Here is a 144,179-nt window from a genome sequence, read left to right as displayed (position 1 = left end):
AGACGCGACCTCTAGACACAGACGCGGCTAAAAACACCGCAGACGCGACTTCAGAACACAAATGCGATTCCCAGAACCTGCAAAATAAAATACTGTCGATAACACAGATGCGGTTCTAGATGTCGTAGATGTGCCAGAAAATCAAAAACATGATCCGAAAGTACGCAGACGCGGGAATATCAAAATGTTGTCGAAAACGTCAGATCTGCAACTTCAAAACACAAAATCTGCAACAAAGATGTTAAATACAAAAGGGACAAGGGTCCCACCGAGCATGCCAAAATGTATATGGTGAAAATGGATAACAATAATAACGATATTGAAAGGCTAAATGAATCCAACCACAAAACCCTAGCCTAACAACAACAAAGATCCACCATAACATATGAAGATTACCTAAGACAATGCAAATCAAACAAAATCACAAAGATTATACCATCACATGTCCAATAGGGTTTGGATCTCCATTCTTCCTATCTCCATTGATCTTGCTTGATATATTTGCTCTCAGATTTTATGTGCACAAGAGCTCAACAAAGAACAGAATGTGGTTGCAAGTAGGATCGTAGTGTAGTCAAATACATAAAATTCATTAGGGTCTGATAATGAAGGAAGTATCTCCTTATATAGAAGACACTATATGAAATGGAGGGATAAGATTGAGAGGTGTAAAAGGAGGTCAGCTATGATTAGAGGGTAGGTAAAAGAAATAATAAAATAATGAGAGGGTAGGTAGTGTAGGAATTAAGAGATGAATGACATGTGTCATGGGTATAAAAGGTTAATGAATTAATTAAATAAATAAAGATTTATTTAATTAATAGAAGTGGGATCAATTAAATAAATAAGATATTTATTTAATTTAGGAAAAGGATAATTTAAATAAATAAATGTATTTATTTAAATGAGAAATAAGGCTAGAAGAGGATAAATGAATTAATTAAATAAATAAGAACTTATTTAATTAATAGAAGAATTAAGCTTAGATAATTAAATAAATAAAATTTATTTATTTAGACTGGACAATTTTGGGTGTCTACAAGATGAACTCCTAGTTTTGGCTATAACCTTAGTTTCTAAGCATCTATGCACTCATTGAGGAAGGGGGTTTCTACACTAATCCTACTCCTAATACTGAAAGGAAATGCAAAAAGTAAAATGATTGATTATAAAACGGGTTCTGAAAATTGGAAACAACCCCATGGCTAGTGCCTTGTATGGGCAGCAGAGTCTACTCTCAACACACAACCTTACACCTCAGTAGCTTTGAATTGCAACCACATAAATCCTAACATCAATGCCTGACATCAACACCCATTAGCTTGGTTTTTCCCTGCAACCATACTTAAGACCCTACATACAAAAGATACTATTCATTATCTTATTCAAGCACTTTAATCTCTTCTTTGAAGAGAAGCAAAAATAGAATAAACACCAGGCTTGTTGGGACAAAACACACAATCCTTGATTTATCTATTTCATAAACAACATTGTTACATATAGGAGACAATAGCATGAGAAACCTATTTTCTTTACTTGCATAAATGATTACAAACACTAAAAGTGCAAACAATACATAAACTGAAAATAACTCTAACTGTCAGAAAAATCTTGCACACATGCATGGAAGCCCTGCTTCCAGGAAAACTTACATTTAGAATCTTTTTTAAAACTGAGAAGAAAAGAGAAAGATATATATCAAGATGAAAACCTAATCAAAACCCTAAAGGAATCTTCACAATTGACATGTCTTCCTCTTGAGATCTGCAACTTTGAAATCTACTCTTCTTCTTTCAAAATTTACCAAAAATGAACACCTGCACCCTTGCTAGAAAAGTGTGTAGAAAATCTAAAAAACGCTTCTTTGGTTGCACTTGTCAAGTCTATCTTTGCACCTTTGTCAAAATTTTCTATTTCAAGCCATTGTCCCACTTCTAATTGTTTTTCCCTCTCTGCTCTCAAAACTAAAAAAATCCCCTTAAGTGAAAGTTATTTCTGACTTTTTCCCTACACTTTTCAATCTGCCTAGAAATGGCAAAAAGTCCCCCTCAGTTGAAAATGACATGTCATTGTCCTCATCAAATACACCTGCCATTTTTCTAAAAGCATCCTTTAAACAAAATAACTCCCCTTGATTTAATTCTCTCTTTGATCCACCCATTTTTACCCTTTTCTGAGCATTCTACCATTCTAGGTGAAAACACTCTTTCATACATTATCTTTGATATCTCTCATTGTTAAGAAATAGTTTTCCCCTTTTTTCATTTTCCAAGTAAATCTACATAAACCCGTTCGATTGAAAACAAAAAATCACTACAATTCCCTTTGAAAATAATATTTCAATGTAGTCATCACTGTAACAAACAATGTTGTGGCTCACATCCACACCCACCTTGTCATGAAATGTTCCTACAGCCAAAACTTCATTTATTATTTGCACTGAGTCGATCAGACCAAAAAGGCACTACAATGACAAAGCCTGAAGAGAGCTTGTGATATTCACACCTTAACCCACCGCATCACCATTTCTTCCCTTGGCAAGCTTCAAATCTTGCTAGGAAAGCCATAATCACATTCTCAGTATTGACTGGTAAACAACGAGAACATACATCATGCAACGTAATCATAGTTGTTCCCTCAATGATTCCTTAGCCTCCATTTTGCCATTGTTCTTCTTTGAATATCTCAAACTACAATGTTTAAAAATCTTCCTTCGTGCTTTGATGGATATCATATACCCATCAAATCCTTACTGGTGCAAGAAAATATAGAGGGAAAGTCGTGGGTAATGGTTTATGCATGTTGTTTGTACTGCTCAAAGCTTCCATGGTCCTTTCAATACTATCGCTCTGATGCTTTCATGTTTTTACACTTCCTAGCCATAGCATCGCATAGCCTAAAGGTATCCCCACATCATAAATAGATATGTCATAGCATCATGGTCACACAGACTTATGAACAAGTCAATCCCCTTATCGACAACTATTGCAAACTTCATCAATTTAAACCTGTGATGCATATCATTCATGCATCCCATCGATCCAGCCCAAATCTATCCCCCAAATCATGCGATCAGGACTAAGGTCGTTGTCCATTTGAAATCCTATCGCTATGTAGAGGAGCTGTGATTATGCATTAGTGGTCAAAAACCCTAATATTCGCTCCTGCAGATATGCACCTCTTTCGCTTGCCTAAAAATTTAGTGCTTTACCTTCACAGGTTAGTCTCCTTCCTTATCCCGTGGGGATTTGTGGTGCTCACTTTTCCCTCGTTGGATAACTATTTGCATCTCCTTTCGAGCCACGTCTTATCTCGTGTGTCACTTGGCCTTGAACTCTATGCGGGATACACAAATCATGACTCCCATCTTGTTTTGCTTAGCCTGCGGTGTCTTTGGTGGGTGCCTTTCAATGCGCGAGATAACAAATTTCTCTCCTTCTGCACCATATTTCTTAGCCCACGAGCTTTCTATGTCCCTTTTGGGAAAATTGAAACTTGATGAAGTTCCAAGGAATTTCACTAACATGCATTTTGCACCCCCCACTCCCTTTTTATTGTGTCTTGGGCGAGAATATAATTCAATCACTTAATAAAGTGATTTTTGATTTCCCTTTTCCAGTCCGCCAAGAATTTACTTGCAATGTGGGTTTAATAATCTTTGGGTAATTTTAATTTTCAAATCACATTTCAAATCCCCTTCACATTAAATCATAGAGAATTATTTAACAAAATTTTGAATTTTCCTTGGATCCCTCTTTCTTGATGAATTAAATAAGTGTTTAATAAAAAACACTCTCCCCTCACCATATTTAAATATATCATTATTTTAATCAATATGATTAAAATAATAAATATTCAATCCATTAAGCCTCAATACTGACATCATGTATCAGCTCTAGTCGAGCCCCGGAGTGGGCCTGACTAAAAAAAGAAAAAGTTCTCAAACAACTGAACTACTCGACATGCTCTGAGACGCTGACTGAATGTGCCTGAGGAGTGAGAAGCTGAAAGCGGGACCTTCAAACTTGATGTTCTTGCAACTTTGGCATTTACCCAAAACACCTGAGTAGCTCCTGGAACAAGCCTTAAAAACTGACCAAATCACCTAACCAAGACCTGCAAGCTGGCATACTGATAGATTGCAAAACATAGAATCCATGGCATCTGATGGATCGTCATTACGACATCTGAGAAAAAAGTTATTAAGTTGCAAAGTTGCCTACTCAGTTGTTTCTAAATTTGAACCTGTTTAATCAACTTGAGTAGCACTTAAACCCTGATTTGAAAAAAAATATCAAATCATCACTTCATTGGCCGCCACTTGACACATCAGCACATCAATATACCCTAAACACATGTGTGAAAGGGTTTAACCTAATTAGGTCACACATGAAAATGATTCATCGTCAAAGTTGGCTTCTTTGAAAACTGTACTGATGCTGAACCATGAAAAAAGTGCATTTGGAATGGATCTCAAAAAGTGGTCAAACAAAGAGCTGGGGGGCTACAAATCTGGGACATGGTAGACAATTTTATAGGGAACCACGGGGTACCATTACTTTTAAGTGCAACTCAAATGGACACAAAATATTAATTTTCAAAGTGGGCCTCAAACTGTTGTTTGACAATGTTCAGTTGCAAAACTGAACTTTTTGCAAATGGAATTAACTTTGAAAACTAGTCAAATGGATTCATGGGACATAGCCACTTGGCATGGGGCTTCAGAAAATTGTACGGAAACATGGGAGACTCTCTATTTTTCTTTATCATCATTAGGCACGAATATATAATGCCTCAAACAGGGCTACTAAAAAAAATTGCAGAAAGGTGCAAAATGCAAATCTAACCTTGGGACCTCCAAAGAAGACTTCACAAATGTATCAAATATGATCTGAGGAAGCTACAAATGGACACATGCCATGTCTATAAGGTGAATAACATTCCTCCAAGAGGATTTATCATGAAACTTAACTGGTGCAAAATGGCAAGCCTTCAACCATAACAACTTAGGCTTACTCAATAGGGGCAAAATTGAGTGCATTTGGACAAAACTTTACATGGGACCTCAAAAATTAGGCATGAATTTTTGAGTCCCAACATTTTATATGCCCTTTTGAACATGATCCTAAAGTCCATTCCATCCTAGGAGGATCCAATAAAAACTTGATTCCTAGAACCAACTCACAAACACGTACAAACCACGTGCCAATAGAGGTCAAACATTTAAAAAACATAATAAGGTTTAAGGTCTTGTTCATGTCAGGCTCACCAAAATATATTCAATAAAATAAGCAGCTATAAATAAAAATACTTGAAAACACAAAATAAAAACCAGAGTAAATTCTAGTTAACAATCCCACTATAAACCTCAAGACACATGTTGATTTTCCTATTTGGATGTGAGATGCAACTTGTGAGAAAGCAATCTGGGGGACACATATCAAAGTTATGAGCCCCGATGACTTTGTTAGTGTTATAGTCTTATACCTCAAACTTAGTCTTATTAAGAGAACAAAGAATTAGATCTGGGTAGGGGATTATTTAATTAACAAAAAATAGGAACATACATAACACATCATATTGGAACCAAAAAGTATTTGATTAATTATATTCATTCAATATATCATATACATCCTTATAACTCCAAGTATATCCTTCAATACATTCATGAAACTATTCATCTCTATCTTCTCTGTATTCCTCTCTATACATCTCTCTCTCACATATATGTTGGTGATTACATCTCATAATATATTTATAGCTAGGAGATGAGATGTGAATTATGCATAGTATCTCTAATCTACATGTTATCTTTCAAATCTTAGGCTCCATGGGCTTGATGTGACAAGGTGTAGTATTTTTTCTAAACCTATGTTTGGTTGCTCCTTTCCCCCCAACATTATCCCTCCTTTGTAAATGTTGACTTGTTCTTAAGTCAATTCCATTGAGGATTTTGATTATAATGTTTTGGTCTTGCTCCATTGACATAGCATTGTAGTATGGTACCCTTAAATGATTATAGTCAAATTGCTCTTGAATTGAAAATGTCATTAATCTTATAGAGTCCTAGCCACCAAACTTTGAGTTTTCCTTTCTTTTTGAACTTATTATCATACAGGAGGACCATGTCACCAATCTGAAATTTATTTGTCCTAAGATTATAGTCATTCCAAGCTTTCTATCTTCTTATTTCTACGCGAAGATGGGATTTTTCCACCTACCTTGCTTCATCTATTTTCTCCAATTCTTCCTATCATTTCTTAATGGAGCTTTGTCATTACGTCTTAGTGCCAATGTTTTGAAGAGGTTATAAAATACATAATTTATAGGCAAAGATGAATTTCATTCCATATACCAAATCAAATGGTGTGTGTTGAGTGGATCATTTATATGTTGTTCGATAGGCCCGGAGTACCATAGGTATTTAATATCCCAATTTGTTCTATTTGTGTCACACATTTTAGTTAGAGTGGTTCTGATGACGCGTTTAGTGATTTGTTGCTAAGTTAGCTTGTGGGTGGTATGGTGTGCTTCAACTATGAATGATCATAAAGTTACTTAACAACTCCTTTATAATTTGATTGACAAAGTGTCTCCCTTGATCACTAGTAATGCTTAGCGAAGATTCAAATTTGATAATGATATCATTGTATAGGAATTTTGTAGTAGTGTAGGCAATATAATCCTTTGTAGGTTTTGATTCAGCCCATTTAGTGAGATAATCTAGATCTCGATGATGATGAATATGGCTTTAGAGAGTTTTGATGGAGGATTGATGGGCCATATGAAATCAATAGCCCATTTCTCAAAAGGGACTTGTGATAAGATTGTTTGGAGTGGTATTTCATCCTAGATGACAGGTCTTCCTTATTTTTGAGAAAGATCACAACTCTTGGTACCTAGTTTTTGACATCTTTGTATTTATATTCTTTCAATACATCATATACATCCTTATAACATTTTATATCCTTCTATACATTCATGTAACTATTCATCACTATCTTTTATATATTACTCTCTATATTCTATCTCTATATATCTCTATCTCATATAGTGGTGATTACATATTACAATATATTTATACTTGGGAGATGGGATGTGACCCATACATAGTATCCCTAATCTACATATTATATTCCAAATCCTAGGCTCCATGGGATTGATGTGGCAAGATGTGGTATGTTCTCCAAATGTATGTTTTGTTGCTCCTTTCCCTCCAACATCATCCCCCCTTTCAAAAATATTTTCTTGTTCTTAAGTCAATTCCATTTAGGATTTTGATGAAAATGTTCCAGTCTCACTCCATTGACCTGACATTGTAGTATGGTTCTCTTTAATGTTTCTAGGAAAATTGCTCCTAAATCAAGAGTGTCATTGATCTTATAGGGTCTCAACCACCAAAATTTGATTTTTCCTTACCTTTTGAACTTATCATCATACAGGAGGACCATGTCACCAATCTAAAATTGTTTTGTCTTGAGATTCTAGTTGTTCCAAGCTTTTTGTCTTCTTTTCTGTCCAAAAATGGGATTTTGCTAATTGCCTTGCTTCATCGAGTGTCTCCAATTCTGCCAATCATTGTTCAATGGAGTCTTTGTCATTGTCTTAGTGCCAATGTTGTGCAAAGGTTATGGACTACAAAATTTATAGGTAATATGTATTTCATTCCATATACCAAATCAAATGGTGTGTGTTTGGTGGATCATATATATTGTTCGATAAGCCTAGAGTACCACACATATTTTGATATTTCAATTCATTCTATTTGCATCACACATTTTAGTTAAAGTGGTTCCAATGATCTCATTTAGTGCTTCGTTGGATCCATTAGCTTGTGGGTGGTATGGTGTGCTCTGGTTATTGATGATCATAAAGTTATTCAACAAATCCTTTCTATTCTTATTGACAAAGTGTTTCCCTTCATCGCTAGTAATGCTTAATGGACATTCAAATATGATAATGGTATCATTGTATAGGAATTTTTTAGTAGTGTAGGCAGTATAACCTTTCATGGGTTCTCCTTCGACCCATTCAATGAGATATTCTATCTCAGCGATGACAAATCTAGCTTTAGAAAATTTTGATGGAGGATTGATGGGTCCTATGAAATTAAGAGTCCATTTCTTAAAAGGGACTTGTGCTAAGATCAGTTGGAGTGGAATTTCATCCTTAAAAGTAGGTCTTCTTGATTTTTGACAAATATCACAACTCTTGGTATATTTTTTGACATCTTTGTATTTGTATTCATTCAATACATCATACACATCCTTACAACTTTTTATATCCTTCTATACATTAATGTAACTATTTATCTCTCTCTCTCTCTCTCGTATACTGGTGATTACATCTTACAATATATTTATACCTAGGAGATGAGATGTGATATGGACATAGTATCCCTAATCTACATGTTATCTTCCAAATCTTAGGCTCCATAGGATTGATGCAACAATATGCAATATGTTATTCAAACCTATGTTTTGTTTCTCCTTTCCCTCCAAAATCATTCCCCATTTCAAAATGTTGACTTATTCTTAAGTCAATTCTATTCAATATTTTTATGGTAATGTTCCAGTCTTGCTCCATTGACATATCATTATAGTATGGTTCTCTTTAATGTTTATATACGGATTGCTCTTGAATCTAGAATGTCATTAATATTATAGGGCCCTAACCACAAAACTTGAGTGTTCCTTTCTTTTTGAATTTACTATCATATAAGAGGACCTTGTCACCAATCTAGTGTTTTGTCCTGAGATTTTGGTCATTCCAAGTTTTTTGTCTTCTTATTTTTGCCTAAAGATGGGATTTTGCTAACTACCTTGCTTCATCTAGTATCTCCAATTGTTCCAATCATTGCTTAATGGAGTCTTCGTCATTAATTCTTAGTTCCAATTTTGTGTGGAGATTGTGGACTATGAAATTATAGGTAAGATGACTTTCATTTCATACACCAAATAAAATGGTGTGTGTTTGGTGGATAATTTATATGTTGTTTGATAGGCCTAGAGTACCATAAGTATTTTGATATCATAATTTGTTCTAAAATCACATCACACATTTTAGTTAGAGTGGTTCCAATGATCTCACTTAGTGCTTCACTGGCTCTATTAGCTTGTAACTAATATGGCGTGCTTCGGTTATGGACGAACATAAAGTTACTCAACAACTCCTTTATAATTTTATAGACAAAGTTTTTCCCTTAATCACTAGTAATGCTTAACAAACATTCAAATCTAATAATGATATCATTGTATAGGAATTTTGTAGTGGTGTAGGCAGTATAATCCTTCATAGGTTCTACTTTGTCCTATTAAGTGAGATAATCTATCTCCACAATGATGAATTTGGCTTTAGAGTGTTTTGATGGAGGATTGATAGGCCCTATGAAATCAATAGTGCATTTGATAAAAGGGACTTGTACTAAGATTGGTTGGAGCGACATTTCATCTTAGATAGTAGGTCTTCCTATTTTTGGACAAATATAACAACTCTTAGTATAGTTTTGGCATCTTTATATATGTAGGCCACCATAGTCCCAATAGCAAGGGTTGTAGTAACTCTATAGTTGTGCTTTTCATCAATGCCTTCATGGGATTCTTTCAAGATTTTTCCATTCATACTCATACACTACCCTTTGTAGGACTTCATCTCACCCTTTCTTGTATATAGATCCTTTAGTTAAAGTAAAGGAAATAGATTTTTGTAGCACAAGTTGTTTATCACGTGCATTCATGTCCGATGGATAGGTGTTGATGGAAACTAATTGTGCCACATCTTGTAGTTGTCTAGCTACTACAATTATCCAAAATAAGTGGGTTTCGGGTAAATCATATTCATCAGCTTCCTCTAGTTCCTCTCGTGTATCAATTCTAGATAGGTAATCTAGACCTTGATTATTCTTCTTGGGATTGACCATTATTGTAAAATTGAATTCTTAAAAGAGCAATAAACACCTATAGATTCTCCCTTGTATTACCAATTTGTTAAGTAGAAATTTCAAGGGCTCATGGTTAGTATAGAATGTAAACATGGTAGATGGGAGGTGATGGTAAAACTTATGTAAGGTGCATACTATGTCTAAAGCTTCTCTTTTAGTAGTGGTATAATTCTTTTCAAGTCAAGATAGCTTGCAACTAGCACAAGGTATTATATTATCTTTATTTCCTCTAGGTTGAGCAAGGATTACACCTATGGTTATTCTAGAGGCCTATTCAATGACATGAAAGGGTGTTGACCTTGACCAACCCAGAAATATAAATATGCAGGCCTCAACCATCTTCTAGTTTAATACGTTGAAAGATTGTTGACATCAATTAGTCCAAGTAATGGCTTTGTTGGTTCTCTTTTCTAACGTTGTTTCTATAGTAATATAGCCTCTAATGAATTTTATATAGTTCATAATTAGTGCAATTTTCATTAGATCCAACATTAGCCCTTCTTTGCATATGCTATGCTTCAATAATGTCCCAAAAGGTACCACAAAAATGCATTTCTTAAGGTTCAAAGATGTTTACATGCTTCTACAGTTTTCTAACATGGCTTGGAGTGCATAAATGTGGTTTTTATCAAGGCCATGTACTATCCAATAATCTAAATATACTTCTAAGAAGTTAAGGATGAATTCCTTAAAGGTGTTCACCATAATTCTACTAAAGACTACATATGCATTCTTTAATCCGAATGGAATAACAACATATATGAATGAGCCCAATTCTATGGAAAGTGTTGTCTTCAATTGATCTTCTTCCTTGATCTAGACCTAATACTATCAAAAAACCCATTATCTAAGGAATAAATTCCTCTCTTGAAAATTGATTCCAAAATCTCCTTTATGCATGGGGTGGGGAAGGGGTTATGAATGCAAGCTTTATTTGATTCTTGATAGTCCACACATATCCGGATTTCCCATGTTTTCTATTTTTGTATTACCATGGGATTGATCCACTCAGAATCTTTGATTGGTTTAATGATTCCCACCACAAACATTGTATCCAACTCTATGTTTAAGTTTCTTCTTAATTTAAGGATTAAGGCGTTAGGGCCTCTTCTAGTGAGTTTTTATGCCTTCATTTAATTGTATCTTCATAACTCTGACCTCCTCTTTGATTTCTTTTATTTCAATGAACATTAGGGGAAATAAGTCTTCATATTTTGTGAGCAATTCAATGAAAGATGCTACAACTAGTTCCTCCCAGTAGTCTCTGATTTTTGCCATTTTAGGGGCCTTTGGTGGCTATATTTTCTTCCCAAATGTGAAGGGGATGGTTATAATAATGTTCTTTTGAATCCTTATTCAATTGAAAATCTTATTATCCTTCTCCCACAATGATTTCAATCTTAGGGTTTGATTCATCCTCATCTTTCTACACCTGATAACATCTATTTTGTATCATTTTGGCTTGTTTATCTAACTCAATCAGCTTCCAAAATCCTTGGCTTCAAGGTGGAGGATTTTGTTCAAGGTAGATGGTTTTTGGTATTGGTTTGAAAATGATTTCTTTTATCCATGTTAATGCAATGTGGATCTATATATTGTCATCCTAGAATGAGAATGTGTGGATGGTCTTTTTGTACTTCCTCTCACACCCTAATTTCAGTTCTTCTTTCTTAGTTAATGTACCAATTCAAACTAATATTGTCAAGGTTTAGTATCTAAGAGCTACATGTAGAGGTGGTAGTCACATTCCCTATCTCTCATCCATATAGTTATGTAAGTTTGAATGTGGTACTTCGTGGTGATTATTCTTGCATATTTTGATATCATGGCATATTATCCTTCTTTCAAAACATATCATGCTTTGATGGGGATTTTGAAAGCTGGCCAATATGGGACAATAGATTTATGTGTATTCCACCAACAAGCTACATTGTAGACTAAAGTGTCTTGACGCATGACAATTCTCATTGGTTCATCTTGGAATGTTCGCTCCATGTCTAAGATATAGTTTATCATATCTCCTACTCTAGAGAACCTTGGTAGCTTGATATGTGATATGCCTTATTGTATATGATTAATATATTTTGTATCCTTTGTGGACTGATTCTTCTTCGATGTATCTTCATTATTGTTGTGGATCATAAAGACCCATCTAAATGAAAACATCTTATGTTGTAGGATTTGAGTGGTACTGAAATTCTTGAATATAGTGTAAAGAGGTTGGGAAATATTGTCTTAGATACTCTCCACATAATATTTGTCTTCAATATCACTTAATGGTATATGTAGTATATTTGTATCATATTCAAACAATATTTATTCATTCCTTGGATCCACAAATACCATTTGAGTTTACAAACCATCATAATCCCTGTAAAGCGGAAAATTGCGATCGAACCCTAGTTGCTCTCCCCTCTTCCAACTCCAAGGAGAGAGAAGGGAGATTCACTAGGGTTGATGGTTTTCACTTAGGGGAGAGACTTTACATTCAAAAGAGGGGTTGAAACCCACAAGATCCAATCCCACGCAATGCAAGATTGGATGCTAAATGAGTTTCAAGGGTTATGACAGCAAGGCTACCCTCTTTTGTAAAGAATGTGCATAGAAGAATTAAGCTAGGAATGCATAGAAAGTGAGAAAGATTCGCTTATAAACTGAGATAGGAATATAGTATGAAGCTGCAGACCTAGAATTAGCAGTAAAATGTCGATACGGCGTTGTCCTGCAAATTTGAGCGAAAGTTGCCGGGACGATGGCGCCCGAGCGCCACGGTCCTCCGAAAAATCCGCGAAACGAAGGGGGATCTGTTCGTCTCTGCACAAGGATTCCAGATCTTCAATTTCAGCCGCGTACCTGCAACCTACACACAGAAAAGCGAAGACGATTGGGGGGTTAGGGACTAGGGGTTTGCCTTTAGGTCAAACCCCGGTTTTGGAATTAACCAAGAAATGAGCAATGCTGTAAATATAAATGTCTGTAATGTAAAACAAGTACTAATACCTTGTTGTAAGGATGTTTGTATCCTTATGTGCGAAGGTATAGATGTTGTATGTTGTATGTTGTAGTAGTATGTTGTAAGTGATCTCCTCTTCAATGGTTGAATCCTTGTCTTGAATGCAACACTTAGCCTTGAATGGAGACTTGAAATGATCAATTGCTTGAAGGAATGCTTGAATGCTTGAATGCTTGAGTATAGTTTCCACGCTTTTTCCATCATCCTATCGAATGAAAGAGGAAAATGTAGTTTATATACTTGTCAATTAGGGCTGATAGACTGATTTTCCCGACCTTAGGCCGACCAGGAAAGATAATTTTCCAATTTGCAAACATAAAGACCCGAAGTCCAAAAGAGACTGGGCCCAAAATAGGACCCAGGGACCAGGGCGCTGGGCGCCATGGTCCTGGGGGACCAGGGCGCTGGGCGCTCTGGTCCCACCTCCCGGGACAGCAGGGTGCAAAGGAGGTTCAGGCCAGGGTGCAAGAAAATGCAGTTTTCAGTGTCATAATCAGGTTTCGTTGTCTCCATTCAGGTTGCGTGTTGCGTCGCCATCGTGAAGACCCAAATGCGGTCGAAATTGCAAGTGTTGCAATTTTAGGACGCTACAATCCCAACAAAGGCTCTAAAGGTAGTGAATGGTTCTTTCATATCCACCACTTCAAAATCCAAAATTTGTTTTATGCCTTTAATGTTAACTTCAACATTTTTCCATGTCTCCCCAATTTCTCCCATGTCAAGTAGCCAATATGATATTCAAGTTCACACCTAGATCAACCATTGCATACTTCACTTGATTGTCATAAGATGTACAATAATGAGCAGAGGACCATTCTTCCAGTTCCAGTATTTCGACAATTAGTTTACTTGGTTCAATTTTTGCTTATTCAATTACTTTCTTAATTGTTTCAATTTGACCACTATCTCTTTCTATTGGACCAAATAGGTCAAATCCTTTAATATCCTTACCTTTTCTTTAGTGAAACAACCTACTCCATCTTGCAACTGCTTAATGACATGTTGCTTTTCCTTCTCTACAACTTTCTCATGCTAATGTTTATTAGCGTGGAAGTACATTTGATGTCCTTCCTTCAGACTATACTCATCATACTCTTTCTCAAATTTGTTATGTTTTTGCCTTTTAATATCAATCCCTTATCTTGTGAGGATCGTGAGCTTCTTCTTTGGTCTAATCTTCTTTTGTTTATTTATTTCTACTACCTATTCCACTTTGAAATACTCTTCATTTGATGTGTTAAAGGGTCATATGTCCATCCTTTGTGAACCTCACACTCCTTGAAATGCTACTCTTCATATCACTCTAGATCCTCTTTGCAAATCATCACTCCTAGAGGGTGTTCTTGCATTTTGAGACAATTGCCTTGCATGTTCACACTTATACAAGTCATGTGATTTCATCTCAACAAAATAGGCATTTTTTTTTTGTCTCCTCAAGCCTTAGTTGCATAATGACCTATTTTTCCATGATTAAAATAGGTAGTACCATTCCTCCTCCGATTGTTTATTCCTAAACCTTTACCTCCTCTATAGTTGGATTGTCGGTTATCCTCAATATACTCATATTGTGAGTTATTATGCATAGTGTAGGCGTTTTTATTATCCCTCCAAGGGGATTTATATAACATCTATCATTTATGTTCACTTCATCTATGCTACAATTATGACTATGACATCCTTGGTTGCAATGATTTCCTCCATTCTAGACTAGATGTTGATAATCAAGATAGTACTTGATGAGGTGGGTGTACCATTCTCTACAAACAACATAGTATAATGAATTGGCCTTTATTATTTTTATTTCTACATGTAACGTGACAATTGTTCTATCACCTTGTGCTTTTGTACATTCATCGTAGACATGTCTTTCTCTGGAATAATATGTGCACCAGATCTCCTTTTCCTTCTTTGGTTCTCATTTTTCTATAATCTTGTTTTGAATATTAGTTTATAAATTTGCAATTGGAGTTCTTTAAGAGCTTCTTTTATTTCATCCTTCTTTGGCTTCCTCCATGGTTGTGCCTCAATCCAATAAGAGATTGTAATCAAATTTGTTTTGGAGTCAAAGACTCTTCCATCCAAAGCTACTCACATATCTTTTTGCAATTTGAATGTAAACTATACTTAGGGTTAAAATCATCATAATTAATCAGATTATAAGAGAGAATCACAAACTCTAATCTAAGTATAATTAATCCTAAATAACAATTGAATAATGCAAAACCAATTGAATAATGGACAAATGAATCTAATTAAGACTCCCTCAATCGATTTGACAAAGCTTCCATTTCTCTTCTCCTTAGTTGTTGTAGAATTGGCTCTCAGGTATTGCATTCATTTCTTGCATAGATTAGACAACTATTTCGAAGACAGTGATTCTAGCTTGATTGAGAAAATGATGTTGTTTATATATATTTTCAACACAGAGGAGGTGAGAAATAGAACTCAAGTCCTGATTGATAGTAAACTGAGATTGATTGATTAGTGAACTAGTCATGATTGATTTGTTAACTCATTTGATTGATCTGTTAACATGATTGATTGCAGAGTGAACTCAATTGATTAACCAATAGACTGAATAGACTAGCTAGTTGACTAAATTGATTGACTAGTCAGGAAAAGCCAATTTGGAGTGGAAAGGGGTGATTGAAGAGTTAACTGAGTTAACTAATTAGTCAACTGATTTGATCATTCAGTTATCATTTCAACATGTGTTGTAGGATTGTGAAATTGAATTTGAATTTCATTTTCAATTTGGATTTGAATTTGGACTTTCGAATGCTGAAACGCAAATGAAATTAACTAAAATTCAGATTTGGTGAAATGTGAATTTGAATGAAATGAAATTAATTGAAATGAAGTGAAATTTGAATTTGGGAGAAAATGAGATGAAATTAGATGGAATTATTTGGAATTATAATTTGGGGATTTGGAAGAATTAAATTAATTAATTAAATAATTTAAATGAAATTATTTAATCATAGGAAATTGAATTAATTAAATAATAGATTATTTAACTAAGGAAAATATCGCAATTAATTAAATAATTGATATTTAATTAATAATTGAGATAGGGTTAATTGATTAAATGATGAAATGATAGAAATTCGCTAATTAGAAATGTTGGATGTGATGATCAGAAGAAATATTTAATTTAATCAAATAATTAAAGAATTATTTAATTAAATAGACGAATAATTAGTGTAAAATTAATGAGACATTTTTAGGTGTCTACAGTTGCCCCTTTGACACAATGTTGAAACGACGTTGTTTCAAAGAAAACAAAAAAATTCTGCCCCAATGATACTTAGGGTATAATGCCCCGGTGATATCTAGGGTATAATGCCCCGGTGATATCTAGGGTATAATGCCCCCTCGAGAGATTGTTAGTGCATTGACGACATGAATGATCTCTCGAAAGAAGAAGGATATTAGATGAGAGATGGAAGAATGGTTAACTTGGTGACACGAATGATTTCGATTAGAGGAAAGAAATGGTTAGAATGGTTTGTCGATTGATTGAATGATAAGATTGATGGGATTGATAGGATAAAGATAAAGTATGGTTTCAAGAAGGACACATCCTGTATAGGAAAAAAATGATCAAAACGTCTGGTTTTAGGAAGGATGCATCCTGTATAAGACAAAGATAGATGATCAGGCCTGGTTTCAGGAAGGTCTAATCCTGTATAAGACAAAGATAGATGATCATGTCTAGTTTCAGGAAGGATACATCCGGTATAAGACAAATGATAGATCAAAATTGGATGAATAATGAAATATGATGAAGGTGAGGAATAATTGATTGATAGATATAATAGTTGATGTGAGAAAATGAAAGAATTATAGATAAAAATATTGAAATTAAGTGATGAGAGAGATCATGTTAGATGAAAGAATGATTGTAAAGAATTGAAAAGGTTAATCCAAGAAAAGATGCTTGATGAGAGAATGATCTTGATTAAAATAATCAGCATGATGAGATTAGTAAAATGAAATGATATGATTGGTGATGAATAGTCTTCTTGTCTTTATTCATAGTGCAACACTTTTTCATCATTGAGCCTTATTATGTAACAATGAAGCTTTGCACATTAGGGTATGAGGAACCAAGATGTAAATATATCTCATTGCAAAGAAACAAACACGTAGCAGACAAGAGATGGACCCTCCATTATGGGAATAGCGCCAGGGGTCCAGGTATTTGTGGCATTCATAAGCTAAATGCTCCTATCACAGACACCCACTAGAGCAATTGCCCCAGAACTTCATTGGTTCAAACTACAAACAACAAACAAAGAAAAATGATCATGCCCATCACGACTCCTCTAGTCACTTGTGGACATCCTTGAGTAGCATAGTAAAATAATCTGTCGCCAAATGATAAAAGATAAAAATTAACTAGGACAAAATCCAGCATCCATACTAATTTGTGTCTTTGTGTGACTGCTTGATGTGATAGTTGATAATGTTTGGTTTTAGAAAGTTGTGGACCCTGTTTAAGACTAATTTGTCTGGTTTCAGTGTATCCTCTTCTGTTTAAGACAAGATAACGATCATGTTGATATGGATAGTTGATATGATTGATAAGACTTGTTCAGTTTGATTGCAGATGTTTGGTTTAAGATAGTTATATCCTTTGTGAACTTCATGCGAAGTGTTTGTTGGATAGCTACTAGGATATTTGATTCTTGCGAGACATGTTATTGCAAGTTTTTGATGTTTTTCGATTTTTAGTTTGTTTTCGAAGAGCTTTTCGATGTTTAGGGTTTCTGGCATTTTCTCAATATTTTGTTCTTTTTTCAGGATCATATTTGAATGTTTTTGTTGTGATTTTGATGTTTTCTGATTTTTAATTTTTTCAGGACTTTTTTCGAATGTTTTGGTATTTTTATGGTTTTCAAATGTTTTTGGTATGTTGATGTTTTTGATTGATTTTTTTGGATTTTTTTGAAACATGACCTACCATTAATTGATAAAGATAAGACTAACTTGAACAAAATCCAGTAGTCATACTGATCTATGTCGTTGTTTTGATTTGTGTGATAATTGATAGGAATGTCTAGTTTCAAAGAGTGAGTACCCCGTATAAGACCGCTCTGTCTGGTTTCAAGTATACCCTCCATTGTATAAAACATGATATTTGATAAAGTTTGATAGATAAATTGATCAACAAGACATGTGATCAGTTTGATTGTAGACTTTGAGAGTTTATCTGTTATTGATTTGATTTGATGGATGGTCTATGGTTTCTTGCTTTGATTTTTACAATTTTTTTATTTTGTGATTTTGATTTTATGGCTTTTTTCAACACATTTTGTGATTTTTTTAATTTTTTCAGTTATGCCCCCAGTATGCAGACCTATGATGACATCATGATTTAGGCGATGCGTATGGAGACAATGAATTTTTGATAAGAGTTATGCTAATGTAGGATGCATGACAAAAATGCAGATCCTATTCGAACAAGGATGAGTGTGTGTGTCTTTCATTCTGAAATGCACTAATTGAATTTAAGGTAGGAAACGTTTCAAAGATAGGAGTTCAATCCGTTCTCAGAAAAACTTAGATCATCCAACCAAGCACACTATGTAACCAAGATTTATGAATGGGGGCGCATAAAACTTCTCCATCAATTCTTGAAACTTTGATCTTCTTTTGCCCAAGTGTGTGCATTTAAGTTTATTTTGACTCTTATAACCATCAAAGACCCTTGGAATCCTATGTGGCCAACTACATGAGTTATTCTAACTTCAAAAGCATCCTGGATAGAGCCTCCTTGTTGGCATTATGTGAACTGGTATGAGGACATAATGACATTGTATGTTGTCATTGATGTCAATATGCTGAAGAGGTGAGAACCGACATATGAGAGAACCGACATAACACTGTGAACCGACATTTGTGCCAAAGTGAAGCGGTGTGCTTGTTCAAGGTGAATCGACATATGGTTATGGGAACTGGCACATGGAAGCGTTGTATGACTTCCAGTTGGTTGTCTCAATTTCAGGGTTTCCGGTTGAAGTGCTTCAAGCCTGTGTGGCTCAACCGGTGACTTTGTGTGATGAGTTAGCATTGTAACAAAAAACAGATCATGTTGCCACGTTAGCCTTGTGCACGTGAAGGATCTTGCATGAAGGAGATTGTTCCTATCTACCTCGGGAATGTGTGAAGTCTATAAAACGATGATAACACGTGATGGGTTATCAGCCGCCATGAAATCGGTGAAAATGGACGATGGAGAATGTCTTGAGATTGGATCAAGACTGTTGCAATTAATGGAGTGTTCTCAACGGTCAGGATGGAACCGTTTGAATTCCTTAACCTAACAGGTTTAGGGTTTAGGGTTTATTCTACCGACCTATCTATTTTCCTTATAAGGTCGATGTTGTGTCTCTTTCTGAGGTTGTTGGCAAAGGTTGCGTGTGTGTATCCAAGAGAAGGGATACGTGATTCTTGCCAAACCAAAACAAGAGAAGTGATACCTGCAGAGTGTAAGTGCAAAAGGTGAAGAGGAGCTTAAGCAGATCTGCATTGGCATTGAGTGTTGTTACCATATCATTGTAATACCTGTTGATCTCTAACCACCTCAACAGTTGGAAAATCCCTTAACAGGGTAGCCTTAATCAGCTTGCTGTAAATCCTTTAACAGGGTAATTCAAAGCTATTGAGTTCGAAATCCTTTAGCTATTGAGTTCTTGAAATCCTCTAACAAGGTAACCTTTAACAAGGTTTAACCCTTAACCAGGTATTGTAGCCATCCCTTAACCGGGTGATCTTTAACAAGATCGGTTCTTAGTAGAACCTATTGTAATGTCTCTAACCAGACAAGGCTCCTAATAGAGTGGACTTCTAAAGAGTTCAAAAATAGCTTGTGGGTATTCATCCCCACCGTGGTTTTTCTCAGTTGGGTTTCCACATGAAAAATATGTGTGTCATGTGTGATGCTTTTATCTTATGATGCTTTCCTATTGTCTGTCAATCATATGATGGTTTTGTCTTTATGCCTGTCAATAAAACATGTTGAACTAGCTGTTATTATGATCTAATGATAGATTACCTGTTTATGCATAAGGGTGAAATGGTAGTATAGTCTTGAGTTGAGTGAAAAGCTAAGTGAGTAACCGGTTAATGCTTGTCTCAGTCATTCTTAGCTTTACTGGTTGCACTCTGTTTCACTGCTTGCCAGTCATTTGAAGTGTTTGTTGTCAAACCGGTTTAGGATTGTATTTTTGTCTGTACTGATTCACCCCCCCCTCTCAGTACCGGGTTAGTACTATCCGTTCATCATTGAGTTATCAATTGGTATCAGAGCGTCCTCCAGGTCCTCTGTGCAATAAGCTTAACCGCTTGAGGTAAAGATCCTAGTCTAATGATGAAGAGGGAAGTCCAAAGTTTAACAGAGAAAATTTCAGTATATGGAAAGACAGAATGAAGATATACATCAGAAGCATGGGTGCTCAACACTGGAGCTATGTTGAGACTGCCTATGTTGCTCCTACCGGTACCCTTACCGATGACCAAAAGAGAGAGATGCAGGAGAATGGGCAAGTCATAGAAGCCCTAATTAGTAGTTTATCTGACATTGAGTTTATTGATGTTCAAGATAAGGTAAATCCCAAAGAGGTATGGGATACTCTTGAAAACATCTATGGTGGTGATGAGCATGTAAAACATGCTAAGGAAGAAAGCCTTAGAGGGAAGTTTGAAGATATGCGGATGGTTGAAGGTGAGACCATTCAACAGTATGGAATAAGAATCAAAATCGTTGTTGGAGATATCAAGAGTGCAGGTGGTAAAATAGAAGATGCCACTGTGGTAAGCAAAGTCTTGAGATCCCTATTTCCGGTCTGTGCAATAAGGGTTGTTGCTATCCAAGAGCTAAGATCAATAGACAAGACTAAGGTATCCCTAGACTCCATCATTGTAAAGTTGACAGCCTATGAGCTAAATAGTTTCGATGGTAGTGTTCAAAAGACTGAATCAACTTTTAAAGCTTCTGCAGTACCATTTAGAAAAGGAAAAGAAGCTAGCACAAGTGGTGAACCAAGACAGGGCAGAGAAATGGATGATGAGGAGATTCTGATGGCATTTGAAGCTCTCATTTCCAGAAAACTTCCCAAAGGAATCGGCAAATACAAAGGTAAGCTACCTTTGAAATGCTTCTCTTATAACTAGATAGGACATATTGTTGTAAACTGTCCTAATGGCGACAACAAGGACAAATCGGAAAGGTTCAAGAAACTCAAAGGAGGAAACCGGAGAAACTATTTTGTGGTAGTTGATGAAGGTGTCACAGATGAAGAATCAGAGGATGAAGAAAATGACGATATTGTGTTTGTTGTTGTCAAGGAAGATGTGTCAGACAAGAAGGCTCTTGTCTCCCGGTTTGATAATTCCAATGAGTGGATCATTGATAGTGGTTGTTCTCACCATATGACTGGTGACCGAAGCAAGTTTTTATCATTGGAGGAGTATGATGGTGGTGTGGTTCGCTTTGGCAATGATGCACCATGCATGGTCAAAGGCAGAGGGTTCATCTCTCTGAATGGAAAGAGTAGTGCTGACAATGTGTATTGGGTTGATGGTATTAGACACAACCTTCTGAGTGTTGCCCAGCTGAATGACAATGGCCTCACTCTGGAATTCAAGAATGGAGTTTGCAAAATCAAAGGAAAGAATGGTGAATTGGTGGCCACTGGCATGCAGACCAAAGGTAACCTATTTCAGCTGAATGCAAATATAAGTACATGTCTTATGGCTAAATTTGATGATAGTTGGATATGGCATAGGAGACTCTGCCATGTAAACTTTCATAACATTGTGAAGGCTAGTAAGATCAAGGCAGTTAGAGGGTTGCCGGTGCTAAGCAAATTGGATAATACCTTGTGCAGAGAGTGTCAATTGGGGAAAATGTCTTCCTCAACCTTTAAAGGATGATAGGTACTTCATGATTCTCATTGATGACTACTCAAGAATGATGTGGGTCACATTCTTGAAAGACAAGTCTGAAGCTTTTGTAAACTTCAAAGCTTTCAGAGCATTAGTGGAGAAGGAAAGCGGTAAAAGGATCAAGTGCCTAAGAACTGATCAAGGAGGGGAATTCACTTCTAGTGAATTCAACAAGTACTGTGAAGAACATGGCATCAAGAGGCAATTGTCTGCCCCCCGGACTCCACAACAGAATGGCCTAGTAGAGACAAACAACTGGACTGTGGTTGAAGCAGCTAGAACCATGTTGATTCAAGGAAAGGTAGCTCACACCTTTTGGAGAGAAGCGGTGAGCACTGCAGTCTACACAATGAACTGGGTACTCATCAAGAAAGGTAAGGATAAAACTCCTTATGAGTATTGGACCGGTAAGACACCTGTGGTTAGCTACTTTAGAGTGTTTGGTAGCAAATATTACATCAAGAGGAGTGAACACCAGAGCAAATTTGATGTGAAATGTGATGAGGGAATATTCCTAGGATATTCCACCAAGAGCAAAGCTCTCAAGTGTTTCAACAATAAGACTCTGAGAATTATGGAAAGCATCAATGTAAGAGTTGATGAAACCTCTGAGAAAAATAAGGAAATCGGCAGTGAGAAAGCGGTAAACAAACCGGTTGCAACCTTTTGGGAACTGGTTGACAGCCAATTGAGTACCAGTAACAATGTTCCTACACCGACAAATGTAGATGCTGATACTGATGGAGATGAGGATGAAGAAGAAAAGCAAGAGGAATCTATCAAGACCATTCCTCGGTATGTCAAGCTGAATCATGATCCTAAGCAGATCATAGGAGATAAGGATGCAGGAATCCTTACAAGAAGAAAGGTCAGAGAAAACTCATGTATGATCTCTGAATTTGAGCCTAAATCATTCAAAGAGGTGCATAAGTATGAAGATTGGATCAAGGCAATGGAAGAGGAACTTGACCAGATAGAGAAAAATGGTACATGGTTTTTGGTACCCAGACCTGAGCACAAAAATGTCATTGGTACTAAATGGGTTTTCAGAAATAAGTTGAATGAGGATGGCATAGTGATTAGGAACAAAGCCAGATTAGTGTGCAAAGGATATGCTCAAGAAGAAGGAGAAGACTATGGAGAAACCTTTGCTCCTATAGCCATATTGGAAGGAGTCTATATGCTTCTTGCATATGCAACTTTTAAAGGTTTCAAAGCATATCAAATGGATGTAAAATCTACATTCCTAAATGGTGTACTTGAAGAGGAGGTGTATATTGAGCAACCAAATGGGTTTGCCCTATCTGAAGGCAGTGACATGGTATGTAGTATGTAGGCTACATAAAGCCTTATATGGACTAAAGCAGGCACCTAGGGCATGGTATGAACGTCTGCATTCTCATATTATGAAGATTGGATTTGAGAGAACAAGTGAAGATAGTAATATCTACTTGAGGTCTGAAGGAGATCAGATCCTAATCTGTGAGGTATTTGTTGATGACATTATCTTTGGTGGAGATGACAAGATGAGTCATGAGTTTGCAGATGAGATGAAGAAAGAGTTTGAAATGTCACTCATAGGGGAGACTAAATTCTTCATTGGACTGTAGATCCAGCAGATGAAGGATGGAATCTTTATCACTCAGTCCAAGTATGTCAAAGAGGTGTTGAAGACCTTTGGCACAACAGATAGCAAACCGGATGGTACTCCAATGGTGACCGGTTGTAAACTATCTAAAGAAGATGACTTGGAATTGGTTGATGAGAAGGAATACTGATCAATGATTGGTAAGTTGCATTATGTAGTGCATAGCAGACCGGATATTGCACATGAAGTTGGCATTACTGCAAGATTCCAGAAAAGCCCAAGAGAATCTCACTTGGTTGCAGTCAAGCGGATTCTTAGGTATCTGAAGGGAACTGTTGACTATGGATTGTGGTATCCTTATAGCAAGGATTTCAACCTGAAAGTATACATAGATGTTGATTGGGCAGGCAATATAGATGACCGGAAAAGCACAACCGGTGGTGCATTCTTTCTTGGTGGTAGACTGGTCTCATGGATGAGTAAGAAGCAGAGTTGTATCTCTCAGTCTACAGCGGAAGCAGAGTATGTTGCAGCTTTCATGAACTGCACTCAGCCAATTTGGATGAAGCATGTATTAAATGGCTTCAAAGTTCTTGTATCTGAACTGGTAAGTATATTTTGTGACAATACTAGTGCAATTAATATCTCGAAGAATCCGGTTTTACATTCTAGAACCAAGCATTTTGAGCTTAAGTATCATTTCTTAAGGGAAAAGGTTTAGAACAAAGAGATTGCACTGGAACATGTTTCTAGTAAGGAGCAGTTAGCAGACATATTCACCAAGCCTCTTCCAAAAACTACATTTATGTACTTAAGAGGTGAATTAGGGGTGTTTCCCCTTTAGGAGGTAAACTAAAAGCATATGCTCCGCATCAGTCAGGCACTGCATAATCAAATTTATTTTGGATTGATGTGTTGAAGGATGCTACTCCTCAGGGGGAGCAACATAATGGAACAGGGAAGCTTGTGCCTCCACTTTGGCATTGTTGTCAAAGGGGGAGAAGATGTGAAGCAGAGAAGATATATGCAGAAATTGGGGGAGAAGACGTGAAGCGGAGAGATATCTTTGTATATTGCCATCAATGCCAAAGGGGGAGACTGTTGGCATTATGTGAACTAGTATGAGGACATAATGACATTGTATGTTGTCATTGATGTCAATATGTTGAAGAGGTGAGAACTGGCATATGAGAGAACTGACATAACATTGTGAACCGACATTTGTGCCAAAGTGAAGCGGTGTGCTTGTTCAAGGTGAACCGACATATGGTTATGGGAACCGACACATGGAAGCATTGTATGACTACCAGTTGGTAGTCTCAACTTCAGGGTTTTTGGTTGAAGTGCTTCAAGCCTGTGTGGCTCAATCGGTGACATTGTGTGATGAGTTAGCATTGTAACAAAGAACAGATCATGTTGCCACGTCAGCCTTGTGCGCGTGAAGGATCTTGCATGAAGGATATTGTTCCTATCTACCTCGGGAATGTGCGAAGTCCGTAAAACGGTGATAACGTGTGATGGGTTATCAGTCGCCATGAAATCGGTGAAAATGGACGATGGAGAATGTCTTGAGATTGGATCAAGACTATTGCAATTAATGGAGTGTTCTCAATGGTCAGGATGGAACCGTTTGAATTCCTTAACCTAACAGGTTTAGGGTTTAGGGTTTATGCTACCAACCTATCTGTTTTCCTATAAGGTCGATGTTGTGTCTCTTTCTGAGGTTGTTGGAAAAAGTTGTGTGTGTGTATCCAAGAGAAGGGATACGTGATTCTTGCCAGACCAAAAGAAGAGAAGTGATACCTGCAGAGTGTAAGTGCAGAAGGTGAAGAGGAGCTTAAGCGGATTTGCATTGGCATTGAGTGTTGTTACCAGATCATTGTAATACCTGTTGATCTCTAACCACCTCAACAGTTGGAAAATCCCTTAACAGGGTAGTCTTAACCGGCTTGCTGTAAATCCTTTAACAGGGTAATCCTTTAGCTATTGAGTTCTAAATCCTTTAGCTATTGAGTTCTTGAAATCCTCTAACAAGGTAACCTTTAACAGGGTTTAACCCTTAACCGGGTATTGTAGCCATCCCTTAACCGGGTGATCTTTAACAGGATCGGTTCCTAGCAGAACCTATTGTAATGTCTCTAACCAGACAAGGCTCCTAACAGAGCGGACTTCTAAAGAGTTCAAAAACAGCTTGTGGGTATTCATCCCCACAATGGTTTTTCCCAGTTGGGTTTCCACGTGAAAAATATGTGTGTCATGTGTGATGCTTTTATCTTGTGATGCTTTCCTATTGTCTGTCAAGCATATGATGGTTCTTTGTTTTATGCCTGTCAATAAAACATGTTGAACTAGTTGTTATTATGATCTGATGATAGATTAAATGTTTATGCATAAGGGTGAAATGGTAGTATAGCCTTGAGTTGATTGAAAAGCTAAGTGAGTAACCAGTTAATGCTTGTCTCAATCTTTCTTAGCTTTACCGGTTGCACTCTGTTTCAAACCAGTGTCACTGCTTGCCAGTCATTTGAAGTGTCTGTTGTCAAACCGGTTTAGGATTGTATTTTTGTCTGTACTGATTCACCCCCCCCCTCTTAGTACCAGGTTAGTACTATCCGTTCATCATTGAGTTATCACTCCCTACCAGGAATCTTTTAGGGCTCCAACGAGGTTATACACCATAATCTCTCGAATATTGCTCCATTGCCAACAAATGTCCATAGCCCTGATGGAATTATTCGCATGTTCCCATAGTCAAGCTTTTTGTTGCACTTGTATGTTAGTAGTATGGATGACTTCGTCACGTGTTGCACTGGTTTTGTCATTGATGTCAACACTTGTCTTCTTGGAGGCTTACATTATGTTCACCAGTATGGTTAGTGGCTTATGCACTGTCACCGATATGTGTTCACCAGTAGGTTATATTGTTCACTATCAACAATGATAACTTGGAGATCATTTGGTTATGTCAAAGACATGGATTGGAAGTTTGGTTTGGGTGTTTTTCTTATTGGTCTAATCAGGTTGACAAATTTGCCTTTACCGACAGATAGGTCTAGGTTATGGACCAGTACATGTTATCTATTCCAGATCAACACGGCACGTCATGGAGATTGTTTATTGATTGGTTTATGTGAATACTAAAGAGCAAATTGCAGATATCTTTACAAAGCCTTTGCCTAAGGAAACATTTGAATATCTCGGAGAGCAGCTTGGGGTAATTTCCCCACCAGTAGAGACTTAGATGTTGAAGATTGGCATCAAACCGACAAGGACTAAACAAAAAAATATTTTTCCGGCTTTGATGGAGGAGAGCTACTTCTCAGGGGGAGTAGTTGGCAGGATGTTAAGTTTTGAATTCTTAACTGCTTTGGCATTTGATGTCAAAGGGGGAGAGATATCTATGGAAAAACATTATTCCTTTGGAGAGATTACTCATTGAGGGAGAGATATACTCTTTGGATATATGCATTTTTGGTTTTGGTTTCTGTTTTTATTACAAAACTGTGTATTGACCTATCTTTGGGAGATTGATTGGTTTACTGGTTTTGGCATTCTGTTTTTGGCACTTAGATGTTTTTCCATCTAGTGTTGCCATCAATGCCAAAGGGGGAGATTGTTGGTATTATGGATGACTTTGTCATGTGTTGTATTGGTTTTGTCATTGATGACAACACTTGTCTTCTTGGAGGTTTACATTATGTTCATCGGTATGGTTAGTGGCTTATGCATAGTCACCGGTATGTGTTCACTAGTAAGTTATATTGTTCACCAACAACAATGATAACTTAGAGATCATTTGGTTATGTCAAAGACATGGACTGGAAGTTTGGTTTTGGTGTTTTGCTTATTGGTCTAATCATGTTGACAGATTTGCCTTTACCGGCAGATAGGTCTAGGTTATGGACAAGTACATGTTATCTATTCCAGATCAGTATGACACGTCATGGAGATTGTTTATATATTGGTTGTTGTGATAAATATATTGAACCGACATGTTGTATCGCATCAAGACTTATTTGTATTTGATTTAAATGTAATATCTTTAGTGACTCAACCTATTCATTTGGTCTTAGGTTTTGTATAAATGATTGTAAGATCTTTTTGAAGATCGTAATGATGAGTGTGGCGAATATTGAAGAGCGAAAATAAGAAGATCCTTGTGCGAATCACACAAACATTATTCGAAGTTTGAAGGAAGATTATGAAGGTGTTTTGACACTCATGTTCAAAGCTTAACCGGTACTGAATCCAACATTTGTGATGCTATTTTGAGTAGTACATTATCATTGGATTTAACCATCCAATTGTGTAGTCAGTGTGACTCCTAATTTGTGATTGAGCAGTGAGCTCTAGGCAGTTGGCCTTTGTGCATGTGCAAACCCCATTTGTATACACATACTATCTGCACTAGTATCATCTGATTGTGGGTAAGGTTTCCCACCATGGTTTTTCCCTTATCGGGTTTCCACGTCAAAATCTCTGTGTTATGTGTTGTGGATATTGTTTTTGTTTCTGTTTCATGGATTAAGTTAAATCGGTACTGCTATATATGTTAATCTGTTTTACCGACACTTAAGTTTGGTTTACCGACATTAAGATTAAATTGGAATAGCTTGCATTTGGATTACAATTTATAGATAACTGGTTCACAACTGATTCACACCCCCCCCCTCTCAGTTGTCCTTCCCGGGACCTAACATTGTATGCATGATATTTCAGCTATATCTCTTTGCTCTTTTTTCTTTGAGATGGATATTGGCATAACACTTTTTTCTTTTATTTTCTTGCCTTGACTTGTAAGTAATGAAACCTACTTGGGTATGACAATTATAGCGGCGCTGAAGCAGAATATTGGATTTTTCACTAGCCACATGACCAACTAGGTATCTGTAATGATGCTATTGATTAATGTGTGAGATATAGCAATTGATAGATTTTGGGTAACAAGACTTGATAGTGAAACTATGACCAAGGATAAAGCTTAATTACAAGGTGACATTGAAGATGAATGACTAAAGACCTCCTAAAGACTTCATGAACAAGTATCTAGGAAATGAGACAACCTTCGTTCTTTTTAGTGCAAATAGGTGAATGACTCAAACAATCATCATGTTTTTATTGATGCAACTATATGAGAAAGCAATAATGATATGCAACTATATGTTGTGCATTCCGAAATGGAGATGTGCAATGCAGTAAATGCAGTACTGAAAATTGAAATGAACCCACCCTTAGATGTAATATCTTTTTAGGTGCATGTTGTTATTTAGTTGGCATGGACTTTGAGTAGATAATTCATTTGTCTTTATTTGAAGAGTTGGATGAACCTGTCTTTTTCAATAGGATAGCCAGCTAGGAGTCTTTCATGTACAATGTCTGCTATAGCCTCCTTATTTTTAAACCAATCCAACTGTGGTAGACCTTCTTGCCCCCACTCTTTCAAGTGTGGGTGTATGAGGCAAATAGATTTTGGTTTCAAAGTTGTGACATGAGTGGGTGTTATGCCTGTTTTTATTGATGCACTTGAAGAGTATGATGAAGCCAACCAGGCGTTGATCTCATTTGTTGGTGTTATGCTTGTTTCAGTCACTACATTGGCATTTGATGATGGTGCACATACCAGTGTTGATAAATTATTCTCCACAGTATGATATGGATTGGTGACTTCATTAATGAGGGGTTCATGAACAACTTGTATAGATACATTGAGATCATGAGGGAGACTAGGAGATATAGCAGATTCATTTGGTGAGATGGAATCTTGTGAGAGACATGGAGGATTATGACACTGGAATGATGGGATGGAGGGATCTTGACAAGATTCTGGAGAAATAATGAGATCTTGTTTAGGACAAGAAGGTGAAGGGATACTTCGATCTTGACTTGGAAAGAGATTATTAGGAAGGATGGAAGGGATGTCTTGATCTTGCTTAGGAGGTGGATGTTGGATGGAACTTGAAAGAACATCTTGCTCTAGAGAAACAAGGGTGTTATTATGAGTGGAATAGAAAAGAATGAGGGGATCATCATAAGATTCTTAATAAGTGGAGTCTTTATCGAAAATTGGATAGGAAGAAAAGGTTTGTTCTTGATCTTGATTTATTTCATGACTGATTTCTTCTGATTTTGTATTGTCCTCCTGACACGGAGGAGTTTGCATGGGAGATTTTAGGAAGGTTCCAACATTTTGGCATGATGAGGAAGGATTTTGAATGAGATCCTCTAAATCATGACTTGAATTAGATCGGATTTGTACGATGGATAGCCCTTGGGAGATTGTGTTATTGGATAGAGATGGCGTGGATTGCTCTTGTGTAACTTCAAGGGATGATGAAATGGTGGATAGATATGATTGATTTGGAGTTTGATTGAAAGGGATTTGGTTTGGGTTCAAAGAGTTTTGGTTTTGGGTGAAAGAGGTTTGATTTTTGGTTGAATGAATTTTGATTTGGACTTTGGTTGAAAGGGGTTCGATTTTGGTTGAAAGAGGTTTGAATGTTGGGTTGGTGTGAATTTTGATTTGGACTTTGATTGAATGGGGTTTGATTTTGGTTGAAAGAGGTACTTTGAATGTTGGGTTGATATGATTGGTATGATTGATATGTTGTGTTGAAAGAAGGATGGCATGACTCTAATATTTGCTGAACAAAAGTAGGAATGATTTGGTTGAAGAATGAAGGTTGGCATGTTTGCATGGTCTCACAAGAAAAAAAAGGTTGGCCTGATAATGATTCCCTCGTGGTTATCACCTCCCTCATCATATTTTCTAACTAGCCCCTATGGTTGCTAGGACTAGTCATGTCTCCCATTTGTTGTTGCAAAGTATTAATTTGTTGAGCTAAGATTTCTATGGATGGTGATGGAATAGGAATGAAAGGGATGAATTGTTCACCTTCCCTACGAAATGAATAACGCCAGTCCATGATGTTTGCTTGATTGGTTTGGACCTAGGATCACAACATGTAAGATGTTTTCTCCATTTCTAGAATGTTGCAATGTTTGATTGATTTGTTGATCTTGACAAGCTTGTTTGCTGTGAGTTTTTGATCTTGTTGATATTGAAACTTGACTTTGTTGAGGGGTTTGATCTTGTTGATGTTGAAACTTGACTTTGTTGAGGGATTTGATCTTGTTGATGTTGTTGACTAAACTTGGTTGAGATTCCACTTTGTTTTTGGTATTTTCTAAAATGTTTGAATTTGGTGAAATGTAGCAAAGGACACAACAGACACATCAAAAAGAATAATAACACAAAAAGAATACTTGTTTAAATAACTTTTTCAAATTCTCATGAATGTGATTCTTTTTCAAAAACCAATTTTGTTTTCGTTGTAATTGGTCAATCGATAGCACATCAAACAAACTCTCCTAATGGTCAAAAGGTCACAAGTATTACCACAACCCACAACTTGATACTCTGTCAGCTCAAACAGCCCTGTCACACCCTAGGGTGCGCACACTTTTTTGCCTTTTTCCAGAAATTAGACCAAAGAAGATTGCTCCTCAATTGGCCTGTTATCTTGGGAGATATATGGTGAGTGTCTTGGGTGTAGATTCTTCCCCACCCTTGCACTGTGATAATCCAAGTGTCTGGTTACTAACTCAGTTGGGCTTCTAATTTCCAAGGTGTTTAGAATGGGTTCCATTTGAGTGGTCACAATCAGCAGTGTTTTACACTCCGTTGAGGGAGGTCTTCCAGTCTGTAGAGGTTACACTCTATAGATTTTAATGTACCATATAGGCACTGAGGGAGGCATAACGTCGTTGTGACAATATGTAACATTCGTTGCATATGATTTTCATCACATACACATTTATTTATAGTGGCTTGGATTACTTGGCTTTAGTCGTTGTCACTTAGGTCGTTCCCTCTCACTTGACTTTATAGGCTACTTGGGAGGCAGACCTTCTAAATGTGTTATCTTAATGCAGAAAATGAAATAAAGCATGAAAAAGGTGGGTCTGGCTTTTTGATCACCCCAAAATGGGGAGAGCATATACCTATCACCTTGAAGACATGAAGAATAATGATTCCTTTTAAACCTTCATTGCAATGTTTGCTAAACTATTGGAGATGTTGCTCCAAAAAGGCATGGGGTTCATTTTAACTGTCATAGCAATGATGAAAGTTGTATCGTTCTTTATTAAAAGCACCAAAAAGAAAGAATTAGCTAAATTAAGTTCAGCTATCCCTACAAGAAACCATGAGAATTGTTAGCACATTATGGGCTCTCCGGCCTAATTTTCTTCCTTTGGTTACAAAAATCTGCTTTAGTGTTTATCAATGATTTGTTATAAAACAGAACACTAAAAGACTAGAATTTAATAAAAATGAAAGAATAGAGAGGTTTTTTTTTATTAACATGAGGAACTTGCTAAAAATGGAAACTACCAAAAATAGAAACTTTCCAGAAATAGAAACTTTTTAGAAACAGAAACTTGCCAAAAATGGAAACTTTCCAAAAACGAAAACCTGCCAAAAATTTAAACTTTCTAAAAATAGAAACCTACCAAAATGGAAAATTTCCAGAAATGGAAACCTGCAAAAATCAAAAACTTTCTAAAAATGGAAACCTGCCAAAAATGGAAACTTTCCAAAAAATGGAAACCTACCAAAAATGGAAACTCGTAAAAAATGGAAACCTACCAAAATGGAAACTTTCTAGAAGTGGAAACCTGCCAAAAACAAAAACTTTCCAGAAATGGAAACCTTCCAAAAATAGAAACTTTCCAGAAATGAAAAAACCTGCCAAAAATGGAAACTTTCCAGAAATGGAAACCTGCCAAAAATAAAAACTTTCCAAAAATGAAAACCTACCAAAATGGAAACTTTCCAGAAATGGAAACTTGTCAAAAATAGAAACTTGCAAAAAATAGAAACTTTCTAGAAATGGAAACCTACCAAAAATGGAAACTTTTCAGAAATGGAAACCTGCCAAAAATGGTAACCTGCAGGCATACACAAAATTTCAGATTGTTGTTAGTTCACATCAGGTTCACCAAATGTACTCAGGGTTAAAATCATCATAATTAATCAGGTTATAAGAGCGAATCACAAACTCTAATCTAATTAGAATTAATCCTAAATAACAATCGAATAATGCAAAACCAATTGAATAATGGACAAATAAATCTAATTAAGACTCCCTCAATCGATTTGACAAAGCTTCCATTGCTCTTCTCCTTAGTTGTTGTAGAATTGGCTCCTAGGTATTGCACTGATTTCCTGCATAGATTAGACAACTATTTCGAAGGCTGTGATTCTAGCTTGATTGAGAAAATGATGTTTATAGAGATTTTCAACACATAGGAGGTGAGAAATATAACTCAAGTCCTTATTGATAGTAAACTGAGATTGATTGATCAATGAACTAGTCATGATCGATTTGTTAACTCATTTGATTGATCTGTTAACACGATTGATTGGAGAGTGAACTCAATTGCTTAACCAGTAGATTGAAACTCCCTCTCATAGGGTATATTTTAAGAGGACAATGTTGCATATTTTTCATATCTTTTCATCTTCATCTTTTCTCCCTTATCCAGTTTATAGTTTTGTATTTTGAAAAATTTCCCTGTTGTCCTCAATAAGACTTGGCCAAGGTCCCAACAATGGAACCAATGTTAGCAAGAAATCTAGGGGACATAGATTGGAGTTCTAAACCCCAATAACTTTCTTCATGTTGTAGTCTTATACCCATACTTAGTCCTATTAAGAGAACATCGAATTAGATCCACAAACAAGATTATCTACATAACAAAAAATAAAAAACATACAAAACACATCATATTGGAACCCACAAGTATTTGTATTAAAATTATATTCATTGAATACATTATATACATCCTTCTATACATTCATCTAATGTCTATTCACCATATATTCCCCCCTCTCTCTCTCTCTCTCTCTCTCTCTCTCTCTCTCTCTCTCTTATATATTAGTGATTCCATCTTACAATATATTTATACCTAGGAGATGGGACGTGACCCCATACATAGTATCCCTAACCTACATGCTATCTTCCAAATCTTAGGCTCCATAGGCTTGTTGTAGTATGTTCTTTGGAATTATGTCTGGCTACTCCTTTTCTTGCCAACATGACTCAGCGACATAACACTTTGATTTAGATTGATGATTGATTTCAACAAAGTTGATTTGTATAAAGAGTGGTTGTATAAAATGATGAAGGAATGATCTTATGTATATTTTTTTGAGGAAAAATCAAATGGAAGATGAAGATGAGATCAAACACCTAAGTTAAAACTAAAGTGTTTCTAGAATTAACTCAATTAGAAAATGAAAATTTGCCATTTTAAATTAATGAGAGGATAATATCGAATTATCTCATTTAATAATTAGATAAGTGTGAGGATCAATTTTCCATTAGAAGATAGAGTTAACTAATCATTGTTGAAGGAAATTCTAAAATTAGATAGAGTTAATTTATGAGAGAAGGAAGGGTTTGACCAAAGAGATGAATAAATAAAAATGATATTAATTAATGATGTGATAAATGATGATTGATGAATAGTTGATGAATGAATGATAGTTATGACGATTAGGATGAATATATATATATATATATTGATCAATAATAATAGTGTATTTTATTAATATTAAAATATTGAGATTACAAAGTTTAAATCATCAACCAACATTGACTGGTCATTAAATCAAAAAGACTAGTTCACCCCCCCAAACTTTCAACTCCCATGAAACCCTTAACCACCTGTACAATGCTATGCACAAAGCATTACATACAATTATCCATTTTTGCAAATCGATCTCCCATTCAAACCCTAGTAACTACCCAACACCACTACCCTACCACCTCAGGGAATAGAAAAACAAAACCCCCATTACATCAGACACAAAAAGCCACCCACCAAGCTCCTGTTACATACAAAACAACCATAGCAACATTTTAGAAAAATAGAAAAACAACAACATAGAGAATTACTCAACACCCACGACAACCACATATGTTTGGCAACATCATCTTCTAAGCCTCCACAATCCATTGGTAAAGGAGTAAAGGGTAACCGGTGACTGAGAGGGGGGGTGAATAAGTCAAAACAATTTATACACAATTCAAGCATTCAAACTGGCTGGTGTGCAACTATCCTTCCAAATTAACTTAAACATTGCATAAATCATGAAAGCATAGAACATCAAAGAAAAGAGATTTACATGCACAAATAAGCATCACATAACACTAGCAATTATACGTGGAAACCCTCGGTTAGAGGGAGAAAACCACGGTGGGGATAACCCACAATCTCTTTTACTTTAGTGAAAAATAGTGCCCTATTAAGAGCTTACAACCAGTTCTTTCTGAGAACATCACCCTGCTAGAAGTGATTGGTATCCAGTTAAGAATACCTTAGAACCTGTTAAAGTTCACCTTGCTAGAGGATTTTACAACTTCATATCTGAAGTGACTCGGTTAAGAGATTTTACATAAAGAACTGATTAAGGTTCACCCTGTTAAGGGATTTACAATGCTGCAATTGTTAGAAGGCAACAAAGATGATTGATATGTTTGATGACACTACCTCTGTCTCATAGATCCACTTTGCATGCTTTGTTCTTCTGACCGATGTCAGCTTCACCGATTCATTCCTCTATCTGCTGCACTATATTCTGCTCCCCCTGTTTACATTCACAAAGATCTTTTTCACATTGATAACAACACAATAAGAATGAATGATGTGTATATTAGCCTTTAGTTTTGGCGCCAACTTTCCCTCCAAAAATCAGACTCAAAATTTTGTTATCGCACCTCAAATTACTCTCCAAAAATCATTCCAGGAATATCGGTCAAGACAACCATTCATGTCGATAAGCTCTCCGGTTGAAAAGGGAAGACTGTTGGTTCAACTGGATGTTATCTGGATGTTTCTAAGTCTGTCGGTTGAGACTCCTGTATTGTCGGTTGTCGTTTATGTACCATTCCAAATTTTCCTAACTGGTTACCTCCTGTATACTGGTCTACTCATTGCTTAGCTGGTTACCCCTATATATCGGTCTACTCATTGCTTAGCCGATTAACCCCTGTAAACTGGTCTACTCACTGCTTAGCCGGTTAGCCCTGTATACCGGTCTACTTACTACCGATAGGAATAAGGACTCTTGTTCTTCACCGCTTACCCTTTACTCCTTTATCGATGGATTGTGGAGACTTAGATGATGTTGCCAACAATGACAACTGTTTCACCGGTCATACAAAATGCATCATAATGCCAACCCAACTTTCAACTCCCATGAAACCCTTAACCACCTGTACAATGCTATGCACAAAGCATTACATACAATTATCCATTTTTCCAAATCGACCTCCCATTCAAACCCTAGTAACTACCCAACTCCACTACCCTACCACCTCAAGGAACAAAAAAACAAAGCCCCCGTTACATCAGACACAAAAAGCCACCCACAAAGCTCCTGTTACATACAAAACAACCATAGCAACATTTTACAAAAATAGAAAAACAACAACATAGAGAATTACTCCATGCCCGCGACAACCACATCTGTGCTCTGCCTCTTTGGCTTTGCTACCTTCCCTCGCTTCAGACCCCGTTTCTCTTTTCCTTTAGCCTTCTCATCTGCAACCACCAGTGTACCACCCACCATGATCTCTTTTTGCTTGATGTAGTCCTTCAACGACTACCATCCAATGAGCGTCTCTACTCGCCGCTCATCCCTATTGCACCCGGTAGGCCAACGAATAAAGAAAACCAATTCATACACCTCCACTGCATTCAAGTCCTCAATTCCTTTGCTCACACCAAACCTTGCTCTCAGGACAACCCACTCTAGAATAGAGTCTAACCCAATCATCCATTCTTCCTCCAAAATCGCTCTCATCACCCATTTGATGGTATTCATGGCCTCGCCTAGGTCCAACCCCCACACAATGACCATAGTCACTATGTCCATGTTTGATCCGTAACGATGCTTGGCTTGGAGAAGGACATCACCCAACAACACCTGCATCACCTGCACAAATTCATCATCCACAAATTTGAAGAGTCCTTTTAGACACTTCGCAAAGACTAACCTAAAAAAGGCCACTTGTTGTCGAGTTGTCACCAAAGGGAAATTAACCTCCATTGCCTTGCCTTTGCCCAATCACCTCAGCTTCAATCTGCAGAAAAAAGATACTCACCACCCCCTTTTTATTGCCACATTGAAACCCCTATCCCATTAAACATCCTCCCCTGCCATCTCATTAATGCTTCACTCATTTGCTTGCATGCCAATGTTATTAGTCATCAAAGGTGAGGCCACGATAGTCCATGACACTCATTTCCCCAACATCGTTAAACGATAACACCCATTTTGATAAAACATCCACCACCCGATTTCCGATATGTCGAACACGACTAATTTGGTAACTTTGCAAAGTCGCCAATTCATTTCGAATTGCATAGATGTACTTCTACAAGTGCCAAGCTTGCACTTCCCCCCTGAAATAATTGCATTGATAATGATTAACAAATCACCCTCCAAATGGATTTTCGACAATCCCAAACTTTTGCCAAATTTAACCGCCTGAAGGACTGCCATTGCCTTTGCCACATTATTTGTTCCTTCCTCTAACTTTTTTGCACCCATGGCAATAATATTTCCTATCCAATCCCGTGCCACAAAACCAACACTTGAAGGACTAGGATTGCCCTTAAAGGCACCATTAAAATTGATTTTACACCATCCTTCCCTAGGTTTTTTCCAAGTGGCCTCCAATGTTCTATTTATATCTGGATTAACCCGGCCTAGCCCATTAACAGGCCATTAGGAGGAATATTTTTAATGTTTATAATCACATAGAGATATAATATCACAGAGAGCACCTAACTAAGATATGATAACATATTTACATATTTATTACTAATACATGCAAGTTCCGTTATTAATTAATCTACTTACACCAATATCCAACATATTTGTTTCTTCTCCACTTTTATCATTATCAAATCAATTTTGATTGCTAAAAAAAAAGTCAATTAATTTTCCCCCTTATAATCGTAGGTTCCAGTAGGTTTTCTTAGCACCATCTAGTTTTTCCTTATATAGCTACGCAATATACAAGCATCTTCCACATGCACTAAAGGTTAAATTCAATATAGGAAAAAAATGTGAAAGGCAAAATCATGCATAATCATGCCCCTCTAAAATTTTAAGGGGAACCTATTTTAATTTTCCATGTTTTTGCTTCCAGCCCATCTAATTTCAAGTGATATAAACAATGTCAAAAAAATTAAGATTTAACAAAAAATAAAATCAAAAAATCTAATCTATCTCAATTTCATTTCAACACATATCTAATTATAATTTAATTTTTATCTTAATAAATTTATCATAACCTTTATCTAATTTTTTGTTATATTTAATTGATTCTATTTGCCCTAGATATATTTCGAGGGTGTTTTTAATTACCTCCAATCTTGAAGTTAGAGAATACAAATTGAAATGGTAACCCTAATAACAAAATTAAAATGAAAATGATAACGGTGACGTTGGCCGTATAGGAACCTAACCATTGGCAAGAATCTATAGGCAGGCAAAGGGTTTTCAAGGAATAGTCAAATCAATTGTTTTATATCAATGGTCCTATAGAGAGAAGAAGATACTTTTGCTCGGGAATATGAAAACCAACCTCCATAATGGAACAGTTTGTCCTTAAAGCTCCCCTTAGATAGGCGATACAATCATGCTAACAGTTGTACCATACAACAATGAGCTCCATAGACGTTATTAAATTCATTCCCTTCACTAGAGAAGGGTTTGGGCAATATTGAAACCAAGAGTACATTCCATTCTAAGGAGGGTTAGCGAATATTGAGAGGACCTAGATTACGTTATAGAATAGAGGATCTGTGGGAAGAGTATCTGTTGAAGACTCTCCAACGTACAAAGAAGCTACAAGCATGTAGACAAATCCTTTATTTCATAGTAATTTTGGGTGGGTCTGTAATGGTCGAATAAGAGCAGAGGGAGAATAGAGACGGGCCAATCACACACACCATTCGAGACCCTTTGCTTTTTTTATATAGAAAAGCACGAGCTCGTCATATAAAAGAAGTAAAGAAGAGGACAATCGATCTTATGTTTGCTTGCTGCATTGCATTGCATTCTCTTTATAGTTCGAGCTATAGACGACACCCACTTGAAAATTTACTTGCTTTCTTTTTTCATGTGGGTTGGATGCAGAAGCATTAAGATGCAATATAGACGAGAATAAGTGAAGTGGGTATGTGGGTATTCTTTATTTTGCTTCTATAATTTTTTTGTTGGTAGTTTGGATTAGCAAGATGGGTGAACGGGAGGTTCTGCCATGGCTGAAGGCAATGCCTGTGGCACCTGAATTTCGTCCTACAGAGGCCGAATTTGCAGACCCCATTGCTTACATTTTGAAGATTGAGAAGGAGGCATCTCAGTATGGTATTTGCAAAATCATTCCTCCCATACCCAAATCACCTAAGAAGTCTGTCATTGCAAATCTGAATCTCTGTTTAGGCCAACCCAGCAACAACACCAACACTACAGCTGCTACAGGCCTGCATCCTGGGCCCTCTGTCAACAGCAATGTTTTAGTGAGAGAAAATGGTGTTGCAAAATTCACAACTCGCCAACAGCAAATAGGATGGAGTCTGAAGAGGCCCAGGGGAGGGGGGGGCCCTGTTCAGACTGTTGTACAAAAACCAGTATGGCAGAGTGGGGAGACTTACACATTGGAGCAATTTGAAGCCAAAGCAAAGCATTTCTCAAGGTCTCGCCTCAAAACCACCAAGGACGCTGCTCCTCTTATGGTAGAGACATTGTTCTGGAAGGCAACTGCTGATAAACCTATTACCGTGGAGTATGCCAATGATATCCCTGGTACAGCTTTTGGGGACCCTGGTAAGAAATTTTCACCTCCATCATCACCCCCATCTGGCAGAAGGAAAAGAAAGAAATACCAACAGTGGAAACAGAAGAAAGAAGAGGGTTCTCATGATGCATGCGACATAACAGATACTGCCTGGAATATGAGGATTGTGTCTAGGTCAGATGGATCGTTGCTTCGTTACATGCCTGTTGAGGTGGCTGGTGTTACTTCTCCAATGATTTACATTGCCATGTTGTTCAGCTGGTTCGCTTGGCATGTTGAGGACCATGACTTGCACAGTTTAAACTATCTGCATATGGGTGCTCCAAAAACCTGGTATGCTGTGCCAGGAGAAGCAGCTTCAGCTTTTGAGGAAGTAGTGAGACGAGAAGGATATGGTGGTCAGGTCAATCCACTAGGTACGTGAATCAATCCAATCCTTTTTACCTGCACACTGTTTTTTGGCTACCCTTTTAGTCCATGATATCATCTTTCTCAATACCAACATCACATTTTAGGGTTTATTTTTTACTGCCTAGCCCTGTGGAACTATAGGAGATTCTCTGTGCTTGTTAATTTTGACAGAATGTCCTGCATTTCAAATATAAGGCTATCCTATGCGTCAATGGTGATGATTAGCATAGGAGTTTACTTACATCATCAAAATAATACATGATGCAATTCTTATTTTATGGATTTTCACATTAATCCGGTATTTTAACATTTGTGCAGTTGCGTTTGCAATGTTGGGTGAAAAAACAACAGTGATGTCACCAGAAGTACTGATAGCCGCATCTGTTCCCTGTTGCAGGTGCTAAGATATTTTAATTTTTATCATTTCTGTCTCAAATTGGTGTCCTTATTTTGCTGTCATTTTTTATAACTAGGGTTGGAGATTTGACTTGCTACTCATAGTTCTAAGTTCAGTGTCAGGGAAATCTATCAAGTGGTCTATTTTTGTTCTATTTTGTCTTAACATAATTCTCAATCTTATCATCAGGGTAGTGCAGAATGCAGGGGAGTTTGTTATCACTTTTCCAAGGGCATATCACTTAGGGTTCAGCCATGGTGAGTTGTTTCTTCTGTGTTGTCTTTTGTTATCATCTGAATAAAAAGACAACTAATATGGTCAAATGAGGGCAGTTTGGAAACACTTTTGAATTAGTGAAGTTTGGAAACACTTTTGAATTAGTGATAATCGGATTAGATTTAGATTTCTCAGTTTGAAATTCAAATGATCTTTTATCTAATGATATGTAAATTGGTAGTGTTCATATTGTTTGGAAAACCTATGGCTTGAAATAAGTATCTGTGAGCTTTGCCCCTACTTAACGTTAGGTTCAATAAAGCGCGATATTGGGAATTATGGGAACATGGTATGTCTATGTTATTATTGACTGATTATAGAGCTTTTTGGAGAAACCTTTATTAAATTTTTTTGAATCAAGTTTTGGGATCAAACTCCATTGAATCTATCATAAGGATAACAAAGGCAATGATGGAGATCTCAAACTGTCTAGTCCATTTGTTGCTTCAGTTGTTGGACAATCTAATTCAATTTTTGATTATTTTGTCTATGGAAACTAAACGTTCTTTCCATTTTTGGGACTGGGACTTGTCATTGATATTTTCTTTTATGCTCAGGTGTTCATCCATGTAAATCCAACCTGTAGTGCATATAACTTGAGCACAACAGTAGACTTGGCTTGTGAACTGTTTCAGTTTGTTCTTTTAGGTTAAGTCAATCTATAACATTTAATGCAATTTAATCTTTTGAATCCTTCACTTGGTACTTCATTCTTGAGTAGCCGAAATTTGCATTTGTAATATTAGTGTAACTCTTAGCTAACTGTATGCACAATGAATACCGTGAGAATGCTAAAGGCTATAAAAGGATTCATATGCAATACAGTTACAGGAGTTCCATAGTTCTTATCTTTGCAGTTGGAGGTCTCAGGACTTGTATGTTAGGATTTTGAGCTCTAGTTTTGTTTAACTCATTACCTACTTGATTGCTCTAGTATAAACAAAATCAAATGTTAAATTGGCCAGTTAAGAACTTGTGTCAAGCTATAGAATGGAATATTACAGACAATAATTCAGGGAGACATAATATTACAGACAATGATTCAGGGAGACATAATATCACAGACAATGATGCAGGGAGACATAATATTACAGACATTGATTCAGGGAGACATAATATTACAGACAATGATTCAGGGAGACATCCTTAACATTCCCTTCCAATTGCACGCAGTTTTGTCTACTCTGACATTTGCATGTTGCTCCCTCTGTTAATGCAAGCTTTACGAGTTTGTTCCTATGTGACCGGATTCTTAAGAGCCTTCCCTCTTCCCTTGATAGCAGAACTGATTTGATTCTGGTTCAAATACTGGTCCTGATTTGTCTCAGAAATGTCTTGGGTTTTTCTGAATCTGGGTCCTTCCCAGATATGAAACTGGGATGTTACTGGCATGAACTGGTGGCAGGGCATCTCCTGTTAGTTTTTACTGAAAAAAAAACAACCTTATAACGTTCCCCTAATCTATAGCTCAGCTAGTCTAAACTCTAAATATTCTATATTTTTATAGTTATGCATGCATTGTTTACAAGCCATACCATACCAGGATCTCAAAAGAATCAGTGATTCCCACACCTGTTTCCTTGGTAACTAAGGTTTGTTCCGTGTTGCTCTAGCTAGTTTGGATGTGGATGCTTATCTAGTTATATCTAATTACCACGTTCTTGTCAATTTCAAGCTTCCTTCTCTCATATGAAGAGAACGATAGCTAAGAACGAATTAGGTTGTATGTCCACAATGTACTCAACAGTAGTTGTCAATCATTGTTCTGCCTTCCAGGATCTGCTTTGCAGTGGGGATATTGAATCTAGAAATAGGTCTGCAGAAAAAAAGTAGAGTGGGTCCATGCACGATAATTTTATGTGGGCAGGTTTTGCATCATTCTTAACTTTCTGAAGATGCTTATGAAGAAGTTGGATTGGCATGACACTTTGGCCCTCATATCCCTAAGATATATGCATCATTAAATAACAAGCAACCAGTTATGTTTTCCATCCTTCTTAATTCTCTGAGGATAAGTTAGGTTTAGCTGACATTTATATCCCCAAGATATATTCATTTGTAAATAATAAGGAATTGTTTTATTGTCGTGCAAAAAGTGAGTAAATTGCATGGAAACCTAACCAGGAAGATCACCAATCTAGTAGTGTAAGATCAAATGAAAACTGTGTCAGGAATTAATGTGCTGTACACACAGTTGAAAAAGATAAGCCTACTACCTAAAGGCAAGATGTCCTAGAGATTGCGGAGTCAAAATCACCAAATGTTTTTTCCCTTGTATTATATGAAACAAAGGACAATATCCAGTCAAAATAAGCTTATGGAAATTCCATACCCTTTAAAGGATAGGTTAGGAAATTGGTTTTATATGATTTCTTATTCTCTAAGATGTATAAATTTTGACATGCAGAATCTAAATTCACATTTCAGTTTGTATATCTGTTTGTTATTAAGTGTAGGACTAGCAACCCAATTTAATATTACTTAATATTAGAAGCTATGATGAATCCTTTGTGTAAATAGTACATTGAACCATGTTTATGTAATGGAGTCACCTTAGCAGCTTTTTAAATCAATACAAGTTTCCAATTAAAAAACACTTAAAACTAATTTAGTAGAGGCTAGAGGCCTGCCAGATGTCCACACATAGAAAACATAAAATAAAATTTCAAGTCTTTTTCTGAAAATTAAATTAGCATTTTTATGCAGTTGAGCATAACAAATAATGAGAGATCATGATGCCTAATAATATATTCAGTAACCTATTTATTGGAAAAATGTTAATGTTTTGCAAGCTCTTAAACCTCACAATTGCTAAGAATTATAGAGAGAGGTCTTTCTTTTCTATATATTCTGTCAAGATTGAGATTGGATACGTTGTACAATAGTTAGATGCTACAAAGCTCTTTTAAAAGTGAAAATTAGGAGCTACTAAATCTCTATACCAGTAGAATGATTGAATTGTAAGAGCAGAATGAAGCTTTTGTAAATTAATTGGAAAATCATCTTGGACAATCACAGGGTTTGGTTACCATATCATTATCATGCTGTTACATAATGCGATAGGTGCAATTTCTTTTTCGAGTTCTGTTTGATTGTACTTTGACTTATCTTTATTTTCCTGAGGTTGGATTCCGAGTTCTTGTTGTTTATATTGATAATTTTTAAGTTTGATATTCATTTTCACTGAAGTATTAAGGCATTAATAATTATCTATATACATTTCTTAACTCTGGCAGTAGTTATTTTGTTTATATTAACTTTTGTCAGCATACATATTGTTATTATTTTTTGGATGTATGACGGCATGAGCTTTTGAAGGTTGAATACACTTAGTTTCAATTGGTTGAATCATGAAAATTTGATGCTACATGACACCATGGATAAGAGGCTGTCAGATGTTCCCTGGATGTGGTTTTCAAACTTTTGCTAAGTTTTGTCCCATTTTGCATGGCACCGAACTCAGACCATGATATGAAATAGACCATTTAACTAGGGTTTTAATTGCTATCCTATTTGTAGTGTCATTAACTTATTCGTTTGTCAAACTAGGATTCAATTGTGGGGAGGCAGCTAATCTTGCAACTCCTGAGTGGCTTAAGGTGGCAAAAGAAGCTGCAGTTCGCCGAGCAGCAACAAAGTTTCTTCCCATGCTTTCACACCAACAATTGTTATATTTACTTGCGTTGGGTTCCACTTCGAGGTTTGCATTTACCTCCAACGTTTTTGATGGGATGTTCAGCCAGTAATGTGAATTTCACTGCAGGAAATTGTTTGGCAGCTGGAGACCTTGATGCTGCACTTGCTTCTTATATATTTCAATCATTTCTGAAGTTGTTTTTGTTTTCACTGTACGCTCATATGGATAACTTTTAATCAGCCTGCTAAATAAATGTTCCTCAAATCTTCTTGGTGAATTGATTAACTCTCTATAGGGGATTGGCAATTTCATGTTAATTTCTTCTTCTATTGAAAATTATTTCTTCAGGAATATAGAACAGTTTGTCAAGAATTTTTCCTGTGATTTCATCTAATGCTCTGCAATTTGATTTGTCTGTTTTCTGGAATCCCCAATTCATCGCTGCTTAGATGAATCATTATTCTGGAAATGCTGACAATGTAATCATGATTGTCTTGAATATCTGTCAACTGAGCCCAGTTTTTATCATAACCTCATATTTCTGGTATGTAGGATTGCCTAAGGTGGTATGTTCAGAATCATTGGTTGGAAGAAATTGAATGTTACGTAAAAATTCAAAATCTGAATCTCAAATTTGGCTCATTGATGCACTTTCTCTATCTTGCAATCATGTAGATCTAATTCAAATTAATAAATTGTTTTCTTTTTTAATTCATACAAACCATCATCCTATTCCAAAAGGTATAGTACAATAATATAACATGATAATACAATGATACATTAATATCTATGGAAAGCTTAAAGTTCTGATACATTAATATTTGTGGAAAGTTTAAAGATCTGATACATTAATATCATTGCGATATTCCATGGTTAATATATTAACATAGTACTTAAATATAGTGAGACTGTGACCTTTTAACCCTTACTAATATAATAATATCATTGTTATGCCGTCCTTTTTCTAAATTGTATGCACATGTGTGTGCGCACACATACACATCCCAAGATCAGCACTTTCTATTCTTGAGTTGCTAATAAATCATATATTTCCTTAAAAGACATTTTTACAGGTCTTGGTGTAGCTTTGTAAACTGATATAACACTTAAATTTTAAATCTATGCTGTATTTGAATGAAAACAAATTCTTTTCTGCTATTCACCGGTGGTGTTCTGAAAATTATTTTAAATGCCTTGTTTTATTGGGTTCTTAAAAATTGCTGTACCACCTGCTATGTTAGTTTAGTTTCAGCTTATGTTATCAGCATTTTTCAATATCAGCATTTTTCTATATTTATTTTTTGCTTTGTCGAGTTCCTGAATTTTATATCCCTGGAAATCAGTTTTCATTGCTAGTTTTTATTTTTGTAGTGCTCTGATGCTTTTTGCCGTGTCAAATCTGCTTCCATTAGTTCAACAGTTTATTAATTAACTTGAAATTGCTTCTGAGAAGGCTGTGACCGGAAGAACATAGTTTGAGATTTTCAGCCATAAAGTAAGACCAGTTATAAGTGTAATGCTACTCAAACATAGAAAGGTATGATCCATCAACTGACACATCCATCCAAATCACACTAGATGGCAAAAAATGTTGCTGTTCAAAACTTTCTTGACAAGCTCTAGTCTTGGTCACCAGTTTTGGTACAGGTACTGGAACCCAGTACGGCAATTTTATTATTATATAGCTTTGGTACAGGTATGGGAATATATAATGTTAAAGAATCAAAATTATAAATTATAAGAAATTGGTACTCATAATTACAAATAAATAGAATATTTAAATACTATATTTATACTATGTTATCCTAATCTTTATAAATAGAATATATACTCTACAGTATATTATATTAAATAGTAAACTATTTAATAGTTATATAAATATATTATATATAATTTTAACATTTTATTTTATTGATAATATAAAATAAAAATATATAAAAGATATTCGTAATTGAACTTGCTTGACTAATAGATTAATATTTTGTACCATATTTAGGCCTAAAATACCTCTTTTGTCTCCCCGGCCTTAGCAAATCCTCATTTCAACTTTTATGTTTTTTGTTGCATATAGGGGAGCCCTCCTTTGGGATTCAGAGTTGGACCTTGTGTGAACCCAGGGCTGTCCTGAACCTGTAATGTATTTTTGCCATACGTGGGTCTAAATAGCTGAACCTGGTAACTTAGGATCTAGTCTTAAGATCACTGCCACTTATGCCCTTTGCTTATTCATGTCTAGGATAGAAGATGATCCTGATTATTGTGCTTCAATCTCCTTACCAAAAGTTAAATTATAGTAAATTTTATTCCAAGCTGGCCATTATGGGAGTTCATACGAGAGTAGACATGAGCACATTTTCCTCAAGCTGGATCAACGTGGTCCATGTACGCCTCCCCATAACTTTCACACATAAAAGAAACCCATGTGCTGACCCTTTACTGCCAATGAATTCAAGGTGGCATTTAGTAAACTTAAATAAAGAATCCAAGAAATTTTTGTGCCAACCATATCAATAACAAAACTGAAACATACAAATGGAAATGCCAATTAATTTCCAATTAGAATCACGGTGATGAATTTTACCTAGGGTATTGAATTGTAGTCCTCTAAAATCCTGTATGCATGCATGTTTAAATGTATGTATGCCTATATATTGATGGAAGACCGACAGGAACAAAGCAAGATCATTTGTAAAGTCAATGATGTAGCAGACTGACATCAGTGATGTCATTAGAATGAGATGACATTATCAAGTTGGGTTGCGTTTAAAATTTTAAACCTATTTGGTTATGTTGTTGGTTGAATTAGCTGAGTATAATGCTTGACTTATAGAGTTATTTAATTAAGCTGCAGGCATAGCTTGTTTATGAAATTATGGACGTGTTTGAACTTTGATGTAACCAAATTGTGGCACCCAATGATTTTCAAAACTAAACTGGTATTGAGAATTATTGAGCATAAGGGTCTCATGTCTTTAGATATTACTCTGCCAACATATTCTGGGAGATTATAATGGCTGGAATTGATGTGCAGAAATCTCTAGGGTTTACAACTATGTAAGACATTTGTAATTGGTCCACAGCTTTACTATCCTGGATGCAGCTTTGCTTTTTCTAATTGTTTTGTTACAATTTTGATCTATGCAACAGACTTGCACTGGATTTCTTTTTATGGGGTAACTCAGCCTTGCTGACCCTTTCTGTTGCAAGAGCCATGAACAAGATCTTATTTTACTTTCTTCGTAATCCATTGTGCCTGAATCTGTTCAGATCCGGACCTTTTGGACCAGCTGGATTTGTCCAATTTGGTCTAGACTTTTCAATTTCTAAAGAAATTTTACTCATTTATTCGAAAATTCCAAATTTGCAATTTTTTTGGACCTCCTAAATGAATCAAAAGTTTCAATTTTGGTAACTATGATCCTAGGTGATGAATTATTTCCTGAGACAGAATATTAACTCGAAAAAGGGAATATCAGAGGACTTGTCAGGATATGGGTTATTCCCCCAGTGTAATTTAAGGCTTATTCTCTCAACAATTGCAAAACACTCCTTTCTTTTTGAAGCACACTTAATTTAGAGTTAATATGATTCCACTTGTAATTTTTTCCTCATTATGAGATAATATAGGTTTATATTGAGTGATTGCTTTATTAGATTAAGTTGATCACTAGGATCTTTGAAAATTGAAGAAGTGAAAGTTATGCCTGTGATTGACTGTGTAATTTAAAAATGTGTTTATCATAAAAAACTTTAGCACTTGCATTCTGCAGAGGTTCTGTTGCTGTGAGTATGGATGATGATAATGTCGTGTTTGCCATTTTGCCTAAAACAGAGTATATTACATATCCCAAACAATTTTCAAACATAAAATTGCATCACAGAGTGCCCTTATTATGGCCATATTTCTATCTTGCTTAATGTATGAACAGTGTGCAGGGTCACAGTGCTGACCATTTATCCCCCAAGTTTATTGGCCTGCAAAGCATCTTTAGTTTTGTTGGTCTAAGCAAGAGATTAAAGATGCTTAGCTTTGCCCCATTTGCTTATGCGTTGAATGAGTTTTCCTTAACTGTGTAGTTCGTTATCTGCATTTCATTTGAACTAATGAATAGTTCTCAGATGCAAATTCTAAGTTTTGTTGCTCTTGCAGGATACCCATGAGCGTAACATCAGAACCCCGCAGCTCCCGATTAAAACACCGGCAAAGAGGAGAAGGAGAGATGATAGTCAAGAAGGGTTTTCTGGATGATGTGATTGAGAATAATTCTCGACTTAGCCGCCTTCTCCAAAAAACATCCGCTCATCATGCCGTTCTATGGAATTCTGCCAATGTCTCCTGCGATTTTCCGTATTCCCCTTTGTGTTTCTCTACATTATCTGAGATAAAATCCAGTGCATCATTGTGCATGGATGGTATGGATGTGTCAGCATTACCATCAGAAACTGCATCCAATATTAGCACCCCAGCATGTATTAAGGAAGAGTTCTGTAGAGGGAGCTCCTTCACAACCGCAGAAAAGGAACCAAGCTCAAGAATTGGCACTTCTTTGTTAAACAACGTCAAGCAGGAAGACATTGCTTCTTATTATGCCAATCCTTCAAGCTTGCATGATAACAATAATGACCAGGGAAGTAAAGCACTTTATGGGGACATGTCTTCAAGTGAAACAGACATTGATACAGGTCCATTGGCTTGCACTGTATGTGGAATTTTGGGCTTTGCTAGCATGGCTGTAATACAACCTTGCCAAGAAGCAGCTACTGTACTCCTCTCTACTAACTACAAGACTGGCCAGAACTATGTCGTGACTGATGGATCTGAAACAGCTCTAGCTACACAGTCAAGTAAGATTACTGAATGTATATTTGTATAGTATTCATTAAATTTCAGGCATTCTTTGTTTTCATTGTTCATTAATGCAAAATTTGATGTGCTTTTTATAATTATTTATGAACTTAAAACAATTCATAATTTATGCCTTTTGCACGTCTCTCTACCGCAGATTTTCTTCTTTGAAATCCTATCCTATTTCTACCATCATCCAGTACAAGTATCAGATTTTTATGATTTTATTTTTGAAGTTTCTTGAAAGTTGATGTCCCTTGAAGCTTTGCACCATATTGTTGATCTTCCTCCACTTAGTGTTCAGCTCTAAGGGTTATCTATTTCTCCAAATTTATTTGTGACTTCGACTTGACCTCATCTTGGTGGGTTACTTCTTGTTGCTTTGTGGAATGTATACTTAAGATTCTACTTTTCAGGGTTTATGCACTATTGGTTCATCAGAGTTAGCACTGTCATCACAAGTCTCTGAAGATGGTAAGTGGCTAGTTTTGAACTGTCTTTAAACTCTCTTAGTTTCTTAAAAGTATAATTGAAATCAAACAGGGAGGCCCTCTCTAGCCTGCCCTATTTGGGATCTACATAAAAAAGTTTGAGGACTTTCCTAGAGAACACTCATGTAGAGGCTTATCAACGAAGGTGATCCAATGGAGATCACAACTACTTTTTACCTACTCAGAGTTTTAGTACAATAACACATCTCTCAATATTATAACTAGACTTTTGGTATCTACATAAAGAAGTTTGAGGACTTTCCTAGAGAGCACTTGTGTAGAGGCTTTTCTACAATTGTGGTCAATGGAGAAAACAACTTATACCTACTTGGGGTTTTATTACAATAACACATTTCTCATTACTATAACTAGCCTCTTTGTCATGATTTTGTAAAGTCTATGACCCTTTTTCTGTTTTGGAGCTTTGGCGTTTTCAAACTCTACATGTGTTTGTAGAATATGAGTGACCCTAAGTTACCCGTTCGGGTTCGGATTCGGGTATGGATTCGCGGATTCGGCAAAAAAAAAAAAATCTTGGGTATGGGTACGGATTCGTCCGTACATATATATATATATATACATATTTTAATTATATATATATACCCATATACTATATATATGGTCAATATATACAATCCATACAAAAATAAAATATACAATGTGACTTTCCATACATAAATGATAAATGATAAATGATAAATCCATAATTATTAATTGCCAATGCCAATAAATATTCATATATCGCAAATGTAATCAGTAAACTAATAACTAAAGTCTAATATCATATTCATAATTTGCAAAAAAGATAATATTCAAGTATCAAGTCTTTTTTAAAAAGTCATAAAGGGGCGAATCAGAGTTTTATTATAAAAAAACTATTTTAAAAAGTCTTTTCTTATTGTTTTTTTGACCCGTGGGCCCCGTTTTTGGGAAACCACGGGCCTGGGTTCACACGGGTCCTCCTGGGTTCGACCTGGGTTCCACCTGGGTCCTTCCCAGGTGGCCGGGTTCCCTGTGGGTCCTGTGTCGCAGGACCCACAGGGAACCCGGCCACCTGGGAAGGACCTGGGAGGAACCCAAGGAGAACCCGGGGAGAACCAGGACCGGGCAAGAACCAGAACCGGAACCCAGGCCAAAAGGGGAAGAACCGGTAACTTTGAGAATATCCTTTGAAGTTGCGTATCTTCAACCTAACCTTTAAACACACTATTCCATATGTACCGGAGGTTTGAGCTACCAATGTAGGGTCTATTGATTGCATATATTTGCAGAGTTGCATGCTATCACACAATAGCATATTATTTGATGTAAATGGACAATACTGGTACATCATCCAAGGTGAACTGCTGCCTAGCCTCTTCATCTTGAGATCATATTTAGGCTTCTCTTCTATGGTCACAAACTCGTATCCGTTTGTTTTAATTCAGCTTGAAGCAATGCCCAAAAAAATTCCAAACTGAGGCCCAAGTGGGTGTTGAGAGGTCTGGATATACGAGTATTTGTGAATGTTGTAGTATGCTCAAAGATAAGAACATCCATGGCTGTAAAAGCTATCCTGTGTGACCTGTGACCATAATTGCACAAGTTGAGAAGGGGTGTTTGGCACCTCTCCAACCAATCTCCATGACAAAGCAAAAAGGAAGGACCGTCCCCTCTCCCACTACTTGTTGATCTCATTAGGATTAGGGAAGTTTATTGGCTCAAACGAGCAATTTTTGCTCACATGTGAAATTCTCAAGCAGGCCAAGCACCAAAGAACATTAAACTGCAGTGCAGATAAGATACAACTGACACATTCTCTTGTTGGTTGGAAATTGGAGACTTATGTTATTGAAGGCATATTTTCTAGAAGCCATAACTGTTTCTAAGTTCTGTGTAAATCAGCTTATTTTTTGTTGTTATAGCTCTTTTTAACACTTTCACTTGCTATTGTATATTGTACTTTTGAGTCCACTGACATTCCATGGTCATTCGTAGACATTAATACAATTTCTTCCTTTGTTTGATTCTTCTAAATTCTTCTGCAGCTCTCAGGAGATCAAGCTTAAATACAATACATAACTCCAAATAAGAAATTCAGTTAGGAATCCATCAAGCTATCAAGCTGTGTGGGCTTTCATGCTGAATAAAGCCTCACATGTTACCTGTATTTTAGTATCTAATAAGAAGTATCGAGTTTGATTGGCAAAAAGTAAAAGAATTCCGTGAATGTTGTAAAATGTGGTTGTAGTTGCTTACTCTCTGTCAATGAGGCTAGTGCAGGAGGTGAGCCTGGATTGAAATATCCTCCAAAGACAAAATTATGTGAACAGCTCTGCATGATTTTACTAATGGTTATTTAGGTAGTTGGTTGTTGAGAGAAGGCATATTCTGATAGCCTTATTAAAGCCATGAAATCTATTTTCTTGCTTTGAAAACGCTTCCTCCTTTTGTTCAATCATACAAATTTTGAATGAGATCATTCTAAATGTCAAAACGCCAGAAATAATTCCTTCTATAAGTTCAATAATGCATCCCATAACTTCATAATGATGATATATTTTTCTCTTTCATATATGGAGTATATTTTTGTTTCCCACATGAGCTAGTCTTCATTTCGTCATCCCTTATAATGGCTGGAGTGAGATGTCTAGGGCATATATTTTTTTATCATTATGTGAGCTTGCTTTCATTCCGTTGCCCCTTAGAATGGCTTAAGCGAGATTTCAAAATAGAATGAATCATTGAACATTTCAGATTTTCAAATGGACCTTCACTGTCCTATTTAAAGGCCTCTCTTTCAAAGACCTTACTTTAAAAAGTTGGAAAAAAGGTAATATTAATGATGTGTGGAGGTGTTCCCAGGCTACCTAGGGATTTGAAGCATCTCTCCACCATACCTAGAATATTCTCAAATGTTTCATGTATGGCTAATTGTTCCTCATCAAAATCGGGTTGTTTTATCAAGTCAAAAGAAGGTAATATTTATGATGTGTGGGGGTGGTCCCATGTTATCTAGGAAATTGAAACCTCTCTCCACCATGCCTAGAATATTCCCAAATGGTTTGTGCTTGACTAACTGTTCCTCATCAAAATCAGGGATGTTTTATGAAGTCAATCCCCCAGCATGGTAGTAATTGTAGAGGATGTGTATCGACCCTTGTGAATGCATCTCCAGACAACATTGATAGCAATGCATTAGATTTTGTCATTTAGAGCTCTGCTGCTTGAAAAAAGTTTACTTCTTTAAGACTAATATGGGTCGTCATGGCCCTTTTGCTAAATGTAATGTTAGGTCTCTTTCTAAAATGGGGACCTTCGGGTAGAATGTTCATTAGGATGCTGGAAAAGCTGAGCATTGTTACCTAAGAAATTTTTTCAGGAAATTGATTTCGAATAAGAATCATAAACCTTCCTACTTGGAGATAATTAATGTGTTTGCTTCATTATGAATGATCCATATGAATCAACATAGAGAGACTATATTGACCTTTTGGTAAATTATTTCTTTGCTTTGATTTGCATGTTTTGTATTATATCTCTAGCCAAGTGTACTATAACCATGAAGTTAAAATCCACATGGTAAACCAAGGATGATGACAAATAGATTTGTCAGAAGAGATTCTACTTATGGCATGTCTGTTCAACGTAGAAAAAGTACTAAAAATTACGTGAAAAATTATAAATTTGCTACATAATTGTGGTATCAATGTTGACAAAAAAACCTTGACCGGAGTATAAGGTTTAATATTTTATTATATGTAACTTGTAAGTAAACCTTGGTGAGATGCAATAAAAAGGGATAACATAGATATCCAATAAGTATAAACCAAAATATAATAAATTATATTCATTCATATGTATACATCCATAACATCGTATATTTATATACTTTAATGTCTTACACGTCTTACAATTCATTTATCATTCTTCATCCACATAAATATATATCACATATATCTTCCACTCTTCCTTATTCTCTCACATATATATTGAATTCATATTATTACCCACCTGTTTCCACTCTATTCCATACTTTTATCTCCCACTTTTCCCTCTTTATATAGCCTCTTTATGCCTTTTCATAATGCCTTTCCATTGTATCCTTTCATTATAACTCTTAATTATCTTAAATTTATCTTTTTCTCTAAAATTTTTTACACTTTTATAGCTCATTTAGGTATATTAGAGGTGTTTTAAGACTATTTAGGTGGTACATAGTGGACATATGGATCTAGAAATGACCCAAATGACATTTGTTGTGCCTCACAACCCTCTATATTTTGCCAACATTCTCCCTAGGCCTAAAACATTGTCTTGTCTTCAAGACAACTTAGTGAAACCACTTCTATCCTTCATGATTACCTTTCTTTCCATGGTACTTCTGTAGTAGCAACCATCTTTTTTTTTGTGACAAGTTCCATTGTAGTCTTACCCTTATTCCTTACTTATTTTCAATAGAACCACTGCTGTCCAATTGGACCTGCTTCTTCATATGTGGTCTGAGCTCCTCGCCTCCTCCAATTCCTGTTCATTAAGTACGTTCCGCTCTCTTCCAGCTCCATCTTCCGAGGGCAAATTAACTGCTACCCTTGGTTCACTCTATCTCTACTCAAAAAAATTCAAAATTTTCTTGATTGATATCTTTTTTGACATAGGGAATTTATAGTTGTACAACTTTTTAAACATAAATTTTATCTTTTTCCATTTGGATCCATCAATCAATCTATCTTTAGATTCCTTCCACTTTTTATTCCAACACATTTTTTCACATTGATTGATTACGCAACAAATACTACAAGGATGAAGATTTCAACACATTTCTTTTCTGTCCTTTCCTATGACAATGAGAGCATTGCATTTCTTGAATAGATTTGTCAGTACGTGTTTTACTTGTAAGATCATCTTCTTTTCCATTTCTAGGACCACCATTATTTAGCCTCACACTTGGTACAATGGGCTTAATTTTTTTTACATATCCTATTCTTCCAATGGTCTTAAGACCAACATTCTATGGAGAACATCTGTCATTATCATTCCAACTATCAATAATTGTAGATTCAAAATCATCATTATCTCCAACCTTACACTTTTTATCAAAAGAAGTTTTAGCTATATTATCTATTCTTCCAATTGTCTTAAGACCAACATTCTATGGAGAACATCTGTCATTATCATTCCAACTATCAAGAATTGTAGATTCAACATCATTTATCTCTAATCTTTACACTTTTTATCAAAAGAAGTTTTAGCTATATCACATTTATCAAGTGATTTATTAAATATAAAATTATTATTTTCACATAATATTATAATAATTCATATTTCTCCTTTCCTCTTAACACTTTTATCCTTGCTATCAAATTGAATTATACCTATCACTTTAATCAAAAGGAAATTTTGTTTACACATTAAATTCTCACTGTCCTTAAACGTTTCTTCAATCTTTCCCATTGAAACAAAATTTATTAATTTTTTTTTCAAAATTTTCACTTCTCAAATTTTTAGCACTAATATATTTCTTTGATATGATTGCCCTCCTTATGCAACAACAACCAAGGTCTCGGCAATAGAACCAAATGTTGACAGAAAAACCCTGATTAGAGTTTAAGGTTTAATATTCTATTATACTTTAATGTCTTACATGTGTTCTAATTCATTCATCATTCTTCATCCATATAAATATATATCACATATATCTTTCACACTAACTTATTCTCTCACATATATTGAATTCATATCATTCCACACATGTTTTAACTCTATTCCACACTCTTATCTCCCTCTTTTCCCTCTTTATATAGCCTCTCTATGCCTTTTCATAATGTCTTTCTATCATATCCTTCCATAAAACTCTTAAATATCTTATTCCCATGAATTTGCCTTTTCCTCTAATATTTTACACTTTTATAGCTTATTAAGTATATTAGAGGTGTTTTAAGGCTATTTAAGTTGTATATAATGGACATATGGGTCTAGAAATGACCCAAATGACATGTGGTGCCTTACAGCCCTGTATATCCTGCCAACAATCAACTTAGTATGATAACTTTTTCCCCTCTATTTCAATTCTCCTGAAACTTTGTACAAACTATTGAATTATTAATCTTCTCTGGACCTCTGAATTTGTCTTCACTCAATTGCCATATTGATTTGGATTAGATAAAGCTACAATGGGAGTAAGGCCTTATCTTTCTAAACTTATCCGAGAAATCGGTGCACCAGAATCTGTAACTTTGAATTTTAGTCCGAATGAAAGATTCTTGATTTCTTGTGTATCTATTGTATGAGTCTTATAAATATTTATGATCTCTCACTACTGAATCAGAATAAGAATGAGATATGACACTAATTGTGTTGCTTAGTACAATTATTGGAAAGCCTATCCTGAATGCTGTAGCGATCTTTTAAAGTTAACTTTTCCAGATATATTGCAAGATGGTAATTCTTTCAGTTTGGTTTATCTTTTAATTTCAAGAAACAGATTATCTTGAGATTTCTTGTTTCACAATGAGGTTAGCATTAGTTAAGACACTGGTATTTTAGGACATTGTTATTATACTGATTATCATTATAATGTTTCAATTTCTTGTAGAAATGTACTTAATGGACAATAAGAATGTTTTTAAAAGAAAAATGGTACAACTTAACCAGCATGGAGCTGCGCCTGCCTATAAAGACACCCACGCTTATCAACATGTTTCTGAGAATATGGATTTGGTTGATGTCAAGGAAGTCATGCAGATAGAATCAATTGGATTAACCGGAAAAAGTTCTGGAATTTTCTTAGAATCATTTAAACAGAAAGAATCCATTGACTCATCTGTTCCAAATGATGCATGCATGCCAAAGACTTCATCAAGTGGTAATAATTCAGGCATACCTCAAATATCGGCTCTAGATCTTCTGGCAGCTACTTATGGTGACACTATGGATTCTGATGAGGAAAATGACACAAATGTAACAAATACCAGTGATCATGCTTGTGATACATCAAATGGTGCAGAGTTTGAAAATAGTCATGATCTTTGTGATGCTGCTGATGTACCTAAAGTCGATGTTTTTGTTTCGAAGGGCCATAATCTGCAAAAGCATCCCCAGCTTTCATCCTGTGCATTAGCTGGAAGTAAAGAAGAAATTCAAATTAATGATGTACTGATTTCAGAAGGCCTTAAACCAGACAATATATGCCCATTTGCAAATGAAGATATGAAGGATTCCTTTAGCAATTCCATGAGAACAGACACATTTATTGCTGGAGAATCATCTATTTGTTCATCAGACCAATGTCTTACAAGGAATGCAACATTTCACAGTTATGTTTCTGAGGATCAGAATGACTTTCAGAGAGAACTCAATGTTAGTGGTATTCAGTTTCCAGTTGTGGAAGGAAATAATAGCCTTCAAAAACATAATTCACTGGCCCCAGCATGCATGACTGGTCTTGATAATATTCTACAAATAAGCTTGAAAGGGACTCTTGACAGCAGTGTTCATCCCAGCAGTCGATTAGAAGATCCTAATGAGGTTTCTAGAAGCTGTAAAGAACCTTCTGGCATGGTTGTTTCCTCTACCAGAGATGGTAAAGGTGATCTCACCCAGATTGAACTGAGTTCAAAAAATTCTAACTTAGAGATGTCTGAATCTAAACAGTCTACCGAAGATCTTGAAGCTGGAAAATCAGCCCTTGATCGTTGTGCAGACTGCTCTGAGACGCAATATGTATATGATTGTCAACCACTTAATCAAGTTCCTGTGCACTATGAACCAAAGGAAATTTGTGCAAACAATGATGGCAGTGTTTCAATGTCAGTCGGGAGTAACAAAACACAAGCATGTGATGTAGTGGTTGCTAATACGAGTCATGTTGCAGATGCAGGTTCATTACCGGACAAAACTTATGATATGCCAAGAGAGACTACAAATGCTTCCTCTTTATGGAAGCCTGCCAAGGGATTTCTAAGACCACGAGTGTTTTGTCTTGAGCATGCATTAGAGATACAGGAGCAACTGCAGCCAATGGGAGATGCACATTTTCTGATTGTATGCCATTTAAGTAAGTTCTTTTACTTTGTTCTTTTTGCATTCATTGTTTCATTTCTAAGATATATGTTCTTAAGCCCTCTATATGCTAGTTGTGCCTTAATATGTGGTTTCCTATGTAGCTGAATCATTTGCTCTTTTAATTTTATACATGATTAGGGAATTAAACAAGATACTGAATGAATTTGAAAATTAATAATTTTCTTTGAAAATTTTCCAAAAGGAGAAAGCTGAATAGAACAGTTTGTGAAAATGCTCAAAGAGAAAAAAATGGATTCATTTATTTGTTGTTTGCTATCGTGTTCATTATTTCTTAAGTATCCAAGGACTTCTCTTTCTGTAATGATTTTTTAAAATTATTGCACTGAGGACAACCATATTTTGTTGTTCATTTCAGCTTGTAGTTGACTGTATATCTTCTCAAGAAAGACACTTTGTTATTCTTAGCATCCAAATTGCATATAACCCTTTGCGGAATAGGGAAATGTATTTTTTTCTTTTTCTTTTCAATGTATTATTTCATATCAAATATATAGAAAGAGCACCCCAAAATATTGTGCTTGTATGGGATAATATGAACCATTTGCTGGTACTTTGCAGAACAACCGTTAAGGTTCTGTTTAATCATAATGGCTTTCACTTTTGATCCAAATTGTCACAGAATATTGTTTGTAATTTGACATAATATTTATCTGTGATGGTTTCTCTCCAAATAAAGTTCTGACTTTACTTGGGATTGTTAATCTAATTATAAAGAAAATTTACCTGACAGCCATAGAAATTTCATATTTGACACGCTACTATATCCAAGTACTGTATGCTATGTTTTTTTTTTCAGATTAATTAGTTCAGGAATTCTATTGGGGCCTCTGCCATAGGATTTGAAATAGACAATACATAATGCTAGATAAGCAATATAAGAGGTAATTTACTTGATTTCCGGGGTTGCTGATTGGAAACCAAAGTCCTGTCCACCCCTCCTAGAAATTCTACATCTTGCTTCTTCCTTGATATAGGGTTCTACTTCCCACACACAATACTTTCCTTCTCAAAGGAATGCAACTTGCAATTGGAGCTATATGAGGCTTATCCAGTCACAAAGGGGATGAAGGACAAACATAATCCTCCAATGAAGGTTTCATATTTATCTTCTTAGAAGATGGAGAGAAGATAAAGGGTCTTTGTTGCATGAGATGGAGGGGGTAAAACATCAATGACTAAAGGAGCTTTCTCAGTAGGCTTCTTAGAAGGCAAAGGAGAAAAATAAGGAGCCCTCTTGAGGGGGTTCGAAACAATAAAACATACCTGAGGGGTTTGAACAAATTCAAGTTTTTTAAAAGAATCAAATACTGTTAAATGGTGAGTTTGAGCTTCTCTCCACCAAATGGGCTCATAGATTTATTGTTAGTACTAGAACAATCTGCAGCAATGTGGCCATTTTTGTAGCATCTGCAACGATGGCAAGCAAAACCTCATAGTCCAAAAGCTACTTCCATGAGCAATCTGCTACATTCAGTACAAAATTAAATACAAGTGAAATTAGTATGGGAGAAAGCAACAGTCATTGTATTTGTAGATGGAAATTTTATTAGAGAGTTACCAATTGTCGCAAAACAAGAATCAGTCCAGAAGTGAAGAGGAAAGCCACCGAGATGCTTGGCTTGTAGATTTATGGTAAATACTAGAACAATCAACAGCAATGTGGCCTTTTTTGTAGCATCCGCAACAATAGCAAGCAAGACCCACATTGTCCAAAGGCTACTTCCATGAGTGATCTGCTATGTTTGGCACAATATTAAATACAAGTGAAATTAGTGTGGGAGAAAGCAATAGTTGTTGTATCTGAAGATGGAAATTTTTCTAGGGAGTTACCAATTGTCACAAAACAAGAATCAATGTACAACTGAAGACGACAGATTGGAAGCGCCTGACTTGTATTGGCAACTCTAAAAGTTAGGGCTTAAGAGGAGCAAATGCTTCCCACATAACCATAACCTATCATTAAGAAAAAAGTCTCAATCTTTAAGTGATTCAAACATCACATTAAAAGCCCTGTGCATAGGGGTAGTGGCTCGCATGTGAGGAGGCCAGCTACTAGACAACCATTTGTGCATATCTAAAAAGGACAAAAGCAATTGAAACAACAAATTAGGCCATATTCTAAGAAGTATTCCTCTTCTCCTAATACTTCTTCCCTAAAAACTACATTAGGGGATGACTTTGAGCATTTGAGAGGTTTAACCCCTAACCAAGATATAGCCAACAAACCATTATTGTATAAAAGAGTAGCACCCTCAAGCCTAGAAGCTGCCACTCTTTGACCCATGATAGAAGAAAAAGATTTTTTAGGAAAAGCTTTATTAGGCAAAAAAACCTTTTGATCTGTTTTGCGAACACCCTCATTATTGGCTACTTTGACTTTTTGCATCACCATAGGAGAGGAATAGGAAGCTACTACCCTTACAGCAAGACCAAAGATGCCCCCCAAAACAAGCTATTGTAGTATAGCCATTAGGCACAAAACTTATACCATTTGTGGTAGAGAAGGCTTTAGAGGATTGCAACCATAAGGAGAAGCTAAAACAAGAATGGTAGTCATCGAGAGGGATAGGAGTGAATCCCATTTTGAAAATTCCATAAACAATAGTGCATGCTATTTTATTGGAATATGGGATTTAACTATAAGAGCCTGATTAGAAATCTAAACATATCATTGATTCACATAGATGGGTATGGGTTTGTGACACAAACATATTGTTACTGGTGTGCCCTAATAACTCTCATTCTAAGCTTGATGAATATGCTTTTTGTAGTGTTAAAAGCCTACAAATTTTCTTGGCCAAAAAAACGATTCATTAGATTAAGTAGTTTTTTCTCCAAATCATTGGACTAGGTTGCTAAGAGGGGTTTGAGGGATAGTACTATACTTCCTTTTATGATTTAACACCACAACCTTCTTAGCCCTAGAGATTATTATGAATGTCTTCTTCCCTCAATCCATGCTCATGTATGATATTTATATGTTATATCACATTCTCCACTATTCATTTGTTTGTCAATCTAGTTGACCTTTCTCACTCGCCTAGCATCTTAGAAAGGCAAGTCGTTGACCTTGATTACTTTTGTGAGCTGTCATTGTGGAATAATTTGTAGTGGATCTAAGGTCATGGTTTTCAACATTCTTAGGGAGTTGTTTCACATTCTCCAACAATGGCTGTGAGCATAGACCTCAGCTAGCACTTAATAACCAAGATGCACTAGCATATTAGTCCAAAAGACCTTTCACTTGAGGCACACCCTGAGCTTAGAGACCTTCAAATAGAACATATATGATGTGTTTAAAGGAAATAAGAGGATGTCTATGGCTTATAGACATTCACAATTATCAGTTGAGCATAATACAAACATATTATGTGCAAAGAAACCTATTGTATTAATTTTGATAAGTGATCATGTAGCCATGCAAAATATTTATAGAACACAAGCAATAAATGGAATAATACCATATACTATCATTAGGTTGCCATATAATTTCATCAAGAATTAGTCATTAGGTTGCCATGCATAAGTAATTATTTCTCCAAATCATTGGACTAGGGTGCTAGGAGAGGTTTGAGAGATAAAGCTATACTTCCTTTTAGGATTTTTGATCACAACCCTTTTAGCCTTAGACATTATTACGAAATTGTCATTGTCCCTCGATCCATGCTCATTTACGATGTTTGTAGCTTATATCACAATCTTTTTACTATTCAATTGTTTGTCAATCTAGTTGAGGTATTTCGTTCAACTAGCATCCTAGAGAGACAAGTAGTTGACCTTGATTGCTTGTGGGAGCTTTTTCATCGTAGAATTATATGTAGTGAGTCTAAGGTCATGGTTTTCAAGACCTCTAGGGAGGTGTTTTTGAGTTTTAAACTCCAATGGTTGTGTACATAGGCCTTAGCTATCACTTAATAACCATGATGCATTTGAGGCTCATCTCGAGCATAGACACCTTCAAATAGAACATACAAATTGCATTTAAAGGAAGTAAAAGGAATGATATCGCTTATGGATATTTATAATCAATTAATCTTAAACATAATACAAACATATTGTATGCAAAAAAAACCTATTTTATTAATTCAGATAAGTGATCATGTACCCATGCAAAATAGTTATGAAACACAAACAATGGATGAAACTATACCATATAAAGATTCATTCTCAATTGGCAACAAATTGTTTCTCCACAAAATCGATATATCTCTTATGTATTTGTCAACTCTCACAAAGCACATTGACTAGACATACCCTAGTTGCATATAGAAGATAATTAGGTGGCATGAAATCGTAGGAAAGAATCCGCCATTTATAAAGGTACATTCACTTTAATTATATTTAGATAAAGCCAACTATTTTCATCTTATCCTATAAAGAAGGCACACCTTGTGCATACTTAAGTATGGTGCCAAAATACATAATACCTAACTACAAATTTTGGACCAATAGGATAGCTATTGGACAAATTAATGATTATTTATAACTGCAACAAATTCTAGTCATATAATTTTTAATGATAATTTTGTGAACAAAACATCTAACGGTGTGTATGGTACCAATAAATTGTTCACTTGCTACACATTTTACTCTCCATTGTCAATAATTTATTTAGGATATTTATTTATTCCTTCAATATATAAAATTTAATAATGCCAATGCCTTTTACCATTATAGACAATGCAGAGACATTTGACTTTACATGTTGCCTATGATTGTGAAAAGCCAACAACTCATACAACCATTAGTTGATGTATAATTATACTAATGCCCACCTTTAAGCTTGTCTTAGGGTCATAAGATCATCTAGGTTGCCATAAGTCCACAACACATGAGACAAATAGCTAGTGTATACCCCTTTAAATGTATCTTGATGAAACAAGATGGAAAATACACATTAGGATCCCCCTATTAGAAATTAAGTAGTTGTAATTCAGATGACACAAGGTCATTTGTGGTTGTAATTCTAGTCTTGTTTAGGTAGTTGGAAGCAATTATTTTGTTGGAATTGTGGTTTTGGGGTGATTCTTATTGCTTTTAATAACACTGCTTCGTGAAAAGATGGATAGGGAGTGAGTGCTTGGTAACTGGCTATGTAAGTGTGTTGGCGATGGTCCACAAAATCATCATGATGTGTGTGGAGTCAACTTTCCATATCGATACTTCAAGAAGGTCAAATCTAGGCAAAAACTTTCCCATAGCAGTTGGAAGGTCATTTAGGGTAGAAGAATTTAAATGGACAGTTTGTCTCTTCTTAAGTGGCACTTCAACATTGTTTTGGCCACAACTTAACTTCAATTGTGGGTGACATTAGTTAGGGCAATAATAGGTTTTTTCTTGTTGGCAAGTTGCTTTTTAAGAATTTAAATGGATAGTTTGTCTCTTCTTAAGTGGCACTTCAACTTTGTTTTGTCCACAACTTAACTTCAATTGTGGGTGAAATTAGTTAGGGCAATAATATGTTGTTTCTTGTTGGCAGGTTGCTTTTTAAGAATTTAAATGGATAGTTTGTCTCTTCTTAAGTGGCACTTCAACTTTGTTTTGGCCACAACTTAACTTCAATTGTGGGTGACATTAGTTAGGGCAATAATAGGTTTTTCCTTATTGGCAGGTTGCTTCCTTTCTAGGGAGCCACTATAGTTCCTTTTTCCCTATGGGGTTGTGATAGTCTGTCTCCATTTTGGCAAGTGACTTTTCTTTCTCTATGATGGTGGCTATATGCCTACGATGGTGATCGTTTTTGGTACCCAAAGAATTTTCGACACTTATCTTGGGTAGTTGCTACCATTCAAGGCAAATAATCTCTTCCACCATGTTAGGCAAGGTGAGGAGAGGATTTAGGGTAGCATGGGTTGATTGAGAGAAAGACTCTCATTGGTACATTGGAAAGGGCAAAAGGTAGAATAATTGTGGGCAAAAGGTAGAATAATTGTGTCTAGTAAGAGCAAAGTGGAGGTAGAGGAGGTTGTACAATGTTGAACAATTTTGTAATAACCATTGTAATGGGATAATATCCATTTAGTGGCATTGGAAAAGTGAATTAGATGCTTGTAGCATACCTTTCCTAGAGTTTTTTTCACCCATTTGGAGTTTCTCTAGCTAAAGGTTTGTGTCGTGTTACTGCTTATTGTGTGCCTTGTTTAATTGTCAATTCCTTTCTATTAATTTGAATAATTATGTTGCTACCAAAGTAGATAAGCCATTAGGGTAGTGCATGTAGATTAGAATTCATGTTTAATGTACCCCTAGGGCTATAAACCTAGAGGTTACAAATAAGATAAGATCATAGCATATATTAATTTTAAGTTTGCAAGTCCCATAATTATTCATAGGGTGTTTGTGTTAGATCTGGCATATGACAAAGTTTTGGTTCTTCTTTAAGTCCTGGGCATGGATCATTGAATTGTGCAATTTTTTGGGAGGTCATGCATATGGAATAGTAGCTCGTAGTGATTGGCTTGGCATTTCTTTCATAATAAGCTTAGATAGTTTGGTCAACATCATTGTCCTCTTGGAGACTTGTTCAAATTGGTGGTTTGAGGATTGTGGGGTTGCAAACCATTGTTGGAGTTATTTGGACGAATATTTTGGCTTGGAGCATTTAATGATTTCTTTGTACTTGCTTTAGAGTTGGTTTCATGGATCTTTTGGTGACCAACTTGTTTCAACTTAGGGTTGGCTTTAGTAGTTTGGCCATCATCATCATTTTCTTGCCAAGTTATTTGGATATGAATTTAAATGGTTGTAGCATCAAGGACCCATTGTTAGAGTGTTTTAAATTGATCTTGCAGATGGAAGCAATTGGTGATTGACTTGTGTTTGATTTACAGCCAGCTTTAGCATGTTGGCTTAAATAAAAATTCACTTTCTTGGGCCCATTGGAGATGCTTGTTGATGTTGGCCATGATATGTGTATGTATAAGGGGCCATGCCTTCACCAATATCAATCCAACCATCAAAGTTGTATTGTTTTTGAGAAATCACTAATGACCCCTCTGAACTATGAAATGATATTGAAACGAAAGCAAAGAAAGTGTTGTTATTAGAATAATTAAGTGTATCTTTTTTTTGATCTCATGATGTTGATAAAGTTTCTTAGCATAGAGCATGCACAAAAACAATGCCAATACAACTACTGAAAAATTGCAATAGTATGCTTTGTTCCACAAAAATGCACCCCCATCTTATATTCTCCCATTCATGTTATTTTTTTTTTCTCTCACATCCCATTTCCATGCTATTTTTTGATGTTGGCAAAGTTGCCTGCACATTAAGTACATGCAAAAGTAACGCCCACACAACTATTAGAAAATTGAAATCACTGTATGCATTGTTCCAAAAGAATGTGTCCCTACCTCCTACACCCTCATGCATGTTACAATGTCTTCTTCTCTCCCAAATCCCCTTTGCAAGCTATTTTCTACTCAAGTATTGTTCCTCAGATTTTTAGGATAAATGTTTGTCATTCACAGGATTACTTGTTCTCCACTTATATACAAAAATAGAAGATTTGATTCAATAGAGTTATATGAGATATGCCTTTGTTCATTATTAAAAGTAGGATGAAAAAATCGCCTAATCACGATTCAATTTCGGAAAAGATTTAATCGCTGTTTATATTGCAGACGATTTTCTTTAAAAAATCATGACTTTAGGGTGCAAAAAATCGCGATAAAATTGCGATTTAAAACTGAAAAATCTCATTTAAAAATGCAGAAGAAAAAGTTGCAAGTTGCAACCCTAAAAGCGACTTTGGCGACGAAAATAAAACACGCGATTTCAGCAACGGCGATAGCTTCCATGTGATTTCAGCTTTGACTCCGATGCATTCCGATTTCAGCTTTGATTCCGATGCATTCATCATTTTTGGGTATACCGGTATAGTAAGTTAGGAATTACATTTTTAGCCTGACCTAGATTACCATTTAATTTAATTTAACAAACCTTTAATAGATTTTGCACATCCATCATTTTAATATATTTATTATTTAAGAATCAAAATAAAAAATGATGGTGAATTTAATTATAATTTTTTCATATATTTATATTTTAAGAAATTATATATTTTCAAATGTTCGATAATTTTGCCAATTTATTGCCGATTTTCTCCCGATTTTTTGCCGATTCCCGATTTATTTAAAATTTTCGGCCAAAAGATTTATTCCCGATTAAGATATTTACATCTTTGATATTTAAAACCATAGAAATGGCTAGGAAACTCATTATCCTTAAGTGCCTTTAATTAGGTGTGCTTGCCCTTATTTGAAGATGTCATGCTAATTAAGTGCCTTTTAGTATGCAACCATAACATTGCTGTAGCTCATTTGATGATATAATTTCACCTAAAACATGCCTGTGTCGTACTTTGGCACTTCAAAAATTTCCTTGTTTCCCTATATATCTAACTAAAACATGTTTGCATTTTAATGTCATTTTCAGGACAACACAAAATGAAAAAGTGTATAAGAAAACACCTTTCTTCAAATGATGAAGGGAAGTTCCTTTACAATAAAACTAAAGTCCTAGAACATTGAGCAACAAAACCAACCATCTTTTGGTTCTTGGGTATGAGCACGAGGCTTATTGACACTTCTACACAAAATGAGATATTTTTTGTCTTTTATTTTGAAAGCAAGCAACCTAAAGCAGTTATCAAACACTAAAATCAAAATCCTTTGCAATAAAACTAATATTGTATACCTTTCTTCAAATGATGAAGGGAAACTTTGCAATAAAACTAAAATCCTAGAACACTTAAGCAACAAAAACAATCTATCTTCTGGTTCATTAGTATGAGCACAAGGCTTATTGACACTCGTACACAAGATGAGAGATTTTGTCTTTTATTTTGAAAGCAAACAACCTAAAGCAGTTATCAAACACTCACTCTTTTTAGCTAAAAAGAATAAGTACACACAAGATTGGATTGGATTAATCATAAGATTCAAAAATTGTATGCAAACTTACTACAACCACTTCAATGAAAATTGACAATACAAAGCCTGCAATATTCAGTAATAGATATTTGATTTATCAAACTAACACTTACAAGATAAAAGAAAACAATTCAGACAATAGTCTTAGCAGCAAGCAGGCATAAAATTATTATTCTTTCCGAAGCTAAATATAAGTTTTTACAAAGATTTTGCATATGATTTATTCAAAATAAATAAAAAATATATTGCAGTTCCTATACTAAGAATACTTTTCTTGCAATCAAAACAAGCTCAAAATACAAAATTGTATAAAAATACATTGTTTAAAACAAGAAAGCATCAAATAGACCTGACTAAACATATCGCATCCTAAGATGAACCTTCTAGAAAGTTATTTAAGAGTAGTTTTTTGAAAATAGTGATCATTAGAATTAGCCAGTTTGACATCAGTTAGGCCCTCAGTGATTTTGATGCAAATCCTGCATCTTGACCATTAAATCGTGATCTAAAACAAGATATGGTTTCACCATATGGCAAAGTAAGGACTTGTGTTGTAGGTCCAAAATAGGTTGTATACGGCACCAAACTTAAATGTTGCTGCCTATATGGGTTCCTCTTGAAAAGTTATGGCTTCCACAAGTTGGAAGACTGTCAAAAAATGGCTATTACGAATTCACCACTTGAGGAAGGTATCAATTTTTTCACAGGCTCAGAAATGTGCCCCATGGCATTCTAGCTTTCTTCAATCTCTTCATTTCTCTCAATCTGTTCAGCTTCCTCATGTAAAGTAAGGTTATCATAATCCATATGAAAATTGAATGGTATGCATTGGGGAGACATGTTGGGATTTAGAGTAGCTTCGTATGTGATTTTCCAAATTTCTTATGATCATGATAAGTGAAGTAGCAATACAGTGGGTTGAGAGAGTAGAATAGAGGTCCAAGTCTGAGTAGATTCATTTATGTACAAATGCTAAGAGACTTGAGACTCAAGTATTGTGAATTTGGAGTGAATTAAGGGAGTAGAAGCTCTCATTGTGATGAATTTTCATCTGTAAGGGATTTCTCTAGGGTAAGCTATGTGTTACTCTCATGGTGATGTGTGCTCCCATATTTCCTTGCTAATTTTTGTTGCAATTGTGCTCTCATGGTTCAATTTGCTCTTTCATTGCCCTCTTAGAAATCTATATGTTGGTGACTAGTGCATGGAATATCCATCCTAGTTCACAGATAAATCCTTTGAAGAGACTTGAATCCCTAATGACTCCTGACAAATCACCAAATAATCTTGGTGACTTGAATCTAATTTTTTCCTCTTTACCTCCAAAAACTTACAAAATTTAGTGCTCTAAAACCCTAGGCTTTCTCAGTGGCAACCCTAGAGATTTTCCATTAGCATATAGATTGACAAAATTTGAAGATTTTGCAAAATGTACCATGGAAACTCTAGCGTGTGCCATATTAGATTTGGTTGAAAATTGAAAAGCAGAGAATACATGCTCAAGAATATCCTAGTGCACACCTAACAGGATTTGACCAAGTTTTAGAGTGTGTGCCCAACAGTCATTGATTTGTTTTGTAAAAATAGAAAAGCATCCAATTTCTTCAGATAGTGTTTGTTCATTACTCCTCGTTCCATATTTTTCATTGGCAAAAGGAAAAGAGTTTCAGTTGTAGTAAGTTTAAACTTCAGCCTTTGATTGGTCACCTTAAAGGTTAAACATCAGTGTCTTCAAGGGTTTCAGCAGATTAAAAAGTAATAAGTTTGCAAGAGTTGTAATAGTTTCCTCTATTTTCAGGTATACCTTAGGACTCCCAAAACATCAAATTGCAGATTTGTTGAGAATCAGTTTTCCACTCATTATGATGACAAATTGCAGACTTGTTCAGAATTAAGTTTCCACTCTTCATGATGGTGTCTAGGGTTTTGAAATCAAGGTTTTGTCAAGTAGACATGCTAATGGAAAATCACTAGGGTTGCCATTGACAAAGCTGAGAGTTTTAGAGCACTAAATTTTGTGAGTTTTTGGAGGTAAAGAGGAAAAAATGAAATGTTATAACCAAGGCGATCACCATTGTCTTTGTGTTCTAGGAGGAAAATATCCACAATATGTTATCATTTCAAGCTTGGTGTGAAGACCTATTTGTGTGAATGGTCAACAGCAAAATAGGAAATGTATTGCATGCTATAAAAAGGTTGGCTCATATAATTCTAGAAGGTGATCACAAAGATAACCTATAGTCCTCATCACACTACATTGTTGAAAGGGGATGATGGGTTGTGAGAGTTTGTGGACTATCAAGAAGGATGATTCGACATAGTTAGCATGTAACATCCCTATTGTGATTAAGGCTTCTATGAAAAAGTAATATATTGCAAGGGAATAATGGGTTGTGAAAGATAAAATTTGACTGTTAAAGAAGGATGAGTGCACATGTGAAGCATATAAAATCCTTTTGTGCTCGAGGCTTCCATGAAAGAGTACTATATTGAAACTGGTCTTTATACTTTGTTGAATGGCTGTTTTGTATGATCATTTTACTTCAATTCATGGATACATGGTGGACTTATTTATTTGATGACTATCTTGAAAGATTTTCAGTACTATGTGGGCTTAACTAGAGGGAAATCCTTAGGTTTCTAAAAGAAATTACTTTACAAAGGGATATATTGTGGGTCTTTATAAAGATTGATTTGAAGTATTGTGTAATGGGACAAAATCACCATGTTTCCAAATAACATTTGTTGGCATGATGTTGAAGTTGGACATTTTGCATCAATGTGTAGATAGTTTGTTGAGTTTGATTGTATTGTCGTGATTACAATTAAATAGAGAATGGATGCTGATGCTAAAATATATTACTGGCAAAAGCATGCATGTCACTTTGAGTCTTACAACTTCACTTTTTACAAGTTTGATACAATACTTAGTGGCCTAAAGAATATCAAAGTCCTTCGTTTTCATATGCATCTTATATTTTGAAGTGTCACTTGTGCTCACTAAGAAGACTGATTTGAATTATCATGGCTGGGACAATATCCATGTTGGCGAAAGAATGTTTGTTGTGGGCAAAACTCCTTTGGTTCTGAAAATTTGTGAATCTCTATGGGGACTTATTTGAAGTTTCCTGCATGCTGGGGCAAAGTTAGATGTGGACAAATATCCTTTCGTTCTGGACATTTGTGAATCTATATGGGGATCAATTTGAAGTTTCCTGTGCTTGTTCAAAATTGCTGGCCAAAGAATGTTTGTTGCAGAGTAAAAACCTTAGGGTTTGAAAACTTCTTCCTGTCTAAGAGGATTGTTTTAAGTATCATGTCTGAAACAAAATTGCCATTTAGAACAAAAAATGTATACCACAGACAGAAATCCTTAGGTTATGGGAATACGTAGCTCTCCTAAAGGACTGGAAGTAATGTGTGCTGGGACAAAAGTGCTGTTTTGCCCAAAGAAAGTTTGCTGGTTTGGTGTTGAAGTAGAGTTCTTGTATCAATGTGTTGGAATGAGTTTGGTTGTGTTGTCATGATGACAACTGAACAGAGAGTGGATAGTGATGCAAAAATATATTATTTGAAAATGTGGTATGCATTCTGCATTAGGTCTTACACAACTTCTGTGCAATTTTTAGGAGTTTGATTGAATTTAATTGGAAAGAAGGGTCAAACATTTAATGATTAAAAAAGTTCTTGTAAAACAACATTCCTTCAAACAAAGGGAGTGGGAAGGCACAATTCATGTCTAATAATGTAAGCAAGTATTTGGAACAAACTACAATCTCTACTTAGACATCTAAGCTTTCTGTGGACAGAAATCCTTAGGTTATGGAGAGCTACTTGTTAAAATTAGAATAGAATTTAATTATCTAGATATTCTATTTAACTATTTGGACAATTAGACATCAAAATGTGCTCAACAAAAGTGTCAAGGACATTTAACTTTTGAGTGTAAAAAATTATAATTTCAAATTAGGGCATATTCAACACAAATGTTGAATAAATTCTAAATAATTTTGAACTCCAAAATGTTTGATGAATTTTAGATGTCCAAAAAGGTCTTTTCAAATGACACATTTATGAATCTTATTGAAATTACTAAATATCTTATACTCCTATATATCAAATGTCAATAGCTAAAAACTTGATTGATCCTCAATGTCAATAGCTATAGCGATATGCCATCAAAACTATTGTTTATATCTATCCACTCTTAAGAAGTCATAGACCTTTTTATTATCGTCAACACTATAGATTCATCTAAATTTCAGCTTCTTGAAATATAATTATGTCACAAAGTTTGGCATCTAAAGTGTGACGAATTTAGAAAAATAGTTATCTTTATAATAGTTGTTTCAAAAAACCTATGATATTACAAGAATGGCATCAAATGGAGGTGTAAATGACTTTGTCCCAACTCTCAAATGGCCTAGATGACTAAAAGTAAATCGATTTGAAGTAATGCTATGGGACAATTTTTTTTTGGTAATCCTTACTCCTATAATTTTTTTGGGAGAACGTTATATCCCTTTAAAATTTGCTAGCTCAAATGAGATTGTAATTTTTCTTGTTATTCTAGCTTAACAAAATTGTTTTCTTTTTAATGATCGGTGAACACTTTTGACTGTAGCTATGAACCAGTGGGGCCACAATGGGGGACCCCATCCCCAAGATCAGACTGGGGCATCAACATCTCTCCAACTGACTTTTGTGGGTTTTTCCCCTTCTCTACCTCTTCACCCTCCCTTCTCAATCTTCTTTCTCCGTCCTCTCCATCCTCTTTTTCTTCGACCTCTCTCCTAATCCTTCTTTCCATCAACCTCTTCTTCTTTCTCTTCGTTCACCTCCTTCTGCTTGTCACTCCTTTGTGAGCACTGTCCTTTGGCCATGTCCTTGAATCTCGAGGCCGTAACACCTCTTTTGTCTTTTTCGTTCCTCTACTTTCATGGCAGGCTTATGCTATCATCCACCTTTGACTTCCTCTCTCCCTATACTGTCAGTAACTCGTATCACCATTCTTGCCATCACCAAGCTTTCTCCCTTCGCTGTTACTTTCATGGCAGGCTTATGCTATCATCCACCTTTGACTTCCTCTCTCCCTATACTGTCAGTAACTCGTATCACCATTCTTGCCATCACCAAGCTTTCTCCCTTCACTGTAATTGTCATGTCAGCCATCTCCTCCATCACATGCGGTCGTCTGCCTACTCGATATGTCTTGCCTCGCACCTTCGAAGGTTCGACCTTGCATGACAGTCTTAACTTTGTCGTGCTCTCACCACTCCACCTCGGGGCCAACACCGACAAAATATGTTAATTGCTCCTATATTTTTTGTCCTTGAATCTCTTGGTTGTTTCCAAGAAACGTGGGTTATTACCTTTGAGCACTAAGGCTTCCTTCTCATCAATTGTGATTCAAGTTCCTCAAAAAGTCAAGTATCATTTATTTCCTTTTTAGTGCCAAAGAAAATTGTTTTCCTATGATCTAACTTGTGCACTAACTTTCTTTTTAAACTCCCCATTTGTTGCTAATAAAATTACTTTTAGTTTGACGACTTAATCTCCTCATATTCCTTGTTAGGTTTGGGCTCTCATGGGTATCCATACATAATACCAAATTTTAGATACATTCTTTTTTCTCTTTGTGTTCTCACCATGTGCCCATTCTTTTTGTTGTGTTGTGACCTTATGTTTTGGTACATTGTGGCATTCATCTGATTTGTTGGTGCCACAACATCATCAACGCCATATTAGTGCTTGAAACATGTAAATTATTATTTTTTGATATTGGTTTTGAAAAACTTATACATTTTTTAGCTAAGCATGTTCCCACTTTTTTTGTGATTGTTATGTGCTTTGGTACTTGGACTTTCATAATAAACTTTTGTTAGGGTATGCTGTGCCATTCATCTTGTGCTTTGGTTTTGAACAATGTCTAGGGTAAATTGTGGCATTCATCTAAAATGTTTATGTCACAACACAATCAACCCCATATTCATGCTTGAGACTTGTAAATTACTGTTTTTTGATTACATTGATTTTGATTTTTTTTGATATTTCTTAGATAAGCAAGTTAACAATTTTTTGGAAATATTATGTGCTTTGGTGCCTTAACTTTCATAATAAACCTTTTGTTAGAAATCACACATGTAGGTCATGTAGTGAAGTCCCTTACATCTTCAAAACAAAGACTTCATAGTGTTAAAAATTCTGCTTTAACTTGAGCTACAAAATTTTTAGGTAGTCAATTATATTGCAGTCCCATGTCGAGTTTAAGGCACACAATGATGCTATAGGCCTATCACTTAGGTGCCTAATTCTTAAAGCCCCAACAATTTTAACTATAATTGGAATTATTGTACTTGGTCCTTAGGACTCCTTAAATACACATTGTGCAACCTTGCACAAAGTTTTTGGAATTTACAAATCTTGTTCAAGACTTATTTTATTGAAAATTCTATCTACCTCAAGTTGACATATATATGATGTTTCGTCCATTCATTGGGTATCCCTAGTTTCTTAAATTTTATTGAGAGTTTTGATTGTTAGGTGATTAGAACCCTATGACTAGTGATAGATGTCAAATAAGAGAAGTTCCTTTGCAAGTTCTTCAAGATTGTTGATTCTTACCAAAAAAGGTCGTCACAACCTTTCTTGTGCTCAAGGTGTTTTAGGGTTGGCGAAGGTTAGACATGATGTGGTTGCTTCTACTAGTAGCATTAAGGAATGCACTTTGATATTAGATGTAACAATCACAAGATCTATAGGTGACAAAAACAATTTTGCACATACATGCCCAAATGTTTTGTCTCCTCTATTGCTGAAAGTCATGGTCACCCTTTTGTTGAGCATTGCTTTGATGGTAGTAATATGGTTTATGGTGGCTCTATTGGGTTTTAGCCTAACACAACTACTATGTTGCCCCTTATGTTATGGACTTTTTAAAGGTCAAGGCATGGATTTTTTAAGAGATTTGAATACCTCACCAAAATCATTTCCTGATGCTTTGTGTGATGATTAAGAGTCTTATTGTGTTTTTTTAGATTTCAACCCCTTTGCCTTGGATGCGAGTGGAAAAGGTTGTACATCAATTTGTATGGGATTATAATTCTCTAAAGGATTTGCTCTCCTTCCTACCCACTACAACACAATGAATTAACTAGATTGCTAGATGAATTGACAGAGTTCTTTGTTATGCCAAATCATAGAGGCTTAGGTTTTGACAAATACCCAGAGGCAAAGTAAAGATCCACAATTAGCTCTTGCAAACAAGTTTAACACAGTGTACAAACATAGAAATCAATAAAAAATTCATTCAAACATGGAGGTAAGAAGGTTTTACACAACACATCATAAGTGAGAAGAGGTTAAATAATTTTTTTTTAAAAACACAAAGGCATGGAGCAATATATGCAGCACTTCACATCTGGATTGGACAAAAGGCAATGTTAATAGATCCAGCTCAAATGGAGTCACTTCTCTATGCCTTTTATGAATCTATTATATATACAGCCATAATCCTTCACTTGTGTTCTCTTGGCTTTATTGGTTGCCTGCTTTAAGTTTCCTAGATATTGACCGATTTCATTAGTTTTCAATGACCAAAGATGTACAATAGATTCCTTAAACACAGTTGCAAAAAATACCAATTTATTGCAATTTGTGCTTTAAACTGAGTCATTTGATCCTAAAATAATGTTTCACACTTGTCCAAAGAGTTGAGATCAAGTGGTTAAAGCATTAGGTTCATTATGGAGATGCAAGCTCAAATTCCCAGAGTGACACTGACATCTGTAAGATGGAATTCTAAGTGGTGACTCTTGGTCTTCCATTTTTGACTTCTAGTACTAATTTGCTTGGTCCTCCATTGTTTGGCTTCTAGTAGTAATTTGTAAGTTGTTGCTCAAACTAAGTATTTGCATCAATTGGCTTTAGATTTGTTTAAGAAAAGTTTTTATCTCTGTCAACTTAATACTTACAACCCTCACTTTAGCTTACAAAAAGGAGCTTAGTATTTCTATCAATTGGCTTAGATGTTTGTTTGAGCTATATTTGACCATATGGAAAAAATGTTTTATCCTTGTTAATGCAATACTTACAATACTCACTTAAGCTCAGAAAAGTTAAATAAACCTTGTCCCTATGCTTTAAGGACTGGGAGTTATATTAAATAGTTAACATGGGATGAAGATTCCTTGAGATAGTGAAAATCTTGACTTAGTTCTCTCCCATTGGTCAGGCTCTCTTATACCAACTATAGCTCAAGATGGGCATTTTGTCAGCATTAATCAGAACTACTATTGGTGGCTTCATTGTCATGTTAAATTCACATGCATGGCTTAACTAAATGTCATTTTCTCCTCTTGATTCATTTTTATTGAATGCCTTCTTGGGACAAATTACTTTTCTTTTTCTGTATATTTTTATTTATATTATATGTTTATAGAACTTTTACTGCAACGTTAATCAGATTTGTTTTTTAATATAGTATTCTGATTTCTCTCTCTCTCTCTATATAAGATATCATGATGATGAATCTATTTTGATTATTTTTAGACTAACAATTGCAAATGCATTGCATTTTTTGGTTCAGGCTATCCAAAAATGGAACAGCAGGCAAGATTGCTTGCAGCTGAATTGGGCAATGACTACTCCTGGAAGGACATTCAATTTAAGAAAGTGGCTGCAGAAGACCTAGAAGTAATTCATTCAGCTATTGATGATGACGAGGACACAGAAATAGGAAGTAATGACTGGACTGTGCAGTTGGGTGTGAGTTTGCATTATAGTGTCAAACTTAGCAAGTCGCCCTTATTTTGCAAGCAGATGCCTTATAATCCAATTTTAGAAGCATTGTTTATTAACAGTTATTTAAATAACTACTCTGATGACAGTGCATATGGATCTTCATGGAATTGTGATATGAACAAACAAGGGAAGAAAAGCAAGCATAAAAAGATAACTGTTGCAGGAAAATGGTGTGGAAGAGTGTGGATGGTGAATCAGGTTCATCCATATTTGAGAGACCCTGAAGTTCAGCCATCTGCTTTTTTTGCACCAAAGACAATAAAAATTGGAGCCAGTCAGGAGCAAGGGCATCTTCAGAAATGCATGGGCCAAGATGCCGACTGTAAACCCATAGTAAAGCCGAAAAATATAATTACTTCAGATAACAACATGGTAGAAATACAAGATGGCTCCCACTTTCAGAAAGAAACAATTCAGGATCCAGATAGCAAGCTCATATTAAAACCGAGAATGACCATTACATCAGGCAAGATCATAAAATCTACTCCCAGTGAACAGCCTTTAATGACTTACAAAAAAAACAAACACAATGCAAAAATGTCTACAAGATCAGGTTTTAAAGGAAAAATGAGCTTAGAAAGGCAAATAGGTAATATTATGGCTCAACTATCACAAAACAAAACAGTAAGTATGGATGAGAGTACTTTGCTAACCAACCAGCCAAAGGGATTTCAAGAAGATTCCATAATAAAATCTGAGTCTGTTGCTTTTTCTACTCATTCTGAGTTAAACAAGGATGCTGAAGGTATGAGGCAAAGGGAGAAAGTACTAGAGAATGGAAATTGTGTCCAGGCCAACCATACTGATTATAAAGAAGACACCTCTGGGCTAGAGATAGAAATTCAGCACACGAGAGGAATTTTTGGAGAAAATACTATGCAAAACAAAACAAACAGACAATTAGTTGTGAAAGATGAGGTTGAGGTCATTCCCAATCAAGGTTCTCAAGTCCAGTGTTTTGAGAATGCTCTTATCAGCAACTCACATACTGTTTCACGTTCCTGCTCAAGCAGAACAGGTATAATTGGAATTAAGATATAATTATTCGCTTGTTTGAATCAGGGAAATTTATTGGAGTCCTTCCCGAGATTTCATTATTAATGTCATTATTTATCTCTTGCAGGTGAGCTTGAAGGGGGGCCATGTACAAGACTAAGGCCAAGATCATCAAAACCTAAGGAGGAGGTAGTAAACAGAGTTGCAGAGAAAGCATTACAGCAATCTGCCTCCTCTAAAACGATAGCAAAGGGAAAGAAGAAAGTAGCAAAACCCATACCATCTAAGAATGGTGAAGATAAAAATATATATTGCTGTGATACTGAAGGCTGTACTATGAAATTCTCATCAAAACATGATCTACATTTGCACAAGCGTAATATATGCACTTATAAAGGATGCGGAAAACACTTTTTCTCACACAAATACCTTGTACAACATCGCCGTGTTCATTTGGATGAGAGGCCTCTTAGTTGTCCTTGGGAAGGTTGTGAAATGACATTCAAATGGGCATGGGCAAGAACAGAGCATATTCGTGTCCACACTGGAGAACGCCCTTATGTCTGTACAACAGCTGGATGTGGTCAAACATTTCGATTTGTATCAGATTTCAGTCGGCACAAACGAAAAACTGGCCATCTACCAAAAAAATAGATCCTACCAAAATCTTACAAGCATTCTTTGCTTCTTTGCAATGCTGATTTTTTATCCAGATGATTGTAACATTCATGTAATTCTATTTTAATTTAACTTTACACCATTGTAAGGATAACATTGGCAGTATTCTGGCTTCTCCTGGCAATTTGGTAATTGTTGTAGTGCATGGTGAAGCAGCTAGTCACTGGTTGTTTCAACCGCAGAATTTTCACTGTGGTTGGTGAGCATAAGAATGGGGATGGCTTTAAGTATCCACACATCTGGACATGAATAGATTATTTTATTATCCACACCCACTGGTTACTTTAGAAAACTTTTCTATTGAGCAGATATGCAAAAGTTCATCAATCATTATTAAGTTTCAAACTGCAACTCACATGCAATTAAAATTTTATCAATTGGTTGGAGCTATGTGATTTTTTTGTAATCCTAATTTAATCAAGATTGTTGACTACAAAAATATTTACAGGGAAATTATGTGATGGGGAACTATCAAGAAGAGCAACAATAATCTTTTCCTAAATTAGTCTATGTGATGGCTAACTATCAAGTAGAGCAACATTAATCTTTTCCTAAATTGGTATATGAAATGGATGGATCAATTGGGGTCTAACTTGAAAATTTGAAATAATTTTACATGGATGCCAGCATGCAAGCAGCATCAGTTAGATTGCAAGCAATATTTTTTCCAAAATTAAATGTGCAAACAGCATACCCATATGCTACAGATTACTAATAATGGAGTTGAACCCAGATATAGTTAATGTAAGTTGATCAAATGGAAAAAAAGTGGTGCTTCATAGAATAGTCACTGTTTATCTTGCGCTTTTTGAGTAAAGTATCACAAATAATTTTAATGAATACCCATATGAACAAACCATTTCTGAAGAAAGACTGAACGACATCTTTATTCACTACACAGTTTTGCACCTGTATGCTTATTAATTAGTAACTGAATCTTTACTAATGTGTTTACCAATGTTTGCATCTAAGTCATGTCTCATGAGTAATTGGCAGCATTATTCAATATACACAGTTTTGCTCATGTATGCTTATCAATAAGTCATTGAAGCTTTACTGATATACACAGAACCAATGCTTGTCCCATAAGACAACTTGGAAAAATGTCAAGGAGAATTTTGGAGAAACTCGTCAGGCCAAACAAACACTCTATTTTTTTTCAATCAATGTTTGATAAATTCTCTTCGAGAAAACCGAATACCTATATTATTCCTGAATGAAAATCTAGGCACATAAGCTCTCCGTTGCCTACAGAGTTGACAGACGGCATTTAGAAAAAAATCTAGGCCTTAGAAAAGCATGACTAAAATCATTAGTGCATGCATGAAAATAAATTGCATGCTTATTAGGGCTTGAATGATATAATATTGTAATTAACTATCTGCATATTCACTAATCTATAAAGCAATTTACTAATTGAAATTGAACATTACTGACAAAAGGATAACTAGATGATTCTTCGTTTCTAGCCCACACATAAATATGTCTAAAAAAGAAAATATCTATGCTCTGATGTTTTTACCAAACCATGCATTCTTCGTCAAAGTGCTTTGTACTGACAGTCATTGTATTATATAATGTTTAGTATAATTAGTATTCATATCTTATGGAAAAAATCTCATGATCTCATGAGGAACACAGTGAATTCAAATGTTGTATTTCTTTATTTTCTCCAGCAAAACAGAAGTATGAATTCTCCATGACTTTTAGAGTCGTGAGCATTAGTTTAAAAAATGACAGATGTAGCAGGGATGAAACAGAATTCTGAAACAAAAGCCTTATTTTTTAAATTGGGAATGTGTGGAAGAAGGTTCTGTTTTGCATCTATAATTCACCTCATAAGACTGTAGGTGAGGCAGAATGGATTTTTGTTGGAAAAATGTTGATGCTTAAATAGAACCTGGTAGATTACAATTCGTATATTTCCTTGATCTATTTTTGTGTTCCTCGTCTGAACTTAAAACTCAGCACTTCAATAAATATACTAAATAGTTTTGACAAAAACTACACACCAATTCTCGTCACAAATTGATTATTACAGTTGTATCAAAGAGTGGAGATGTATTATCATAGATTCTCTTAGCTTCAAAAAAGACAGAAGATAATTTTGACTTAAAGGGGCTTAAAATAAACTCACCAAAACGACAGATTCAAGGGTAATGCAGGGGGCATATAGAGACCTTGAAGAAACTAAATCAACTAAATCAATTTGTCTCAAAACTTGGTATAGGAAACTAAAAAAGAGAAAGTTTCTTAAAGATAATTATAAGCTGAAATCCATGCAGATTGCAAAGTTTGATGTATTAATTGGAGCACTTTTTAAGCATAGCGTACAACTTGAAAAAACATTCCATGCTCTCCGATAGAGATGGCAATATCAGAATAGCATTGGTTGATTTCAATCTACAATAGATTTCTTAATGACAAAGTCACCCTAAAAGTAACAAAAAAAGATCAAAATAACATTGGCTAGTTTCATGTTATAATGAATTTCTTGATAACAGGGTCATTGTAAGAGTTAAGAAAAACAGATTCTCAAAACTACTATTTTTTCTAAAAAATTGTTTGAATTTTAACATGTCAGACATGTTTCTAAAATATCACTGAAAAATCCATTGTTTAGTTCTCAATACCTGCAAACCAGGTCTTTGCAAAAGCTCAAATATATAGAAACAAACTATTACAAGTCCCCTTTCCTACGCTGCATAGTGCATACACAGATGGAAACAAGATAAGTGTGTCTAAACTATTAGAATGTGGTTTTATCATACTTAAGCTATGTGATAGCAGTTGACTATCATACTTAGCCCCCGATGAAAGGAAACTGTTATGGATATCACAAAACCAACAAGATATCATCTAGTAGCACTATTTGAAAAATAAATTGAATGAATGATTCAATAATTGGATGATTACATTGAACTCTATACACATGTATATATAGAGGTTACAAGACAATGTTCTATAATTAGAACATAACGTTAAAGTAAAAGATTAAAGAGCTAAACGCTAAATTAAGCGTGAAAGCTAAATAAAGCTTAAAAACTAATTAACTAAAAAGAAAAAGCTAAATACTAAATAAAGCTTAAAAACTAATTAACTAAAAAACTAAATGACCATTAAACAAGGAACTAAATATAGGTGACTAAAATATAATTAAATATTCTAATACCCTCCCTTAATGGTCATTCTATCTACTAACTACCCTACAGAAGACACTGCAGGTCTTTTGATCACAAATGAAAATAACACTTTGTTGCCGTGGAGGCCCTCCCTGGATCTGAAAAGTGTTAATGACCAAGATTACTAGAATCCATCCAACCTGACGTTGGGTAACCAAATTGAAACCTAAAACCATGATTTTGAGGAAAAATCGACAAACCCTTTTGCAGAAGAGTACCAACTCCAAAACTGACTGCAAGATACCACGGTTGCAGATGTTTGCCCTGGCAGGTGCGACCCAAACTAACTGCAACAAAGCACGATTTTGAGGAAAAAACCGTCAAACCCTGAAATAAGAACCCTCGAAAAGAGAATTTACGATTTTGAGGAGAAAATCGAAAAACCAAGAAATCTACGGTTACAAATCATCGTTTTTGTGGAGAAAAAAGGTAAAACCTAGATAACTAAAATCTTACGTGAATATCGCGGATTACAAATGAGATAATTTTTAAGGGAAAATTATAAACCCTGCGAACAATTTTTGAGGAAAAAATCGTGAAAACCCTCCCATGATTTTTTGTGGAAAAAATCAGAAAACCGTCAGACAATTTTTCAGGAAAAAATTGTGAAAACCCTGGGCCCTGTAAAGATGAGGTCTGGCCTAAATCAATTTGACAAAGGTAACGATATTCAGATATCGTGAACATGCACTATTTCCAGGTGTTGTGGCAGCTGTTGAACTTTTGACTGTGTTCCAACATGATGTTGGTCAAAGATGCCATCACAAAAATAGAGGTTGAACGAGTTCAACCTAGTGAAAGCATGAGACAAAAGAATCTGATTCAAAAATCAGAATAGAAGCAGTTGCACAAAAAATCTGAAACCCTGGAGGAAAATTTTGGCACAAATTCTAAGGCACGAATTTCGAGGTTTGGAAGAAATTAAAATTTTCTGCAAACTTAAAACCTGAAATTTTTCTTGAAAATAATCAGAAAAAAATAATAATTTGCAAAAAATAAAAAAATACCTCTGATTTTTTTGTTAAAAAACAAGAAAAATATTGATGATTTTTTTCCAAAAAAAAAACACAAAAAAAATAGGGGCAAAAACCCTAGGTCGGATGTACAACATAAATGGCGCCCAAAAGATACCAAAATTCCCGACGTCCACAGAATTAGCAGAAATCGCTGACTGTTTTTAAATTCCAAGGCAAATTCGTTGGCACAAAATTCGAGGCATGGAAAACAAGGCAACTAGAAAAATCTGAGATCAATTCAGAAAAGCTCTCGAAAAACCCACCAAGAATCTAAAATTAGAATACAAATCCGATGGCTCAAAAATTGAGACACGGAAAACAATGCACCTAGAAAAATCTGGCAACAACCCAGTTGAGGTCTCAAAAAACCCACCAAGAATCTGCAAGCAAAATAAAATTTCGACTTGAACTGAAGGGTCAAAACCCTAATCGAAAATTGTAGAAACCCTAGGAAAATTTTCAATCTGCAAAAAAAACTCCAGGTTGCGAGCCCAAAAATCTCCAGAACGCTAAAAAAAACATGAACTGCTGCCCAACACAGTAATTCGCCCACGAACCAGAAACCCTCGAAACCCTCAAAAAGCCTTCAAAAAAGCAAAATCGTTTTTTTATTAAAAAAAACAATAAAAAAAATCTGGAAAATATTCTAGAAAGAAGGCCATGAATTTTTATTAAAAAATTCGCCAAACTTTAAAGAATCCCATCGACCCGCTCTGATACCATGAAAAATAAATTGAATGAATGATTCAATAATCGGATGATTACATTGAACTATATACACACGTATATATAGAGGTTACAAGACAATGTTCTATAATTAGAACATAACGTTAAAGTAAAAGATTAAAGAGCTAAACGCTAAATTAAGTGTGAAAGCTAAATTAAGCTTAAAAGCTAAATAAAGCTTAAAAGCTAATTAACTAAAAAACTAAATGACCATTAAACAAGGAACTAAATATAGGTGACTAAAATATAATTAAATATTCTAATACTATTGCATGCATTATGAGCATTCCCAAATTTCACTGGCTTCTTCAGCGTCCAAGGGCTGAAAGATTTAAAAATTGATGTATTCACAGCAGTTGTGCCCATAAGTTTTCCAACTCTCAATTTGCAAATGATAAACTTAGGTGCCTACAAAAGGACATTGATATAACAAATGACTTACAATACAAGACATCCTTAGAATCCTAGGGTTTTAACAATGCTTATTCTCTAACTGCCAAACCTTCCCTTGGTGTCTCAAACCTGTCTTGCGCTCTCTTTGTGGTAAGTTGACAAATATAATCAAATTTGAACTTCACCAATTGAGTTGAAATTAAAACAATGCCCATTTATCTAACGGCTATGTTGTCCATCCCCATAAAAAAATAAAATAGAGTTTTAGCATTTAATATTATATCCTATCACACAATATCAAGAACAAGTTGAAATATTCTTTGATCTTATAGTACAATATTTTGAAAGCTAAACCTATGGGAGAGGGCTGGGGGCAAGAGGTGGGCGCTTGGAAGGGGAAGATGAATTTAAAAAATTAAGTTCTTTGATCAAGTTTTAGCCATCAAGTTGGCATGGTTTCTTTAAATTTACATGAGACCCTACTTTTCCATGGAGATAGATCATGAATGTTTAGAACATTCTTATCAGGTTTTTGATGGCTCTGTTATATAGACAAATAAATAGTGGGAGTCTGGCTAGTTTGTAAAAGGATATCCAGAATGGCATTAAGAGACTGAACTCTAGCCCTGAGCTCAATACTTTGATGTTTGAAATAGTTAACAGTTCACACAAGTCAGGGACTATGTATCAATACAACCCATTTAGTTGCACGCTGTTTAGAATTGGGCCAGACTTTTATGGCTACAATCTAGGTTACCTAAGGTCCCCTCAACCAACTAAAACTGAAGATAAAGATTTAACAGATTTTATTGAATGATAAATAAGACATTGTGTTCGGAAGGGATATTTGTGGGCAATGCATTGCTCAATCAGCGTAAATTCTTCCAAAAGCATAATATAATTAATAAAGAAAACTCAATGGAAGCTTTGGTCTCTAAGAACTTGGCCTAAAGTCAAAATTTTTCTACAAACCTAAAGCTAAAGCTAGTGATGTCCAAGAAAATCCTTACACACAATGATCTACAAACTTAAGTTGGAAGAGATCCTCTAGTAGAATGTCAAAGACAATTGATCATTTATTTACATGCTATTTGCCAAGCATTGAGTCTGCAAAAAATTAGCCGATGTGACCTTTTAAATGATCCATGTTAGACATTTCATCATAATGTGTCAATTTACTCCATTCACTTGTCCAAAACATAATGGTTGCCACTCCCCACCCAATAATACTTGATCATTTAAAGGGTCTTGACTTCTGCAAAACTAACTAATTCTAGAAAATACCCTTCCATTGTAAATTATAAAAAGGAATTGTAAGTCACTAACTCCCTGTTCTTAAAGGCCAGTTTAATCATGTTTAAAGATACACTCTTGTAGATAACCTTGGCAAGGAGGTCTCCACAAATGTGTGCTTTTTTTTGGGTAACAGGAGAATCAGCATTAGACTTACAATTGCATGAAAACTATCAAGCTATACAACCACTATAACTACTGAGCCAGAGGCTAGGCCCACTCTAAGTAGCATTGCTGGGGTTTGAACATAAAACCAATATTCATGTCTTTCAACTATCTACCGATCAGCCTAAACCCTGGGGGCAACATGTGTTATATTCCTCACCTTTGTGATTTTGCAGACTCTGTTCCTACCTATTATATATGGCAACAAATTAACCTATTTAATGCGATTAATACAAGTTCACTACATTTTTGTATGGGCGATTCACCTCCATCCACTTCTCTATGTATTTGTAACATGACAATGGTAACATTTACGAATTTGTGTTTGAAGAGCCTATTTGAAAAGAGTCAACGAGTTGTTGAAGATCAGCATTTTCCTGACGGCATATAAAGTTAAGCAGATCATTGAAGAAGGAACAAGTTTAAGGTGTTTGACATAAAAATCAACTTCCATATCGTGATGCCATTCTTCAGAAATGGGGGTTCTAAACCTTAAATGTACACATTAACTCTTGAAACTCCATTTAGTTTGTCAAGGTGAAATCCAATTTCATAGCAATAAAAAACTTGAATCTTTTTACAGTTTCAGCAATCCATCTTCAATTCCTATAGGAAAACGGGACATTCATTGGCACACAACTTGATCAAAACTAATAGGTAACCATAAGAATTATTGAGAAGTATCCAATCAGGAAGAAGATATTATAAATAACTGGCAGTTCTTTTCTTGATGAAAAGCCCAAAAGCTTCTAAATGATGGATATTGTGATCATTAGATTTGGGTAGAGAACACAATGATTTCTTACAGACAATCTTATCAATTCAGCCATGTTGAGGAGGGAAGAAGAAAACTATTAGTTTGTATTAAGTTAGTAGGTTTGTTGATTTAGCAAGTCTCACTACATATTTGAATTGATTTTCCCAAATTAGCAGTACTTTTGATAAAGCTATAAGAAAAATCCAATCAATTTATGTAGACAAGAAAACATAAAGTCAATTTTGATTTGTTAAAAGAAAAACTCATTCATAGATGCACCAATTTTCACTTTTCTAAACCTGCCTAAACATGTTACCAACTACATGGTTCTTCCTCGAGATGTAAAGGTAATTGCAATGAGAGACATAAGATGTATGACATACAAAACTGTTTATGATTGAGAGTTTCTATATGGATTAATAATCCTTGATCAAACTTGCGATTAGCATGGACAATTCAAGATGCAAAATGATTAGATAGTATTTCTAAAATATCATTACTAAGATTGTAATGGATTTGTGCAATTGAAAAAAATCCATTAAAAACCAGCACATGAAAATATTGGCAGGATTCTCCATTCGAATGTTATGAGCATTCTCATATACCAGAGTCACCAAAACATGTAGCACTCACAAAGTTGACACATAGACAATACAGAGTAGTTGCAGCTTTGGACTCATGCAGCATTGTGTGATGCTTCAGGGTATGATCTAATCACTTGGATGAAGAGAGGACATGGCCAGTAATCATGTCTGTACGGATTGTAATAAGATGAGGTATTATATATGCTGCTCTAATGTTCAACATTTTGTATTATAAGAGAAGAGATAATAGAAGATATGATAGAGATAAAGAAGTATAGCTGCCCAAGGCAGAATGTAGTGATTGAATAAAGCTGAGTAGGAGTAGAAAAGATAGCTGTTCAAGTGTGGATGTGTGTTATGTGAAACATAGTACCCTCTTCTTCTCTTTAATTAAATGCATGCTATCTAATAATAGATACCATAGTTGTGATCATCTTGTATTAGCTCTAAGTGGGTTCAAGATTCAATAAGTTGGTATAAATATATCCAACTTATGCCCTATTTATGACCATTGAATGAGGATTGCAAATAAACTTAAAGAGTTTTTGGTATTGTTTTTTTCCTATGTAGCAACTATTTTCCATTCTATTTTTTTGCCAGTAATGTTTTTAGGCTAAAAACCCTATGCATGTGAGAATACCATTCTTTTAAATTACTAATATAATTTTTTGCTTTTTAGTAAAGTGTTTCAAAACTCATCAAGGATTTGTCATTTTTGGCTAGCATGTGACAACCATGTGCAACTTGAGGTGTGATTTAACCCATTATTGTATTCCCTTACACAACATTTGTACGTGTACATTTTAGTACATCAGAAGACCCCATAGGTTTAGGAGAAGCTTTGCCCTAGGCAACCATTGGTTGTTTCTAATTTGTGGTGCACTAATAAGTAGTTAGCCTTGAGATATTACTTGTTTCATGCCTCAAAGCTGGAATAATGTGGCTATAGGATGAGGGAGCCCATCAACCAAATACACCCAACCTAGAAAAACCCAATGTTCTTTAACTCTAGCTGTGATAAACGTGGGCATATGTGGGAGGGAGATTTGATGACATCACCATCGATAGTTTTGTAAGAGGATCATATCAAAAATTTCTAGGGCATATGTGGGAAATTTGACGACATCACCATCGATAGTTTTGTAAGAGGATCATATCAAAAATTTCTAGGGCATATGTGGGAGATTTGACGACATCACCATTGATAGTTTTGTAAGAGGATCATATCAAAAATTTCTAAGGCAATTAACTTGAACTATGCAAAATACAACTATTTTGAGAATGTAGAGCCTTTTAGGAAAGGCTTTTTAAAAAAAAAATATAAAACAAATTTTCTCATTATTTTGGCACCTATGCCACTACAATCCTCATTGAGCCAATTGCTTTGATATACTTTGGTAAACCTTCGAGTAGCACCATAAGGCTTGAAATGGTTGATGATCATTGTCCATAAGTAGAAATTGATACCAAACTAAAACACATCAAGGGCACACTTGCAGTCTTTGCCCCAAGGTAGATAAGCTCAATAGGATATAAGAAATTGAATCCCAAATAGTTTGGCTCAACAACAAACATGATGCAATGCAAATTACCCATTCACAATTGCAACCATAGGGACACGATAGTAGTTATAAAATAACAACCCAACACATCTTAATTGAAAAAGGTCCTACTTTAGTACAACACACCTTGAAAGGACAACACTCTTGGGGAATGCTACAATGTACATCCGAACTTGATTTTCCAAAATTTGATAGAGATATAACGTACTTGGATATATTGAGAAAAATAGTACTTCACCCTAAATCAAACCTGTAAGTGGTATAAAGTATCCACAACCTCATTCAACTTGAAAATGAATCCATACAATGGTACCTAGGACCCGCTACCAATGATTCAAGAAGGTTTTAGAACAACTATTTGGGGTGAATTTTGCAAGAACCTACAAGTTTGATTTAGCCCTAATACTTATGAAGACTTCACAAGAACCTTAACTCGACTAAGGCAAACTGGTTCTATTAGGGAGTACAAAACGTAATTTGAAGTCTCTTTAATTCCATAAGTTGCTTAGATGAAAAAATCTAGATTAGAGTCATGTTGTTTTACCCCAAGGATGTGATCGAAGCCATTAGGTTAGCCAAGTTGGTTGAAGAAAATTTTCCAGCTCAATGCCATACATATAGACCTCCACAACTTAGAAATCCATGACCTATTTGAGCACCAACAATTCCAAGCACACACGTGACACCCACCAAGCACTTAAGTGATGCAGAGATGAAGGCTTGCCAAGGTAAGGGGTTGTGCTATGATTGTGATGAAAAGTACTCAACAAGTTACAAACATGTGGAATAGAAATTTGTAATGTCCCCATTTTAACAAAATGCAAATCAATAAGACTTTAGCTCATTTTCCTTATTTTCGGTTAGCTAAGATGAGTAGTTAGGAAATATTTTATTTAAAAATATTGTCACATTTTAATTCATATTTTTGAGAGATTGGGCCATTAAATATTGATAATATTCAAATATTCCAAGCGAGGCATTGGATTTCTCAGGAGGCCATTTCTAGTGATTCCTAGTGGTTACGACATGTAGTAATTGCTATATGACAGTGTTAGTGGCAGGCTAGTTCTGAATGTAGAAATTTCTGGAAGTTTTAATGCATATTTCAAATTTACTTTTCCCTCTAAAAGAGGGTGTTGGGATTTTGGGCAACCAACTCGGCCTAAGATCTATAAATTCATGGCTGGATACTTACAGTAGATCTTTTTGCTGGTTCAAACTTCTTGATTTTGCATTGTTTTAACTCCTGTTCTACAATCATTTTCTATGGATGAAAACCCATGGAGGATTACAACTTGTGGACGCAAACCCATGAGTTGTGAGAGTCAGACGACGAAACCCCTTTGATTCTAGATGGCATTCTCACTCTAGGAGTGAACCAAGCTTCATGAGATTGCAGATTTAGCTTTAATATTTGGTGTGTGTGTTTGCAGGTGTGGATTTCAATTTGCTGCAGTTTTCTATGTATTTGGCTTGAAAATCAAGGCCCAAGTCATTATCCATTGGCTGTAGCTTTCATAGGAGTATCTTGGTGCAGTCTGCCAGTGTTTCGGGTGGTTTTGCAGTGAGATTGTGAACATTTTCTTTAATAGTTATGTTGCTGATATTTCCAGATCTGTATGAGCTGTTGCAGGTGTTGTAATGATTGTAATAAATAGTCCATTTTGTTGCAAAAATCAGAAATAAAATATTACACTATGTTGCCAGCATTTTGGGTTCTTTGGGTGTAGTTTCAGTATTGACTAACTAGATACTTTTGATGGATTATGTGTTTCGGATGAAACTTGGTTTATGTATTTTTCAGATCTGAAAGTTTCTTCTTCAGCTGGTATATTACAGTGGTATCAGAGACAAGATTCTGCTTGCCTGTAGGTTTTGGTGATGTTTGATGATTTCGTGTAACAAGGAGCCTAGGTACTAGAGAAGATAGTTGAAGAAACTACATCAAGAAGGGATTATGGATAATGAAGGAAAGGAGTTTAAAGAAAAGATGGATAGAATGGTCCAAGAACAAACTTGACTTTCTAATATTTTTGGCCAAATGTTTCAGTGGATGCAAAATAATGCAAAGAAAGACAATGAAAATAACAATGGAGCTAGTTTATCAAATAAAGCAAACAGTGAGAAAGGAAAATAAAAATAAATGGCTACACAAAGTTTAGGAGTTGGATTTGATAATAGAATCCTCAAGCCCAAATTCATAAAGAGCATGGAAGAGATTCTAGAGGTAGAAGTTTCACTCCAAGATGACATATCAAATGCTTGTGTTGAGTATAGAGCCCTTGCACCTCAGATCTGAGAGATTTTATCATTGAAAGATTTTATGTCAAAGAAGAAAAATAAGGGTGGAGCATGTCATGAGACCAAATCACAATATAAGCCAAAAGATTTGGATCACTCTTTGGGAAAATTATCCCTCACAACTTTTGACGGGACTAGAAAGAGCATAGCTAGAGAACGGTTACAAAAATTCTATCTAGATCTCAAACCAATGACAGAAGAGGAAGCCATTAACTTCATCACACTTCATCTAGAGGGCATTGCACGACTAGTGGTGCAATGGTTTGATCACTCAGAATCATAACCAGATCAGATCTTATGATGAGTTTTGCAAATGATTGATTGAAAGATTTGATACATGGGATCTTGAAGAGAATTTTAGAGAGTTAGATTGCCTAAACAAACCAGGAATGTGGAGGAATCTTTTGCCGATTTTCAGAAATTATAGGTCATGGTAACTAATATATATGAAACAAGACTTATTGTTCTATTCACAAAAGGTTTGTCCAAGCATCTTAGGGGTCTTGTGAAGGCATTCAACCCTTCTACACTTCAAGAAACTATCAAGAAGGCTTTTGATTCGAGAGTACCACACCTTAGCAAAAAATCCACTTCAAAATCTTCATTCTAGAACAAGGAAAAATTAAATTCAAAAGAAGCCTTAGGCTGCTCCAACACAAAAATCAGCAACTCCGACTTTATGAAAGAAGATTGATGATGATACCAAGAACAAGATTAGAAGGAAAAAGATTTGTTTTTCTTGAAGGGAAAGATGGAATCCTGAACATAGATGCCTATGCCTAGGCAAAGGAAAGTTCATTAAATAGAAGTTATTTCTAATAAAGAATCTAATTTAGAGGACTCTGAAGAAGAGTTCCATGACCCCGAAGATACTCATGAAGAATCAAAGAAAGAGGAAGAAGATGGTGGCATACTTGCATCACTTTCAGATGCACCAAGAAACCATTCATTTTGGGTTCATGATGAGCTTGTTGGACAAAGAGTTGCTGTGCTGATTGATAGTGAGGCCACCCAAAACTCCATTGATGAAAGTTTGGTTAAAGGAGAAGGCTGAAAGCTAAATATTTTGAAGGTTTCAATGTCATTATAGCTAATAATTACATCCTTCCATGCAACAAGAGAGTTCAAAAGATTGACATAGCCTTTGGAGATCATAAGGTTTGTAATGATTTTTATGTCACTGGTTTAGGTGATCTTGATATGGTTTTGGATGTGCACTGATTACATTCTTTGGGAGAGCATACTACAAACTATCACACAATGGAACTCAAGTTCAAATATGATGGGAAGGATGTAGTTTTGAAGGGAATAGCAAATGGAGCTCCTCAAGTGATTATAGCAAGAAAGATGGCAATAATTTTTTGGAAGAGCCAAGTTGCATGGGTTGCTTGTTGTTTGGTAATTTCAAAAGAGCCTTCCAAGAGTAAGAATGATTCATTTCATATTGATATACAAAATATTCTCGATAAGCATAGTGTGGTTTTCAATGACATGCCTCCGAGATTAACACCAGATAGAGGGTTTTAACATATCATAGAGTTGGATATAGGGTCAAAGCCTCTTATGACCTCTCCATGTCGCTATCCTAGAATGCATAAAGAGGAGATTGTGAAGGATCTTAAAGAACTTTTGGATATGGGATACATTAGACCGAGTTCCCACCCTTTTGCATTATCTGTGGTGCTAGTGAAAAAGGATGATACTATGTGTATGTGCATAGAGTATAGAGCTTTGAATAAGTTAGACCATCAAGAATAGATACCCAATACCCTAGTGGATGAGTTGATTGATGAGTTATATGGTGTTGGTATATTTCAAAGATTAAGTTGAAGTCCAAATATCATCATATTCACATGAGGGAAGAAGATATTTAGAAGATTGCTTTCCATTATCACTATGGGCACTTTGAATTCCTCGCTATGCCATTGAGACTTACCATTCCTCTAGCCACTTTCCAATCATTTATGAAACATGGTTTTGGTCAGCATTTGAGGAAGTTTGTTTTGGTTTCTTTGATGATATTTTAATCTATAGCTAAACATGGGAGGAACATTTGAAGCATTTGAATATAATTTTGAATATTCTTGAGCGATAGTCTTTCTTTGCAAAGATATCCAAATGTGAGTTTGGAATGACAAATATTTTATATTTGGGGTATGTTATTGGTGTTAGAGGAGTTCAAGTGGATCAACAAAAGATCTAGGTTATTCTAGATTGGCCACCTCCTACAAATTTGACTCAATTGAGGTGCTTGTTTGGTTAATTTAGCTATTACAAGAGGTTTGTTAAGGGGGTTTCACATCTTGCTGCACCTCTAACAAATTTGACCAAGAAAGGAGCATTTGAAAGGACTCAAGATGAACAAGGAACATTTGAAAAGTTGAAGGAGGTAACAAGCACTTGCCTTGTATTAGCAATTCTAGATTTCTCACTTCCATTTGTTGTAGAATGTGATGCCTCAAAATCAGGAGTTGGAGTTGTTCTATCTCAAAGAAGACATCCCATTGCTTTTGAGAGTAAAATGCTTAAAGGTTGTGAAATAGGTCTATCAATTTATGACAAAAAATGTTGGCCATAATGCATGCTTTGAAAAAGTTCAAATGATATTTGGTACATGGAAGATTTGTTGTCAAATCGGATCATAATAGTTTAAAATTTTTCCTTGATCAACAAGATTTGAATGATAGGCAACAAAAGTGGGTTAGTAAGCTCCAAGCATATGGCTTTGACATTGACTATATAAAAGAAAAAAATAATGTAGTTGTTGACGCACTTTCTAGGAAGCCCACATTTTATCACATTTCTACCATATCTACAGATTGGAAAGTCTCTATTATGGTAGAGTATGCAAAGAATTCATTCACAACTAATCTTATTGATGGAGTGGAGAGGGATGACAGGTACACAAATGTAGATGGGTTGATTTTATACAAGAGCAAAGTGCACATTGTACTAGAGTCAAATATTAAGATGATCTTGGAAGCTTATTATGATGAACCCTTGGCGGGACATGGAGGATTCTTCAAGACACACAGGAAAATCAGAGAGGAATTTTCATGGAAGGGACTCAGGGAAGATGTTCTTGTGCACATCAAAGATTATGTAACTCTACAATAGATCAAGGGAAAAAGTTTTTCCTACAATTCTACTATAACCACTCCCCATTCGAGAGTAAAAATGGGAAAGTATTTCTATGGATTTCATCACAGGGCTGCCCAAGGGACATGGTAAAGATTGCATTTATGTCGTAGTTGATAGATTGTCTAATTAGGCAAATTTCTATGCTATTTCTACTGATTTCAAAGCCCCATAGGTTGCTAATTTTTTTTCAAGGAAGCGTTCTGATTATGTGGATTTCCTAAGACTAAGAGCATAGTCAAGTATAGAGAGTAGATTTCTTAGTGCATTCTGGAAGGAATTGTTTCACTTGATAGGTACGAAGCTCAAACCAAGCATAAGTTACCACCCTCAAATAGAGATAGTGAACAAGTGGGTTAAAGGATATTTTAGAAACTGTCTTTAGGCAACAATCAGCTTGGTTCAAATGGAGAATACTGCTACAATACTTCATAGTTCATACCACATGTCGATTGCTATGTCTTCTTTCAAAGCATTGTATGTATACGATGCTTTAACTTTTCCTGATTTGAGTTTACTCGATACTAGAGTACCTGCAACAAAATATTTAGTTGAACACAGTCAAGATATTTTGAGGACATTGAAAGATAACTTGCAGCAAGCTTAGAATCAACCAAAGGTTTATTGACAGGAAACATAAAGAGAGTTTTTTGTGGTGGAGTATATGATGTATCTGAGGTTGCAGCCATATAAGCAATCTTCCATCAAGAAGAGTGGGAAAGAGAAGCTCAAGCCAAGATTCTATGGACCCTACAAGGCCACTAAAAAATAGGTGAAGTGTCTTACAAATTGAAACTATCGGAAGGTTGCAAAATCCACAATGTTTTCTGTGTTTCATGTTTGAAGAAAGCAATAGGATTACAAATAGTTCCTTCCAATGTATTACCACCTTTAGATGTTGAGAGAAGACTAATCTTGGCTCTTTAAGTTTGCTTGATTCTAGGGAAAAGAAATTGAGAAACAGAAGTTTGCATGATTCTAGGGGAAAGAAATTGAAATTGAGAAAATTATCAAAAAGGAGTTCTCACAATTAGTAGATATGGACCAATCTTTAGAGTTGCAAGAACTCCTAGACAAACAAGCTTTAGTATTCTAGAAGCCAACTTAGTGTGGCATGATCATACAATTCAATTGATTCTCGGAAATCAAAATATTTGCCTACACAAATACTCTTTTATGCAAAAGGTCAAGATTGACAATATGGTGCAAGAATTGCTCCAAGAAAGGGTCATTCAACCTAGTTTTAGCCCATACTCTTCCTTCATACTCATTTAGAAAATAGATGGCACATGAAGACGGAGGCATAGATTTTTAGGAGTTAAATGTATCATGATCAAGGATAAGTTCCCAACTTTTGTGTTTGATTAGCTACTAGATCAATTATATGGGGCTTTTTTCTTCTCCAAATTGTATTTATGGTTTGAATGTTACTTGATTTTCCTACGAGAAGAAGATATTCCTAAGACCATCTTCTAAACTCATGAAGGCTACTATGAACTTTTGGTCATGCCTTTTGGCCTCACTAATGCCCCATCTACATTCCAAAGCTTGATGAATCAGATTTTTTAGTTGTACCTTGGGAAATTTCATCTTGGTACTTTTGTTGACATCCTAATCTACAAAAAGACGTGAGAACGCCTCATTCACTTGGATGAAACCATACAAATTCTTTAGAGAATCAGATATGTGCACAATGCTCCAAATATTCTTTTGGCCAAACAAAGATTGAATTTAATGGTCTTACTGGGGTTGTAATCTAATCCTATAGTCACCTCTATTCTCTCTTCCTCTTTGCCTTGGCAATCTAGAAGACATGATTCTATAGCCAACCATCTTTTTGTTAAATTTTTATCTTCTCTTATTCCCCTCCGTAGTGTCGTACATTGTCCCTTACAATTTCACACTCCTTTTGGGCACTTACTTTAGTGCCCTTTTCCTATATCATTTCAAGCTTATTTGGAATTCTATCCTAATTTTAATTTCAAAACACTTTATTCCACGCTTAAATGCCATCAATCCAAATTTAAATTCCAAATCCAATATCCAAGCCCTAATACCTTGCTTCCTCCAAAAGCGGGGCCTATTTTTTCAGGTTACTGTCAATTAGCCACAATGATTGAGGCTTTGAGCTTAAATTTTGGGGATTAACATGTTGGCCTTGACATTGCAAAATCTAGTCTCAAAATTTGGATATGACCGTTGGAAGTCGGCCAAAATGCAAAAATACCTTGAGAACCCTATATAAGACATCATCTCTAATTCATTTTGATCATCTTTCATACTCCCAAGTTTCATCCAAGCACCCAATTTCTTCATTCAAGAGAAGGTTTGAATATAAGGAGCATCAAGCTACAACAATTAATCTTCAATATGTTTTCGTGATGGATTTTGTTATGATTTATCATGTTGTCACATCAACACTTGGAGGACTTATCTAAAGAGCATTGCATCATCAATCAAAGGTATAATCATTTCATTTCAGCACTTCTATTCAGCATTTCCTTCATATTTAGCCTCTGCCTTACCAAGGGTAAGCTCTCTTTTCATCATTGTTGTAGTGGAGGTTAACATCTACCCGGGGTTTGACTTAGGCAAGCCCCTATACAGTCCAACACCACTTTCCTCTTCTCTTGTGCATTTGTAGGCTCAAAAATTGTTTTGGACTCAGTTTACAGGGATAGAAGCACAAAGCATATTGGGACAGAGGCTACCAGACAAAATTTAGTAGGAAGGGTAGGGTCTAAGGCTCTTTGTACCCCCATCCACATAGTCTATGGCACCTAGTGCCATAGTCCTGGTGATTTGACCTAAAACTTGACAGGAGGGTTTTTTGGCTCCTGAGATCAGTTTTGACACCTGTTTGCACCCAGACACTTGTTAGGACTATGGCACCTAGCTCAAATAACCAATCATTTTAAGCTTTGCTTTTTGTCACAGGTTCCTCTTTACACCTCATTTCCAATTCTGTACATCTTAGTTTGCTTTCAGTATTGTATCTGTTTGTTTATGCTAATCATTGTCAATTTTGCATCCTTTAACCTTGCTTTTGTATTTTGATCAAAAGAGAACGATCATAGCCAACTCTCCTAAGGGACTGAACTTGGGCCTAATTGGTTGTTCTCTAACAAACTTAATGGGATTGGGTTTGATTCCTCGTTTGCACATTTACGGTAGTGAACCCCATTTCCCTACTGTTGATGTGTTTTTTAGGCATGTGCGAACACATAATAAAATACCATAAGTATCTTATCCTCTCTTGAACAAAATCTCTTAGATGTTGAAGATAGCTTAAGGATCACTCGAGTAGACTCCAAGGTTCATGTATGTAGGATCACTACGTGTGGATAAGCTTCGTTGGTCGTTGTGATTGCTGTTTCATCTAGGGGGCATTTATGGTTCGAAAAGATTTCATGAAGTGATTGGCAGATGATATGCAATGGAGTTTCTTCCTAAGACTGCTAAATGATTATCAAAAAATGGCAAAAGATGAGGGTTTAGAGAAATTCTAAGCTATTCTAAAATGAATGAATGAAGAAATGACACAAGTGAAGCTCAACTAGTTATAGCATTGCCATACATGAGCAACTCTACTAGAACTAGTGCAATCTTCTAAGGATGTTTGGGGATTTTCAAATCACTACTAATCATAGACACCATTAGTTGAATGCATATCAATGATTGAACAATGATCGAACTTAAACAATTTCAAAAGTTCCAGTTGACCACACAAGGCTCGCTTACAATCAGCAAGAAAGCTAGTGGTATGGATAACGAGCTTCACAATATATCAAGTGCAACATTCCATCAGTTAATCTAATTCTTAAACTAACATCAAAAGATTGGCTTGAGAAGATAAAAGAACCATGCAATAAGCTTCAAGGATTGAGCAAAAACACCATAACTTCAATGTTTTATTGATCCAATAGCCAAACAACAACAATTCTTCAAGTCTTTCTCTTGCCACTATTCTAGCACCTTAGCCTATTTCTCTCCTATTGCTCTTAATCTTATTCTATTGCTATTAACCATTACAAATGAAATGAGCAGAGCTTATATAAGACTCCCAAATACAATGAAGGGCCGAGATCAAATGAAGATCAAGGGCCAAGATTTTGCCACCTAAACCCTAATTAGGGTTTGACACAAATGAAAACGCTATCTAGATAATCATCATTATGAAACAACCATTGAGAAAATAGCATGTGTCAGCACGGAAATTGAGAAAGCATCCTCCAATAGGAAAATGGAATGGCAAATGGGATCATAACAAACTATCTTGTAGAATATGGTTCCCTTTCTCACGTTCCTTTCTGGCATATTCGATGAATCTAGTCACCATGTCTTCTATCTCAGTCATTGGGATCTCGGGTAGAGATTTCAGCTACTCCTCCATGTGCATGACCTCGTCGAAAGCTTTGACGATGGCATCCTCCCATTTAAGTTTGAGTTCTTGAGTTTTGCTTGCTAAGACTACGAACTCGAGCATATTATTCAATTGCTCCTTGGTGATCATACCATCACCCCTATGGAAGATAACTCTTATTCTTTCATCCAACTCCTTAGCTTCTATAATTGTCCCTAGATCAATCTTTCTTTCCAAAACAATCTGTGCTACTTCTACTATCTTATCATGGATTCGGTCCATATCATCTTGAACTTGACTACACCCGTTTCTAATCTCCTCAAAGATGATCTTCTTCATGCGAAGTAAGCTACTCCATTGTAGAAGGCTAGGTGTTGTTCCTTCTCTCCTTACCTTTTCTCTTGATAGGACCTCCCTTGGTGTTTTCCTTATTACTTGAAGCACTGGAATGATAACATCTCTAGCATGAGTAAATGCTTCGGAGGCCTCTATGAGGACATGAGTTCTTCCAAAAACTTTTACGACCGTGTCGAGTGTCTTCATTATGTCCTTCACAAATTTGCTAAATCTATTATATGAATCCTCTATCCATGTATCCATCAGCTGTGCAGAGTTCCTCATCTTCTCCATATGATCAATTTATTCTGGAGGAAGCAAGGGAGGTGGTGTGGCTGCTGGACTCTGATGTCTCAAATGGTTGTTGAAATTGCTGAACATAATCCCTCCACGCACTTATCTCCTTTTCCAATCTTCTATTCTTCTCTATTTCAGCTCTCAACATGTCATTGACTGCTTTCAATGAATCAGTTGCATCACCAATAGATTGCTCGGAGGTGAGTGGACCCAAATCAATGGTCTCCATATCATACTCATCCGTTGTAATCTCTCCTTCGTATTTCTCAACTTTTGGAGTGGCTATTTGCAGCTTTCTTGATCCCTATTCATCTCTAATCACCTTTGACATCTTCGTAGCTTTCTTCTTCTCAGTGACTTCTCAATTTGGCTTAGAAGACTCGCTATATCATATGTTTGTTCTTCATCAACCACTATCACTTCTTTAGCTAGTCTTTCTTTTAACCACTCCGGAATAGAAGATCTTCCCTCTTGAATTTGTGCTCCTTCGTGCATTTGCTCATCTCTAAGTGGTGAAGTAGTTTCATCGTTATCTTCTTTGCCTTCTTCTATCTCTTGAATGAGGTGAGTGAGATCTTGTTCTTGAGATGCTTTTTCTTTGCCTTTATCATTGTGGACCGTAGACTCTGCTGATTCATTGGCTCCTTGACTCAATTCATTTTCCATCCTTAATTCTTCTCGTTTGGAGTAAGGATGACTCACACTTGATTTATGCTTCTTCCTTGTGGGTTCTATTTCACCACGATCTTCCTTTCTTTTTGAGCCTCTTGAATGAGATGATTGAGGTGCGCTCCCACTTGCACTAGCTTCATCTTCATCATCTGCCCTTTCTTCTTCTAAGTGGAATGTTGGTGTTATATTTTGCTCTTTCAACTTTTGGTGTTGCACATCTATCCATATACGAGTGTACTCCAAGACTGGCTTCATTAACTCCTTCAAATCATCAATCTCCAAATCTGCCCATTTGAATTTGACCTCCTTATCTTCTTTGGCGTAGGCTCCTTGGAGATATCTACCACTGTCTTGAACTTGATCGGCTACATGAAACAATTTGTCTTCTCTAATGAACTCGAGGGATAGCCTGGAATACATCTTCTTTTTCACCTCTATATCATTTTGAACGTTCATCCAATAATCTTCAAGATGCCATCAATGTTTATTCTTCCTTCCCAAAACTTCCTTCACATTGTCGTATGGATTGAAACAATCTCTAGCGGTGAATAGCTTGAGTGAATGTAGTGCTAATTCTTGTTCGGCATCTTCTGCTGCATGATTCAATGGAATCTTCGAGTGTGATAGGAAAAGTAACACTTGCTCCATGCTTGTGTCTATATGCCTTGATGTATGCCAATAATTGTCTCATCACTTCGAGTAGCACCACTCTATTCGTTGGGTATCATGGCAACATGTAAGGAGGAATGGGAGATCCTTGAACTTTGATGTAGGTGAACTTCGGGAACTGGATGAACCATGCACCATGTTGTTCTACCAATGCCTGCGCTTCTGGAGAGAGTCTTTGTTGTGATCCACCTCGAAACTGTCTCGTGATATGCATAGTGAATGCATCATGCACCCTCCTGTAGTGTTGTTTTGGTGGATGCCTAAGCTGTGGATAACAATCATATACCTTAATCTGTCCAGGTCTCCTTCCAACTACGCTCGTGTACATGAGTCTTGGATACTCAAAATTTCTCGCAATGGAGTATATGATGTAGGAGCTCATATAGAACGTTCTGGTGCGCATTAGCCTCCTTAACTGTTTATCAATGTTGTTGCTAATGAGTCTTGCGCAATTGATCGCCTTCTTGTCACGAGTGACAGTCTCAATGAAATAGAACATCCACTCCTCAAAGTATGAAGCCTCGAGTGCACCAACCAGTCAATGGAGTAAGGTGATGAAGAATTTGTATTCATCATTGAAGTCTATCCTGTGCAGTCTATCGGGCCATCTGCTTCTTCCTCCTCTACTTTTCTTCAACCAAAACTTGAAGATGATCTTCGGACAAGCATCTGGATCATTGTCATAAGCTGATTTAGCTCCTTCCAAGGTTATGTAGATCATTTCCTTGGGCTCGGGTAGGTGGAATCTCTCGCTAATTGTTGTTTCTGAGAGATATGCGAGCACTGTCCCATCCTTCGCCACAATTCTCCTTGAGTCAGAGTCGTAGTGTTGAGGACACTCTACAATGAGCTCGTAGCATTGCACTGCGGGAGGAAAGCCGGCTGCATTTATGATTCCACTTTCGATCATCTTCTTGGCTGTAGCTGTGGGTTCATTGATGTATGATGGGTGGCAGAACTTCTTGGTGTCGAACTTTCCAAGATTGGTGTCTCCTACTTTGCTCCAATTCGACGCGATTCTTCTTTCGAATGCACTCCCCTTCATATCTTCCTTGATGAGCGCTTGGTGGGTAAGAGTCTTGTTTGGTTTGGGAGCTGCCATCCTTTACCTATGAGAGATGTGCAAGTTAGAACAAGTTGTAGCGCACTGAAGCTTATTTTCTTAACTATGAAATGAGTTTGCTAAAGACTGATTTATTCATTAAATACATTAGAGAGGTCTGGTTTACTACAACAAATAACTATCAATTCAAATCAAACCAAACCTGCCCCTGACTTTAGATCAGTTCGACTAACACACTTGAAATTTTTTAACTTTGACTTGAAAACTAATTAATGAAGCAACTTCTAATGTTCAAGGTTCACTGCCTTCTTGATTAGTTCAGGCGCTTTAAGGTGAATTTGCCTTCCTAATACATCAGGTCTGTATCCTTAATGCTTGAAATTGTTTGTTTTGATCTTCAGGCCTGCACCTTTAATGTTCAATTTCACCTTCGTGCTGGAGCAATTCACTTATACTTTATTGAAATTTGCTCATGAATAGATAAAATTCGCTTCCTTGCTGTTGAAATCTTCAATCTGCATTTGGAATTCGCTGAATGCTGCTTAAGAGAGAAGAAATAATTGTTTGATTTGATGTTAAAATGATTATTTCATCCTTACCTTTATAGGCGATCAAGGTGAAGGGTTGTGCCCTATGTAGGCCGACTTTGTCAAATTAAAACAAAATAAAAATTACCCTTTGCTGACCTGCCCTATGATTAATTTTGAATTTGTTTTGGGCGCCTAAGTTATGCATTGGTCCATTTCGCTCCATTTTATCAACTCATGAAGTTTGTTGTTATGTGGAATTCGCTCCAACTCTTAAACTCATGAAGTTTGCTTGAAATCTTTAACTCATGAAGTATTTTTTTGCTCCTCCTTGATTCATGAAGTTCGCTTGAAATCTTTAACTCATGAAGTATGTTTTTCGCTCCACTAGCTCAATACATGAAGTGTGAATTTCGCTTTAAATGGTGTGCACTTGAAGTCTTATTTCAATCGCCTTGCTTGCTTGACTTGCTTGTCTTTTCCAAACTTGAAATTTGCTCCAAAACTCTCAAACCTGAAGTTCGCTCCAATACTCCAACTCATGAAGTTGCTTCAAATGTGAAATTTGCTCCAAATTGTGAGATCATGAAGTTCGCTTGCAAAACCCAACTCATGAAGTATGAAATTCGCTCCACTTACTCAACTCATGAAGTATGAATTTCGCTCCAAAATGCAAAGTCATGTAGTTGTAAATTTCGCTCCAAGATGGCAGCTCATGAAATTGTAAAATTCGCTCCAACTTGTGAAGTCATGAAGGAAGAATTTCGCTCCAAAAGCTCAAGTCATGAAGTATAAATTTCGCTCCAACTTAGCAACTCATGAAGTTGTAAATTCGCTCCACTCTCGCAACTCATGAAGTTGTGAATTTTGCTCCAACTTGTGAAGTCATGAAGTTGGAATTTCGCTCCAACTTCAAAAAGTTCATGAAGTTCAAAAATTTCGCTCCAAAAATAGAAGTTCACTTGGAATTGAATCTATTCAAGGCGATCCTCCTTCATTTCTCATTCAACTTTGCTTATATAGGCTTGCTTGTGTATGTTCATTGATGAAATTTGCTCCAAGAAGGCAAGTCATGAAGTAGGGATTTCGCTCCAAAAGCTCAAGTCGTGAAGTAAGAAATTTCGCTCCATAGTGACAACTCATGAAGTTCGCTCTTGAGTGTTTGATCATGAAGTAGGCGCTTATTAAATTTCCTTCACTCTTCCACTTTCATCATGAAGAATTTCGCTCCAAAAGTCTAATTCATGAAGTTCGCTCTTGAGTGTTTGATCATGAAGTAAGTGCTCTCAACTCCTTTGCTTCATTCCTTTATCGCTAATCTTGCCTTATGAAAGCTTGAAAGTGAAATTCGCTCCAGTCTCCTCCTTCATGAAGTTCGCTCCAAACTTCTCACACTTGAAGTTCGCTTCCAACTCTTCAAACCTGAAGTTCGCTTCAAACTGTGAAGTCATGAAGTTAAAACCTAGAGAAGACTTAGAGATGTAGTGGATTACAAATGAACTTATCAAGACTTCAATTCTTGGAATAATTCATTCAAACGCTCAAGCTCATACTTACACCAATTCTCAAACAAAAGACTCTAAGGGAAAATTCGTTCATTTATCACTCAGCATGAAGTGTGGTTTTGAAGCTCGGAGACTAAGGTGAATTGCCATCTTAAAATTGCTCTTATGCATTTCCTTTCAGTCTTGTGAAATGAAAACCCTTGGAAACAACCTTGTCTGAAGAAAACTAAGACAAGTTGAAGCTCACCTACAGCCTTGAACTCCTGGATTGACATTACTAGCAACTTCATTAAACCCTTTAACTAGACTCCTGATTAACTGACATGACGTGCAAACCTTACAAACCTACTCATTTCATCCTGTGAAAGAGAGAGAGGCTAGACTAAGCAGCTAGGACTCAAAAAAAAAAGGGGGGTCCCCATTTTGATGGGGCGATGTGTGAAATGGTCACAACAACTACATTTCACCCTCTATTTTCCTTACCAAGGAAGATTTATGGTTATCTTGAAATAGAAATGACCACCCCTTCCAATTTTCCTCTTGGGAAGATGAGTAGTTATTTTCAAATGTCATAACTGTTCATGTAACCACCAATAAATTGTCTTCTAAGTCCCACATAGTTTACTAACAAAGCATGCCTATTCAACTCGCATGGGTCACCGGAATGATTGCCAATCATTTCATTATGACCCTGACAACATGGACAAAGGAGAGGTAGCTACCTGTTGTGACCATTTCACACATCGCCCCATTAGAATGGGGACCCCCTCTTTTGTTTTTGGTTTTGCTTTCTCTTTGCTTGTTTTTCTCTCTGCTTTTAGGATTTTGAGTGAGTGAGTGGTTTGCCTGGGCTGGCTGGATTAGGGCTAAACCTTGGAAGCTCGTTTTTTTTCAAGCTAAGTCTAGCCAAATTTTGGGGAATTGTTAGTCATCTGCCTGAGGATTCAAGATTGCCAGAATGAAACATGCCTTTCAGGAGAGTCAAATTGGTTAGGTCAGAGGCAGGATGAATAGGTCTCAGGTTAGGTCTAGATTGAAAGAAGGTTTTTCTTGGTAAGGTCATGTTTGTTTCCGAGTCTGAGTCAGCTAAGCATAGTCAGTGAAGAAAGGGAGTTGATTTGGTTAAGTTAAAGGGAGAATGAAGTGAATCAAGGTAATATCTAGCCTGGAAACCTAATTTTCGCTCCTGACCCTTCTAGAGGGTCCAGAGCGAAAATTTGAAAAACTCTCATTTTCGCTTGATGAAAGACAGGATTTTGATAGGGATGCATGAAGGAAGGTTTTTGCTTACCTCTTAGGGAAATTTGGAGTTTAAAAGGTCAAGAATTAAGCTCAAAACTTGATTTTCGCTCCTGACCCTTCCAAAGGGTCCAGAGCGAAAATCTTTGTAAACTGGATTTCCTTCACAATTTTGGCTAAGTTTTGACATGTTTGAAGATGAATTTATGTGTTCTTGCCTAGAGAGGGATTTGATCGATTTTGGAGAGCAAGATGATGCTTGAAAGAGGATTTTCGCTCCTAACCCTTCCAGAGGGCCCAGAGCGAATTTCATTCTAAACACAATTTCTTGCTTTGAGTCGACTTGCAATCCGGTTCCTGGCCTTGAAAATGATCTAACCTTGTCTTGTGAAATGGTTTGAAACTTAAAGACTGAGCAGTTTAGCCTGGAATGAAGATTTCGCTCTTGACCCTTCCAGAAGGTCCAAAGCGAAAATCTTATTTGTCACTAATTTTGGCTAATTTTTTATGTGCAGGGTCTCTTGGAATGAAGATTGGACATCATTTGATACATTTGAAGATTTGGAAGCATGCAAAATGAAGAATTTTGGACAAGGAAGGTAATTTTCGCTCCTGACCCTTCCAAAGGGTCCTGAGCGAAATTTCAAATAGCTCTCATACTTGCAATGAAAAAGGTCAAGTTTTGGGCATGAATGAAACAAGGACAACTCCCTTTTGCCTCCTAAAGAAGTTTCAACTTAAAAGAATGAAGAATTTTGCTTAAAACCTAATTTTCGCTCTTGACCCTTCCAGAGGGTCCAGGGCGAAAATCTTTATGGAGTCATTTATTGCCTTGTTTGATCAAATTGAGGAGCCTAAAACATCATGAAAGGAAGAGTGAGTAGGATGAAACCCTTAGGTATGTTTGGAAGTCATGAAGAAATGAAGGGTTTTGCCCAAAAGAGGGAATTCGCCCCTGACCCTTCCAGAGGGTCCAGGGCGAAAATTTTCAAATCCTTCTATTTTTCTTGCAAAAATCTAGTCAAGCTTGGCATGGATGAAGGAGGAGTAGTGTCTTTTTCTTGAGAGGTAAAATCAACTTGAAATGATGATTGAATTGGGCCTAAATTGAGGAATTCGCTCTTGACCCTTCCAGAGGGTCCAGAGCAAAAATCCTCCTAGACCTCATTTCCTTCCTTACTTGACCAAATTTTGATGCCCAAAGCTTCCTTCCTTACTTGACCAAATTTTGATGCCCAAAGCATGTTGAAAAGAGGAATGGACATGATCTTGCTTTGAGAAGTGTTCGATAGCATTGAGTGATGGAGATTTTAGCCAAGAAAGGCAATTTCGCTCCTGACCCTTCCAAAGGGTCCAGAGTGAAATTCCTTATAAACTCATTTTTAACCTTTCTTGGACATGAAAACCTTGTTCTTAAGGCAATAAAAGATGAAATCCCACTAAGAAAAGAAGTTTTAAGGTGAAAAGATGAAGATTTTTGGTCAAGATTGCAAAAATCGCTCCTGACCCTTCCAGAGGGTCCAGAGCGAATTTCCTCAAGATCATCTTTTGCTATCAAATTTTGCTAAGCGAAGCATGGGATAAGGTCAAACACTGAAAGAATTGCCCCTGCGAGTGAATTGAGATTGCAAGAAATCATCAAAAAAGTGAAGGAATTGAGCCAAATGGTGAATTTCGCTCCTGACCCTTCCAGAGGGTCCAGAGCGAAATCCTTAAAAGCACCTATTTCCTTGCAAGGTCAAAGCAACTTCTTAGTTTTTATGGCTTGGATGGGTGTGAGGAAGAGTATTTTTGCCTTTTGAAGATGATTGAGGTTGAAAAGATGAAGCAATTGAGCCTAGAAGAGATTTTTGCTCCTGACCCTTCCAGAGGGTCTAGAGCGAAAATCCTCAAAGTCATCCTTTCTTCCAAATTTTGGAATAAACCAAGCTTAGACATGGGAGTGAGAAGGCATTTGGATTACCTTAGAGTGGAAATGGATTGCCATGAATGCAAGTTTTGAAGCCAAGGAAGAAATTCGCTCCTGACCCTTCCAGAGGGTCCAGGGCGAAATTTCTAAATTCTCCCTTTTTCTTGTAAATTTAAGACAAGATTTCGCTTTTCAGGACTTAAAGGGGAGTAAGGCATGATGTTCTACGCCTTAGAAGTGATTTGAAGTTAAAAAGCATGAAGGAATAAGCCTAAAACTCAAAATTCGCTCCTGACCCTTCCAGAGGGTCCAGGGTGAAAATCATAAAATCAACATATTCCTTTTAAGATTGTGCTAAGACAAGGCTAAACCAAGCTGGAAAAGGCCTTTGAGACCACTTGTGAGTAGGTGTTTGTTTCAAAATTTGATGATTCTAGGTTAAGGAAAATCGCTCCTGACCCTCCCAAAGGGTCCAGGGCGAAAATCCTCCAAACACCTATTTTGCCTTGCAATAACAAACCAAGCATGCATGAAGTGAATGAAGAGGATCATTGCCTAACCTTGTGAGGTGGATTGGAGTTAAAATGATGAAGGAGTAAGCCTAGACAAGAAAAATCGCTCTTGACCCTTCCAGAGGGTCCAGGGCGAAAAACCCTAAATCCACCTTTTTCACCAAGTTTTGAGTGAGACTAAGCCTGGACCTCAGTGAAAGATGTCATTTGGAATGCCTTGGTGAGGTTTTGGACTTATAATAATGAGAATTTTGAGCTCAGGAGAGAATTTCGCTCCTGACCCTTCCAGAGGGTCCAGAGCGAAATTCCCTAAAGTGCAATTTTTCCTTCAAAGTTTTGATGAGCTAACCCAGTGATGGAAGGAAATGGACCCTAGAGATTGCCTTGGAGGGGTTTAATGATTAAGCTAAGGTGAATTTTGGCCTAGAATGAAAAAATCGCTCTTGACCCTTCCAGAGGGTCCAGGGCGAAATCATTAGGAAGCTTCATTAAACCTCAATCAAACCTTGATATTCCCCAGTTTTCACCAAATTTGCCAAATTCAAGACATTTGGGAGGTTGAATTAAATTCGCATGAATTAAAGCATTTGCAATTTAATTAATTAATTTTTAGGCCTTGAAATAATTGAAAAATCCACCTTGGAGGCATTGAAATTAATTTTAAAATTTAAAAAAAAATAAAGGTGAGCGCTCAAAACATATTTACTTGCCTTTACAAGCAATTCGGCCTCCTTTTTAGTGGTTTTTATTTTATTTTAAGGCTTATTTGCTAGGTCGGCCTTATGCTTAATTAGGGTGAGCGCTTGTTGTGACCATTTCACACATCGCCCCATTAAAATGGGGACCCCCTCTTTTTTGCTCTTGTTTTGCCTGTTCTTCTCTCTGCTTTAGGGTTTTGAATCAAATGAGTGAGTCGTCTGGATTAGGGTTAAGCCTTAGGGTTTCCGTTGATATTTTCAAGCCGGAGTCCAGTCCGATTTTGACAGATTATTAAGCATCCTCGCATTGATTGCAATTTTGAAATATGATGAGCCTACCAGGAAGTCAAGTTTGTCTCAGGATGGGTCCAGTCAGGTTTTGAGGGCAAATTCAAGTTAGGTTTAAAAGTGTTAGCATTTCAATGATTAAATTATGCAATTTTGTCCGGGTGAATTTTGACCAAATTTTGGAAAGTTTACTAACTTGCCCTTGGCCTTGGAAATGGCCTAATTTTCCTTGTCAAGTGATTGAAGACCAAAAAAGTGGATATTTTGGCCTGCAGAGGTGAAATCGCTCCTGTCCCTCACCCAGGGACCAGGGCAAAATTGATATTTAGTGCAAATTGGTTATTGACTTGTTTAATTTGTTTTATGCAGGGTCTCCGGGAGAACAAATTGGACGTAAATTGAATATTTTGAAGATTTCGAAGACTCAAAATGATGAATTTTGAAGATTCAAGACAAGTTCGCTCCTGTCCCTCTCCCAGGGACCAGAGCGATTTTCCTCAAACACACCTTGGACATTTTTTGGATTCTGACTTTTGTTCATAGCTTGCAAAATGATGGTATCTTCCCCAGCAAAAGAGATTTGAGATGAAAATTGTGGAGATTTGACCCTAAGGACCAAAATCGCTCCTGTCCCTCACTGAAGGACCGGAGCTTGTTTTTCAAAATTGCACTGTCCTTGCAGGACTAAGACAAATTTTTGATTGGAAGAGATCAAGGAGGGCATGTTTTGTCCATTGAATGTAACTTGAATGGACCACGAAGGAGAAAAACGACCCAAGGTACAAATTCGCCCCTGTCCCTCTCCAAGGGACCAGGGCGATTTTCAAATGAAGCTCCTGTCCCTCTCCAGGGGACCAGGGCGATTTTCTCAAGAGACAAGTTTTGGGAAAAGGAAAAGCGAGTTTCGAGTTTGAGATGAAGGAGGGAAGGCATGATCACCCCGTTGAAGATAATTTTGAAAGTTGGCGAAACACAAGTGAGCTTATAGATGCAAGATCGCTCCTGTCCCTCTCCAAGGGACCAGGGCGAAATATAGATTGTCCAGCCTCCCTCTCAGAATTTGGACAAGTTCGAGCCTAGACGCATGATGGCAATGATATTTGGAATGCCTCAAAGAAGAACGAAGTTGCAAAGACCACAAGCATTTGATGAAATTGGCTAAGGCGCAGACCAGAGCAAAATCTTCAAATTTGCTTGATTGCCTAACGTTTTGAAGTGCTACTGTCGTTTGCAAGACTCAAGATGGGATAAGGAACAATGTTTTGCGTCTTGGAGAGAATTCGATGTTGATATGATTAAGGATTTGTGCCATGGACTAGAAGGCGCTCCTGTCCTTTAGTCAAGGACCAAGGCGATATTCATTAAAACAATCATCTCCCTCCAGAATCACGCCAAGGCAAGGTTTTACGAAATGAGAAACGCCTTTTGGAAAACGATGGACAAGGAAACATCCACAAGAATTGACAATTTTGGGCTCAAGTATAAAATTCGCTCCTGTCCTTCACTGGAGGACCAGGGCGAAAATCCTTAGAAGGGCTCGTTTTGTCTTGAGAGGGCGAATTAAACATGCATTGAGCGAACAATAGAGATCATTGGTTGCCTCACATCATAAATTGGCAATTTGGAAAACGAGGATCAAGGACAAAAAGATGAAATCGCTCCTGTCCCTCACCAAGGGACCAGGGCGAAAATGGTTCTAAAGAGCATTCATTCAAAAAATTGAATAGATCAAACTCAAAGTCACGAATGAAAACCCCATTTTGGACGTAAAGGAAGCAATTTTGAACGTAAAAGGCAAGAAGTATGAGGTCTAGAATTAAATCGCTCCTGTCCTTCAGTCAAGGACCAGGGCGAAATTGCTTTAAAAACAAGTTCCTTCCAAAGATGAAATAAATTAAACCCCAAATGCCAAGCAAGAATGCTATTTTGGACATTCAAGATGAGACTTTGAACGTGAGAAGCGAGAGATTCAAGGCCAAAATGAAGGGGGCGCTCCTGTCCCTCTCCAAGGGACCAGAGCGATCTTGTTAATATCTATTGTTTTCCATGCTTGGGCGCCAATATCATTCAAATTGCATTAAATGCCAAGTTTGATAAAACCTTGAAACATTTTGAAATTAAATTGACATTTAATAAGTGTGCATGGTATCTAATAATTAATTTAAGCCTTTAAAAAATCGAAAATTTTAATTATAAAGGCATTTTAAATTAATTAATATTAAATAAATTTAAGAAAGAGCGCTTGGGGGGTATTATTTTAATATTATTTATGAAGTCGGCCTCTTCTTTTATTTTATTTTATTTTATTTTTTTGACTTATTTTCCAAGTCGGCCTATGGGGGTTGCAAAGCATAAGCGCCTATATATGGGAGGTACTTTGAGGCATTTTTATCCATCATTCAATCATTGTCTACATGCGATTTGGAGAAGCAACAAAAGGAGCGAAATCTCATCCAAAGAGAAGGGCGAATTTTGATCCAAAGAGAAGGTGCAATTTTTCAATCCAAGGAGAAGTGCGAGCTTTGCTAGAGGTTAGAGGAGGAGCGAATTTTCCTCAAAGCGCTGAAGGCTAAGGGTGGTGAAATTGCTAGAGGAAGCTCACGTTGAAGACTTCGATCCACATTTTGCCTAGCAAACTTGCTTAATTTTGCATCTTTTTTTAGAGTTAGTTCTCAAAGAGAGGTATGGTGAAGATTTTCCTAGCCTAATTTTGAAATTTTGAATTTTGAATTTCCAATTGCATAATCGTATTTAGGAAATGATAATTCAAAGATTTATCATGAAGTTTCCTAAATTTAAAGCTTAATCCAGTCTATATTTCTACGTTCCAAGGTATATTGCTCATTATGAAATGTTATGTAGGTGTCAAGATGGCGACCCCAAAGCCAGGAGCATCCACCAGTCGTCCAGCTCTCATTAAGGAAGATCAAAAGAATGAAGAATTGGAGACCAAGATCGTGTCAAAATGGAGCAACATTGGAGATACCAACTTGGGAAACTTCAGTGTGAAGAAGTTTCGAGAGGTCCCTTACATTGGCAAGCCATCACCTGTCGCAAGGAGAATAATTGAGAGTGGCATTATCAAGGCGGCCGGCTTCCCTCCTGCAATCCAGTGCCATGAGCTGATGATCGAGTGTGCTCGCCATTATGACCCACAGTCAAGATCGATCGTGTCCAAGGAAGGAAACACTTTGCTTATCTTTCAGATGAGGCTATAAGTGAGGCTCTCCATCTACCAGAACATAAAGATATGATTTACAAAAGCTTGGAAGGAGCTAGATCCATGTACGAAGATGATCCAGACACTTGCTTGAGCATCATCAACAAGAATTGGCTACTCAAAAGTCGTCCTCGCCTGAGCAAGATTCCCAACACACCACATAGGATCGACTTCCAGGAGGAGTACAGAGATTTGATAACCTTACTCAATCGAGTTACAAGGGCTCCTCAAGCCTTCTATTTTGAGAAGTGGATGTTCTTCTTCATCCAAGTGATAGTTCAAGGAAAAGGAACAATTCATTGGGCTAGAATTATTAGCCATTGCTTGGACGTACAGTTGAGAAGACTGAAGGCTACTAAATCCTTCCACATGAGTTCGTACATCATGTATGCCTTGATCAGGAGTTTTGAATATGTAGGACTACCTCACAGAGGAGCAATTGGAAGAGGACCTGGAGAGGTCAGAGTTTGTGACTCTTATGTTCATTTGCATCATCCACCTGGGAGTAATTACAAGTTAGTCAATGATACTTTCACAATGAACATCACCAGGACACTGCAAGGCGGGATTCATAATCGGCTATCTCAGGAGGCACAAGAACTTGTAAAGAGGTATGGTGCTTGGTTTATCCAATTCCAGAAGTTTACATATATTAGAGTTCATGGGTGTCCTTCACCTCCATATATGTTGCCAAGATATCCGACAGACAGGATAGTACTACTTGAGGTGACTAGGCAACTGGCAGCTTATGCGAGGGCATTCAGACACAGGCATGGAAATGGAATTCCTGTACCTATCATATTAGGAAATTCAGTTGAGGTATGTCCTAATGGTCCAGCTTATGAGCTCTTGGATTGACAAATCCCATACAGTTGCCATTGAGTTTGCAACAAGAATGATGCAGACCATTCATCGGGCTATCCAGGTCCTTGAGATCATCCACAACCTAATGATAACGGTAGCCGCCTTTGCTCATACTAAAGATGTTATCATTCCTGTCCTTCAAGTAATCAGGCAAACATCGAGGAAGACCTTAGCACAAGAAAAGATAATGGATGGAGCAGCTCATAATTTACTCCAGTGGTCTACTTTACTCCAGATGAAGGAAGTTCTTTTCGAGGACACCAGCGCCAAATGCAATCAAGTGGAGGAGGTCATCCATCCAATCCAGGACAAGGTGTTTGGGGTTTTATGCACTATTCTTGGCAGAAGGATTGAAGTTGAGACAGATGTGGATCTCCAAGAATTAGAAGAAAGGGTCAAAGTCATCTTTTGCAAAGATGAGAATGTGATTACAGATGAGCAAAGAGATCAAATGTTTGCTACTATGCTCCTGATTGAGAAAATCAAGGAACTCGAGCCTGAATGGGACATAGCTCTTCTCAAGGCCTTTGATCAGATTATTCACTTGGAAGAACGAATGAGGAATCTTCCCGAGATTCCTATGGCTGAGATTGAAGGAATCGTGTCCAGATTCATTGCATATGCTAAAAAGGAGCATTGGAAAGGGAACAAGGTTCTAGAAGAGAGGTTGTTATAGATGACATGGCACCTTAATTATCATTGGTCTATGTTTCCTAGATTTTTGTGCCAAATTAAATATTTGGCTATGCATTTAATATTGTTCAATAAAAGGGGAACTTTTGTAATAAAACCCTAATTAGGGTTTAGGTGTCAGAATCTCAGCCGTTGATCTTCTTTTGATCTGGGCCGTTCATTGTAATTGAGGATGCTATATATACCCTCAATTCATTTTCATTTTGTATTAGAGTAGAATTAGAAAGAGAGAGCAATATGAAATAGTTAGAAGTTTAGAGTTTTTGAGAGAAGAAAGTATTTGTAGCAAGATTGAGCTTTGAAGAAGGAATTTCAAGCAATTGTTGTCTATTTTGGCTTTGAGATCAATAAAATATTGAAGTTATGGTGTTTTATTGCAATTCTTGTGGCTATCTTCATGGTTGTTTGTTTTCTTGAATCATTCTCAGTCGAAGTAGTATTTAAGTTTGAAGGACTAAGTGTTGCGCTTGATTTTTGGTGAGATTCACGTTCCAAACCACTAGCTTCTTACTGATTGTAGGAACGCCTTGTGTGGTCAACTGGAGAGATTTGAATTACTTAAACCTTCAATCGTCATTGAGCTTTGATATGTGCCTTTGTGGTAGTGTCCATGATCCCTGATGAATTGAAAAATCATTTGTTACCTTAGAAGATCGCATCAATTTCAGTTGAGTTGTTATTTCATGGCAATATTGAAATTGGTAGAATCTTGCCAAGACTAGCCTACATTGGGTCATTCATAGGATTAGATTAAAATTTATCCCTTGCAAACTCTACCCATTTGATCTTTTTTGAGAACTTGTTAGTTTTAGGAAATCCTGTTCCTACAGCTTAGAGGACGTAAGGCCCCTTGATGAAACAGCATTCACAACGACCATTGGTGCTTATCTACACGTAGAGACCCTACATAAAAGAACATTGGAGTCACCCTGATTGATCCTTTTTGCGACATCTTCAGCAATCAGAGGCTTTATTCAAGAGAGGATAAGGTACCCTTGGGTATTTTATTCTGTGTATGATTGTGTACAAAATACACGTCAACAGCGCCCTATATAAAGGATGAGTGTTGTTTCAAAATTCAAATCATTCATTCATTACCTCTTATGCGAATTTTGAGGAGCAGATTAGAGGAGCGAATCCCAGCAGATTGGAGGCTAAATTTCCAGAATTTGCTAAGTGTTGGAGGCTAAATTTCCAGAATTTACTAAGTGTTGGAGGCTAGTGAAGGTGACGTTCTTTTGAAGGTTGGTCAAGACATAATTCATCCAAGAAGGCCAGCAATTTAATCCTCATCCAGCAAATTCTGATCTTCTTTCTTCATTTTTCAAGGTTCATAGTTAGCATTCAAGGAGAAGGTATGAAGAATCCTTTTGAAGTTTCTATTCAAGGCTTATTTTGATCTCATAGTAATCCTTTGAAAATCTAAGTTTTGTGCAATCTGATTTTCATTCAGAATTTGAAAATTCATAATTCTTGAGGAATCATGTCCTTTTCAAATTAATGTTTTAAAATATTCCCTTGGAAGTTCTTAAAAGCTATGCTTTAAGGTATGATGCTTAAAGACTAATCTTAAATTGTTTGTGTAGGCATCAAATGACGACCCCCAAAGCCGGAGGATCTACTAGTCGGCAGGCTCTCATCAAAGAAGATCAGAGGAGCGACGAATTGGAGACCAGGATCGTGTCCAAGTGGAGTAATATCGGAGACACCAACTTAGGAAACTTCAATAAGAAGAAGTTTCGAGAGGCCCCCTACATTGGCAAGCCATCACCTGTTGCAAGGAAGATAATCGAGAGTGGCATCATCAAGGCGGTAGGTTTTCCCTCCCGTAGTCAAGTGTCATGAGCTGATGATCGAGTGTGCCCGCCACTATGACTCACAATCAAGGACGATCGTAACTAAAGACGGGAACATCTTAGCTTACCTTTCAGAGGAAGCTATAAGCGAAGCTCTTCATCTTCCAAACCAAAAAGATATGATTTACAAAAGCTTAGAAGGAACCAGGTCGATCTATGAAGATGATCCTGAGTCTTGTTTGAACTTCATTAATAAGAATTGGTTGCTCAAAAGTCGGCCTCGTCTGAACAAGATTCCCAATACACCACATAGGATCGACTTTCAGGAGGAATACAAAGACTTGATAACTTTGCTCAATCGAGTTACAGGTGCTTCTCAAGCCTTCTTCTTCGAAAAGTGGATGTTCTTCTTCATACAAGTGATAGTCCAAGGAAAGGGAATGCTTCATTGGGTCAGAATCATTAGCAATTGTCTGGACATATAGTTAAGAAGGCTAAGACCCACCAAATCATTCCACATGAGCTCATATGTTATATATGCCTTGATCAGGAGTTTCGAATATGCAGGGCTAACTCATAGAGGAGTGATTGGAAGAGGACCCGGAGAAATAAGGGTTTGTGATTCTTATGTTCATCTGCATCATCCGCCTAGAAGTGACTACAAGTTAGTCAATGACACCTTCACGATGAACATTACCAGGATATTGCAAGGGGGAATTCACAATCGACTGTCTCTGGATGCACAAGACCTTGTGAAGAAGTATGGCGCATGGTTCATCCAGTTTCAAAAGTTCACCTACATTAGAGTTCAGGGGTGTCCTTTACCTCCCTACATGTTGCCAAGATATCCAACAGACAGGATAGTGCTACTTGAGGTGACTAGACAGTTGGCAGCTTATGCGAAGGCATCCAGACACAAGCATGGAAATGGGATTCCCGTGCCCATCATACTAGGGAACTCAGTTGAGGTGTATCCTAATACTCAAGCCACGGAAGATACAGAGAAGGAATTATCTTTATACTCATTCACATCCTTTGCTTCGCGAGAAAGCTTTGACCCTCATGGTTATATGGAGGAGACAGTCGGTAGAAAGTACAAGCATGAGTTTCAGGTGGAGGACTTTTGGATGAATCTCCTAGGTGATTTAGAGGTTAAAAGAAAGATGCATTCCAGGCTACCCTTAGATCTCATCAGGAAATGCAAAGTTTATAGAGTAGCCGATCAAGTCCAGGATAATGGTAGATACCTCCAGTCGTCCTATGAGAAAGAGGACAAAGAAGTGAAGATAGATTGGAATGAGCCCGAGGTTTTAGACTTGAGAGCTTTGATGGCTCCCGTTTTATCCTGCACTCGCAGATGGGTGGATGTACAGCATCAAAAGCTGAAGGAGTAGAATGTATCAATGACATTTACTTTGGAGGCAAGGCCAGAAGAAGGAGAAGCAAGTGTGAGTGAGAATACTTCTCATTCCAAAGGCTCAAAAAGGAAAGAAGGACCTGAGAAGAAAGAACCTTCCAAGAAGAAGCAGAAAACAAACCCTGATCACCCACCAAGCACATCTTCCAGGCATGAAAAGGAGGCGAGTCAAAGGGAAGATCAGAGGCAGATAGTATATGAAGTTGATGAGTCTATGGAATCCATGGTACAGAATGATAAACAAGAGAAAGGACAGACACCTCAGCATTCATCAAGTCAATCTCCCCAAGTTGATGCTAATGAGCAACACGAAGAAAAGAATGATGATGAAGCAACATCTCCTTTCCGGGAAGACAGGCCACTACCTAAAGAAATACAAGTGAGGGAAACAAGATCTGCCATTCCTGATTGGCTGAAAGAGAGGCTGACAAGGGTAGTTGTGGTTGAAGAGGAAGAAGATGTGTTTGACTTGGAAAGCCTTATAGGAAATTCTCATTAGGTAATGGAGAAGAAGAAGGCCACAAAGATGTCTAAGGTAATTAGAGATGAGATAGGATCCAGGAAAGTGCAGGTGGCTACACCAGTGGTGGACAAATATGAGGATGAGATTCTTGCAGATGAGTATGACTTAGAAACATTTGAGCTTGGTCCACTTACCTCTGAACAAGCGATGGAAGAAGCAACTGATTCATTTGAAGCACTTAAAGATACACTCAAAGAAGAAATGGAAAAGAATAAGAGGTTTGAAAGGGAGGTCAGTGCTTGGAGGAACTATTTTAGTCACCTTAATCAGCCCTTGAGACGTCAGGATCCAACAGTATCTCCTTTACAAGCACTCCCCCTTGAATCAGTAGGCGAGGCAGAAAGGGTGAAGAGCTTGGTTCAGCTTAGGACCTCTTGGATTGATAAATCCCACACAGTAGCTGTTGAATTTGCAACAAGAATGATGAAGACAGTTCATCGAGCTATCCAGGTCCTTGAGATTAACCATAATCTAATGATAACTGTAGCTGCATTCCCTCACACTAGAGATGTTATCATTCCTGTCCTACAAGTGATAAGACAAACACCAAGACGGATTCTGGCACAAGTAAAGATAATGGATGGAGGAACCCATAACCTCCTACAATGGTCAGCTCTACTCCAGATGAAAGAGGTCCTTTTTGAAGACATCAACACCAGATGCAGTCGAGTTGAAGGTATCATTCATCCAATTCAAGATAAGGTGTTTGAGGTGTTGTGTACCATTCTTGACAGGCGGATCGAGATTGAAACAGATGTGGACATCCAAGAGTTGGAGGAGAGAATCAAGGTCATCTTTTGCAAAGAGGAGAACATCATCACAGATAAGCAACAAGATCAGATGTACACTACTATGTTCCTAATTGAGAAGACCAAAGAACTTGAACTTGGATGGGAGACAACTCTTCTCATTGCTTTTGATCAAGTCCTTCACTTGGAAGAACGAATGAAGAATCTTCCTGATATTCCCATTGCTGAGATTGAGGGAATTGTGTCCAGATTCATTGAATATGCTAAGAAAGAGCATAGGAAAGGGAACAACATTCTAGATGAAAAGTTGTTATAGGATGATGTGGCAGCTTAATTCCTATTGGTCTATGTCTCCTCGGTTTTTGTGCCAATTCTTTATTGGCTATGGATTAGTGATGTTTATCTAAATGGGGACTTTTGTAACAAACCCTAATTAGGGTTTAGGTGTCAAAATCTCAACCGTTGATCTTCTTTTGATCCGGGCCATTCATTGTATTTGAGGATGCTATATATACCCTCACTCATTTCATTTTTAAGAGTTAGAAAAAGTTAGAGAAGAGAGAGAGCTTAGAGAGAAGAAAGTTATTGTGTAGTAAGATTGAGTAGTGAAGAAAGAATTTTGAACAATTGTTGTCCATTTGGCTTTGAGATCAATAAAATATTGAAGTTATGGTGTTTTATCGCAATACTTGTAGCTATCTTCATGATTGTTTATCTTCTTGAATCACTCTCAGTTAAAATAGAATTTAAGTTTAAGTTTGAAAGACTAAGTGTTGTGCTTGATCTTTGGTAAGATTCACATTCCAAACCACTAGCTTCTTACTGATTGTAAGGACGCCTTGTGTGGTCAACTGGAAACCTTGAGATTGATTAAGAATTCAATCATTCCTGGAAGTATTGATATGTATCTCTATGATAGTATCTATATCCTTGATGATTTGAAAAACTATTGAATCCCCTTAGAAGATCGCATCAATTCCAGTAGAGTTGTAATTTCTTGGCGAAACTGAAATTGGTAGAATCTTATCAAGTCTAGTCTTCATTGAGCCATTCTTAGGAATAGTTTAAGTATCTCTTCCTCGAAACCCTTACCTTTTGACATTTTTTGAAAATTTGTTAGTGTTAGGAAAATCTTGTTCCTGCAATCGAAAAGAGAGTAATACGAACAAGCTTTCTCTGAAAGTACGTAAGGCCCCTTGAAGAAACAGCATACACAACGACCACTGGTGCTTATCCACACGTAGACAAATAACCTTGAAGTCATCTCGATTGATCCTTTTCGCGACATCTTCAGCATTCGGAGACATTAATCAAGAGAGGATAAGGTACCTTTTAGGTATTTTATTTTGTGTTTGGTCGTTTACAAAATACACATCAACACTACCAAGAGACAATTTCCTAGGCATTGTGTTCAAGGATAATAGTCAACTTACTAGACTTACACAAGGTGACATTTCCTAGTTGGCATCACCCAAAGATTGATGACACACATGGCCAACATTAAGTTGCCTATACAAGGCAAACTGCCTCTATTCATCCTTCTATTTGGAAAGAGCTCCCAATTGCCACAACTCACCCAAAACTAGTCTATAACTATGTAGATATGCATGGGTTGACTCTATGTGTGGTATGATAGGATTTTGAACCACCATCAAGTTGCTTGTAGGGTGTCTAAACATACTCTCATCCTACCATTTAGATACTTACAGTGTTGCTAAATGTAATAGGAATTACCTACATTAATGATTATAGTAGAAGGAGATGCTTCAAATTTCTCTCCATAATGATCCCAAGCTAACTGGAAGTCATGTGAACACTTATACCCAACTTAATCCTTATAGCAATTCACTTAACACCCTTAGCAAACTAGTGTTCACTTGTAGTAGTCTATTCATACCTATAGCAGGCTAAACCATGCTTATAGCAACTAACTAGACTGCTATAGTAGCTTTGTGACCTACACCTTGCGGCCAATGCTTGCAACTTTCTATAGAGATACATTATTGCAAAAAACACAAGATTTGAATTTATCAAACGAGTTTTGTCCCCAAAAGCTTTAGGACACCATCTAATGAATTTGAAAATCGAATCACTCTTAGTGCACAAGCCTTTCAACAGGTCTTCTTAAGATGACTTGGAATAACTCAAGCCCAATCTGCTCTTGAAGCATTTGGGAACCAATGGGTCCAACCTACTCTATAACTGATCCACTTACCATATCAACAAAATTGAAATTGAAGGGAAAGAAATTTTTTCTAACCTTTGTGATTTCCTTCGAGTCTTAATGCTCTTCAGTCTCCTCGAATTATATATACTTACTTCCTTGAGTTAGCTGTGTCTTTGCTGCACTTGTTGCCCTTGAGCCTACTATCCTATGTCAGTTTGAGGCTTACAATAACCTTTACAAGTCTGAGTCGTACCTCATTGATTAGGGAACTAAACTATCCAATATCATCGATTAGCTTTATAGTACTTGAGCTATGAGCAATGGTAAGATTGGATCTACTAAAAAAAGAGTTCACATAAAAACTCTTGCTTTTTAATCAATTCCTATATTGATTATTGCACTTGAGGAATATACTAATATAGAATCTACATGTGCAAATAGGGACTGCCAGTAATAACTATTTCATACCTCTAATGGCACAATACTTGACAAATCTTCATCTTTGTACTTTGAATGTGGATGGAATGCCAACTTGCATTACTTGGTTACATTGAAGCCCATTTTGTGTTGCAGCTACCCTAACAAATATGGATGTGGGTGATTTACAACCTCAAATTCCAATTCACTAATCAACCTATAAGTAACAAGATTTGATTCAAAGAGAATATTAATGTTTTAAACCTCTTACCTTTCACTTTGACCCTTGTAGGGAACAATTGTGTGAACTATTCCACTCCACACGATTGACTACCATTCTTTGGATCTTCAAGTGACCAAACAGTCCTCCAACATATTCTATGAACACTTCCTTATTCATGATGTCTTTATCAATTTAGATTGCCCTCTTTCTAAATTCATTGGTGTAGGCTTGCATACTTTGTCCTTGCCTTTCTCTAAGAAATGCCAATGCATCACTTGTTCTTCTTCATGGCATATAGGATAGAATTGTTTATGAAGAACTCTCTTAAAGTCTTCATACTTAACAACTTGTGGCACATCCCTAATTTCCAATGAGTGTGCATAGCTCTCATACCATGTGATATCATGCCCCCAAATTTTTAATTTGGCAAAATAAATATGTTGGTGTGGGGATAGCTGATGGAGTTTGAAGTATACGTCTATTTGGGACATCCATTTGTCTAGTTTTTCCCCATCAATCTCACCATCTTATGATTAGATGTCAATTTTTTCCTTTGCTTTAAAGAACCTTCCCTTGTGGGACTCACCTCGTTCCATTTCTACTCTTTCTAATTTACCTTCTTCGATGTTGTGTTTTGGGATAACCATTTTGGAGACAATGGCCAAAAACATCTTCGAAGTTTTGGCATCTAGCTTCTACATCTTCCTCTCTTGCCATTCTCACTCTTTGAATTTTGTTTTGAATTCAAAAGGTGGCAAATATTTATTGCTACATGAACTGTAGTTGGCATACAATTGTATAGCCTACAAACTCAAATTTTTGAATAAAAATTATAGCTCCGATACCACTTGATTAATAAAAAAATGAGTTGATAACACTAAAGTTGCATCACGAATGGAATCTCCTAGGTCAGCTTGATAATCACTAGTTCCAATAATTTGCCCTAATCCATTTTATTAGCTTGTAGTATTAATCATAGCTGAAAATCTTGGACTTTACAATAAGTCAATAGGCCCAAAAATTTTAAAAACTCAAGACTTTGCAAAAACTCGACAATAACTCTGCAATTTTTTGGAAATTTTTATTACATAAATGTTTTAAAATATTCTTCAAAAACATATAAATTTGTTGAGCATATTTTTTTGATTGGTAATTTGTTGAGCGTATTATATAAATAAAAAATAGAGTTTAATACATACCATAGACCAAAAAACAAGTTCAACTCTAAATGAGTTATAATGCCACTTCCATTAGCCATGTTATATGTAGAAGTTGCCTCACTTAATGAGATTTTTGGCAAGTTGTGAAATAATAACGTCTAAGTAGGCACACTCAAGAGTTATATCCCAATTTCCCATCACCCTCTCATTGTAATCAAGTTTTTTATTTGACAAATTCCAATAACTAATGGGGATTTGGGAGTGAAGACCCCAATGGGGTTGAGGAGTAGTGCCCCTCATGAGGGTTTGGGGGGGCAACACCGCCAATGGGATCAATGGGGAGTGCCCCCTTATGGAGGTTTGGGGGCAATGCCCCCAACAGGATCAAGGGGTAGCGCCCCTCGTGGGGTCTAGATACAGGAGAAGGTTGATGGGTAGAGCCCTCGCCACCAAGCCCAAATTAAGGCCTTTGAAACCATTACCATCAATGAAAATCACGATTTTTTAACTACAAGCAAGAAAATAAATTATATGTATTAGGATGAGCATTTAATACAACACTCACAATTTTTTGCATTTACTCATGAACTCTATATGAAAAAACCTCTGTGAGTTTTTCAAAAACTCATTGGCAAGTTTTTGGGTGAGTAACTTCTTGGCATTTTGACTCGAGAGTACTCGCGAGTTTTGCAACACTATTAATCGTGTGGAAACAATGAAATAATGGAAACAAGGGACACAATGAGCATAACACACATGGCACATATTTCATTTGGAGAAATCCCAAATGAGTGAAGAACTCTAGGAAGGGTATGCACATTAGCATCCCATTCATCATGATAGTGTCAATGCATGGAGATTACCAGTTTAATGGTTTGATTGGTGTTGTAATCTTTTCATATAGTTATCTTTGTTCTCAACTTATCTCTTTTGTAGTTCCTAGGATCCTATTCTTCCTCTTTGCCTTAGCAATTTGGAAAAAAAGTTTCTACGACCAATTGACTATCTTTTCATTCAATTTCTTTGTCTTCTCATATTCTCATCTATATTCCTTAACAAGGAACATCAACAATTATCTTGGTATGGCAGCAACCATCCCTTCGTCCTTTCTTAAGCTGCTGGATAGTAATCTTCAAATGCAACAACTAACCATATAGATGCCAATAATCTTTATGTCAAGTCCCACACAACTTGCTACAAGAGAATACCTATTTAGCCTACATAGGTTATTGGAATGACCACCAATCATTTCATAATGGTCTTACTAACATGGATAAAGCAAAGATTTCCACTAAGAGAGAATGTCCAAGCTATTGCATCCTAGGGATAATTGTCAACTTGCCAAACTTACAAATGGTAGCATCTACCTAGGCCAATCTCACCCAAATGATGCACATGGCCAACATCAAGCCGTCTATGCAAGGGAAATCGCCTTTGTTCATCCTTCTATATGAAAAGATATCTCAACTACCACAACTCATCTAGAACTAGTCTACAACCATGTATGTATGCATTAGTTGATTCCATGTGTAGAATGATAGTGTTTTGAACCAAGGTCAAGTCACTTGTAGTGCCATTGTCCCAAATTACTCATGTTGTCTTATCATTTTGATACTTGTAGCATTGCTAACAATAATATGAATTGCTCCTATTAATGATTCTAGCAAAAGGCAATCCTCCCAATTGCTATCCTTAACAATCTCATGCTAATTGGAAGTCATGTGAACACCTACGATAGCCAATTGAACACTTATAGCAAACTGTTTTTCATCTATAGCAGTCTAGTAACACTAATAGATGGCTATAGCACACCTATAGAAGCTAATTGGGCTCTTTGTAGCAACTTTGTGACCACTTGTAGCATTGCTTCAAGTGAGGTAAACCTCGCCACTATGTTTGCAGCCTCCTACAAAGATACTTGAATGGGAGACCTACAAGATCCAAACTTCTCAATTTTTTTTTAGATCAGTCGTTTCCTAGACATTCATTGACCAAACCTCATGCCTCTATGGAATGCCCACCCCTATCAATTGTTATCATGACCCAACCTTCACTAGCACTTTTAAAAGGAACCTTTTAAGCTACACAAAACCTAAGTAAATATGGGCTCGACTTACCACTCAAGAACTAATAGTCAAATTGGAATCATCAACAAGTTCTTGGTGACTTGCATTGCTTTGCCTTGGAGAAATTGACTAACTAGATCAAATTGTTAACATTGGTTGAATGGTGATACAACACCAATTATCACATGGCAACAAAGATGACTCCCTTTTAAGTAGTAGATGACCAACTACCATCATCTCTCTTATTTTACATTCTTGATACTATAGCTAGTTAATTATGCCCTTAGCACTTGGGAAAATATGTTTTGAACTCTCAAAGATAACTTGATGATGGCCCAAAACAAATGAAGCAGAAAGAAAAACAACATCACTTGAAGTGTGCCACTAGATAACTAGACATTTCTAGGCAATTAATTAATTAAAATAACAAATAAATTTAAAAAATAAATGTAATAATCAATGTTAGGATTTGCAAAAGTTGAGACACCTTAATCCCAACATTATCCTCATTATTTATTAAATTTTATTTAATTAATTATAATCCTCTTTTCTTCTAAGGTTGATTAATTTATATAACTAATTCAACCATTGCCCCAATTCCATAGTTCTTTTAATACGGATCAAAATTAATATATTAATCCTCCTTAATCCCTCATTACAAGTTTCTCCAATTCAATATTCCTTCAATTCCCAAAATTACAATCATGTGTTGTGTGTCCTCCCTCTTCACATGTGAAAACATGCACATTCTTTTAATCAATCTCCACCTTATTCCTCATAAATCCACTTAAGCCCATAATTCCATGGAGTTTCCAAATGGGGAAAAGGGGGATGGGGAGACCAAGGGCCTAAGTTTGGGGATGGCGAGGGGATGATGAAGTAGAGGTGGCAAGGGGGTGGTTGCAAATACATATAGTACTTGAAAATTCGTTATAAAAAGATGTGTAAGGAATAAGTATAAGAATTGCAAATGAAAATTTGGGATACTATATAAAGTTTAAACTAATAAATATTAAAAACATGACAACAATTGCATTAAATTTCGAACATTAACAATGGTGGGCAATGTTTTGGAATTTTGGGAGAAAATCAAGAATAAGTATAAGAATTGTAAATGAAACTTTGGCACACTAAGTGAAGTTTAAACTAATAAACATAAAAAACATGGCAATGATTGCATTAACAATAACAATGGTGGGTGTAGGTTTGGGGTCAAGGGGTAGTGCTCCTTGCAAGGGTTTGGGTCTAGAGCCTCCAATGGGGTAGAGCCCCTAGCGGGCTTCAGGGGCAATGCCAAAATCCTTACATACTGTCATTACAAATGTCATTTTCACAATTTTATCACCTTTTTTGTTTTCACTTGGAGTTTCTGACTAAGGGCCATGGGAGACGATTGGGTATCCTTAGGACTGTTGAGAGACTCATGGGAGTCCCTCAAGCATCTCAAGGACAAACCTGGCATCCTCGATGTCCTGATGATGTCTTAGCGGAGGTGGCAATGCAGTGAGGGGATGTTTCCCCCAAGTTCCTGCAAGTCAGAAACATCCTCGTCTTGAAAACATGAGAATTTCGAGGAGGGGGTGCATCCCTGTGGTTGACTTCTTGAGACAGATGGTGCCTTTAAGTTTGACCATACATGGGGTGATCTTCCTCTTTCCGATAAATTCCAATTTTGAATTCTCACCTCCCTTGAAGTAAGAAAAAAGTTAAATCTTGCCTTTTTCGAAATCCTAACACAATCTCTCATTTTCTTTGTCAATCTCCATCATTAAGCCATCCTTCCTAATAAACCCTCTCATGACACTTGTCCATTTCCTCTTTCTTGAGAGATCTCCTCTAATCCAAGCTCTTCATCTTTTGGCTACATCTTAGCCCTCCATTCCTTACATCATAAATCTATGTATAGAAGCCTCCATCCTTCAATTTCATCAAGTCTTATTTGTTTTTGATCAGTATTTTCATCAAGTCTTTTGCTATCAAGCACATGCTGCCATTTTGCTATCACAAATCTTGCATCATACCGAGATTATGCTAGTTTTTCTATTGAGAAATCACATCCACAGTCAAGCAAGCAAGCATTTGAGAGAGAAAATCTAGTGGAGCAAGGGTGCTATCTAAGGTGCATGGTGAAACAAGGTAAAAGGTATTGTGTGTTTGCTTTATCTTTATGTTATTTACCTTCTTCCATTTTCTTGTATTCGCTTAGAATGGAAACTCCTGTAATGCATATAAGACAAGTTTTAATTTTTGGGATTAGGATCAATTGATTAGATATGGTGTGTCAAAACAATTGTCCCCACGGATATGTTCAACATGCTATAACTACATGTTCATGTTGCAACATTTATTGAGGAATGTCTTTGGTAGTTGTTACTATGTCCCATTTTCCATGTATCTGGAGAATCTGCTCATAACATTATCAATGATAATGAGAATAATGAGATGTTTCTATTCTATGATTTGGTAGGTTTTGAATAGCTTGTTTCTATTGATGATTGATTCTTTTCTAGTTTCTATTATGGTGTTTATATCATAGTCTTTATATATTACAAATGCAAATGGTTTTCCATTGTTAGAATAGATTCTAAATGAATCCCTTGTATATATCATCTGCCATCCATTGCAATGCATTGAATCACATGCAACATTCTTCACAAGCTATTTCAAGGCTATTGTTTATTTCCTCCCAAATTGTGCTAGGACTTCCTTGGAGAGTCCCTTCAACTATCTTATGTTGTACACTTCTTGGCTGACATTAAACATGAGGAAATATTTTCTACGGTCTGCTCTATCTTTACTCTTAAGAATTTCAATCTCCTCCATCAACTAGAGTTTCATCTTGATCAGAATACTAGGTAGTTTGGACCTCCAAGGTCAATTAAAATCACAAATAAAACTAAAAAAAGACAAAAGATATCGTAAAAAAATCAGTCCCACAAAATTATAAAAGGGGAACTGTCCAGATATCAAGTACGGAAAGAAAAAGGTGTTGATTTGGTTCCAGTGTCAAACCATCAAGGTCAAGGCATAAGAGCAAGGTTTGTGATAGCTGAGAGAAGGCCCTAAATAGGAATGTTATCCAAGGGAAGAGATGCAGTCCATGTTAAGATAGGTAGAGCTGATGCCATAAAGGATTTGCACTTGTATCTTTCTCCATTAGAGCCATGTACACCTTATAAATTTATTGAGTTCAATAACAAGCACAAGAGGCAGCTATTTCTGTGCTAGAGGTTTCCCATTCTACCTAGTCAAGCATGTCTACTTTTGAATGCAACACAAAATCGTATTCTATTAAAACTTAGGGGTAAATGCATGCAATGAAAATTGTTCTCAGACGAAGTGAAGATGCACACAGATATTGATGTCAAAAGAAGAAAAAGGACATATGGAACTCAAGATGCATTACCAAAAGATGAGGCATTGCTTGGCCTTGCAGTCCCTCAAACAAATAAATTATTTCATTGGATACCGGAAGGGGGTTACTTTCCTATTTATCAAATTTTCTTATATGTCAACAAATTATTTTCATTTGTGCTATACACTCATTGCTGCTGCTCCTGTGAGTTTACAACATTTAACCATAATCTTATAATTGTCCATAAGAAAGGCTAATAGGTTTCACTTTAATTGCAGTGCCTATGTCACAGCTAAGCTTTTTAATTTACCAAGAAGAATGTCATACCTTTCTATATAACTAATTCATTGTTGATAACAGCACTTAAAATCAAGTAATTTGTCGGATCAAACCTTTTCTGGATACAAAAAGACAGCTAGCATATATAAGAGTAGTGAACCTCACATTTAACCACATTGATGTTGATAAGTAAGCTTAAAAAGAATGATTCAATTAAGCGAGTAACTTTTATGTCAAAACTAGCAACTAATTTGATTCAATATGCTCTTACTTTCAGAAGTTGTCTTTGGTATAATTGATCAAGGCCTTGGAGAGGAGACTATAACTTGATCATTATGAAGATGTAAAAGAAGTACTTTCACACTAGGTACCTGACCCTAAGAAAGGATCATAGAGGACATATTGAGCCAAGTAACTAGAATTAAGTGTGAAGTACTAGAGATTTTGCGGGAGAGAAAGTCACATGCATTTGTACATTGTGTTTAATGTGATAAATAATATAGCCAAGGATTATGACCTAAGCATGGTACATATTTTTTTGACATAGATGAAATTACTTAAGGAAAAGCTTAGACCTGAAAAGCTAAATAAAAGTTCAAAATGTGAGCCACAAGTCTCAATTTCTTTTTACTCAGCATAATAGCATATCATCGAATTCTTTAAATTAAGAATTTGTCTGTGCAAGATTATATATCAATTCAGGAAGATGTGAATTTAAACTAAGATGCATGAAGATGCAGAATGAGCCTATATCAATGAGCTATCTGTCCAATTTCAAGATGAAAAGACTCTGCAAAGCTACACTCTATCTGGAGAAGAATTGTCAATAAGCAGTAAAGGAAGAAGTAAAATGCAGCAATATTTACAATAGACTGGTAAGAAATGAAAGCTTTGGTATGATGCTTGACAATAACCCACTCTCTTAGTAATTATTAGTTCTTTACGTGGGTCATTAGGAATTTTGGCAGTCATTTGTATTTTCAGCTAGTTTATTAATATGTAATTTAACTATATTTTTCTGCTAGTTGAGAAAGCTTCTATTGTAAAGTCTAACCATTCCACAAGAAAAATTTGAAAGGACTAAAGTGGGAAATTAGCTGTGGATAGGCTATTAGGTGTTACAGTCGTGAATTTTGTGGGTGGAAATGGTTTTGTGCACAAGTCTAGGGATACTGTGTCTTAGGCAAGTATTGGGGCCATATTGTGCTTGAAAACTTCTTCGGCATACAGTGAAATTTATACCTCCTCTGGAAAGCTCTTTTTAGTTCTATGTAATTTGTGCACTGATATTTGAAGGATACTGCAATACTTTTCCCCATTTAATTTTCCGGACTGTGTTCTAAAAATATGATTATTTTCATTCTTTATAAGAGGAAAAACTAGGGTGCATTTTAAATTCAGATATCTATTTCCTAAATTCAGTTTCAGATATTTTGCTTCCTGGAATTGTTCTATCGGCTTTGAAAAAATTATAACAAGTTTACAGTTGGGCTCATTAGAGTCATGATATTTCCACAGTCCATGACCCTGGCAGAGAACTTTGTAGAATTCTTTTCTTTCTGATGATGGATCAGAGAGTGTGATTCAAAACATTGATTAAAAAATTTTCCTTTTCATGATGATGGATCCCAAAGTGTGATCCAAAATATCGATTTAAAAATTTCTACACAAATTTCTACCAGAAGCATTTTAATACAAATGAGCTCATATAAGTTGTATTTAAGCCACTTTCTTGGCACTATGGCTGGATATCAATAATGATTTCCTTCTCTGCTACTTAGTAAGAAAATTTATAGAGTCAAAATTGCATCACTGGTGGGAGAAATTTTGAAGATTCCCCTAGAATGCCTTTACGTACATCATAGAGAAAATTAATGAGTCCCCACATACATTGATTATGACATGGACAAAACGGGATGTGGAGATGTAAGTAGTGATGGAGAAGGTTCACTTTGCTAAATTGGACAATTTTAGCAAGGTTATTAAGTTGAGGAGATGAATAAACAAATTGCCTTTTCTTAAAATTTGATTCCAAGGAGGATTGCTGCAAACAAAAGTTTTCCACTTTGAATCTTGCAAGGCTAGTGTTTTCTTGGTGAGAAATGTTTAAATGAGGATGGGAAGAGAACCATGAAGAAAGTAACAATCTAAAAATAACCACTCAAGACTAATTTGTGACTGCACTATACCATAACGTTTAGGGTTATGCCAAGAAAAACTACTTCTTGGCCATCAAGAGCATGAGTGGAAGAAGCACAAGGCTACTGTCATATCATGTGATAACTTGTACCAAGCCATAGTGTTGGTAGAAAATATTCCCTCTTGCCTTCTAACAAGAAAAACCAAATTCAAATATTGTTAGGACTCACCTTACAATCCAACCATCCTCAAAAAATAATCCAGCAGCAAAGGCGAAGATAAAAGCTAAGGAAATTTTTAATTTTTCCCATCTAATGCTTGACATTCAAAAGAAATAGTGGACCCTTCTACTGTTCTTAAAAATGATAACCCTCATCAATCCCAACAATATTCTTAACTTCATAGGCTCAAAGTTGGTGACACCCATAGACCTAAAATTCTTTTATTGAATTTCCTTGTGTAAGTGGCCAATGACACTCCAGTGAACTGCAAAGAGATGATCAAAGGAAATGAAACTACATCTCAGCAACCACAATTAAGTTTTGACTTTTATGTCGTTGCCTTGGCAGTGCCTACTGTGGTAATAGAGTACAGTGATTGAAGACTGCAACTTTTGGACTAATAGTAATGAGCTTTATCTAAAATTTAGGGAAGGGCAACTAATTAAAGTTAAAAGGGCTGCAAGCAGGTGCAAATAAAATAATCTTAGTTCACAATATAGGAAAAGAAAAACATGTTAAAGATGAATCAAATTATAAGTATATTTCTAGAAAGGTCTTGGAGGTCAAGATAAAAAGATAAAACTTAACTAAAGAAAAAAGGGTAGTAGTATTTGATTGATGAGAATGAGGAAGTTTTTCAAGAGCTACCACAAGATAGGAGAAGACAACACATCATTGATTCGGAACTGGAGCCCAAACCATATGTTTGATCCCCCCTTAGAAGTATCCTAATTTATCCAAGGATGAAACTGAAAAAATAGTTCAAGAATTATTCGATATGGGGCATATAACTAAAATCTAGCAAGGGCTCTCACGTGTCTCCATTGGTATTGGTAAAGGAATGTTCATTCCATGTGTGCATTGACTTTCCAAAAGTGCAAAAGAGAATCATAAAGAATAAAAATCACATTCCACATATTGATGAACTACTTGCTGAATTGTATGTATAGTACAACAATATTTATTAATATTGATTACACACAAGCAATTCATTAGATAAGGGTGAGGAAAAGTATTCTACATATGATAGTCTTCTGAGTTTTGTATTCATAATGGCCACTACAAGTTAAAAAATTCTTTAGTCCCCTTTGAAGGTACAAGGAAAGCAGTTATCAAGTCCTATTTGACAAAGTTTATTTTGGTTTTGGGGTTCCCTTTTATGATATTCAAAAAAATCAAGGAGAGGATCGGTTTAACCACTTCAAAATTGTTTTGCAGATTTTGTTGATAAGTTCTTAATTTTCGAAAGAAGAGAACTATGATTTTGCAAAGATCAAGCTCATGTCTTGGGACACACAACAAGGAAAGATTCTATGCTGATCCACCTAAAATTCAAGCCACTCTTGATAGGTACAATTTGTAAAATGTGGCTAAGTTGAGATAATTCATTGGTCTATGTAGTTTCTAAATATTTTGGGGTGGGGAGGTGTGGGGTGCCATCGTATAGTTAAGTACAAATCGAGTATAGCCTAGGATTGTGGGCCTAGTCCAGGTTTACCAAAGTTGGGCCCATAAACCCTAAGATATGTGGCATCCATGGGTTGGGACATATATCCGATATGGATATGCCTTGGTTACCGAGCAACCCTGGTATGGGTATGCCTTGAGTATAGGGCAAGCCTAATATGCGTATACTTTGTGTACACAGTGAGCCTAGCATGCGTAAACCCTAGGAACAAGGTGAACCCATCAATGTAGGAATTTGATGAAGCAAGAGAATGTGTATGATAAATTACAATACAAACGCAATAGTTGCTTTTAACTTTTGAATGAGAAGCTATCATGCACTTATGATAAATAGGTGTTGTCTTTGTGCACAAAAAAAACAATATTTTTATCATGGAATACCTTGACTTAACAAAAGTAAAGAGAAAGAAAATTAGGTGGTTTTGACTTTTAGTTTAGTATAAATGAAAATAATATTATTACAAATTCCTTATTAAAACCTTTTTAGTTGCTACTAATATCTTAAGGTGGGCCTAAATGGCAAATGGAATATACTATAAGACCCATAAGAAGCACGTGATAATAGCAAGTACACATTTTTAAGAATCAAAATGTTTTAATAAGAATCATATATTCCTTCTTCATATTTCCAAGTTCAGTGAGAAGGTATCAAATTAAACATCATTGCTCGCCTACTATTGATCACACTAGAATGTGAAGAGCTTTGTTTCCTACCATGCAATTTTCCAAACAAACAAACAAAGATGATTCCATCTTTGCTTCACCCACTACTTATCCCTAATTAAAAAAAATGAATAGATTTAGCATATCTCACTTGGGTAGGAAACATGAAAAGAAAATTTTAAATTATTAATTGGGTTAATGGCATTCATTGCTTATAACTTTCCGAGTTGTTCAAGAAAGATATAAACATGTCATTTGGACTTCCAAAGAGTATTGTTAGTGGAAGAGATCCAAAATTAATTAGCAAGTTTTGGAAAAAAATTAAAAATCAATTTTTTTTATGCCACTCCAAGCCCAAGTACAAGAAGTCATTTCAGGAAAACATCTATCATTAGAGGACTTTGAAATGATGATTAATAATATATAGGTCCTAAGTTTAGGAAATACACGTGTATAAAATTGCTTGCACATGAAGCAATGTACTTTGAAGATAATTCTCAAAATGCAATATTTATAAAACAACAAAGAGGGTTTTGCATCTATATAAGAATGCCTCAAGAGGTAGTGAGAGTTTAAGATTGACCTATATTTCGTAATAGGCATAAATGAATAGGCAAAGGAGGTAATAAGAACTTATCTATCATGTAATCATCACTGTCATGTGAAAAAATAAGCTTCTATATTGCATTATTTTTGAGTTTGTGTACTATTTTTATAGTTGCACATAATCTATAATTTGGTGATTTGAATGATTCCATAGATGAATTCATATTTAAGTCTTTTGGATCCATTGTGCACCTCGTGTAAGACTGCCCTTTCAAGGATTGCTGCCTATCTTCATGGATTAGCAAGCTATTGTACAAGTTTTCTATTGCTGACCTTTTTGGTCTAAGCGCACAAGGGTGAAAATCAGTTCAAAAAAGAAATTGCTACTGTGGATATTATTGTTCTACTTCAGCCCTTGCATCCTTTGAAAGGCATACTTGGATTACAATATATTTTCCCTTTTTAGAGTAATTCTACAGTCAAAGGTTTTATCTTCTAAATTTTCAATGTTGGAATGATATTGATTCCTCTGAGTAGATTACGCCAAGAGAGCTATAGCTCCTTAAACTATACTGTTAAAGGATAAACAGCTTTAAAACGATATCCATAAAATTGTAGTGTTCAAAAAATATCAGAATTCAAAAGACAAGCAGGAATAACATGAAAGGTCAAAGCTTACGTATCTTTTTAAAAACAATATACTAATTAGTTGCAAAATATTAGAATATTGGCAGATTTAAAACACAAAGCAATCGTGATTGCATAATAATAACTCAGACGCAGACACTGAATGATGCAAATTTTAAACAAATTTCACAGAAAAGAAACTCTTGAACATGGTTTATTAGCCTAAAGGTGTTTTAACTTTTACAATCCAATGCGTTTGCTGTGTTCCATTGAGTAATACGATATTCATTTCACAAATTACCTATTCAGGACTTTTCTACTTAGCATGTATTAATTCTCGTTATGGAATAAATGAATACATATGACATTCCTATTCAGGATTATCTACTTACAAATATAGCACATTAAATTCTTGCTATGAGATAAATAAATCTATATCAACACAGTTAAAAAACCAGGTGGGTGGTACAAATGACTCAATGACTATATGAATAGCAATACGCTTTTCTTTGTATCAATGTATCGATTTGTTATAATTTAAAAGAAACACTTCTCATTAAGTACCTTTTCAAAGTCCACAACTGTCAGCAAAAACATCCAGGTAAAAGCTGTGAAGGAGTTTAATGGATGTTTGGAAAATTTGTTTTAGGCTTTCACTGTTCATATCGCTTTAATTTGTAGAAAAAATAAATTATCTGCTAATCTCAGGGCATCCAGACACGTTGCTAGTGGTATCTCTACCTGGTCTCTGATATGTTGAAAGCTGTATCTCTACCTGGGCTCTGATATTTTTATAGCTGTATCCCTACCTGGGCTCTCATATGTTTGTTTACAGACAAATTAGAAAAGAAATCCCCATAGTTTAAATGGCTAAGCCCCATACATTAGAGGCGTTACGACGTGTGGAATAATTTCCAACAGGGCAGGAAGAACATGTTACAAGGTCGCATAACAAAATAGCTCTAAAAAAAGTAAGAGAAAAACAATTTTCGGAACTTAATCATATGACTAGGCAGAACATATTACTAAGAGAACAGGCATAATTGGTTTAGAAAAGAGTCATAGAAGACTATTCAACCATTTGGGCTTCACCAGAAATCGACCATGATAACCTCAAATGCAAAGCGATGCAATTATCATGAGCGCAAGAGCATGTAATCATTGACGTCTATTTTCACAAGAAACAAAATGTAAGGAAGAAGAAGATATGGCTGCAAGAAACACAATGCGAGGAAGAAGAGATATTGCTGAGAGTTTTGATGTTGCGGTCATCCAGGTTTGACCCCAACAACACGCTATCTTGAAAAACCAGGTTATTTAATTTCTGATTTACACCTGCTATAGCCTACTCTGTTTGAAAACAAGTCAGAAGGGCCCTCCATGTTAGGACTCTGTTAGGCAAACAAAATATAGATTATATAATTATTTCAGGCGCGAACAGACCGGACGGGGTTACAAACACCATAAAATACTATGAATTGCGGCTGCACGCAAAAGAAACCACAAATTCCTCCTTAAGTACCAGGGATTTAAACAAGTGTACGTACCGTTTGCAGCCGTTGATGAAAATGTGGTGGAGATGGTCATCCATATATTCTGTGATAGCAGCCCTGCGTTACGCCAGAGCAGCCTCTTTCTGCACTAGAACGCCACGGCTAATGAAAAACGAAATGACATATTGGTAAGCGAAACGACATAATCTAAGTATTATGAGAGCAGGATGGATAGACAGCCATATAGATAGATCCTTCGTCATGGGTAATTTTTTTCTTTTCGTTTTTTCGACATAAGTCCACAAGCAGATCACCGCATCCTTTCAGAGATAGCAGAGAGCGGCCACTGAGAATGAAAAAAATCTCGCTTCGACGAGAAAATTTGTGGAATAGAGGAAGCGTCTTCTATTGTTGAGTGCAGCTGCTCTGTGTTTGTTCTGTTTTTCTTCTTCTCCTCTTTATATAGTTCTGTCGGATTTACTTCGGGTTAAAGTATTGTTAATAATGATGTGGCAAGGGTTTGTGTTATAAATGACTTTGTTTGTCCTGCCAACCCAAAAGCCGATAGGGTTTCATTGGATTCGTGTCAAAGTTTTACCAAGTTTGTCTAATTTTTATCGTTGTGTAATTTTGAATAGTTTAACAATATAATTGGGTCGCTTTGGAGAAATAAAAGGAAGAATGAAGTTTGGAAATTGTAAGTTATTTATTTTATATTATTTAAGTAAAAAATATTTAGGGTTTGTAGTTGTAATAAGTTTTTGTAGTTTGGATATGTAAGATGTGTACTTTTTTCTGATATAAGATGTAATTTATCGATATAAAAAATACTTATATATTAAATATATTAAATTTGGAAATATTATGCAATGAAATTAATTATACAACTATTGTGAAAATCAAATATTGTTGTAAGCGCGTTAAGAAAGTGATTATATTTTCTTTTCTACTCCAGAAAATCTCATTCTGAGTTTCTTCCTGTTTTCTAAACTTTGGTTTGGACATCAAATTTTATATATCTTATTTTGTATTTTCAATGTGATTACATCTTTCATTCGTTGAATTCCCCGTTACATTTCGTCGAAAAGAGCCCTGGCTTATTGTATATTTAGTTGTAAGTCATTGCTATACATTAACATGTATTCCCAACTGTTATAGTTTGCGCTCACACCTTAGAGAGAGAAGAGTCTTAAAAACAGGAAAGGGTTGCTTCAGCAGAAGAGGAAGACTCTTCTACTCTAAATTTCTCATAGATATTGTATTACAAACCAATCGGTACTCTACAGAATTTGACCTTAAACATAATCATGAATTATGTTATCTCTATAACCTTTTTATAGTTGTTTATGGCCTGAGCCTTCATTTCCTACTGAACTGGAGTTACTATTACTGAACTCAGATCAAATCAGTATCATGTTCCCGTGTATCTTATTAATAGACACACCATTATATCCTAGTCTTTAGGAAAGAAATGTTATCAGGATATGGAAATAATGACAGGGGTGATCAAAAGCAATTTATAAGGTTACATGTAGATTGTCAATGGGTAATTATTGTTTTCAATTTCAATTGTTCTAACTTCTCAGGAAATTGTATGATTTTCTTTCACTATGTTAAGCAAATGTATTACAATAGCTATACATTTTTTGAATGTTGACTGTGTGAGAGATTCAAACAATTCACAATAATGATGTGTCGTAAACATTTCTGCTATCATCCCATTATTCTGCTTATTTCCAAAGATTTGACAAAACAGTATCTCCATCCACAAGCACCTTTAATTTCAAAGTATGACGGAAGAGTCATGTATGTTAAATTGGGGAAAGAAAGTCATTGACCTGGATGATATCATCCCTAGCCAAGAGATTTTACAAGTTAAGAATTGCCATTGTAATAGATCAATTATTCTGTAATAAGTCGATTCTTTCAACAGGTATAACCCGCTCTGTATGCTGTGCTCTGTTTTATCTTCATGTTAGAGCCAAATGACTTTTCTGTATCCAGCAACTGTTATCAAAATCAATAACCAGACCAGGCAAACAACATATCAGAGTCATAATATATCTTTTGGCAAAAGATCAATTCTGCATCGAGGGTAGAATACATTCAAACTGTAACATGCACTAAAGATTAGAATTGCAGAGACAACAAAATCAAATTCTCAAATAAATAAGCGTGTATTTAACATCATCACAATACTTCCCCTTAATTAAACAGTTTGGTCAAGCTTAACTTGTTTTCAACGTTGATCTGGCCTTATGCAACGTAAATTCCAAACTTATGTGTCAAGGAACGCGTAAGACAGCTCTGTTTTTGCGAGTTGCCGGGAAATTTGGATACGTTACTGCAGTGACGCAGCAAGATTGGCTTTTACGGTTTCACGAGAATACAGAGCATAGAGTCCACTGCAACGTCAGATTTAACAGCCTACCTCAAGTTCTTTTTTCCATCTTGGAAAGCACGGTGCTCGGAAAATTTTCCCGATGACAATGGAATGACTTCTCGGAAGAGAGCGTCCTTGGCAAAATTTCGCTAAACAGAGTTGTAAGATATCTGAACTTATTTCGTACGAGAAAATGACTGATAACTACTATTAAACAGATCAAGAGACTTAACGCACACCAAAGCGATCACAGGACCTTGTTTTTTTCCAAGGTGTTCTAGGAAAAGAAAAATAATACTAACATCTGTGTAGGAAAAAGATGGCAATTTTTTGAGGGGCGATGAAATTCTTATATTTTTTTCAGTTTGTTTCGGTGTATGGGTTATCGTTTTCCATACATTATTTTCTTATTATAAATCCTGAGACTTCCTATCCCGTACCCAAATTTCGATAATATGGGATGGTGTGGTTTGATTGCCTTTAATAAGTTTTTGGGTGATAAACGATTATTAGAGTCATAGACGATCCGCAATTTTCCTCTTAACGAGTAGAATTGTTACGTTTCAGAAAGGAAGTGAACCTGATTTTATTGTGTGACTGCTTTTGAACTATGGATTTGACTGAAATTGTCTATTTCAACTACAAAACAGAGAGCCAGTTCAAGAATCTGGTTTGGTTTGGACAGAATACATTGAAAATTTGCAATGCGAAACGGATCCAGTTTATCTAACATATTAAAAATTATTATAATTGAGTCCCACAGCCTCGCTGAGATATTAAGAAATGCCAATAAAAATCATACTTGAAAATTCTTTAGTCTTAATATGCCCAGCTGATTGTTTGGAAAATCGCTCCGGATCGATACAGTAATGGATATACAGTGATTGTTCGCCTGATAAATCCCTCTTACAGTGTTATACCATTTCACTATAGGTCTATAGGTCTAGATGTTAATTGAAACCATTAGTACTAAATGGGTCATGTTCAAACCCGACTAATCTGAAACGTTTAAAGGAGTTTAACTGGATGGATTTCAGTTTTAACTTTCATCTTAAAGAATAGAGTCGTTTAAAATAAATAAAGAAATCGAATCCACCATATCCTATAAAAGAGTTAGCTCTAAACTTTTAGGGCTGTAGCACTACTACACCTCTATTCATGGTACAGTGGAACCTAATATTTGGTATAGAACAACGATTTTTGAAGAGCGAACGTTCGAGTCTGAATCTTGCTCCATCTAGGAATTTTGAATACATTTTTCAAGGATTACGATTTCATATGAGAGCGATAATCAAATGGGTTTAACTAAGACCATCCCAACAAATACCACTATGACGTCTTATTTGTTTCAGATGGTATTAACAATTTATACTCAAATTTTAAAAAAATAAAAAATAGAAATAGGCTCACTAATACAAAATTCCATGTTTCAAAACTTGTATAGACAGAGATTATAGCAGGTGTGCTCAGAACATTAAATGTATGGTAAAACACCTCAATGTTTTATACGTGTTTTATGTAAGAGTGACAAAAATAATTGATTGATGCATATAACCAGACCTCTAGAAAGCGCTACAAGATTAATGGTGGGCCGTGGCTACTTTTATCTTCTGCGTTGTTTTGTTTATTGTCCACTCTATTCGAATCCAGTAGAGGTCTATTAGATTATCTAATATTATGAATCCACTAAAATCAGATTTAGGAGGATATTCCATCAAAATGGATGTAAAACAATTGTTTGAATGACACCTAAATTTACCCAAGGGCTACATATTTATCTCAAATTTGTGCTGTCTAGGTTCAGGGTACAAATTCACTCCCTACATTTCTTATTTTATGTGAGGTCTTACACCCCAATTTACTACCTGTAGCAGATGAATCATACTCATCTCAAACTATTCTGGGTATCCTAGCAGTCAGACTACCATGGCTAAAATGTATAAGCATAATGCTTAGGTTGTTGATGGTAAACCCTGTACATTTGCACTCTGGAAATTCATCTCTCTGAAATTATTTAAGGTGGAAATGCTAACGGTTAGTGAGATTCCGAGCACAAACCTTGAATAACAAACTGTAGCATGTAGCTACTTTTAAAAGAGTTATACTTCTGTAGGAAATTAATCAGAAAATTATAATTTTGAAGCCTGAAAGCTAATCGGCCTGTGGGTTTGCTTATGTGAATCTGTTTTAATTGTATTTCTAAGAAAAATCATCTTCATGTATTCAGCGTGTCCAGGGGTTACTGTACCAGCAAAATTATATAATGGACAATACGGCCCAAAGAGTGTGAAATCAGATCCGCACAGCTGGCCAACATTCAATTTTATTTTTTTTGGCCAAAAAACATGTCTACTGATTTTGGTGGATTGCAGTACATAAGCAAACCGACAAAAGAACATGAATTTAGGAATATGTTTAATATCTATTCAAACATCTGTGAACGACTAGGGTTTGAATTTTGCACTGGAAAAGTGAAAATGTACATACCTCAAAAATGCTGATTTGGGGGCAGATTTTTATTTAACAGACAAGTTTTCCTCAAAACATGTATTTTCTAGTTATATCAAGGCGAAAGCCGAACTTTTGACGCTGGAAAGTGAAGGTTCTGCTCTAGTGAGCCAATTTGAATACCTGAACTGTACAATAGATAAAAGACTTTCTTGTCCTTATCTACATAAGGTTATATATGACTAAGAAATTTAAATGATTTCCAACAGTTTTATGATTTCCTTCCATATATCCTAAATTATCTACCATTTGAAAGATGCCTGATAAAACGAATGCAAATGAGTGCTCTAATCGTATCCAGTTATTTTCTATGCTCGAAAAGGAAGAGCCGATCCATGGTTTAGCTTCAAAAATGACAACAGTACAACACTTGTGTGCAAAATGTCGCCAGTATATACAGAACGAGTTTAGCTTACAAAAGAGAAATAAACATAATGATATATTGCAGAAAGACAACTAATGTTTGAAATGATTGCCCTTGAACGAAAGAACAGAGATAGATATGTCATCGGAAGGATGCGTCCATATGTGAGATAATCTCTTACAACACTATGATTTCTGACTCGTATTAAGAGCATACTTTTTGTACTCAGGTAAACTTAAATGACACACAGAGGCGGCTTGAATGAGGTATGTGGAGCTGATTGTGAATTTTGATAGCTGATGTTATAGCCTGTTTTGATAACAAATAGAACTGCTATTTCCTAATCGTCAGAGCCAAGAAATGTATTATTCATTTTTATACCAAATTCCATCTTGAAATGAGCATTAAGTTCAGCAGAGGAGAATGAACTAAAGCATCTTCAACAGCTTACAATTGAATTGATTTTATACCCTTCCTTTAAGAAATTTCATACAATCAACATCCTTTTGGAAAAAAAATTAGGTCTATTAAATATTTCCTAATCGTCAGAGCCAAGAAACCTATTATTCATTTTTTAACCAAATTCCATCTTGAAATGAGCATTAAGTTCAGCAGTGGAGAATAGACTAAAGCATCTTCAAAAGCTTACAATTGAATTGATTTTATACCCTTCCTTTAAGGAATTTCATACAATCAACATCCTTTTGGGAAAAAAATAAATTAGGTCTAATAAATATTTCCAATGGATTGTGTAATCAAAAGTCAGGACTGTTTCCAAAACTCTAGCATAAAAATACGATTAATATCCATATGGAGGCTGAGAGAAGGGGCACAGATCAGGGTACTCTTTACTAAAGTAAAGTTTGTTAGTGGCTAGTCGTTGAATCCCACTCAACAGATTTAGCAGAAGCTCCTCTGTAAATGAAATTAATTAATTAAAAGAAGCTCATGTAATTTTTTTTCTTAAAAGCAGAATGTTTTTATGAGGTAGAAGAAATACGCAAACTAAAGCCTGTCAGTTCCATCTAATATTATTAAGTTCAGTCTGTGTTTTTCTACATATGATAACAACGTCTCTGATATCAAGATGAAAAGTTTATAACAGTGATGAATGACTATTTCAAAGTGTAACACTCATTATCTCCGGACTTTAAATGTACATAAGATCTGCTGCAATGTTCAGCAGGGACTTATTGACCTCCGGTTTTAACTTATACAGTTGTTGATCTACTCGAATTTGTAAAATACAAGGGAGATAACTCTAAATTGGCAGTAACCATCAGTTTGTGAAGTAAGCAACATGATAATTGTATCGGCTGAGCGAGTTGAAGAACTTATCTCTCATTATTATTGTTGGCCTTTTAAATTGATATAATTCGCTAACTCGCCAGGAGCTGTACCAGTTATAGTCTGTAGCCTTTAATGGATTTAGGAAGAGTATTTGAAATCAAATGAAAGTTCATAACATTATTGTTCACAAAATGTTAAAATAGGCAATGAAATTGTAAAAGTACTATGTAAAATAAAGTACAGGAGAATCGGAGATTCAAATCAACTAATTTTGAGAAGAATAAACATAAAATAATGTGCACTAAAATAAAAATTTTCCAAAACAAATCATAAAATCTCTACAATTTGAGAATGCTGCTTCTAAATAGTATTTAACAAATCCGGAAATAACAACAATCAAATGACCTGTTCTAAAGGAAAAGTATATACAACTAGAGAGTGCTGCCTTTAAATAGTATAGAAAGTCGGAATATTTGCCAAGAACAAGAGAAGTAGGTAATGCGGGACAGTTGAGGTCATCTGGTTTTGGCAGTCATACAAAACCAGGGAAGCTCTGCGTGTAAGTCACTAACTAATTTGGATATTTAAAGGACTACCCATTTCATTGCGATACAAAGCCAAATGATTATGGACGGAAAGTTGGAACAGGACTAGAAAGGGCTTATATACTTCCATAAAATGCTGAGATTTGTAGATACAAACAGAGACACACATAAATTCCTCCAGAAACAACAGAGATATAGAGAAGTGAACGTGCCGTTTACAGATTAGCAGAGAAATGCGGTCCAGATAGTTATCGGTGTATTCAGTGACAACACAAAGCCCTGCCGTAATGCCAGAGCGGCCTCTTTCTGCAATGCAACGCCAGAACTGAAGAATTTAAATTTTGTTACCATAACGAAAGAATTTTAGGCGAGATAGTATAAAAGGAAAATATAAGCACAGACAGATGAAATTTCATATCAGTTTGTTTAGCTTGGTGGATGATAATCAATTGATGCTGTCCTTTCAATGATCTCAGGAAAATTTGCTTCTGGAAAGTTTGCCGAATCGATAGAGAAGTCTTCATTTTATGGTTTTTTGTACTCTCGTTGCACAGTGTATTGTTGTGTGTTCTGTTTCTGTTCTAAAATATTATTAATAATAACCGGCTATTTGGTACGGAGAGAGTTCGGTGTATATATAATGATTGTATCCTCGCAGCCAAAAAAGAGATGGGATTTCATTGACTTTATGTGGATATTTTTACAGTCTGACTTAGGCCTAAACAATTTTATGCCATATATTTATTGTTTACTGATAATTTGCAGGAGGAAGTGGAAGAGCACAAACAATTAGGAGGAAGAAGAAGAGCGAGGTTTTATTTCTTTGAAGTATTTTACATTTTAAAAAATAATATATTATATTAAATTATTTTTGTTTAATCTAAATATTAATCTGTTTAATTGTGAATGGCTTATAGAAATCTTATATTTCATATTTTTAAATGATAAAAAATATTTTATTTCTATTCAAAAAATATTTTATTTATTAAATTATTTTATGTTTAAGTATTTGATGCTTAAAAATAGTCTATTATTTCACTTGATATAATATATATCAAAATAAAATAAAGATTAATATTTCAACTAATTTAAGTACTATTAAAATTAGATATTCTCAATTTAAACATTTGACAAATTATATGCTCAGTTTTTTGAAAGACATGAAGAGGTCCCCTAATTATGACCTCCCTAAATACTGAACAATCCAAAAATAGTATCCAAATTAAATATTAATCTCATTTATGTTGTAAAATGTTTTTTTATCAATGGCATTGATCCTATGCACCAGGAAAATTAAAATCTCCAAGGTTATGTCTTGTTTGTTGAGGTTCAATAAAAAGTCTCTTAAGGGGAAAGCTTTTCTTTTCTATGGGATTCATCAACCATGTTTGTTTTGGAGCATATAAATCTCCAAGGTTATGTCTTGTTTGTTGAGGTTCAATAAAAAGTTTCTTAAGGGGAAAGCTTTTCTTTTCTATGGGATTCATCAGCCATGTTTGTTTTGGAGCATATGTATGGCTCATAAGAAATAAGGGGACTTTTAGGAAAATTTCTTTTCTTAAGAGAAATTGAAAAGAAATTTTGGAATAGCACTTTGCAAAACTTTGTGAAGTGTACTTCTCTCAAATTCAGTTCTCAACTCAAAAAATGGAAATTTAAATTTTTTGGGAGGCTATTAGATATATTGTAGAAAAGCTTCAAAGTAGCCCTAAAAGAAATAAAACTAATGGCAAGCATCCTAAGGAACTCTCTTGAACCAAACTTGTTAATAGATTTTGGAAATTCAACTTTGATGGTGTCAATAGGGATAAATCCCAACTACCTATGTTATTGATGCAAAAGCTATTGTGAAGCCCCTATATTGAGTTCCTCTAATCTTACTCTCCATATTGTTTGTGTGAAAGGTGATCCATCTTGTTATTAATACTTAATATATTATAAATATTGTTAAGGATTAGGTTCTATCTATTAAGATTGAGAAAGAATGCAAGGCTTTTGAGGGGATTATGTTAATTGTCTTCCATCATGAATGTCAATAGATTTCCACAATCTAGAAGCATACACAAATTATCCTCCATCATGTTAAGTGTTTGACCAACAAATTAGTGGAATAATTGACTATATGAACTCTTCACAATCAATTTTCAAAAAAGCAAATTAGATCCAATAATATATAAAGAGATTATTAAACTTGATTCAAAATAATACTACTTAATTTACCACTGATCTCTTTATTTCTTATTTCTCTTCATTTTACTTTCTTCTTATATATTAAATTGACATTACAACATTTCAAACTGATATATTAAATTGACATTGCAACATTTCAAACTGATACATTAAATTGACATTACAACATTTGAAACTGATATATTAAATTGACATTAGAACATTTCAAACTGTTACTATTATAGACCATTCATCCACAATTTATATTCTTTTAATTTGCAAAAGAATTTCTTCCTCTACGGTTCTGAGCATCAATAGTTTCTTTTGAATATGTATAGAAAAAAAATTCAATTGCTATATTTCTGTTTTATTTTAGAAATAAAATCTTGGGCCAGAGACATTTTATACACATCCAGTTTCAATGTCAATAATAAGTTTGAAAAGCAATGCAACTGATTTCATTGTAATAAGTGAGGAAAATGGGAATTACATGCTTTTTTCGGGCATGTTGTTTGGGTAAACAATTTTCACAGACTATTGCCATCTTTTTTATGAGAAGAATTTTTTTGTTGTTGGCCCAGCGTAAGTTTGAAACTACTTTTATTTGTTGGTAGATTCTGCTTTTTAGCATTGTCAGGGAGAGAAATTGTCTAACGTTTTGATTTTATGAATTATTTTTCAGTCAGAGTATCTCTATTACAGACAATAGAACATTACAGATAAATAAAAGATCTTATGAATTCTTTTTATCCAATTCTCCTTCAAAACAGAGATCGAATTTAAACTTTTTGTTCTGAGCACCGTGGGATATATTGAACGAATGAAATGACAAACCAAACGGTTTGATTCAGATTATCTGAAAAAATAAGTTTGTTGGCACTGAATCCTCATCAGAGTTAAATCCACGGGTGACTAAAAATGATTTTAATAAACCGCCAGAAATAAGAAAAAAAAAACCCTTAATTCCTTCCCTTATTTTTGTGTCCTGTCAACATCGGCCCACCTTCAGAGCTCTGTCAAGACAGACATATATATTTTATTGTCAAAATGTCCCTAATCAGTCCTAGTAATGTTTAAATTAACTATACATGTTTGTGACAGTTAAGGTTGATACATTGACAGCGATCTCGAGACGACATTTTAAGGACTGTATCAACAGGGTAAATTGGCCGCAAACATTTAAAACACTTTATAGAGTTAATATTCTCTTTATATGGTAAAAATATATGTTATTTTCTTTTTTATTGCAATTAGGGGTTTTAAGATTTATAATTAAGTAGTGATAATTTTAATCATAAGATAATTTTATGTAGAGAAGAGCTCTTTTTTTCTAAGCTTAAAATTTTTTAGTATTTATTTGTGGGGTTGAGGTTAGAGATTTTCTTTATAATATAAAGTTTTTTTTGTTTCATAAGATTACAAAAAAATATCTTAATTTTTTTATATCTTTAATTAAAATTTAAATATTATTAGTGTTATTAAATCTAAAAAATTATTAAATTTTTAACATAACAATTATTATAAAATCTATAAGATCATGTTATTAAAAATAAACTTCTAAATTTTTTCATCAACACCCCTAAGAAAGTTTCAAAAGCTTCTACATAAGACCATAGCCTAAGTATAGACATTACAAGAGACTATATAAGTGAAGTTGAAAGAAAAAATGCATTCCATATTAAGCATTGTCAATTACAATTTGATGGAAGGATTAAAAAAATATAATTACAAAGATAGTTATACGCTTAGGATAACTTTTTAGATATTTACGATGCCTTTACTTCATCTCCTTAAAAATATGACATAAAATGACATTGCTACTAGTCTATAATACATATTCCTTTGACATTGCCATTGCCATTGCTACTAGTCTATAATACATATTCCCTTGACATTGCCAAGTTAGTATATATTGTTAATACACTCTTCAACTATGCTCTTTAGACAAAAAATATATGTTAGATTCATACTTCCCCAACCTAAAAAAAGGGAAAAAAGAAAAAGGAAAAAAGAAAAAGAAAAAGAGAATGAATTGATAAAAATTGTAATTCTATTTAATAGTTCTACAACACATTGAAGTATGTTGACTCCATATTGTCGAACTAATAATTAATTATCAATTGGTCTAGCTAGAAATCATGATAGTTGGTGATAGAGATCATAACAAGATTTAAATAAAATGTTATTAATGTGTTTCAAGATCCACAATTTATCCCTCTAGTACCATCATGGATGATGTTTCCTACAACTCTCAAGGACCTTGCTTATCAAGGATAAAACTAATTTTTCTTGTAGAGTTAGAGGTCTCAATGTCAATAATTTTAAAAAGGTGTAGCTACTGTTATTTTTTAAGGTAATCAAGCATTAAAAACCACCTCAAGCTATCATTTACATTAACTCCTTTTTTATTTCTCCACAATCTCTATTTGATCAATATTATTGGTCACATTCACACCTTATAGGTTCATGTTGTTCACCTCTCTCACCATCATTAAGAAGGTTTTTGCTAGTTTGTGTTCTAACTTCACCATGAATGAGAGGATGGGGAAACATATGTTATACTTGTCCAACATAATTTTAAGGTCACCCATGTTCTTGACATTTGGTGTGTCTTCTCTCTTATCAATTAATATTGATTTAAACTATTAAAAAAATATCAAGGCTTTTGAGCATAGAGTAGCCCACCAATGATTGCATTAAAGAGATGTGACATTTAAGTGGTTTTAATTAGATAA

At 35.8% G+C, this 144,179-nt stretch overlaps 1 protein-coding gene across 1 annotated transcript; it reads left to right on the top strand.

The window, feature by feature from the left end:
• The first annotated feature begins 38,137 nt into the window (after positions 1-38,137).
• Positions 38,138-77,174, top strand: LOC131061781 (lysine-specific demethylase JMJ705). Its single transcript, XM_057995606.2, has 8 exons — positions 38,138-39,787; positions 40,101-40,179; positions 40,369-40,436; positions 44,005-44,155; positions 48,243-48,937; positions 56,004-57,464; positions 75,017-76,249; positions 76,355-77,174. The coding sequence occupies exons 1-8, from the start codon at positions 38,812-38,814 to the stop codon at positions 76,879-76,881; spliced, it is 5,190 nt and encodes a 1,729-aa protein (XP_057851589.2). The 5' UTR covers positions 38,138-38,811; the 3' UTR covers positions 76,882-77,174.
• Positions 77,175-144,179: the final 67,005 nt, after the last annotated feature.

The sequence above is a fragment of the Cryptomeria japonica genome, chromosome 4 (genome assembly GCF_030272615.1).
Source record: "Cryptomeria japonica chromosome 4, Sugi_1.0, whole genome shotgun sequence".
NCBI classification, from domain to species: Eukaryota; Viridiplantae; Streptophyta; class Pinopsida; order Cupressales; family Cupressaceae; genus Cryptomeria; species Cryptomeria japonica.
This window is presented reverse-complemented; position numbering and strand designations above follow the sequence as displayed.

Bases quoted from the DNA above. Each gene is read 5' to 3' on its own strand.
- LOC131061781 (XM_057995606.2), top strand. From the start codon at position 38,812: ATGGGTGAACGGGAGGTTCTGCCATGGCTGAAGGCAATGCCTGTGGCA. The intron at 44,156-48,242 runs GTTTGCATTTAC...TTGCTCTTGCAG, and splicing joins GCGTTGGGTTCCACTTCGAG to GATACCCATGAGCGTAACAT. The intron at 48,938-56,003 runs GTAAGATTACTG...AATTTCTTGTAG, and splicing joins AGCTCTAGCTACACAGTCAA to AAATGTACTTAATGGACAAT.